Below are 110,949 nucleotides of genomic sequence, written 5' to 3'. Positions count from 1 at the left end.
GTTACTGCAAAGGGGCTTAGAGCCTGCAACCCCCCAGGAATCAGCTTCCAGTCGCACAGCATGTGTAAGGGTTGCTGCATGCAAGCCAGAGCCCTCACACACCTCCTGTGTGGGGGGAGCAATTGCCTGCTTCTGCGTGTACCTTGCACCCTAGGGATGGGGTCTGTCCATGAAAGGCTGGAGAGAGCCTGGGTGACTGTCTTCCCTCAGATCCTCCTGCCCACCAGCTAAAGAAATGCAGAACTAAAGAAAGTCTCAGGCTTTGGTCTCATCCCTGCACGAGAGAATGTTCCCATGTGATAGGGAGAGAACAGGGTGGGAGCAGAGAGGTGAGAAGGAGGGTTGTACTGATGGAGAAGTTTAAAGAAACCCCGAACCATTGAGCTGTTTGGACAGGGGCTCTACGTGTAGCCCAAAGATGGCACTTCAGCATTCTACCCCTCTGGAAAAGTTTTGCAAAGGGAAGATACGATTTACCTTTTGATAGATTTATGATCCATTCTTTAGTGTCAAGCAGAGAGTTTTATCCTAAGGGTTGATCTCTATAGAATGGCTTAAAAAAGGAAGATGCTCTCTGTTAAACTGTCAGCTTTAAGAATTATTTCTGTGCCATTCTGTCAGTCTCATCTCCATTAAATTCCATAAGGCTTTTCCTTAAAGGTAAGTAACTGCTTTTGTAAGAAACTAAATCTTAAGTGAGCTATCTGTTGAAAGCATGGATGGATCCTGTATCCCATTACAGTGAATCGATGCATGAGCAGTTTTGAAAGCACGGTCACAGAGACCCTGACCTTGACAAGGAGATGTTGCCACTCAACACATCCCAAGCACAGCAGATCTCTCTGCACTGCCATTCCTAACAGCCAGTATTAATCTTGCATCCAGAAGGATGAGAACGGCCCTGCTTTCCATAACTGTTCTACTGACAGCGATGTCAAATTCTTTTTCCAAAAGCCGATCGTGACATGTCCTTTGTCTGCTCCTTCTGGGAGGCGGAGGGAGGCTGGGGGTGGAGAACAGAGGGCAGTTGTCACCCAGCTCCTCGGCTATATGAGAAAGTGGCTTCTGTTTCCGAGCTTCTCTCTGCTCCACATCTTTCATCCACATCGAATTGAACAAGACTTTCTTTTGTCCCAGGAGAATGAATGGTCCGCGCGAGGGTCAAATAGCACTGCCTGCCCAGGCTGGGCCTGCCTCACACAGTATGGGCTTGTCCTGGGGATGCACAATCACCATCAGTTGTATGTGCCCCCAAGGCTGGCCTTCCCTCCTGGCACTGGACACAGGGGGGCAGAGTCCATGCATCCATCCAGCCACGGAAGGAGGTGAATGTCAGGGCAGTACTGCCCTCTGCAACATCCAGTGCTGATCCATGCAACATCCAGTGGCTGGGAAGGGCTTTTGTGCACTTGGTGTTCCCGGCTTGCTGGGTTAGTGCTTGAATGCAAGTCTGAGCATGCCAGCAGTTCCATGTAGTCACAGCTGTGAAGTCCTGTATGAAAAACCTACATGTGGAGGTCAGATAGGAAATTTCTCTTGATGTGGTGAAGTTCTGATCTGGGTAACGGCTCTAGTTGCGATTTTTGGTCTTTAAATGAGAGGCAGGCACAAATCCCTATGGATTCTCCGAGTGAGCCACATGCCTCCTCCAACACAAGCATGCAAAGTCATCTCATAAATGCGACATAAGCTTTTGATCATTGTCTGCTAGAACAGAATCTGCCTCCTGCTGTAGGTTATGCATCACAGAAAGATGCATGCTGGTCTTTGCTGGTGAACACTTAGATGTTTGTTCATCCGGCCTTCTGGTGCATATGGGGCCCTCTGACTACGTCAGCTATTGATGCCAGCCTTCTGAGGCTGGGTAGCCAAGTCTGGGCAGAGCCCTCCCTCTTAGGAGGGCTGAATCTGTTGATGACAAAGCAGAATTTGTCAAGGCAGAGAAGTACATGGTGTCCAGTTTTCTTTGCAATGTCTTTTCCTCTATGCCTGCGAGCTCTCCCTCAACAAGAACAGTCTCTGCTACTTCAGTGTAATCCTGCTTAGGTTTCTGCTTGGGAGATAGCTCAGACATTACAGATTCAGTGCATTTAACATTCTTTGCTTTCTGGAAATTTCGTGAGCACTCTTCAGGCCAAGGTGATTACGGCTGTGCTGAGTGGAACAGCAAAAAAAGCCCAAGCCTGAGCCAAATACCAAGACAGGCTGTTTCTGTGTCAATCAACAATGAAGAAGTCTGTGTCCATAGGCAAAACCAGGACATGAACAGGACAAGAGGCTGCAAATGTGTCTGTAGAAGAACTAAGGACTCTTGGTGATTGCTGTATTGTGATACACCAGCAAATAGAAAGGCCACTGTGCTGGGCTCTTTGTTAAATGCATCTCAACCTCTAATCTGTCAGTTTCGAGTGCTCGTAATGCTTGGCCAGTTAATAATTTTTGCAACATGAAACTCTCTTTCAGTCCTGAAATAGAGTATTGCAAAGTGTGCTAGACCAGTGTGACACGACAATGACAATTAAGAAGGCTCAGAAAGCCTTTCAGACCTCTGGACAAAGGATTATACTCCTGCTGATGGGCTGTCTTTAAGAACAAGAGACAGTGCCACCCAACCTGAAACAGGTGGAAAGACTCTATGAGCAAAGAAATGGGATGAGCTCATGAGCAGTGATATGGAAGTCCCTTCCTCTCCATCCTCCTCCATCTGTTGACCTCATCTCAGCACTGCAGAGGACACTCTGTGTGGGAGATTCAAACGTTAATTCAGACTTCGGGCTTGCTTGGCTCTCAACACCTCGCCCACGCAAATCCTGCCAATAGTCATTATTGTGATGTCTTCAGAGCTACTTCCAGTGAGAAATATTGGGAGAAAAGTGATGGGTGGATGTAATGTAATGTGCTGACACCACATGCACCTTGTACCCCACTCTTTGTTTCAGTCTTATTTGTGATGAAAGGCCTCTTTGCTCTTTCTTTGCTTTCCATCTCAGAAGCAGCAAAGGATCAGATCAGGGATATGAAATGAACACAAATGTGCACATGCTCCATGTATGTGCATGCATGTCTGTTTGTACCTGTGCTGCACAAGGAATAAAGTCAATGATGTCTCCTCGAGTAGGTCTTTGAAGACCTGTCTTTGAAGGTCTAATTTCATCAGACAAGACTGATTTTGTCAATAGGGCATCTATAGAAACATTGTCCTAAGAAGAGCTAATACTCTCAATGACAAAAAGACTACATATGTACTTTTGTATCCTTTAAGACTTGAATATTCTGGGAAGTTGAGTCATGTGGCAATAGAATAGCAGTTATTGCTCTAGCTATGTTATTTTAATTCCCTCATGTACATAATCTGTTCTGGAATAAGAGTAATTACTCCAAAGTAAGAAAATGCTTTTATTCTAGAACAGCATCTCCCTGAGGGTGAATTATACTGAGAGCAGAGTGTGAACTAGTTTTTCCTGCCTTACCAGACTCTAGGATGCAAAAATTATTTTCTCATCTGCACCAGAATAAAAATCAGATTATTTTGAGATTTTTATCAGTGAAAATAAATCAGCGAGGTCAGGAAGAGCTCCTTAGCAGCCTACTGATCAGTATCTGCTGTGGGTGGACGATCCACAGTTTGAAGTCCCTCGACTCTCTGATTCATGGATGGACGTTCACTTGGAAATACTGCTTAGAGAGAAATGTCCTGAAAACACTTCACTGTAATAAGTTCACTATAATAAGTGTGTGTTCTAACTCTTATTGTCTTTTTTTTTTTTTTTTTTTAATTTGAAGTGTCCTTGTCCTTGAGAAAAGTTTCATCTTTGATAAAATCAGTTGGTATTTTCCAATGAAACACTGGTTTGTTAAAAAATTCATGACCAGCCTTAGTAGTATTAGCATAGATTTAATGGTATAATTATCTAACTATAGTTATGCTGGTCAGTTCCCTGAGGTACTGAAGCTCTAAGCTCATTTCTTCGTGTGTGTGCAAGCTCAAATGATAATGCAAGTCGAGTAATCCTCTCCCCTGAACATTGGCATCTCATCTCTTCCCTGAAACTACCCTTGCTAGTGGTGCCCAGCAGCACTTACCTGGTCCTGCCATGCAGCCCCCTGAGCTGCCCTTCCCGGGCTCCCCACACATATGCTAACAGCTGGGATTCCCCCAAGGATCCCTCACACCTTCACTTTCCAAAGAAGCAAAATCCCCAGCCACTTCATCCCTTAGCCCCGTGCTCTGTGTTTGCAGCACTGGCCGCACCCAGGGTTGCTCTCGGGCTGGTGACCTTGAAGCAGCAAGCTCTGTTATCTCCTCACCAGCCCGCCTGCCCAGCTTGCCTTTGCCTTCCCAGCGCATCCTCCCCCTCCACGGCCGCACTTGGAGCTTGTTGTAGCATCTGCTGCCCTCGCCTTTGGGGTCTCCGCGAACTGCTGCCCTCAGCTAACTGTCAGTATTTACCATGACATCCCATTAGCACAATCCACACTAATGACTGTGAAAGACGCATCCATTTTCATTTTCTAAAGGGCTTCCACTGGCTGGAATCCAGCTGCAGGGTGAGGTTGGGGAGGGTGGCAGGGGGACAAATCTTCGTGTTGACAGAGCAAAGTGTAACATATCATTACCGAGTGCTCTTCCCTCCAGCGGCTCAGCAGCCGTCAGGGGCTAGTGAGCGATTCCTCTCTTGGCAGCTCAGCACTCGGTCAGAGCACTGCAAGGTGTGAGCTGGTTCGGGAAGGGGGAAAATCGCCTCCCTTTTGCCATCTGCACGGACAGAACAGCTTTCCGGTTAAACAGACTGCAGTTGTGCAAAGCTGCCATTTCTGTCAGAAGCGTGTGCTGAGAGTTAAATCTACGGACGCGTGCCCAGTGTGGAAGAGCCAGGAAACAGGATGCAAAAAGTTTGTGGTCAGTGTGTATGTCGTGGGGAGAGGGGACAGGACTGGGAAATCATGATGCAGCCTCTCCCTACCCTACACAGCACTCAGTTCACCTGGTGTGCAGGTCTCAGCTCCTGGGGTCTATGTCTATAAGGTCTCTGATTTGTCCTCCCCAAATAGCCCCAGTAAGGAAGAATTAACTTCTCCCATATATCCAGCACTGTTACCCACTCCTTTCCAACCCCTTCTTAATCCAAATCCTGTTTGATTGCCTTTTGTCTGACTGAATTGGACTTTACTGCAAAGGAACTGAGAGACTTCACTGTCAGTCTTGTGTAGAGAGACGGAATGGGTCCATGGGAAATGCTCAAAGCCCTTGCTATGTCAGTCTAGGTGGAGATAAGTCAGTTCTGTTGCAGTGAGACAAAAAAATAATGGTTACAAGAAATCAGGTTTGTATTCTGAGCCCAACCCTGATTCCCTTCAGCAATCCCTGGTAGGTGTTTTGGTTCAGGTGAAGGCGGAAGAGCATATGGCAGGCAAAAACCCAGGGCAATGAAACATAGTAATGCCATTCCCTTCTTAGGACTTGACACCATTTTCTCCTTGTCCCTCTCACATCCTGACTCCAAAACCTCCCACCCACTGCTGGCACAGATCACTCTGTGCTACCCAGGACAGAGGCTTTCATACAAGTAAAATAAAGTAGAGAGAGCTTCCATCTCTGCCATCAGGAAATTTTTCCACAACCCAGTGCAACTTTGGCCATAAAACTTACCTGATACTGAGTTGGAAATATCCTCTTTTGCTCCTAGCTTCTCTCCTGCCTCCCTAGCAACCTTGCCCTTTAGCTATTGATGAATAGCTGTGTTTGCTTTTGGTCATCTATTATCCCACAAATATAGATTTAACTTCTGTAATACTTGCTGTAAATTTGACCTTCAAGCTCGCTGACTGGTCTCATCATTTTTCTCTGACCTCCAGTTCCAGAAATTGCCATAAGTGCCACAAGTACACTCTTGCCAGTCAGATTTCCCCCCTCCCTCTTTCTTAGGTGCCCAAAGCAACAAGGACCATTTTTGGCACATTTTTATATTGAAACCTTCTGTTTAGTTGGTGCTTCCTCTCCCTAGGACCTATGCTGTTACTAGAAACATTTCACATATCTTCTATTTGCTGAGTATGTGCTAGCAGTATTTTAGCCTTGACTTTTTAAAATGAATCCCATCTGGATGTTTCTTGCTGAGGTTTCCAATCTCTCTTGCTCTGTTCCTGGTTTGCTTTGGTCTTCATTATTTCATCCCCAAGGAACCACAAAAGGTTTCTATAGTCCTCCTTTGATGTCTATCCTTGTCTCACTGCCTGTATACTTTCCTTTTGCGTTTTAATTCGTTGAGAAGTTTCTTGCTTATCCAAATGGGCCCTAAGCTGAAATACCCAGTCTTCCTGCTGAACAAGATTGCTTGCTCCTAAACTCTCAATAATTTTGTTTTAAGAATCAGTCAGCCCCCCCTTAGTACCTTAGCCCCTCACAGCAGCTTCTTTTTCATGTGAGTTTGCCTGGAAAGTCTCTAAAAAAACCCAAAATTTGCTCTGGGAAAATCCAGAGTATTAACTGCTGTTTACCTTCCCAAACATTCTCTAGATCTTAAACTCAGAGATTGGTCACTGTGGTCCAAACTACTTTCTGTGACATCATTCACCACCATTACCCCAGTCTGTGATCAGGAAGAGCATTGCTTTATCCCTGCAGTGTTTTGAGGTTCCTAGGACATACCTGAGTTTCCTGTTACCTGAGTTTCCTGTTGCCCTCCCAGCAGATGTCTGGATGGTTGATACTCCCTGTGAGAATCAGGGCCTGCACTAAGGAGATTTCTGTTAACTGTTTTTAAAAAATCTCATTTACTTCCTCCTCTTGGTCAAGGGGTTTGTGATGGAACCCCAATGCAATCTCCTCATGTTTCTTTCTTTGCTCCTGCCTGTCATTCCTAAAGAGCATCCAAGACTTCCAGTTATGAGTAACATCCTACCATGTCTCTGTTATCCCATATGATCCTTCCTTGCTCACTGCAATCTGGAAGATGGAGAGGAAGCTGGGTGAAGGTACACACAGTCCCTTCATGTGACTTCCCTTTGGGTAAGAAACCCCTTGCACCATGCTGGTTCCCAGTTGTGTTCCCTTACCCTGTGGTCATCAGTACTGTGGCACACTGGTTCCTCCCCTGCTGCAGCCTGGAAAACTCTGTTGCCTGATGTTACTGAGCAGAAGGAAGTGTTTTCTGAGGCGTAACAGCAAAACAAAGCTAAAACAAACACAGAAGGATAGATACTGAGATGTTCAGATTCAGAATGAGGATAGAAATAATAAATAGGCCTTAAGAATAAAATGTTTTGCAGCTATAACCTGTTTTTCACTGCTGCCCTCTAAGGAGATGGGTACTGTACATTATAGGCTGTGACAGGGTGGTCTTGCTAAAAGCAAAATTATATATGATGTGAGTGAGAGATTCATGGCACATTGGAAACTGGCTTGTCTTGCTTGTCTGGCTGAGCTTTGTGTGAAACTGATACGCTCTGATTATCTTTGATAATATGACCTGATGGCCAGAGGGAGCTCCACTACACAGCACTACAGCAGAAAGAGCTGTGCAGGGCTTGGTTAAACATTTCTGAGTAGGCTGAGAAACTCTGATGGAGTAGAGGACTGCTTCCAGTCTTTCCTCCCCCCAAGAAAAGCCATTTGAAGGTCCTTTGATCATTACTGGATGGAAAAATTAGTCAAGAGGATGAATGAGGCCCTAAGAAGAAATGTAAGCAGGTGAATGGAGCTCAGGTGATTTTTGTCCTACATTTTGTGGGCCCAGTGGGAGGTTGCACATGATTCAGCAGGACCTTCTCTGTTTGATGTATTGAATGGCAGACAGCCTAAAGCCTTCTGGACTTCAGTCCAAAGCTAAACCCCAAACACTTCCATCAGAGTTTAGAGATAAGAGAGAGAAGCATAAGGAAAAATCCCAGACAAAAAAAAAGCAAGGCAGGCTGGCTGATAAAACTAATCAGGCTGGCAGTGAGGAAAAGCTTTATTGTTACTACCTGCAACTGAAGATAAACTACAGGCAAAATGGCAAGAGCCGTTTGGGCTGAGCAGGGAAGGAGGTAGTGAAGATTATGGGATGGAGCACTCTGAGGAGAATCTTTGAAGTTGATTTACTATGTCTCTGGCCTGAATGAAATCCCAGGAAGCTCTGAACTGCACTTCAGATGTGAGAAAAATACAAGACCCTTCTTTTTAATTTTTTTTCTTTTTGTATGTAGAAATACATAGTTGTGGAGAGAACAGGGGATATATAGCCAAAGGGACAGCTAGCAGGAAGAGTTAACATCTTTAGCAAGTTTGTCAACACATTTGTACATAGAAAAGGCATCAATGCAGGGCAATGCATGATATCAAAAAGAAATGCTTCTTCCCACAAAACAATCCTCCAAGTGTGGGGTGAAGGAAGGAAGCAGCACAGCTCTTGGTGTCTGCAGCAAACAGAATCACTGCCCTTGCTGTCTCTTCACAGCACTCGGTGCTTCCCTTTGAAGCATCACTACCCTCTGCTTCACTGAGGTGGTCTGCTAGAAGAGCCTAACAGAAGCAGGTACATGGCCATATTGGCCTTGCCAGCATGTATGGCTGATTGCCCTGGAGCTGGGATGCAGATGGAACTCTGCTTTGCCACCTCTGCAAGATTACACTGATGTCTGGGCTCTTGAGGCCACAGGTGGTCTTCCAGCATCTCAAGGATTTATTTCTGCAGCTCCAAGTGGAGGATACGACAGCCTAAAGGACATGATCTCTTACAGAACTGACTGCAGCAACCTCAGTGAAAGTAGTCTGAAAACTAAACAGTCAAAGTGGGGATAACTATCAGCAGCTTTCTTTTCTACCTTCCCTGCTAAACATACACTGACTGGTTCAGAGAGTTGATACTTAAAGTACCTTAAGGACACTGGGAAAATCAAAACTAAGTAGTTCCTAAAGCTGGAGTTCTAGGGGAAGTACTGAATTACTAGCTTCAAAAAGCAAGACAATTTTAGGGGTAGAAGATCATTATCAGATGTCTATTTTTAAATTTTTGCTTATTACCATGTTCCCTGACCAATTTGCTGAAAAAAAAGCAGCCAAAAATAAGAGAAGTAAATTAGATGGACAAATGTCAATGCACCTTTGAAAAGAAGCCCTGAGACCAGAGCCAATGTTGATAAGCTCTGACTTCAGGATACCATTTATAGCACAAATGTATATGACCAAAATAGGACTGGTTGCAGTAGCAAAGAGAAGCACATGAAGAACTGTGTATTTTATATAAGGAAGAAAATCTGCCCTTGGGAGCCACGGTAGAGTACTGTAGAGAGGCTGCCTGGCACCAATGCAGTTCTGCAGAGCTTTCAGGTCTGTGCTTGTTGCAGTGAGAGGCCAGCATCCTCCGGCTTCCTTAAATACACAGAGAGACACGGGTACACACAGAGCAAGGTGCCACTCGGTTTCACAGTCCTGAGGTGAAAAAAGCCTTAAAAAGCCATGAAAAAATGCTTAATCCTGGGGAGGATGTAATCCTCCTCTTGCATACGGGGAGCAACCACGCAGAGCAAGGGAGGCAGGACCATCAGTCTGTAATGGCAATGGGCTTTTGCTTCCCCAAAAGTGTAATGGTTCTGCTGAGGAGCTGGTGGGTTAATCGTGCTGGCAGGCAGCCTGATAAAAGAAATTTAATTGCTCACGGGCTCCTGTGTAGCCAGCAGTGAGTGAGAAAGAGGGGGAAGTGCTAGCTCTGGGGTGGGAAAATGTTTGTGTTGCTTTCATGAGTAAATAAAAAAATTGGACAGCTATTCTGATTTATTATTGAGATAAAGCTGATCACCATTCCTCAGGGGAAAAAAAAAAATCCTCTGATTGCATGAAGCCAGAGCTAACACCAGAATCTGCCAAACACAACACACAAACACACACCTAATTGCTCAACACCGATAATGATTTTTTTGCTCACAGGAGTAAGTTTAGACCCCTCCCATCTTTCCCTGGGCTATGTCCCTACTGTCAGCCCTAACTCACACAGGAAAACAAGCTCAGCAAAGGGAGTGGTTTGCCTGGGGGTCAGGCAGTGAGTCAGCTTCAGAGTTTAACCAGAGAATGTGTGACTTCCCATATGCTTGCCCAGACCTCTGGCTGTACTTCCTCCCCAAACCTGCCCCAAGGCCCTGGGTGGGATTTCTCTGTTCAGTGAGGCAATGCACTGTGCATTAGCAGAGAGGAGCTGCAGAGGGTCAGTCATTTTGCTGACAGGACACTGCTTCACCTGAAGGATGCCAGAATTTCCCTTTCCCTTTCCTAAATGACTTGGGAAAGATACTGCCATGGAGGAAATATTGACTACCAGGCTGGCAGTCTTGATGCAAATGTCCAAAGCAGCCAGGTCTTGGTGACATTAATCCTTTCAATGGAAGATTGTGGCAATAAATCTGTGTAAGGGGCAGTGAGGTCTGATGCATGAAGACAGTTTAAAACAACTAGGGATATGTACTGTAGCTTGTCTGAACGATTCACACCTACCAAGTGACACCCACACATTTTATTGTGCCTGTCAGTCTGCCCAAGCCCAGAAGGGAGGAAAAAAAGCTGGTTTTCTTTTTCTCCTTGCTACTCCTGTTACTGCCCTTCTGGGTGTTTGTGGGGCAGGTAACCTGCCTTCTTCCACTGACCCATTTGCTGAGGTGTCTCTCGTGCTGAGATACTGTGTCCTGAAAAAAAGGAAGCCAGGCTTTGAAAAGGGCCTCTGTGAAGAATAGCAGACATGCAGTGAAGAGCCATTGTGCCAGGGCTTCCCCGGGGCAGAGTAGATGGAAATGTTATCTTCAAGAAGCAGTACACAAAGATCACAGCTTTTTATAGCTCTGACCTCTTCAGACCAAAAGTCCAGGCTGGAGAAATCGTTTTTTTTCCAAGCCTCATGATTTCTGTCTGACTACAGGTCCTGCAGCATTGATGCCTGTCTGAACACAAGCCAGGCCTCTGGCATGAAGGACTGATCTTCCCCAGTCTCACCTGCCTGGAGTAGAAAAGGCAGTGAGGGCTTAAAAGAGGCATATTCTTCCTCTGTCCCTCTTTTCTTACTTCCTTGCATCCCCATCATCTTCTCTCAGGAAGAAGATGAGAGACAAATAGGGAATGCATCTACCTTTCCTCCCACCCCCTGCTTCAAGCACAGAAAGATGCAATGAGAGCAAATTGTGCCCTGAGTTACCTCTACCAAGTCGTTTTAGGCTTGGGAAGGGAAATAGGCTGCTGCTAATGCCACCTGGAGATGCAGAGTTTCAGAAAGGAGAGAGAGGAGCTCAGCCAGGAGCTGCAGGAGCAGATCTGGAAGAATGAGGTTGCTCTGAAGGTGAGGGTCTCTAAAACATCTGCAGAAAAGACCAGGGTGGGTTCACATGTTTAGGGGGTAACATGAAAGAAAGTACAAGCATCAACTGAATGATGCTTAAAGGAGAAAGCTGGGAAATCTTAATCTTCAACAGGGTCCAAGTCACTTCGGCTTTATGCATCTTGAAGCAATCAGTGTAACGCCTTTTTTAATTCCCCCAGTCACATATGTGGATGCAGACAGTGGAGGAATGTCCCTCTGCATATGTGTGTGGGTGTGTCTGTGAGAATGAGGGAGTAAAAAATGCACAGTCATCTTCTTTGCTTGGTCTAAGGTATGTGGGAAGGCATCTGACTCAGCATTTGGGGTTAGGCACTCCACCGGAGAGAGAAGCAGCTCAAGGCAAAAGTTGGAAGATGACACAGCTGCAGGGAATCTTAATGTAAGCTGTATAGGGGTTTCATAAATAGTATTCCTCTGGTTCTCGGACTGACAGAAGGTTGTACTCCGTCTCAAACCAGGGCAGCTCAGAGAGGTCTGGCAGGAAGACAAGGAGGTCTATCAGCCTGGCTTAGCACTATATCATTTAAACAGAACTCTCCCTTCATATCTTCCAGGGAGATTTCATGCATCTGATTTAACATCCTAAATAAGATATCAAATATTAATACAAAATATTGCCTCTACCTCAGGGACTCAGAAGCTGTTCTTGCCATAAAGTCGAGGCTTTCATTAAATAGGCTGAGGCTGCAGCTGTACTGTTCTTATAGAAACAGATCACTTTTCCTGTGTCAGGGCACTGCTGTGATAGAGCTATGAGAGAGGGAATATGAGAGAAAACAGTATAGAGCAAAAGAAATGTTGGAAGAAGAGATACAGGGAACAGAAAATGCAAAGTATCAGCTGGGGGAAGAAGGATCAAAGAAAGGAATGAAGGTGTACTGATGATGGGGAGGAGAAAAGAGCCAAAAGAATGGAAAAAATATATGACAATTATATGGCAAAAGAAAGAGAAAAGCTTGTTTCTGATTCACAAGGCTAACACATGGTCCTGAGGGGATCAAGGAACTACTCCAGAAATTCTGAGAAACCATATATGATTAATAATTAGCTGCAAGATGGAGTTGAATTATTTTCCTTTTGGCTTTTCCCATTCTTTTGCCTTTACTCAGACTGCAAGGAGAAGTTCACCAGATTGACCTTCAGGAGCCAGCCCCTGATCTGGCAGCAGAAAAACAATACCTGGGCATTCATACCTTAAACAGGAGGTGAGGTGCTGTGGTGGCCTCTGGCAAGTGGGCATTAGCACATGGTCCATCACTGCTGGGGATACCTCATAAATGGGGGCAATTCCTACCCTCCTGTGGTCTGGGCTGTGCAGCCAGCCTGCCTCGATGACCAATCCAGCCCCCAACTGCTTTGGAAGTATTATCAGTGCTGTTTTGTCCTGTGAATTAAAGATCTTTCCTGGCTCTGAGGCTGCCTTTAGTTGGTCCTGCTTTGTAGAAATTCTTTCCCTGCCACACTATGGCACAATGCAATACCAGCAAGTAATGCCAGAGGGTTTTAGCAAAAGACAGACTTCCAAATGAGAGAAGTGAGTTCAACACTCTCCACAATGCTATGCCACAGGTGATCTTGTGCTTATGTTTTGCTGATTTTTAGGGATTGCTACCCAAACCTCTAAAGGCAACAATAAAGAAGACAGATGAAGAAGCAGCACAGTGTTAGGTTTCCTTCTTTAAGGTCCCTATCTGCTTCCACAGTGGTCAGTAGAGGGGAATAACACATTTGTAGGTGGCCAAAAAATACCCTCTTTTCATTTTTCTGGAGATTAGATTCTTGAGTGTGGCTCATTTGACCAATTGAACGCAAATGCAATTCCTGGGCCTGCCACATTTCTAAAATGTGAATCATTTTAGATTTCACAAAACAGGCTAAAAGGAATCACAGTCTGATCAAACAGTCTGACCTTTTGTGCATTGCGGGTCTTTCATATTCTTATTCCATTGCCACTATAATGGCAGGAAGAACTTGTATTTCATGAAAGCATCTTTTTTTTAGATGAGCGTTTAGTTTTGATTCAAGGAGAGCAGGGGATGTGACGTCCACATCTTATGCCAGTGCTGTTTCCTGGCTGACCATCCTCTTTGATGAAATTCATGCTTTTCCTCCAGCCCAAATTTGTCCAGCTTTCAGTCAGTGACTCCTGCACTATTTCTTTTCTGCTAGATTAGAGAGACCCCTTTAGTAGCTGGCATTTTCTCCCCAGGAAGGTACTTGTAAATTGCAACCAAATCACTTCTCTCTCCTGGTTTTGATAAACTAAACAAACTCAATCCTGAGATTCTCATAGAAAAGCTCTTTCTCCAGATCTCTAAAGATTTTAGTTGCTGTTTGTTTTTCTCTTTGATTTTTCAGGATCCTTTAAAGGATGGACACCAGAGCTGAATGTAGTCTCCACTTAGTCTGATTAGTGAGGGGAGACCCCATTGCAGTATACAGCTTCTGTGTGAGGGGAAGTGGAGGGACAGGTACTGATCTCTTCTTGCTGGCAACCAGGTACCTGAAGTAACGGCCTGAGGTTGTGTCAGGGGAGGTTTAGTTTGGATACTAGAAAAAGGTTCTTCACCCAGAAGGGTGGTTGGGCACTGGAACAGGCTCCCCAGGGAAGCAGTCACAGCACCAAGCCTGACAGAGTTCAAGAAGCATTTGGACAATGCTTGCAGGCACATGGTGTGGCTCTTGGGGATGGTCCTGCACAAGGCCAGGAGCTGGACTCCATGAGCCTTGTGGGTCCCTTCCAACTCAGCATATCCTGTGATTCTGTAATACTCTCATGCAAACATAAAATAACCTTTCTACAACAGAGAAGTAAGAAACAGTTTTTTCTTCTGCACTGAAAGCTATTACTAGCTCTCTTTGTCAAATGGTAGTATAAGATGATCATTGCTTGTCTGGCTTTGCCACCAGATCCTCTTCAGACCTGACATGTCACAAGACACTTGTGGTAGGAATAGCTTGTGCTCTTTCTTCTTAGTTTTTCATTGAACCATGTCAAAATGCATTTTGTCTGTAAGTATCCACTTGCTATTGAATACAGTTCAGGGTCCATGATGATTTTTTTCTTATACTTACTACTCTGCCAAGCTTTACCTCTCTATAAACTTTACTGGCTGTGATTTTTTATTTACTTCCAGATCATTAGGCATCAGGCCCATTTCTGATTGTGGAGCTGTGCGAGACACCATCCCCATTTGAAGAGCTGTTCTTCCCAACAACTCTTTTTAAAGGCCTTACAGCTGTTTATTCTTAACCCCTTTATGATGTGCTTTATGGATGTTGTAAAATCATCACAGGTCTGCTTTTTTAATCAGAATATCATGCACTACTAAGTGAAGAGAAATCTGTGTGGTTAATTTCTTCAGCTAAACTTGCAAGTCCAAGAAAATCACAAGTTTGACATGTTGATTTTCATTAATTATATTTGTGCTCATTACTTTGTTAGCAGCAGACATCTGGCCGTTTGACCTACCGTTGGAAAAAGCTGCTTGCTTTTTTCTTGCTACATTAACACAGCATTAGAGTTCTCTCGATCTTCTGAGATTTTGCCTCCATGCCAAGATTTGTTTACTGTAGATTACTGACTCTAATCAATAGGTGACACAGTGAACTCCTGTGGACTCTTGGGTAAAAGTCATTTAGATCTGGAAACATTAAAATATCTAACTTTAGTGGGTTATGTTTAATAGCTTAAGACACTAATGGACTGGAAAGAACTTCTTCATCCTCTTAAAATATTGCTGTTTTTTGTTTTTGTTTTTTTTTTTAAATACAGACCAGAAGTATTTAAGTCAGTCTCCTTTTTTCCAAAGTATGAAAAAATATTATCTCCACTATTCGTGAACCTTGATAGAATGTATTTCATCCCTTAGACACTTAAACTTCTTATTGTCCTTAACCTTACCACATACTTGTTTTCAACTTATGTTTAGTTTCCCTTACCAATTTTCTATATTCATGACTTCTACTTTGTATTGACTGTCATCTCTTTTCTGATACAATATAACTCATTTATCATACATGTCTTCCCAGTTTCTGATTGCTGTTCTGACTTTGTAGCTGAATAAGGATGATGAGCTCTCAAGGCAAAGCATCCCTTTTGTTGATTGAAAAGAGGTACTTTTTTCCTAGCAAACTTTTTTGTAAGACCTGCCAATTTTCATTCAACTTTCATGCCTAATTTTTCCCCATCAATTTCACTTGTATTTTTCTTCTGCTGTTGAGAAATTAGCTCTTTGTAACTGCCCTCTGTTTGTCCACATTTAATGTAATCATCTCACAGTCATTATAATCTGTAATTTTAGAAATCTTTAAACTCTGTCAGCCCCAGCATATATCCTTATAATCAAAGCTCATTAAAACAAAAACAGTGCTTTCATGTTTTTTCCCCTTCTGCATTAGGCATGAAGAAGAGACAGGTGCTTAAAGAATAACTCACCTTATTTTCTGCTTTGATTTAGCACTCTGGAACATCCCTGTACCTGCATGCCTCCTGAGTTTTATTAGGTAACATATGCATTCAACATCCTTTGGTTCTGGATTATCAATAACTCTAAATCAAGTAATGATATCTTTAATGCAGACTGCCACCTCCACTTCTTTTTTCTGCTCACTTATTCCTAAACCAATTAAACCCATGGATTTTAACATTCCAGACGTGTGAATTATCCCACCAGATTTCAGCAAAGCCAATTATATCAATGAGAATTTCTAATTCTTCTGCTTGTTACTGAGTCTCTTTGCACTGCAACATGAGCAGCTGAAACATTTCTTTCCCTGTATGCTGCCATCTCAGTGCAGTTTGTCTGTGATGAGCTGAGTTCAATGTCACTTTTTCACTCCTGCACTCGCGGTTTGCCTCACAGGGTGTGAAGTGTGTGATGTGGTGTCAGGATTGTATCAGCATTCATGTTTTATAACAGTGCAGGCTAACTTTTAAGATGGCTTGCTCTTTTGCCTATAAGAACCCTAAAAATTACCGCATTGGAACTTGGCACCTGTCAAGCCTGTCTGTCTTCAGTAAGCTCACGATAACATATTTAATGCCAAGACATACTAAATGAAGGAAGGAAAAGATGTCTTTGTTTGTCATATTTACAGCAGCAGAGTTTTGTGGGAGTTCTTGTGCTTTGGTCCAAAGATGATGAGATAGAGTCCAGGACACAGCTGGATCTGTGAAGCTGAGGAAGTCCCTTAGATAGTAGCCATAAGGTAAGACAGAATATTTCTCTATCTGCTTTTCACCTAAATCTTTTTCTTGTCTCATTGTTTTCTCTCTAGCTAATTATCACAGAATTTGTTGAGATGGGGCCAGTGGTGCTGGCCGTGTAACATGCTCAGTTGTTTGGCAATAGACTGGGAATCAGTGGCATCCCTCCATCTTCTCAAGAGTTTTCAGAGGGAAGTGTTTTAAGTGGTGCACGCAGGAGCTTCTGAGGCAGATGAGCAACTGTCCATCACAACAGGATGTCTTATCTGCAGCCTCCCTCGGGCCTGGGTTACAGGGACTGTTTGCTGAGAAGGGGACAGACAGATGGGAGAAAGTCTTTGCAGCAGAGGACATCAAACACCAGTAATAAATGTGAGACTGGAGATCTGGAAGTCACACATATATAGGTAGAGTGATAATACAGATTAAAATTTCATTATAAGCCCTTGAAAAAATTCTTGTTTTGTATAAATGGTGAATCCCACAGGTGTTGTGATCTCACTCATCAGTTTCAAATCCTTGGGGTCACCAGGAAAGAGAAACTGACCCAATTGACAAGTGGTTTTCTGGTCCATAGCAGGCTTGTTGGGTTCTCTAGGAGCAGGACAAAGGGAGAGAGCCAACATTGGTTCTTCCTGAAGCAAGATAAGCATCTACTTAACCAGCATCCTCTTCTGTAAGGGAAAGACTCTTGGGTTACACTCCAACAATGGCTAATAGGGAACCAACCCAAGCAAGGAAAAACAACTCTCCCTAGCAAAACACATACCTTTATCAGAAGTTTGCTAGTGGTCCATACTTATCATTAGACTCTCAGCCACAATGTTTTATCACTTAGTGCAACACCAGACAGAGATGCTATATGCTCATATGCCTCAGCTTGCTCTTGTTTAGCATCAACAAACAAACAGTAAACACCCATGAGGGCAATGAGAGGTTTATCTGGGAAATGAAGTATGTAAAATGGCAATTATTCTGAAGACTGCTTCCGGTGTGTGTTCATAACACAGCTTCTGTGCAAAAACACCTGGGATATTGTTGTTGAGCTTTCTGCAAACCATACCTTCCATTGCCATTGGACATGGGTCAGGATGGGTATCTCATTCCTTTTCCCCAGCTAGAAAACATTTTCTTTGCCTGCCTTCATCTCTTCCCCTGCCACATTCAATACATTGTGAGCGTCAAGTCACCAAGTGCCAGCACTTGTGTCACTCCAGGCTAAGGAAAAGCCCAGGTACCTGCTGCAATGCACATCATTCAGGAGATGCTTGGTCACCTCTCTGCTGAGTCAAGTGTTTAGAAGAGAATACACCACAGGAAGGGGAAAATCAACTGTTCCCTCAGCCTTTCATCTGTGTCTGAATGATAAAATGGGAGAGGAGCTCAACTCCATCTGAACGGTATTAATCGTGGCTGGATTGTCACCGGTGCTGCAGGCAAAAAGGTTTAGCAGTAGTGTGGGTGAAGAGAAGCATATTTGTCACAACAGCTTAGGGCTCCTCTGTGCTGGCAGGGGGGTCTGGATTGAAACCCTGGGATGATGAGGGGTGTCAGGTGGTTGTTACCTTTCCTGGAACCCTAATATCCCAGTGAAGACTGCAGACAAAAAAAAAAACCAAAAACACAACACTGCATTGCAACATGCCTTGATGGTGCCTAAAGAGCGCTCTTGGAGGGAGCCAGCTTAAGACATGGGCACCACAATTCCTAGTGCCTAAGCTCTGAGCAAAGCATGATTAACACCCAAGCCTTCCTGTGCAAATGTGCTCCATGCCTTCAGGTCTGAAGTGTCAGGATTTATTCTACCAGATTCTGAGATAATGTGACAAATTTACATCTTCAACTAGATCTCACAAATTTCACCACTTCCCCCAGCATGTAGCTCTACTTTGTTCCATCACTAGCAGCTCTATTTCTTTTAGCAGGAATAAGAAATTCATGGTAAATAAAAGAAATGTGTGTAAACTGTCCTATGGGTTATTTATTCAGCCTGCAGTGGGAAGAACCAGGAGTATGACCAGAAGTTTAGCTTGCAATGGATGGAAAATCCTACAGGCTTTTATAATGGACACACTACTATGCTGCTGCTACAATGTGCAGTGATTTGGGAACATTTGAATGCAAGAGTTTTCTAAGGTGATACAGTCCAGTCCCCGCTAACAAAAGCAACTGTACCACAAGGCTTCTTATAAACTGATCAAGAGTAGCCCCATATGGCATGACCCCTCTCTCCCTTGGACCCCACATAAGACCAAGGGCTGTGAAAGACTTTGAAGCATATAAACAAAGAGAAGATACTTGCCATAGTGGCAGAGAAAGTTCAGCTGCTAAACATTGATACATTCAAGGAAATCATCTCACTGAACCCTAAACGTTACAGAACCCAAATTAGCTGTCCATAACAATCAGGTTATTGAAAACTTGTGCTTCATTCCAATGTTAATCCAAATCAAACAGATGGAGGAAAAGGAAGAACAGTACAGCACTTCTATATGTGTTGGTAGAAATATTTATTGAAACTTATGTTCGTAAATGTAGAATTTTCATTCTGTGGTGGCTTATGCTGACTGAGAGTGGTTACAGCTGTTCCACAGGGTGGTGAGGCTGAATGCTGAGTGGGTGCTTTGTGCCTTTCAGTCTGTCTATAAAGCTCTCAGTTTTAAAAGATGCTGTATTAAACACCAGTTATTATAATAGTATACACATGCAAAAATGCTCCAGGCCCAGAATTTTCGCAGTGTTTGTGTTATTGGGAAGAGTCTCAAGAAATTCTAACCCTTTGCTGTTATATATTTCCCTAATCTTACTCATCTTATGTTTATCTTCTTTAAACTAAGAGATCACATCCTTCTCAATCTTTCTTTAACAGATAATCATTCATGTCACCCATCTTTGAGCTACTTCCACTTCTATTGCTACCACTTGAAGGCTGGCGACTAGGAATGAACACAATATTCCACATGAAAGCACACTATTGATTTATTGAATGGCTTTATATTTTCAATAATCTCTTTCACACACACTTTCTTGCTACTGATGCTAGAGGAGTAAATGGATAAAAAAATGTCTCTAAAATGCACTAAAATGGAAAATCTCAAGTATAATCTCTTCCTCCCCCTGAAAAGTAACACATCTGACACCCTCTGTGTTGCAGAAAGTGCATATCCATCTTGGATTTTCAGAGAGGTGAACTTTTGACTTTCAGTGTGACTTACAAGAAAATTGGTATTTATTGTGTTACTGCCCATTTGCAAAATACCTGAGAACTGGGATTCAGTTAGCTGAAAATGTGAATAGCTTTTGTTGGGCTGGGATATGTCAAAGAAGGGAATGATAAAGGACTTTTCTTTGCCAGTAACCATTTCTGTAAGTGGATTTTAGCAGTAGGCATCTGTAACTGTTTTAACAAAGTAGTCGTCTTTTAATATAAAATATATGGGTCAATAATAGCAGTTATAAATATGATAGCATAAAAATATATAGCTAAACTGCATTCCTGAAATCCAGAATATGTACAGATGCTCTCAGACTAGGTAATAAATACCTCTTTTTCTTTATGGCTTTTGTTCTGAAATTTCCCCTATGAATATGCCATACCCTGGAATGCAACACATTAGCAAAGTTTGTCATACCTAAAAAAAATAATTTTAAGAGGAGACCCTCTTTTACACCATATCCTGTGGAAAATAAATATCAAGAACTGTTAGGAAGTCAACAGTCACTGACTCCTTCTGGCCACCTCTGGCCTGCTCTTCTCAGCCATCTCATGGATCCCTAATAGGTGCAGTTGGACTTTAAGAGTAGAAAGAACATTTTCCTTGTGTCCCTAAAGCAGCAGTGTGGACACACTCACAGGCAGCTGTGGACTGAATGCTGGCAGCCTTCCTGCTGACTCCCAGGTTTTTCTGCTCCTGTAAGGACTTAAGGATGAAGACTCTAGGCATACAGGCACTTTGACTCCATCTATCTTGGCATATGCCAGTGTAGATAAAAGAGTGTATGACTACGTGCTGAGGCTGTCTGCTAGAGCCAATTGACAAGAAATAAATGAAAAGCATAACAGTTGTTGTTATCACCAAGTGTCTCCTAGACACCCTCACTGACCAGGAGCCCTGTCTCACAGAATGTGTAATGAAACAGCCAGTAAGATGACTTTGCACCCACCTTGCTGTCTGTTGTCCTCTCTGGAGTCCAGTACTGGAGATTCTCAATGCACAGCCACACTGCATGGTCCACTAAGTGGTTCAGGAGTTAGCCCTAATAAAAAGAGGCAGCTGTGTGAGAAATGACAAGTAATTTACTCTATTTTTGGCATTGAAAGTCAGCTGAAGTTATCATTATTGGTGTAGAACTAATCCAGTCTTGGAGAGCAACCTCAGTTTCTGTTATAGCCATGACTACAGAAATGAACATGAGAAATTTGCAGAACTTTGTTATTTAGTCATGGCACCACTTTTGTTAGCAGGTCTCCTGTACATCAAGATCTTTCCTGCATGCTTATAACAAGCCCTGAGCCATTAGTATGGACTTGCAACTACCAAGTATGAATCTTTAACTCTGAGTGTATCTTGGGGATTAAGAACAGTTGTGCCTCTGAATTTTAGCCAACATGTGTTTGACATCAGCTTACCTGTCAGCAGGCAGCACAGGTGCTTAACAGACGGGGATGTGAAAAAGAACGTCCCAGGAAGTTAGGGCTCCATGCAAATACCTGTGGATTAAGAGTTTGCTAGACATGACACATTTCAAAGCAACGGAGAGTCTGTTATTTGATCTTGCTCATGTTTATCACCAAAGAATCTGAATATTTAACAGTGAATGCACCCAAATCTTAGAGTAAGGCAGCAGGGCTAGAGACAGCTCCTCTCCAAATAGCTCTTTTAGCATCACACTTTACTGCTATGACCAGACATACTGCTGTGGTGGGAACACGAGGAGATAAACAGATGCATAAAATAGATTAAATGGTTCAAGATTATAAAGTTCAGGTCACTAACCATTAGTTTGAAGGGTCAAATGCAGTCCCCATCCTTGTATGTTTCCAAGACCAGAATAGACAAAGCCCTGAGCAACTCAATCTGATCTCATAACTGACCCTGCTTAGAGTGGGGGATCAGACCACATGATATCCTGAAGTCCTCCCTTTCAATCTGAATTAAATTGCTCTGTGATCCTGTTGCCAGGGTCCCAAATCAGTGCTCTGATGCCAGAGCTTCTTCAATCTGTCATGCTTTCTTAGCCAACTCCAATCCTGCTATTAGTTTAACTCCTTGCAATGAACACTTTAAAAACCTTCTGCATTCAAAGCAGAAGGAAGCCAAAGGTCTTGAAGAAGAATATCAACAGGGAATCTGTGGCTGTGAAATTCACAGCCAGAGCTCTGACTAAAATTGATGAACAGCAACTGTAAACTACCATCAACTTTCCCCAAACACATTTACATTTCATTTGGAATAGCAAAATATGGTGCCTGTTTTCCACTCATGATATCTCCTTACAAATATATAGCTTTCAATCTTTTTGAAAGTTTCACCCACCCCCAACTTTGCTTCATTTAGATATGATCACTAAATCATAATTTCTGTTTCATTTCATGTGGACCATCTCTCATCAGTCATATTAAGCAATTTTATCCTATTTAATTTCTAATACAAAAATGTTTGTTTGTTTTAATACCCCTTCCTTAGCCTAAGCAAACAAAAAATTAGAGAAGAATCAAGTGCTTCTTTTATTCTGAAGAATTAAAATCTCTAAGGGAACAAGCATTTCTCATGAGCATTTGTTCTTTTGAAAACTCAGTATTTGTTCAGAAAAAAAAAAAGAAAAGAAAAGCAAGCCTTTGATGAATGTATTAGCAGTTCATTCTAACCAGGATAATACATGAAATGCTCTCAAAGCAGAAAGAGCCCAATAGCCTCTTAAAACAGATAACTGCCTGTGATAGCTTTTTATGGACTGATGAACTTGGCACAGCATGCTCCTACCTTGCTTCCTCAAGACACTTTCCCACCTCCAGCTTAAGGCTACTGTGCTATAGAAATCCCTACTCCATGGCAGGAATCTCTCTGTGAATGTCTGCAGTGCATATAGGGGCTATATATAGTCTGAAATCAGGTTAATTGTCTATAATAGTGCCCTTCACTCTCTCTGTCAAGTTTATTGTTGCTGAAAGATGTCACGCTGACAACTGCTCAGGCTAAAATCCCCCATCTTCCACAGGAGAGTGGAATATACTCCAAATGTAAGATGGACTCCAGCAAATCTTCATCCCTTCTCATGAGTTTGGGTATAAGGGGGACAACTGTGGTGACAGCTTTAACCTTGACCATTCCTCAAGAGCAGCAGGAGAGGATTGTCCACAAGAGGCAGCCATTGGTAGTCACAGATAGCCACTTATGGTTATTTTTGAGTGGAGGAGATTTGAGGTAGTCATATTATTTCAAAGTCAGAAGCTTCACACATTTTTATGTGTATGCATGTTGATGTTTATGCATCTTTGCCGCTCTGTGAGTAATAACGCTGTGAATAAACAGCAACTCCTTGGAGTATGATGTTCATGGCATAAAGCAACCAGGAGGAATTATTATCACAGAGGTGATCACAGCCCAGGTGGTGATCTCATTGACCAGGCACAGTCCCACAGCACCAGGCAAGGTGCTGATTGAGGCAGAGTCCACTGACAGCCCCAGGCAAGGCAAGGTGATGAGCAAAGTCCAGGTTCCCAGCAGGGAGCAAGACAAGACTTTCTACAAGGTGGACCCAGTATATCTCCAGAAAAAGAATTAATTAAACCAGGACAGCACTGAGCACAGGTACACAGGCAACATAACCCAGGAGATTTATTGAAGCTCAGGTCTGGGCTAATGGGCAGAGGTAAGACAGCCAGGGCAGTTCAGGTCTGTTAGAGCCCTCAAGGCATGGCAGATAAAAAGTTGTAAATAAAGGGGAGCACAGAAAACAGAAAACATGAACACTGAACCACAGGGAGCTGGCTCATAGCATCTTGTGAACAATTGCTTTAGGGCTGTGTGTGAACTGATTATTCCAAGGGATTGGGGTTTTTAATTTTTTTTTAAATTTTTTTTAGGGTTTTTTTTTTGGTAAAAAAAAAAAAGAAGTATTTTCTTTTTTGCATTGAGATACAGACAGTAATACACAGACACAAAGGATACACATCACTCAGCAAAACAGATTCAACACAGTACGGCAAGGGATATTAGGGAGAAATCCAGGGTGGGGAAAGGAATATCTTAGCCTATGCAAAACAACAGAATTTGCACAACAACCCAGTAGGTGAAAACAACCACCACTGCCAATTGTTGTGTGTGTGTGTCAAGGTCTAAATGGATCACAGTCAGGAAGTAGTTTCTTTCCAAAATATACATGAAAACATGAGGCGTGTCATCAGCTATTTTACTACATCTTAGAACACATCTGTGAGATCATTTTTTAAGAGAGTGTACTATGATGAACAGAGCTCCTCCAGCATGAAAACTTCTGCTATTCCTCTGGCTCTTTTGGATATGCCAAGCTGCATGCCCCCAGGAGATGGGCTGTGGGAGCCTGAAGCACAAACTGTGAAGATGAGGCAGCAATGAAAATTATAATAATCAGAAGGATCTTTATTTCTGTCTGGACACATGGTTAGGACTTGTTAACTTCTTTGGGCCAGTCCCTAGAAAAATGTGGCATACCATTGTCTCTGAACTCTCCCTGCACACGCTTCATGTGTTATTTGCACATGAGGAGGAGACTTAGACAGCAGATGCTGCAAAAGGGAATCAGTGAATATTTATTCAGATTCTGCACAGCTGCTCATCTCCACTCCTCCCCCACTGTCTTGTTTCTTATTCATGAGGATGGGTCTGAGTGGGGTTCTGTCTGACATGTACGTTTGGGACACAGCTGTGGCAGGGGGGTTTCTGCATTAGGAAGCAGAAATCTTGTAATTAAAAGCATTCTGACATCTAGTTCAAGGGCTGTAAAGCACAGCACATCAGCGAGGGAGCCACTTACATGGCCTGAATGGGAGAAGGGAGCAAACTGCAGACACCCCCCACTGAATGAAGTCTATTTGCATGAACCACTCATGAAATAATTACCAAGAGCAACAAAAAGCGAAGTCTGTTTGCTAATGATTCATGAGCTGGATAAAGGCTTGAATTAGCTGGATAATTTATTTGTAAAAATAATCTAGCCAGCTGTAATTAGAAGGCTGGATAGAGTGATCTAGAAAGAGATGGAAATAATTCCCAACAGCACATGACCTTCCAAAGGGTATTACTGTTTTTGAACAGAAGCATTCCTAGGAGCCTGTGAGCTTGCCTGGGTGCAGCATGGATCTGGTGGAGGCCTAAGAACCAGGCTGCTCTTTTTTAAATTTTAAGTGTAAGGATCCTTTCCTTTCTTGGCTTTGGCCTATTTGAGCAGTTGGTACTATTCCCAGTGGCTTTTGGGTGTAGATCAAAGCATTGCTGAAATCACTTTCAAGTCAAGCAGAGAGCATTTGGAATTAGATCAGCAACTAGCTTCATTTTAAAAGAGTTAGAGATTTTCTGTTGAGGAAAAAAGTCGGCTTTTCTTTTTAAACATAGTAGGGCATTAACTTTCCTACAAGTTTCTCCATATAGTTCAGGTCTTCTCCCCAACGCCAGCTCTTACAGAGGCTGAGATAGGGATGCCCCTTGTGTGAAGCACCGTCCTCTGGGGACAGCATCTCTAACCCACTATGAATATCCACAGGCCAGTGTGTGATCGATCTCAGCACTGCTCATTTCGCCTGTCAAAGCCTCAAATGGTTCCTTGTCTGTCAGCTGGCCGGACCGTGACACGGGTGGCAGAGGCTGACAATTGTGCCTTGTCCTCATTCTTGCTGCAGGGCTGTTCCCTTCTCTGCTGGGAGGGGAACAGGGAGGTCAAAGAACTTGGCTGGGCAGCAGGAGGAGAGGAAAGGGGCCACAGGCAGGTAGGAAGCTCTTGGTGGGGTCATGCTACTGTGAGGAGTAACCCATCTATTGCTTTGTGCAGGGCATTGTCCCATCATCCTCACAGAGGAACGAGCCAGCTTTTGCTATGGACCTTCCTCTCAGCACTCACCTCCAGCCACATATGCATGCTAACAGCATCAAAATGGTGAGGCAGCCCCATAGGAAGTTATCTGACTCCTCTGGGCCAGTGAGGAGTTCCTCTCTGACCTCAGTCTCCCTGTTTCAACCTAGCAAGCTGTGTGACTGGACCCTCCTCTGTTCAAAAGGAAAATCCTCTGGACAGAAAACAGGCACTGGCTGAGCCAAACATCAGCAGTTGCATCAAACTCACCTCTGTAGTCTAATCATCCCTGTCTGTTATTGTTGACCTGCTCTGAGGCCTTTGGAGCAACACTTAAAGGGGCCTTTCCTTTAAATTTCCTTGCAATGAAATGTCAAAGGGACATTACATGAGGAAGCAACAAAAGAAAATATGCTAACCATGCCCTTGGTTTTCTAACAAAAGGCTCTTCAAAGTGCCCTCCCTCTAAACTACAAGAGTATTATAGTATCTGTTGTCACCTTACGCAGAAGAGGTGACAAAACTCTCTTTCCTACTCATGGGGTGCTGCAGTTCAAGCCAAGCCCTTCCCGACCTTCCCATTGCTGGAGCGAGCTCCATCCTCCTGCCAGGGAGGGCCAAGGCTCAGCTGGTGCCAACCAAAATAGGCTGAAAGTTTCATATAGGGGTTAAAAAGACCTCACATGGGGAGAAGTCTATTTTTAATTAGCTTTGTAAACTGGTGTAATAATTTTAATGATTTGGAGATTGGTTCTCTAAGGTATATCTGGGAGCTACAGTGGATTTTTTCTCTCTCCCAGGGGAAAATCAGCAACATTCAAAGAGAAGCAAGTCCCTTAGAAACTGAAAAGCAACTGTTTGTTGCTATCTATGTAACAGTCCTGTGCAGAGGGGTTTGAGAAAAGGGTGGGTGGGAAGGGTTTCCACCAGATCAAAATAAGGCTGTGAATCATCAATGTCACACTGTTGGGAAAATGTGTAAGACCATACTATGATGTATGGCTAGACTCCTGGGAAAAGCCTGGGTAGTAATCCTTCAGCACTGGTGATTGGTATGATCTCATTCAGACAGCTGGCATCACACTTCAAAATGTTTGTGCATCAGCTGGGCAGAGTCTGGGAGGAGGGTGCCAACAAAGGTCAGTGGTCGAGAAAACAAGATGTGTGAGAAAAGACAGAGCGTACTGCCTAAGCTAGAGAAAATGACATTGCTTCAGGAGGAGGATGTGATGCAGTCTTCAACACATAAAAGGCCACTGCAAAAAGTATGGGATTTTTTTTCTTCAAATTTTTGCTGGGGAAAGGAAATGTAATGAACTGCAGCAAGAGGAATTTAAGGCTACAGATGCACTGAAGTAGATTGTCTTGGATGGGTGAGTTTCCATCATGGCAACATTAGATAAATATCTGCTAGGAATGGCCCAGATACAGGTAATTCTCTTTAGGGCAGAAGACTAGTAAAATGAATATTTGAGGTCCCTTTTAATCCATATTTTTTTACTAGTCTACATCCAATATGATAAAGCCTCCCACTAGTCACACACAGGGGGATAGAATTCTGGAACTGGAATGCAGGGGTAAGGAATGGACATTTGTTCCAAAGGTTGCTGAGCCTTGAAAAGAGAATCAGAGAGTTTCCAAGTCAGAATACAGCACCAAAAAGGATTAATTTCATGCATTATAATGCCAAGCAGGATGCTGTCCACACATCATTAGGAATCAAGGCTTTTAAGATCTGCTCTACACTGGCACAGAAAGCAAAATTTGCCCCAGTGGTCTGTGTAAAAGCCATAAAGATGAAATTCTCTCTCATGCCCGCTTGCAATGCACTGGCTACTGAAGAAGATTTGTTTGTCACCCTCCAGCCCAGGTGATGGTCACCTTCCAGCGGTGCTGCCAGAACTGCAGAAAGGTGCACAGGATACTTTGGAATGGAAGTTTCTCCCCACAGAGCCATATGGCCACAAGCAGATAACGCTGTGAGCAGCATTCATTAACAATTTCCAAATCTGCAGCAGCTGGAGTGTGGGATCATTTAAAACATGACTGATTTACTTCCTGCAACCTTGAAAAGGAGGGATCGGTGGGAACCCAAATGCACAACACATTTCTCTGAACTTATCAAACGAAGCCACATGCATCTCATTAGCATCACACACACACACTCACAGAAGTTACCTCTTGGGGAGGGTACTGGAGAGGCTCACAGGACAGCTGCTCCATGGAGCATTGGCAGGAGACCAGGTATCCCAGTTGCTGGAGTGGCTCCAGAAATTGAGCAGAATGGAGAAAGTGGGAAGAATATTTATAATAATCCTGATGAAAACAAAGTGTTGGGCTACTATTTTATTCGAGCTGCAGCAAGAACAACAATAAAAGCTCTGAGGTAAGGACCATTCTTTAGGCAAAACTGCTTTTTGGAGGCTTATAATGAGCTTCACTTCCCTAAAAATAGTGTTCAAGTTAACACAGTGTACCCTTATTTGTGGGACAGTGAGCCATCTTTGTGCCCACCAGATGTTACTTCATTAATTATTAACAACAACATGGCATTTCTACAGCACTTCATAGTGTTAAGAGAGTTTTATAAATAGATAGATAAAAAATTAATCAATCAATTTTGTTAAACAATTAACTAGCATCCACCATTTTAGTCTGAGAGGATGCCAAGATTTTCCTTTTTTTCAAAGTGTGCAAGAGGAGAAATACTGAGCTTGCCAGAAAAAACAGAGAAATGCTTCCAGCCTAAAAAATGCGAAATAATTTCTGAATGTTAAGCAATGGGGTTAAATGTTTAGAGCTTCCAAAAATTTTGGGCACTGGGATGGAATTCATCTCCCTCCCTTGATTAAATGCAGATGTTTGCATCGAGGCTGATCATTGTGGACCTCCTTTATAGTCAGCAAAATGAAATGAACTGTGCCCTTCAAGTGCCTGTTAGTTGTGGCTGATTATAAAAAGAGATATTGTCGATGTCAAGGTCTGACGTAGGCATTGCACAGCTGGGTGAGATGAATCCTCCCCTGACATCTCCTTTGAAAATCTGTCAAGGAAAATATTTTGAGCTCCAGCCCTGGAGCTGCTGCAGTTTAGATCTTTCAAGAGGATGCAGGATGGTGCCTCAGGGGAAGGATGGCCAGGCACGTGGTGGGCACAGGTCCCAGCTAGCGCAAGAATGGCTCTTGCTCTACATTGTATAAGGAGTGCACCTGCCAGAGGGCAGGGAAAGCAAAATCTGCTCCTCCAGTGCCTCTGCGTGGGCTCTGCCTCTGAGCTGCACTGCTGCAAAGAGTAAGTGTCTGAGAGCTGGGTTGTGAAGGAAACTGTTGCCCAGGAACACACAGGCAGCTCTATCCTGGCTGTTTGCTTTGTGTTGAAGGTGGTGATGCTGGGGCTCCTGCTGGCTGCTGTAAGCACAGTGGGTCGTGGTCACTGGCTGCTGTGTACCTTACCTCCCTGACTCTGTGCCTTGCATGGCCTCTGTGGGCTCAGAGGGACTGAGGCAGTAACAGGAAGAGTCATTCCTGATAAATAGGAACAGTACCCAGAAACATATTGCAGAAATCATTGCTCAGTTGTGTTCTGCAAAAGGGCATTAGAGCTGTGGATACACTGAGATATGTGACTTCTTTCAGCCATTTCTCCACAGCAAATGAATTGGTGTTTGTTTAAATGTGCAGGAACGGGAGCAGAGAGAGCAAGGTGCTGAGGAACAAGAGAATAGAAAGCTGATATAGTGCAAGGAATACAGTATGCCCTTAAGGCTGAGAGATTTTTGATGTAAAATACCAGGACCAGGATCCCCTTTCTGCATAGCAGAAACCAGCACTCACCTGAGTTTTCAGAATTTCACCTTCCAGCTGACAGGACTGCAGAACTGTTAGAGGAGATATAATGGGAGGAGAAAGGGGAAAGAAGAACTCCCATACACAGGAACAAAAATCCTATTTCTTCCTCCTGCTTTGAAGACCAAGACCAGAATGGTTCTTACCTTGGGGACAGCAGCATATATCCCCACCAGTATATTATAAATTTCCTTAAAGACTTTGCCTGTCATTTTTTTTTAACATAATGTACAGTCACAGCAAAATGCACCAAATATTTAAGGGAACAATGCCATACAAAGCAAGAGCAGCACTGGTTATCGTTACTATTATCAATATGATACTAATAAGATAAGAAGATTCAGTTGATATGTGTTGGGAGACCAAAGACATGGCCATTATCTTTTCAACTTTCTCCTATATAGGCTTTTCTCTGTTCATCTGAGTTGCCACTTTCCAAAATATTCATGTGTTATTAAAAAAAAAAAATTAATGGAAACTTAAGAGTACTTGTAATGTGTTACCATAGATTTATACACTTTCTAAAGAATGCTTACAAATTTTAGAGTTTGTACTCCTGAGCAGTAGTCCTCAATGGGGATTTCACTGGCTGCTCCCAGGCTTGGAGATGGACATGCAGCTACACAGGCTGATGGAAAAGACGGGATATGTAGGAGAAGGCTACAAGCTCTTTTATGAAGTAATGACCATATTTCTTCTGTTTTTCACTCTTTCCCTTCAACAGAACTCTATATACTTTCGCATTGATAGCACTATCTTGATTATGAATGATCTTTTGCTGTTCTTGTTTGATAGTCTTCCTTTAAACCTCTGTCACATTACACAATTGTAAGCTTATCGACCACAAAATTTTGTTTCACCATCGGCACCAACTAGAAAACACCAGAGATGCCACTGGCCAAGCTCCTGTTACTGCTGGATTTTCTCCTCTTTTTGTGGTTGTACCTGGTTTCTAGAATAAACACTACCCTGTTTGTCTTGTGCCACAAATGTTTGTGGCGCCCTCCTAGCAGAGATAATTCCTGCCCTAAGGACCTCCTGACTGCAGTTAGGAGAAGAGAAAAGAAAATGCTTCAGAACTCTTATCTATATATATATATATACACATATTCTAATTAACTTTTTGTTTGTTTGGTTGTTTTTTTGTTTGTTTCTTGTTTTTGTTTTTGTTTCAGCAGCTATACCCAGCAGGTCAGATTAATCCCTGGTAAATTGTTACTAATCTCTGTATACATATTAACCTAATGTTTCCAGGCAGACAGAGAAACTGCCTGGCCACTGTCAGCGCAGGTTGCTTTCAGCGGGAAGAAGCAGATTTTGCAAGCTCAAAGGAGCTGCTCCTTGCAGTCCAAGCTGAGAAACTGGCCAAACTTTTGGCAGCATGCAATTTCCCCATGAAATTTTGAGTATAGGTTGGGCTAAAATCATGTTTCTGGAGTAATTATGATACGTTCCCATTCTGATTGTAGGAAACGTGGAAAAGTAAAATATAAAGCACATTTCAATTTTTTGTAACCCTCCAGGAGTGTTACTTAGGGCTGCTGCTCAAATCACCTGAATAATTTTTCTCTTCCCCATGTTTTCTTTTAATAAAGATGCTTCTATCAGTGCATCATTATTCAGTTCCTAGCAGCAGAACAGCTAAGAAGACTCTTCTGGTTGCAATCATTAATGGCACCAATCAAACCTGAAGCTGAAATACCCCAAATTTATTTAAACTCAGCCTCCTGCCAGGCTTCAGAATTAACTATTTGCACATCTTCTGTTGTTTTACTTGTGTTATGACCTTCCTGCTATTGCATAATGGACTAAGGGAGCATAAACAAAGAGATCAAAACACAAATCTTAAAATATGTTTCTTTTCTGGATGAAATGTGGACTGGGTCTACTCTCAGCTGTTTTTCTGCCTTAGTCAAAAGTGAGTGCAGGATAAGAAGACGCAGCACACAAGCATGTACCTCGCCTTTCTTGATGCAGGACTGTGACCCTTGCACTCGTTCTGTGAGCTCTGGGATTATACCACACGTTACCACTAGATGTCAAACTGTGTCCCAAATCCCACAAATGCCTCCAGCGTCAAGTGATGGAGGGCCCTACGTGCTGCTCCTGCTGCAGCAACCGTGTCAGAGCAGATTTTAATTTTATTTCAGAGGAAAATGGTAGACAAATGATGAATTAAGGGGCTTTAGTTACTGCAGACACAGGGATTTCTAAACGGGTACTTTGCCCAGAGAGGCAGGATCAGGTGTTACTAACAGCTACTAACTACAATTTTGTTCAAAAATTAAATCTACCTGCTTGCACCGTTTATGAAAGAAAAAAACTAATATAGATTCATAGAGAAAAGTTAATTTACTAGCAAGTTGAGGCTAAATTATTCCTTTGCTCCCTCTTGACAAGTTTTAGTTGCTTTAAAACCCAAATCAGTGAGAGAAACTGAGGAGTCCTTCGTTTAGGACCGCAGCTCTAGCGGCATTCGTACACGAGGCACAAAAATCATGATCAGTGTTTGGATCAAGGGTTCCCCTGCATGCAACAAAACCCACAAAGCAGCTTATTCCTTCAAGTAGCTTAATCTGGAAGTGATGGAGGTGCTGCCTTGCAGATGAGCTGCACACAGAAGTCCCTAATGAAGGGTATTAACTACACGTCCTGTGTTTCCTTCCTCAGGAGCAGCCTATGGCACTGTTACTCTGGACAGGTTTGAACTCCTGCCTACCTTGAGTTCGATTTGTCAGATGCGTGCTTCTTTTTGTTACCTTCAGGTTTAAATGACAGCTCTTTTACCACCCAGGTAGGGTTGTTTCTCAACAGGAGGTGAAGAAATTCCCATCTAACTGAATACTTTCTCCATGAAAGGATGAGATCTTGCCTTTACCATGTGTTGAAAAATACAGTTTGTTAGGTGTAGGTTTCTGAAAGGACATGGCTTGGGCTCTTTAGCTTCACCAGCATCCTTCCTGTTTCTACCAAAAATAAACACAGTGAAGCTTTTCTTCTTTAGCACTTTTAAACTTTCTTGGCTTTGTCACAAGTTGTGTCACAGGATGTCCCACATCACCACAACATACCACATCACCACAGCCTGACATGGGCTGAGATCAGCCCATGTGTGTGGGGAAGTGTCTGGGCCTCTCCTGCCTTTGGTTCCTTGTCATCATCTCCTACTGGATCAAGAGTGATCAAGTACACCAGGTGCAGAGCCTCCCTCCACAGCCTAGTCAGGAGGATTTCATCCTCTGGCTTTGACCTTCTCATTTAGCGGTGGCCCTTCTGGAAGGCGTAAGGCACCCAAGGTGCCCCCCTGAGTACAGCCTCAGCTCTTTCCCTGTCCATTTTCCACATACACTTGCATGCAAAGTTTAGTCATGGCTCATGTCCCTAACTGGTTCCTCCTCAATTCCCTCCTCCTGTGGTCCTCTTTTGTGGCTGACAAGCAGCCCTGAGGCACAGCTGTGTAAGGACAGAGGGTCTGGTCCAACCTGGCATGGTGGCTGGCTGCCTCCCACACAGGGAACAGAGGCTCTGGCTGTGGGACAGCCAAAGAGCTGTGTGGGAAGGAAAGGCTGCCTGGGCCTGAAGTCCTCATCTGAAGACATTGTGTCAAGGCCCACAGCAGGTCCTGTTTAGCAGGTCCTCTTTGGCAGTCCTGCTTTATTACATGGAGCAGCAAGTCTGACAGGAAGGTCTCCTCTCAGACAAAACAGGCTGCAGAACAAGCATGGTTAAGAAAGCTGCTGGGTCTGGTTACTCATCCCCAAAGCTGTCTCTCCAGCCAGAAAATTTAATCTTGACACATGAGGGGGCCTCCTCAGCAAGCGTGCTCTATCCAAACCAGTAAAGAAAGGGCCTTATGCCAACAAAACCAGGCCAAAACTATGCAATCAGACCTCCAGCATGTTTAAAAATATCCCTGGGTCCCTGTACATCCCACTTCTCCTGGTTCCCTTTCTGTTTCTCAATGTGAGGAAGGAATCTCTAGCTAGCTGAAGTTTGGGATGTGGTTGAGATGTTTCAGTGGTAATAGGGTGGAGCTCTCTTGTTTTCCTCTTTTTCCACAAAGTACTCTGGCTCTCGGACAGTGACTATCCAAAGAAACCATGTTGCTTTTCCTCTCCACCCGCTGCCTCTCCTTCCTTCATTTGGAAGGTAAACGAAGGTGCTCAGGGATGACAGGAGCAAGCAGCAAGCCAGAGCTCTGCACCAAAGATCTCATCAGAGAGAGGTGTGGCCAGCACACCACAGCAGAGGCCAGCCAAGACAAGCACTTCCCTTCAAAGAGCCCTCCTTCCTGCTATACCAACACTGGGACACCCTTTCATGGGATTTCCTTACTGTGGCAACCCACACTCACATAGTATTTAAAAGAAGGATCATTTTGAGGCTATCCCTGTGTCACTACCTGCTCCACTTGCCATAAGAGTTGCTTCCAGCAACCACACAACAGATGATCGGGGCAGGGATGGGGACATGGAGATCACAAGGGTGCCCCAGGAAAGCAATGAAATGAAGTGGCTTTTGGCAGCTTGACAACATAATTTCTCTGTCATCATTGCTCTCTCTGAATTTTAGATCTGAGGCTACATCCTGTTCTGAATAGAATGAAAAAGTTATTCCCCTTCAATGGCACGCATTGTTACTCTTAAATTTTTCTTCCTTCAGCATCCTCCTTAAATGAAAGACACAAGTGTAAAAGTTAACAGCACCTGAAAGAAATAATGATGATCTTTTTTACAATCAAACATTAGCATAAGACTGTGCTCTTGATTTTTCTCAGGCCATGTGGTCTCACTTGTCACAGCTGGCCCAAATAAATGCCTGAAACCACAACTAGTCAAAGTTCACAGTCAATACATGGGCAAGAGGAAGAAACTGCAGAAAATTTGCCAGATAGCCTGAGATAATAAAGAACCTGAGGAAATTTCAGTCTGCTCTGGGATACTTCAAAAGTAGAAAGAGAAGTGAGATTTGCTGAATAAACAATTTATGGCAAAATTATTCACTGAGATTAGAAGCCAAATAAAAGGAGGGAGAAGATTCCAGAATGTTTTATGGTAATAGAAGGTATGACGATATTGGCACAGGAGGAATGTACTTCCTAGGCGAGATGACAAAGAGGATCTGTCTCCTTATTGGCATTTTTCAGAAGCAGAACAAGAGGTAAGACTTGAGAAGAAAAATAGAAGCCATTTTTATCCACAACCTGGGGCCCCAGAGCTGAGCTGTCACATCTTATTTTTATATCCTACTCCCCGTGTATGAGTGTTTTACCAAGATGTTTTCTTTTCTCTCATTTCATACTTTCAGCAATTGCTATTGTTCTGCAGTCTCCAAATGGGCTCTGGGAACCCAAGGACGGCACGAAAAGCTGAAGTATGGGAAACATTGTACCCGGAAAGGGCAGAGCAGGAGGACTCATAGGGGTGACAGAGACTCCAAGGTCTTCTGGAAATGTGCTGCCTAACTATCCCTGACGCAAAATCTGGGCTTAGTGCTGTGGCATTTCACAGTGAGTTCAGAAAGTGTTTATAACCTTCAGGTATCGAGTGACTGTGGTTTCACATGCCTGTAATAAGCAGGAGCTTGTGTTAGCCTAGAGTGAACAGAAAAAACGGTGTTTTGTAATTTTTTTTTCTTTTGTTTGGAGGCTGCTAAGCACATACTGAGTGTTGGGGGTCTCCACTGCTATCTGCTTCTTCTCTGGCCATAAAGAATGAGAAAGCCAGCAAACACGTGAGAAATCATGTTACTTGTTGCAAAGGTTAACCTGAAAAGAGATGATCTAGCTCAAACTAATTTATGGGTAGCCTAGATAGTTCAAAAGGGAGACAACTGTGAGTTGGCACAAATTGGGGTATCTTAGAAAAGCATTTGTAGTTTCCACATGACTGATGTATGATTATGTCTGTTTGAGATGGTGTGCTTTAAAAATATCAGATAAAAAAAAGGATGATTGGTGTAATCTATTTTAATTATACTTCATATTTGTAGTTATTTCTAAAACTCCATAAAAATTACCAGAAAACAAAACTAAACTGAACAAAAAAGGTTGCTTCCTGTTAGCTGGTAATTAAAACATCCTGATTTGAAACTAAATATAGCTCTTCCTCTAAATTTGGTAATTTTTTGCTAGTCTGGGCTCTCTGCACATGTAAAGAGAACAATCTAATCACTCACTTTTATTCAAATCCACAATTTGCATTTACTTATGTTAGAAAATAGCGAATGGCTTTGCTTATTTATGTGATAATTTTTTTTTACTTTGATTTGTGTCAAGCTATTTTTAGATAAAAAATTTGAATTCAATTAAGATGCAGAAAGACAGCATTTAAATTCTACTTTTTATTTGATAATGGAGCTACCCAATAGTTGTGTAGGACATAGAAGCTGATAAAACTGATTTAGCAAGGAAAGGAAATAGTATCTGTAGGTGTGAATTTAATTGTTTCTTTTTGGTTCATATGTCTTACAAGGTTTTATAGCTAATAGATCTCAGCCTTTCCAGCCTCACTTACAGTGAGACGAAAGAAGAAAATCTAGTCTTCCTTGCTGTTTCAATTTGCTATGAACTTTGTAGTTTTGATAAGACTAGTAGTTCTTGAATAAAAATAATAATAAATAATGAATAAACTTAAGAAATCCTCCCAGAACTTCCAGGAAAAGTCTGAAAATTGTAGGGAAAGGAGCTCTTGTACTTCAGCAGATTTTTCTAGTTTTTTCACTGGTGACTTACCTCACATTGCTGGTGTGAGTTTAGACCTTTAATACACAAAATTTACCTTTAATTTCTTAAACAGCTTCATTTTCTAAAAGGAAGGTCCATTTAATTTAAAAACTAAAAACACAATTTAAAAACCCCAAACCAGCTATGATTGCACCCCTAGCAGTCCTCCCATTGCTCCTACTCATTTCACATCTAAACAGAAGTCTCCGCAAAAGGCTCCTCTCAGAACAGGACCCGTTCTGCAATCACCAAACTCAGGTTTTTGTTGCATGTTCTTCAGACAATTAGCACCACCTCAGCAGCCATTTCATTGCCATCTCTGAGCTTCTCAGGATGTCTTTAATCCACCTTCTCCTGATTCTCCGTGCTGGCAACCTTTTCCATTTCATGGTCTACTGGAACTCAGGACTTCCTCCACCTGACTCTGTTGCCACAACAGGTCAAAAAAGGACCCCAAGCACGAAATCTCCCTGGTAATTCAAACAATGGCCCAGTGGCTTTCTTGTAGGTAAGGGGTTGCAGCGCTATCTTGGAGAGTCGGGAAAGGATGTGGCTGCAGACCAATCCCTGTCACATCTCCTAAGCAACCACTGAAATAGATGAACAGTCTTTTCAAAATGGCATAATGATAAAGTGATTTGGCAAAACGCGAATATAATTTCCTGTTGACTGTTAAGGCTCCATAAATGATCTTTAGTCACTGAGCACAGTGGATCTGTGTTCTGCAGTAAACAGCAAGTATGAAATAACCTCCTTCTCTATTGCAACACAAGCCAAGATCACAGATTTCTTGTCCAGATTTTGTCCAGATCTTGTTCCTTGTGTGCACTAAATCAGGAGCTGATACAGAGACAGGCCTTTTTTCTCAGCTTGATATCCAAAATTTTCCATGTTTTTTGGGTTTATATCTTTAAAATTTCTCTATGTACTAATGATTGCTGTAGCTTTTTTGGTAGTGGTTTATCCTGAAATCTGAGAGTCTTACAAGAAACCCCCTGACACCAGGAGCTGGGACTTCATGACAGTTGCTGTGTGACAGTAATAAATAATATTTATTTACAATCCAGAAAACCCAACACATACTGGGTTTCCTAATCTCCTATGACAAAAGCAATTCCCAATTGACTCAGTTTTATTGAGTCCTTTGAGCTACTCAAATTATCTTCTGTGACATGTTGAAGTGCAACACTGTAGGGTCTTGCATGCTGTATCCTATAGACCCTGTCTGCTAGGGGTCAGTCTGAAATGCAGCCTCTCCTTGGTGCATTAATTTCTCCCTTTTACTGATTTACCTGTAAAACATGAATTGTAGCACTTTGGTAGTTCCCTGTACCCTCCATTCATATACAGTTTCTCCATGAGACTGCTCTCCTACAAAGGCCATGAATCAGTGATGTGTGCCCATGGTCTCAAAATATTATCTACTTATTTTTGCCCCAGCTGCATTTTTCCTGACAGCGTGCATTCTCCTAAGCTATTCTTAAAAGTTGGTTCCATTTTCAAGTTGGAAATACTTGGTATTGTTACAAAAAGATGCTATATAACTCAAACCACTGCATTTGTCCCCACACCTCTTAAATTTGCCAGAGAACTGTGCATATGGGGTGATCAGTGGAGTGAGACTATGACACTGGCACTGAGGTCACTTCTGCCCTCCTCCTCACAAGAGATTTATACCCTTCTTCTCAGGCAGAACTAGCAGATGTCTGTGTGGTTTAGGCAGATACTCTTCTAGCTAGTCTTTCTCTTTCTGTAAATTTTGCTGTCATTCTGGTACTCAACACCTTTCTTACACAGCTGGAAATGTTGGCACCTTTTTTTTTTTTTTTTTTTTCAAGAAAACCTCTCTAGTGCTTATGGGTTTAAAGGAAGACCCAAACCTGATCCAGCTGAAGCCAAACCTGATCCAGCTGAAGGATGTTCCTGGAATCTCCCTCAGGGATACACATGTCCTTTTCTGGCTAGAGATATTTGGGCTCAGAGGGCCAAAAGAAGCAGCAAATTTGGAACTTAAGGTGGTGGAACAAATCCATTTTGGATGCAAATCTGTGATTTCCAGGCTCCCATCATTTAGGCTGCTGTGGATTAGGCAGACCTCTCAGTCTTAAAAAAGACTTTCATTCTCTCTTCTCCCTATATGGCTTTTTTATTTGTTTGTTTCTCCCCTCTTTATTTTTTACTTTGGCTCCATTTGTTTAAAACAAGCAGAAGTAACCTTATTCTTGCTCTGCACACCAGTAGGGCTGGGGCTACTTTTTCTCTCCCCTTACAGTGCTGCTGTAGCAGAGAATGGTGGCCAAACTCCACAAAAGCACGGAAAAGAACAATGGGGTGAGGGAGAAGGGCATCTGACCACACCTGTAACCCTATATGTACATGAACAGCTCCTACTACAATCAGGGCAAAGATAGCAAAAGCTTTCCAGGAACAACCTGCTGCTAAAATGTGCTCTGGCAGGAATACAGGATTAGGGGTGAGGGAGAACACAGAGCAGATCTTACATTGCTCCTTGCCATTCTGATTTGCTGTCTCTTGGCATTCCCCCCGTGTCTTCTGACACCTCCTCAAAGACAGTCCCTGGGGCAGGGCCACACCACAGAGCTCTTAGCAAGGGGAAAAAGCCCATGGTGGAGGTTGGAGTGAAGAGGCACAATTGCTTCCCATTTCTCAGTACAGTATGTTACAAGGGGCCCATTGCAAAGCTTGGCCGCCTGACAGTTTCGTTTGCAAGAGCGCTGGCCCCTTTCCAAGCAATTCTTTCAGGTCTCATTGTTTGGAAGGAAACAAACAAGGGGAAAAGCACTGGGTGGGCACACCAGAAGAGGGTCTAAATATAGCAGGGCAGCATTAGGGAGCCAGGCTTCCTAGCCAAAGCTTATTTCTAAAGATGACAAACCCACTCTGCTAGTCTACAGAAAAGACACCAGTTCTGCTGTAGGCACCCCAGTTACACAGGAGAGGGCTCTCTAGATATCCCAGTCCTCTTGGCCACCTACAACAATGCTACACTAGCCATAAAAGTTGAAAGCAGCCTGTTAAGCTGAGTAAGTAATTGCAAAGCACAAAGAGAATGTAACCAGTTTTAGCCTGAAGTCTTCTGAGTAGTTTCTGCTATAATTTATACCCAGTCTAACTTCAGCACGAGTCAGGAAATAATCTGAACTACAGATTTAGGCAATGAGGTGTCAGAATGAAGGCAAGCCAAGAGCCCTTTCGACCTGTGATGGAAAGAAGAGAACTTTGTGCCACCTTTGCTTGGAAGTGTTGAGACTCAGTAGGATTCAAACTAAATAATTTTGCTGACAGCACTGCAGAGCTGGTGACATTTCTGAAAGCAAAGGAAAAGAGAAAACATATGTGCTAAAGAAGTTTAAAAACATCCTCCTTAACTTGGCATATCACCACAGAAAATACATCCTTCTAGAACAGCCAGGGCACAGGTAAGGAAATGTTGAAGCAGAAATGTGTCTTTTCCTGAGGTAGTTATGGGGGGATTTAATTTTACACATCCTGAGAGAGGGGACACTCAAATCTGTGGGGAGAAGGAATCTCCCCACAGAGCTGATTTTCCTGCTTAGTACCTTCAGCATTTGAGAGCACAGTAGAGAGGCAAGTTGTTTTTCCACTTAACCTAGGGACATGCCTGACCATGAAGAGAGATGTGGTGTGAGGCAGGAAGAAAAAACATGAAGGAAGAGGGAATATGATCAGCCTTGCAGAGGAGACAATAGGAGATCATTTGTGCAGACCCACCAGAGCATTTCCTACAGGGATGTAGCTCAGCAAGCAGAAATAAGAAACAACAAATGTGCCAGAGCCTGCCACATGCAGGAACACCTGGCCTTGCCTGATGCAGCTGCCAGCACTCTCTACCCCTCACAGCTGCCAGCCCTCATTAGAGGTGTCTGCAAAGAGGACATGTGGCTTTTGTAAACTTGTATTTCCTCTCTTGCCCCTTCTTGCCACCAAATCATGCTTTGCCCTGTTATAGACAGAGAGAAGGTGTGAAGCAGCAGACTGTCCTAGCTGAAGACCACCATCATAGCTGGTGATTCTTCATAGGAACTCATCCTTGTGCTGGATGTTCAGACACAACAGAAGGAATCTAGTTGAAAACTTGTGCTAAAACAAGATATAAGTTTCTCATACAAAAGATGATTCTTGCAAGTGATCAAGAGAAGACCTCAGAATAAAAGAACTCAGGTTTTAAGTGACTTTTAAAAATAGCATGTAACAGGCTAGCTTTTATCCCTAAAATAGTAAGTGTCCCCTGAGCTATTCGTTGAGATTTTTATTTACAACAACAACAACATTATTATGAAACAGCCCATATCTTCTACAGAAAGTGACCAAAATGGATGACTGCTGGAGCAAACCCCTAAATCTACTTTTTTTCCCCCTTGCAGCTTAGTCCTTATAATAGAGATTAATTGTCAGCCCTTAGCCTTGAATCACCATTAAGATAATGCAAGGGTGCTGTTTTTATGCAGTCAGGTTAACCCACAACTTTCTTCTCCTCTGGCAACATGATTAGCAGAATGGATGATAAGAGAGGAACATCTGAAAGTGGAAATACAGGCAGTGAAGTGGGTGCTGGTTACAGTGTTCTCTGCATGGTGGTGAGCTGGGCTAATCAGAAATTATGCACGTGGGTTTTTTTACAGAGGGCTACCAATACTGTTGTTTGGCAGAACTGAGGACAGGAGAGACAAAATATTTTTTTTTTTTATTTTTTTTTTTTTTTATTATTATAGGCCTCTGGCTCAACAGATTTTTCATTACTCTTAGAACAGTGTTTATAGGCTAAAGGGCTGGAGAAACTGCAACAAAATCAGTGTGTTGCAAATGTGGAGGAAGAGATTGATACTTGAAACTCTCCTTCTATCTCTTAGGCTGTGGTAGTAAAGCTGCCACATAGCGACAAAGCAAGGGGTGTCTGAAGGGATAGAGAGATAGATCTCCTCAGGATTCTCTTCCCTAGTTGAGTTTTCTCAGCTACTAGAGACTCTGTCTGTGCTTGAAAATTCTGATTATCACTTGTATTCACAGACTGGTAAGACATGAGAAGAAATGGCCTTATGGTTAAGACATTTCCCATGTTTACAGGTGTAGCTGATTGGGCTTTTTTGCTGTGCTGTGGAGTCACGGTGTAGTTGTAAGCAAATTTTTAAATTTCTGTGGGCCTCTTTGGTTAGCTGATTGGGTGGAAAAAAGCAGGCAAAAATATTTCCTGGTTTGGTGGGAATCTTTATTGTTGATATTTGCAGTGAGGCAATGTGTTAAAGGAATCACCTCTGTGACACACTACCTTGCTTGTACTCAGTGTAAAGTTGCCAGCTGTGTCTTTGAAGTTATTAAAAAATTTGCTCTCAAAAAGGCCTGTGTGACTTTGGAATGTCTCCATCGTGGAAGTATTCTGGTCTTCCTGCCTCACCAAATGGGTCATCCTGCTGGTAAGATGCTAGGAGGAGGTTCAGACCATACCTCTGAGATGAAGGAAGGTTTTGCTAGCTGTGTGGCTTGTCTGATAGATTTTATTTTCACTGAATGTTTTTTTTACAATACTGTCATATATTACTGAGCTATCAATAGAGTTTTGCACAAGGAGACATAAAGCCTTTCTGTAATGGTGATCATGTCGTTTAAATAATGAACAGTTGAAGTCCCCAGTCAAGAATTAGACATCCTCTGTGCTAGATGCTGGACAGACACAGAAATGGGCAAATGTCACAGTCCAAACAAGTTTGTGCTCTGAGTTAGGGAATAGAGATATGTTCCTCATCCTGTTTTCTGTATCCAAAACATCTCTGAAAGGACTGTGAACAGTTAGAGAAGGCAATCTGGCTGAAAACATAGTTGCGTGTTTTGTAGTTGTGCTCGGTATGGTCAGTACTGAATTATCATGTTATATTGGGGTACTTAGAATCATGTAGGTTGGAAAAGACCATTGAGTCCAACTGTTAACCCAGCGCTGCCAAGTCCACCACCAAACCTTGTGCCCCTGGCTACACTGTCATGTCATGGGCAGGCAGCCAGCAGCAAGGAGACTCGGTAGCATGTGTGAGGTGCCTCTTTCATTTGTTCCTGAGGTGCTCGGATCTGCAAAGTAGCTGACAAAACAGTTGCATGGGGCAGAGAGACACACAGAACAAGGTATGTCAGGGTGTAGGCAAAAAGGGAGGTGGGAGCTGATGAGACAGGGCTTGTGTGGCTGGGAATGGGTGAAATTAGAAACCAAGAGTGGTAGGTGCCCTGTGACAAGGATCAACCCCAAAATCTGTGGTCCAAAATGTACTCTGAGAAACAAAAGACTCCACGCCAGCCTTTGGCTTCACAATACACTCGAGCTTTGGCCACAGAGATGGGAGTAGACAGGAAACTGCTCTGGAGAGGGGCAGGAGAGGAAAGAGAGTATGCTGAGGGGTGGGGAGGGAGGGTGAACTGGCGTGTCAGAGTCTAACAATGAACCGTCTGTGTCAGGAAAACAGACGTACTCGGCAGGGCTATTTTTAGGGGTTCAGATCTCCCCCTCTCTGAGTCTGCCTCCCCCCCTCTTCTGTGCTGAGTGGCGCCTGGCAGATTGGTGGAGATTTAAAGGCCACAGATAGGAAAGAGCTCAAACACAATGAAGGAAATGCAGCAGGGAGGGGAGAGATGGGTGCTCAGAAATAGCCTCTGTGACGCCTCAGCCACGGCCCCCAGCTCTTAGTGGAAGGGGAAGAAATACTTAGACCTAACGGCCAAAGCTCATTCCCCAGGCTCTCAGAGTGGTCCTGGTGTCACTGATACCCTGTCTGTGAGAACGGAGAGAACTGTAAAGAACTGTAAAGTCATTATCTGTGCTGTGTTCATTCACACACGAGGCTGGCTCACCACATCCGTTCTCAAGCTGAAGGGTGGGTGAGGCATGGCAGTGAAGTAAGGTGGGAAGGTGCCCCACCTTCCTGCATGAACCTGTGGCCCTTGCTGACAGTGAGGCCTTTGTAACTGACTTAAAATCCTGACCTATATTTACAGGTTCAAAGGGAAGAAATTAAAGTCAATGTCAGGGGTCATGGCTTCCAGACTTGGGCTGTGGCACTGTGGGGCCACTGGCCATCACACTCTGCACATGTTGGCAGAGATAAGGAAGGAATCTCTATGGAGAGATAGCTGCTATGAGAACCCTGATTTGGCTTCGTGTTGCTCCTGTTCTGCATTCACTTTTTTCTTTTTCTATTTTTTTTTGAGGGAGAGAATTTCCCCCTTCTTTTCCATCTGTTTAACCTTGAATTCCATTTTGCTTTCCATTCTTCTTGCCTGAGATCTTTTCCTCTCCAGGTTTGCCTGATCTTGTCTGTGAAAGCTTTCACAGGAGGGACACTGGCTCACTCCTTAGCCCTGCTCACTCAAGCTAGTTCAGAGCCCTGCCTCCTGGGTTGCGCAAATCCAGATTTCGTATTTTTTCCTCTCTGGAGAACATCGCCCCTTTCCCTCAGAAAAATCCCTTGGCTCAGCACTGATTTCAGGCTCTGATATGAAGTGCTTTATTTGTAAAGCCTCCCTTGTTTGGCTCCCGCTCACCTTGCCTGACCTTCTCCTCCTTCTTCTTCTCCTCCTCCTTTTTCCTCTTCTCCTCTTGGCCACAGGCTCCCTGGGCACTCCTGTAGTGACCTCCCCTCTGTCCTCTTGCTGAACCTTATCCTGGCACGGGAAGAGCCACCCCTGTAGCCCAGCCTCCCTGGCAAGAGCTCTCCTGGAGCTTCTCATGGTTTCTTTCTCTCGCTGCAGCACACATCTCTTTCACCCAGCTTGCCATGCCATTTCCTTTCTCTTCCCTCCACGGGAACGAGGAGCTGGGCAGCAAACCTGTAGCATCTGAAAGAGCTTCTGTGAATAACGTGGGAATATTCCCTGTTTTGTTTCTAACTTCTCTTCCCTCCACTTGTGCTTCAGATACTGTTTTTTCTTGTCATGGGGGTGGCAGTCTCTCTGCTTTCCCCACTATGGTACCATGGTGGTGATGGCTGCTGGTGCAGCCTGGTGCTGAACACTCAGGGTCCAGGGTCCTGGCTGGGATCAGGGCAGTAGACCACAGACCCCATATAACCAAAATGAGATGGCAGCACCTAATTTCTGCAGTGTTCATCAGCCAGCAGGACCCACCACCATGGCTTCCAAAGATGGCACCAAGAAATAGTGCTTCCAGCTGAAAATGCCTGCTGGCCTGTAATAAACACCACGGGCTGAGGGTGACGTGCTGATCCAGCAGTGCTGCTGAGTGCCCATGCTCTGGGACTTGGAGCAGGGCTGTGCAAGGGAGGGGAGGGGGCCCATGCTGCACAGGGTTCTCGCCCGCCCCTGGGGCCAGAACTCCCTCGCTGTTGACATGAGGAAGCTTTACTCATGTAGGGGGTGATTTTATTTTTTGAATTTATTTATTTATTTATTTAAAAATGAAGGCATCATCTTCTGAAGACATTCTGTTTGGATAGACTTTCAAGAGAGGAGTAGAGAAACCATATCTAAGATGATGGAGGGCAATGGAGATGGGGCAGAAGCGTGGTGTAGAGGGTCACCAGACGAAAGTACAGGTGGACACAGACCCTGGTAGTGATGTGACCTCCATCTGATGTAGAGCAGTGGAGGAGACTGGTACAGTGATATTAAACATCTTGTTTAGCTCAGGAGGGGAGGAAGGGAGGGGTCTGCAGAGGGGAGTTCAGGGCTTCAAAGAAGATGGTGTGGTTACTCGCCATGGTGAACTTGCTCTCTCACTGTTGGTCCTGTGTGGGGACTCAGCCATGTGGGAAAGGGCTGGCCAGTGCAGCAAGACATGCCTCCTCCCTGAGGAGGCTTCATCTTCCAGCCACCCAGACAGTGGGAGGATGGGCTGGCAAGGCATCCAGGTCTGAGCGTCCGGTTGTCTGTGCAAGCTGTGTGAAGTGCAGCCCTTGGCAGGCAGGCAGGATGTGCTGTGGCACGCGATGGCTTTGGTGGCACGCCGGTGCGGGGAGGGATCCCATGCTCTGACTCAACATCAAGGTGCTGTGAGAAGCTCAGAATAAATTCAAGGAAGTTCTAAGTGTTTCATGAGAACTGAGAGTTCCTGAGAACAACCACTGGTCTGGTGGTGAGACCTGAGTTTTCCTCCTTAGCCTGCGAGTGGGAGCAGAAGGCAGCGAGGTGACAGGCCAGACATCTCTATGACACATTCTGGAAATCACTCTCCCCTCAATCCATTAGGCATCAAGCTATAAAATGGGGATAATTATGATAATTGCAGTGATAAACTGCACAATTGGAGCTATAATTGTGCAAGGTCCCTCGCTAGGTACATTGGTGTTTTTTCTTATGTGTGAAGTGGTAACATCCAACACTTCTAAAGGAAAAAAAAAGTCACCATACCATCAGAACCTGAACGGATTTTGGCAGTGGTCAGATCTCAGACGGAGGCTTGATTTCTCTGAAAAATTACTCTCAAGTGAGTGAGGTGGTGAGTTTGCAGAGGGGTTCCTCTGCCCCATGAGAATGCAGAACCGAGGCTTGTGAAGGGAGGTGGGTTAAGGGTGTCCTTTGGCCTGTTTCCTGGCCAGTTTTCCTCCAAAACAAAACTACTTTCCTTGTCTTGGCCTGATTTTTAGTGAAAAGCTGTAATATCCTGTTTTTCATTTGTTTGCTAATTTTTTAACCCAGACCCATACAGCTACATTTGGCACAGAGTAAGAGGGGTCAGTGAAGCCTTAGGAGAGTTAATTTTGCCTCCCTGGGTATGCTGGTGGTCATACCCAGTCCCATAAAGAAATCTGAATTTCTGGGATAAAAAAATGTGAACTAAGTGCAAGGAACTGCTCTAATGAGCTGGTGTATGTGTGTACTGAAAACTGGACCAGAAAAGCATTTGTGAGGTGAAGGGACTGATGACACAGACAAGGTTCAGGACCTGAAGGCAGACCTGTCCCATTCCCCTTCTTGCTGTACTGAGTCATTTCAGCTCCTTATCTAAATCCCTTTGTTGGTCAGGGGGAGCCTTTTTTGGGAGCTGACTCGAAAGTATGTGAACTCAGATGCCCGAACAGCATCTGTTTCTGCTTGCTGGGGAGGAGGGAGCTGAAGGTTTCGCTCCTTCCCCCTCTCTTTAATGCCCCAACGCTCTGTTCCCTCCTGGCACTCCAGCAGCTCCAGTCCGCACCTCTGTAGAGGAAGGCAAACCCTGCAGTGACAGAGTCATGTTGGAGGGCAGGAAGGCACCTCGCAGCGAAGGGCTCGGCGAGCAGAGGAAGAGATTCACTGGAGAGGCTCCCGGTCTCTCCGCTTGTCACCGGACCCTGCTCGGCCCTTGCCGAGCTGCGGGCTGGTAGAGCAGGAAGCGCCTGGCCGCGCCAGGGGCTGCGTGGCCCCGCAGTGATTTCCTCCCGGGCAATCCGCTATCTGCCGACCGCCAGGGCAAATCTTCCCTCTTCCTTCCCCCATCCCCATCCCTGTTCCCCCAACTACTCTCCCCGCCTTCCCTCAGCCTCTCGCTCGCACACACACACGCACTTTACTGCCAAAAACCGTCCTCCGCCCCCTCCTCAGCTAACTTCCTTTCAGCATTTTTTTTTTTTTTTTTTTTTTTTTTTTGAGCTGGATTATCCTAGGATTTGTAAAACGGGGGAAAGGAGAGAGCGACTGAGCGGGAGTCAGGACAGGAAGCTGGTTTCTCATTCCTCCAACTGTCCAAAGCAGGAGGAGGGGAAGGGGGGGGAGCCAAAGAGGAGCCTTGTGCAGGCTCTTCCCCAGTCCCTTTTCATTAGTCCGTTTGAACTTCCAGTCTCCTCCGAAAGCCAAGAGGAGGACGACCAGACTGGGACGCCTTCTGCTGGAAGTGGCGACAGCGCGACTGACGAAACCCAGAAGGTGGCTGTGGAGGGTCCCGGGATCGCGCTGAGGGAAAGACGTCCTCCCACCATCTCCTGCCCCCAGCTTGCCAGCTCTGATGCGGGCAACCACCCAACCACCCACTTGCCTCTGATGAGAACCCTTCTGGGCTCAGGCTATGATCGCTGCTGCTGCGGGCTGTGGAGCCTCCTCTCGCCCTGACCTTCTTCTGCCACAGGAGCAGCCCAACATCTGGCGGGGATTAATGTTTACTTCTCTGGCTGGACGCTGTACGGGACCCCCGATGTTGCTCCCTGGGAGCGGGACACGGGCGGTGGTCTGAGGAGAAGAGCAAGAATTTTGTCGTCCAGCGTGAGGCTGGGGGGAGGGGGGCAAGGCAGGAGGGGGGTGAACCTCTTTTGGGACTAACCTCATGAAGAACAAGGGAGCCAAACAGAAACTCAAGAGGAAGGGAGCCGCAAGCGCGTTCGGCTGCGACCTGACGGAGTATCTCGAGAGCTCTGGGCAGGATGGTAAATGCTTCTTTATTCTCGCTTTGGTTGCAGAAAAGCCAAGCACATGTCCCCCTATTCTTACTGGCAGGACTGCAAACCAGACCTTTCCAAAAGCTAAGGGTTAGACAACCTGGAGCTGATTTATCCCCGGGAAGTGGAGTCACTGCCCTGTTACTCACAATGAATGAACGATCCGAAGATGCTTTGGTGATGCATCTGCATGACCTTTGCATGAGTAGTGCTGTGTGTGTGGAAAGGACTGGGCTGGGGTTCTCGGGTTGCCTAAGTGCATACAAAGACAGCCCAACATCAGTCGTGATGCCCTCTCCCATCTGCCTGGCAGTGGAGGGGGTAAGAGGCTTTTAGGGAGTCAGGTTTGGAAATCTGATCTGTGCTCAGTGTTGCCTCCTCCAGGATTTCAAAATCCACCTTAAGTCCATGAGACTAGAATTTGGGAGGACTCTAGAGAGGAACTGGACTCCAGTACAGTTCCCATGTTGTCCTTGGACTACTGGATGGAGACAGGACAGAGACTGGGTTATGGGGTGGAGTACGGTGTGTGGTGTAGGAGGCATCTGAGCTAAAATGTTGAGCTAACCACCCTGAGCTAACCACCCTGCCTGTTGGCTTTCACTCCTTCTCCCCTTTACCTTCATGCTCCAGGTACTGAATGAGAACACAGTAGCTCAGACAAGAGGTAACTCCAATAAAATAAGGGGGTCCTGAGTTTGAAATGGTCAGTCCTTGATGAGGGAAGGAGCAGAACATTTTTTCTTAAAGTAGGTTGGATGACAAGAGAAGTGGTTGTAAGTTTGGCCAGCAGAACGACCTGCAGTTTAGCAAGAGGAAAAAATAAATACATGCCTGTTACCATCTGTGATGTTAGCATTACGATCCTGATTTAGCATTATGTTCCAATTTGAATTGACCATTTTTACCAATGTCAGGTTATTTCAAGGAAAAAAAAAAAAAGACTTCTAGCAGAAATGTCAGCTTTGTACAGGGAGAGCTGTACAATCAGGTCTTTCATTTGCTGATGAGCCTGGCTGATGAAGTGCAGTGTGGAACCGCACTGGCAGAGGGATGAGCTACATAACAGGAGTACTTTCCATTGCACAGTGAAGAGGGCAGTAAATTTATCACTTAGATGAAATGTTATATATGGGCATTTATTTAGGTATGGGGGAAAACCAGCCATTCAATTTCATTGTGTGTTGTCTGCAACAGGTACTGGATCTTTTAACTTGTATAGCTTTTAATGGCAACTGAATTAAGTGTCAAAAAATAACAGACTTAATGAACTGATGTACTTTTGCCAGTGTGAGGTGCAGACAGATAAAATCCATCCAGTGCTACCATGGACCTCTGTGGTGGAGGAACTGTTTACAGCTGTTTACAGGAGCACTGGAAAACAGCACAGGCAAGGCAGGCACAGGCAGTATATTCACTTGAAGCAGCAAGGGGAATTGTAAAGGCAAAACCATAGTTACTGCAGTTGAAATTAGGCCAGATGAGCAAAATCTATTACCTAAAATCACATAGGTTTTTTTTTTTTTTTTTTTTTTTTTTTTTTTTTTTTTTTTTTAATATAGTCTTTTGAAAACAAGAAGGAAGGACATTTTCTCAAATCTCATTTGTGGCATGGTTCACAGTTCCAATGTACTTATCTCTCCATGCTGAGGAGCAGTGGGGAGAATAGGAAGTTCCTTTCCTTTATGCAATACTGCTGTTTGTTCAGTAGCACATCTCACTGCCCAGTGCTGTGGGATCCAGAAATGAAAGAGTTGTTGTAGGTTTATTGGTAAGGGTGTAAGTTGGATTGGAAGTTACAATTCATCAGGACAAGGGGAAAAGAAATTAAAGTATTACAGATAATTAATTTTGTTGGTAGGAGGACTCTCAGGATAAATAAGAATGACCAAGAATGCTGAAGTGATGTACTGGGGAAAAAAGGAAGGTTGAGATGTCACCAGGACATCCTGAACTTGCAACCAAATTAGAAGAGCATTCAGAGTATGAGAGATGGTTGATCTGGGGAGAGTTGAATTGTCCTGCTAAGAATTATTTCCAGTGACAAGTCATTGCTCCTGTAAGCAGCAGGTTTTATAGGGACATAAGGCTGTAACTTTCTGTCTGCTTTGTTTTCTTCTCAGTGCTGTGTGTTTAACTGGTGGGATGTAGGCACAGGTTGTTCCCTACTAAGTAGCAACAAAGTTCTAAGAGTGTTCCTGGTATCTGAGAGTGGTGAGGAGCAGGAGAGCACTTTGGCTGCTGTCCAGCAAACATTTTGTTGTGGGCCTTTCTGAAAGTAGGTTTTAAAATGCACCCAGAAGGGTTAACTGGAAAAGAAGATGCTGTGGGCCCGGCAGGACGTGAGTCATATTGGTTGTACTTTCCGTGCTCAGGTTTGCTTTATGCTGTCCTGCAGTGCCGTTGTGTGTGACTGGAGCTGCACAGGCAAGGAGAGGCCAAGACTTGCTTTGCTGGTGCTGGCCAAGGGAGCACAGGGGATGGCCAAGGCTAGTGAAGATGATTCAATTTGGAATTTTCCCCTCTGGGTTAGTACATGACCTTTACAGTTAGGGGGTGCTGCACTACTTGTGCGATGCTTTGTGGAGGAGAGGCACAACTTAAGTCCCTACATGCTTGTGGTTGTTGACAAGCAGCTTGAGCTTTCTGTAAGGACCTTAGTCCCTGTGTTGTTGCCAAATTCCAGTGGAGAGAATTATATTCTGCTAAAGGTATCAGCATTTCCTCTCTTCCCATTTAACTCTTTAATAACTTGCTATGGTTCTCTTCAGAGACAGCCAAAGATCCCACTGTCTCCTTTACCAGACCCATGTACCCAAGCCTCTGTTAGAAAGAACTTTATGATAATAAAATAAAAGCTGCAGCAGAACTACAAAGTGTTTAAAAACGATCAAATAGGAAGACTTCAGCAGGTACAGTGAAGCAGCTCAGGAGCAAAAAACGTGATACAAAGCCTTTAGCCCTAAGCTGATTCTTCAGATCTGACACAGGTCAGTGGTGATGGGCAGATGTGTATGTCTGGTGGCTGGTTACATACTCAGATGTGTTGAATTTACTGTGTTTCAAGTCAGTTCCTGTCAGTACCACATTTGACCCTACTTGGCCTTTTCCTGCTGGCAGTCTCTGCACAGACACTGGTCACACTTCTTATGGGGCAGACTGCTATCAGTGCACACAAGCATTTAAAAATCATGACTCAGGCCACAGAAACCACTACATAAAATCTATGCTGGGTTCTTTGTCTGCTTTTTGTTTTCCAAAACTTCAGTGTGCATCTGGGTTATGTTTTCAAGTCTTTCTTTGGTAAGAGGGCTAGAAACTTGAGGGAAAATAAACTTCTCTTCCTCCTCACCATAATTATCAAACAATGGCTTAAATAGCAACGTGTATGAGGACAAACTCACATCAGATATAAAGGAATGGTGGCTGGCAATACCAATGAGGAAAAGTTGTCTAATTTTATGTAGTCCCTCCTGTGTCACTTCTAGCACTGAATCCTCACTTGAAGGCAAGTGATCTTTGAAATATAAAAGCTTCACTAGAAAGCAGTGTCCATGCACAGACTTTGGACATGGATAGGTGTCCATGCAGAAGGAAGTGAGTACTAATGCCCTCTACTAAAACTTTTTACTGTGCCAAACTTTATTGAAATGGATCAGTGTAATGGGACTCACAGATAATAGTCTTGAAGGATTAACATTAGAGTCATGTTTTGGCTTCTTGATAACCAGCTTGGTTTCCAGAGGAGAAAAATGCATTGTGCCTCTGCTGATGTGGGAGTTGCACATCAGGCTCTCAGTTACTGTAATAACAACATTATAATTTTCTGGTGACGAGTGGGCCAGCAGAGGAGACAAGACACAAGTTTGTGCACCATCTTTAGCTGGGGCAGGACACTCTGAACTGCTTAAGAAAACAGTCACAAAGAACAGTCTTGCTTCTGGTTATATCACAGAAGTATTGTAAGAGGAGGCTGTTGTAAGAGTCAAAGCTGTTAAAATGAGAGGAACTAAATCAAAAGGAATTTTAATATTCCCAGTTCTTTTAACTGTGGGCGATTCAAGCTGGGATTTCAGGTATACAGCCAGGTACAACTTCCACTCTTTAAAATGGAAATGCACACAGCATCTACAAGAATTGTTTTTTGATGGTAAAAGATAATCCAGTCTTTTGCATAGGAACCACTACCAATCCAGATCTACCTTTGCTTCATATGCTTAGAACCAGGTAGGACTTGGAAAATGGCTGAATGTTTCCTGTGTTTTTTTGGTATGCTGGTGTCTAGATGTTGGGCTAGGAGGTGCTACCAGGTGTGCATAAAGCCAAATCTCAGACTTGGTGCCTTGTTCTTATGGTGCAGGTCAGCTCTGTGTGACTGAGACTCCCCTATTTGCTGGAGAGTTAATTCTGCTGTTGCTGTACCCCTCTGTGGTTTCTTCCACATCTGTTTCCTGCCTGATGTTGTCTGGTTGGGATGCAATGAGCTCAGCTTTTCCCCTCAACCCCCTCCCACACTCCCCATAGCTCCCTCAATGGCTCTCACTCTGAGCCTGTAGCACCCAAACCCCTTTCTATCTATTCATCTAATGCAGCTTATTGGCTTTGCTTTAGAAAAAGGGCTACTTCGTTTGAGAAGTTTTGAAGCCACCAACTCCCTTGTTCTCTCCACTTGAGGGGAGAGAGAGCAAAGCCAGCCAGCAGCTCTCCCTGAGGCTGGGAAGGGAAGAGGAGCTGTTATCTTCAAATGTAGACAGGGAGACATGTGAGGAAACCCTTACAAGTCCCTTGATTGTAGTATAGGAAAGGAGACAACAACATGGCTAACCCATATGACATTCTTCTGTGCTTTGTGGCTGTGCAGTGGCTGCTTCTGCCTGGTCACAGCTGCATTTGAATGAAAGAATAAGGAAAGTTTTCATTTTGCATTAGTGGTCTCAACAAGGTGGTGGCTCCGGCCAGCCCTGGCTCCATAAGCAGGTTCTTCAATGCATCTGAGAGTTGCAATAGGCAAAGACTTTGCTGTAGCATAGGCAAGTAGTTCAGAGGGAGAGCAGCCACAATAATTCAGCAGTGGCGTGCTGGGTACAAAGGAAAGGTGGGCTTGGATACTGCTTGCTTGTTTTGGTACAGCCCCTTAAGCACACTGTCCTCTGCAAAGTGATTTTGTCATCATGCATTTCACTGTGAAGCTGCCTTGTCCTTGTGACTGGATAAGGACACCTGTCACTCAGGAAAAAAAATTCTTGCTTCAAGAACAGACTCCCTTTTGAATCAATCATTAAACCTGCTACACAGATGTGAAGCAGCTTTTCTGGGCCCTGTGGCTTTCTTTCCTCACTCTTGCATGACTTTTGGGACAGGAGCATGCTGGGATGAGCATGAGGGTGCATGCAAGCCCATAGCACAAGTAAGTGTGTGCCATACAAGGCTGTATTTGTGTTCACTTAGGACATTTTTTTAAACTGCCTTTCCTGTAGTGATGTTTCAAAGTGAAGGCATGCCCATACTTTTGGGTAGGTGCTTTTGGTTAGTGATGCATGCAAGAAGTCCTGGGAAAACTGCTGAAGAATCATTAAAGGCAAAGTGGAGGAAAAAGACAAAGCTTATTTATTTTTTTTAAAGTCCCCTCATAAAAATGAAAATGCCACACACCCATTTAATCTGCTGCAGAAGAATGAAGAGCTGCATTCATCCTGCTCTCAAAATTAGAAACTGTGGCACTGGGGATTTCTGTCTCAAGAACTGATCAAGCTGAAAAGAAACCTTTTTATGGAGCCAAATTGCCTTCAATTTAGATCTCTTTCTTGACCTACCTTACTCTGTGGCTATGCAAACACTTCTCTTCATTCATGGAAGGAAGCAGCAGGGGCTGGGAGGAGAGCAGGACAAGAACGGGCTCTTGGGCTGGCTCAGAAATGCTTTCGTCCTCGTTTTTTGTGTATGGTGTGCTGCTGGGGTCTGATCCACATTTTCACACTGCTGATATGCTGGGAAACCACATGGCCTGCACTCTGTGGGGTCTGTTCCTGGCTCTAGTCATGCAGCCTGTGTGGATATTTAAGGCTGCATCCCCTCAACCTTGTGACAGGAGCAAAAGGGATGGTTGAACTCTGAAGTTTTGGGGGAAAAGAAGTGGGATTGTGTGATTATACAGTGAAGGAGAGCTGTGGCAGCGGGGTCTGAGAGCTGAGTACCTGTATTGGCAGGTAGAGGAGCTAGGCTGGGCTTTGAGGGGAAGACAGCTCCTTGGCCTTTCAGTGTCTGCCAAAGCATGTCCAGTGGACAAGAAACTTTGCTGCCAAAATGGATACTGTGGAGGAAATTAGTAATATTGTAAATTCTTGCATTTTCTCCACCCTCTGTCACAAGTGGAGCATCACATTTTGAGTCCCAGATACCAGCCTCTATGGCAACAAGTGAGAGCAAAAAGACACTGGGAACAACGGGAACAGAAGCCATCTGTTTGCTTCTGTTACTTTGCTGTTTCTTCTTGTTTTGGATTATGTTTGTGTTACTTCCTCAATCTGTTTCTGGTTCCTGGGACCTGGATTTTTGTGTCTCTGTGGCACAGTGTTACTGTTGTTTAACATTCATGTTGCAAGCTCAGCTCCTTGTTCTGTATTGACTTTCCATTGCTAGCACTGTGTGATTAGCAGAGAACTCTTGCATGTTGCCTCCTGCTTTACATTTCCCTTACTGAGCACTGCAGGAGGCAGATGTGTGGTTTGCATGCACTGAGCCCCACTTTGATCCCGCCTTCTCCCCCACCCCCTGCAAACAGCATGAATCACATCTTGCCTGCAGGTTTTAGCTTAGGACACATATTTTGATTTAGCAAATGTTTTCTCTTTGTTGGTAGCAGCTGATTTCATCTGAACTTGGAAACCGAGGAGTAGGGACTCCACTGCTTGTGGTGTCACAGCTCTCAAAGGTTCAGGAAAACAGCTGTAGTAGATGAAACACTGGCAGTGCATGGGGTGGATGTACAACACAGGCTGATCTAGACGTGATGAGCAAGTCTGGGAGGTCCCCACTGGTCAGGGGTGCTTGGGTCCCAAGCTTTGGTGTAGGCCTGGTTCTAATTTGGAGAGCTCAGAAAGCACGCATCTGTAACTTGGGCTTTGCATATATGACACAGTTCTACAGCAGCAATGTTTGCTGGCAGTCAGGGTTGTGCCAAAAATATATATTCCAGTGTTTCTCCTTTAACAGTAATAAAGGAAATGAAAACAGCCTGTCAGTAATGGTATAACCAGCCCTGCTCTGAAGGGCCAGGGGTGGGGTGGCTGTCAGATTGACTGCCCACATCATGGCTTGGACTGGATCTCTGTCTGGAGGGTGATTAAAGGATGGAGAGCTACCAGCATCTGCCTCCAGTCCAGCACCACCAACAGGGTGCCAGATACACTTAGAGCTCTGACATGGAAACCTACAGATATCTTATTGAAATGCAAAGGCTGCTAAATGGCTGCACTGCTGGTTATTTCAAGGGTAACTAGTGTTCCTAGCCATCTACTAGTGGCTCCTTTCCATACATTCCCAGAGCCTCAAGCCTCAGCTGTCCTTTGCTCGCATGCCAGAGTCTTCAGCTTCTCTGCTGATAACTTCAGTTAATGTGTTTTGCATTGTCAACAACAATAAAAAACCCAAAACCAAACCAAACCAACAAAGAAAAACCCACAGCCCCCCCCTGAAAAACCAAAACAAAAAAAAGAATTTGCAGTATGTTTACAATGCACGCAGAGAAGAGTGTAACATAAATTGAATTTATTGTTAAATGAAATTACATTGTGCAATTGTGCTGACTGTATTATTATAACTTTCATACTTAATTCAATAATGTAGACTCTGTTTTCTACATTTATCTGAAACCACAAGTAGACTTTCCGATCTTCTGCAGATTGCAGATATGAAAGTACTTAACCATGGACTTAAGACCTACCTTTTTGTCAGATGTTGGGGCCTTTGCATACAATGAAGTTATAGACACCAATACTAACCTTCACCCTCGCTCAAGTGCCAGATCACTGCCAGCCCTGTGTGTGAGAGCGAGGAGTTCAGTCCCTAATGCTACAAGTTTTCTGGTACACAAGTGCACAGGGAAGTGCCAGTCCTCTTCTGTTTCACCCCCCTGCCTTGAACACAAGCCTGCAGCTGGATTAGATTCCCCATTTTCACCCAGGTGGGGGCCCTTTTGATTTTAACAGTGCACCAAAAGGGGAAGAGAAAAATTCATGCTTTTTGCAGTTGCCTTCAGTTCCTCCACCTCAATTGGCCATGTTCTCACTTGGAAGCAGCCACCTGGGCTAGGCTCAAACCAGCCTTCTTCTACCTGGTGTCACCAGCTGATGACCTGTGTGACAGACTCAGTTCCAGGCAGTGCCAGGTTGGCTGGATAGCTGCCTCGTCTTAGGTGAGTTAATGTCCATGTAGGAAGAGTTACCTTAACAGCAGTAGAAAATGTTACAGAATCACAGAATTACTGAGCAGGGACTTCTTGAGATTAACTAGACCAAACCTTCTGCTCAAGCAGGGTCAGCTTGAGCCAGTTGCCCAGGACTGTGTCCAGTTGAATTTTGAAAATCTCTACAGAATTTTGAATATAACCTCTGTGAGCAAACTGATCCAGCCTCAGACTACCATCAAAGTAAAAAAGTATTGTGTTCAGATGGAGTCTCCTGGTTTTTAATTTATGTGTCTTTTATTGTCAATAGGCACAACTGAGAATAGACTTGCTCCCCTTTCTTCATTCCCTTCCAGCAGGTCTTCATTCGCACTGATAGAGCCTTCCTGCCTGAACAATCCCAGCCTCTCTTCATAGGAGAGATGCTTGAGTCCCTTATTCATCTCCATGGCCCTGAGCTGAGCTTGCTCTAGTAAGTCCTTCTTGTACTGTGGAGGACATAGGACATAGGACTCCAGCTGTGGGCTCAGCAGTGCTGAGCAGAGGGGAAGGATCACCTCCCTCAAGCTGCTGGCAACTCACCTCCTAACTCTTCTGATGTTCTTAGTAATCTATACAGTTACTAGCAGAAATTTTCCTTGGTATTCCAGTTTTTGCTGGCAATTCAATCAATAATGTGCAATCAGGATGTTGTAAAGGATCCTTTCTGCCTTGCTTAATGCTCTTTCTGGCCTGGTTAATACCCAAAAGGAACTGTCTTTTCATAAAGAGCCCCAGTTCTTTAATGGTTTCTGAAGTTTTGCTGCTGGTCAGCCCAAATAAATTAATTTATATAATACACTGCTATGCTGCATCTTCTGAAAGCTGTGCAGAGCCTTGGCTTAATAGAAAGTCTACAAAAATGCTTTGAAGCAGCACACCTTTATCAGGTGGTGTTTGTAAGACCTCCCCTAAAGCCACGGTATACAGAACCAGGGCATTGTGGTCAAGTTCCTTTCTGCCAAAGCATGTCCAGCAGACTGGAGAGTGAGAAACTTTGCTGTCAAAATGGATACTGTGGGGAAAATTATTAATAATGCAAATCTTGCTTTTTCTTCACCCACTCTCACAAATGGAGCACCACATTTTGAGTCCCAGATACCAGCCTCTATGGCAACAAGGGAGAGCAGAAAGGCACGGGAAACAAGGGGAGCAGAAGCCGTGTTACATCTCCAGCACAGGGATCAAGCAAGGGGAGGGGAAACTCACATCCCTTTGCAGGATTCTCAGCTGTGTCTGCTGCTCTTAGAAATATGCCCTGAGCAGCTGACTTGGGTTCATAGCAATTTGTCTCCAACTCCTCACTGCCCTCTTCTACACTCAGGGCTCAGCTAACTAAATGCCTTTGGAAATGCTATTATCTCTTGTGCTCTCTGGGGCCAGGAGCAGCATGGAGATTTATCATCTGGAACAGGAGGCTTTGTTTAGTTCTATAAAGCACAGAAGAGTTAAAGAAAGAACAAAAAATAAATGCCAAACCAAATGCAAAACTCACTTTAAATCTCATGCCCTTTATTTGCTCTCACCAATCTGGGAACTTGCATGTATTTTGTCATGTCATTAGATACTGTCACATGAGGAAATGTTTAGAGGAGATATACCTCCATCTCTAGAATAGGGATTGAACATGCAAATGGCCAGGAGACATTCCTGATGTAACTACATTGAGTAATTTATTTCCTGAAGAGCATCAGACAGGAGACCAGGTCAGCTTCTCCAATACAAACTTCATTTAAAGGATGCCACTGCTGGTTTTCACTAAACACAGCAGCATTGATACCACCTTTTTACCTGAAAGATGCTGAACATGCTCACAAATTTTCTATACGCTTGGGATGCAAGGCTGAGAATCCAGGCTGGATCTGTGCTTGAACTCACCATCTATATTCACTGGCTCATCAAAAAATGCTGATTTAGCAGAGAGAACGCTGGGAGGAAGGGTGTGTGTGTGTGTGTATGTATGTGTGTTTATCTGCAGCTGAATATTTCAGTTGGGATATTTTTGATGCATTACCATCTCAGCAGTGAATGTGACTGTCAGTCCTGTTGCAGACAGGCTGCTTGGCACAACAGAGCCATCCGGCATGTGGAAAACCCTTTGCTGCACATGCAACTGGTGCTGGTTTTTCTATTCCTCTCCTGTTGTGCTGCTGCTGCTGGTGGTGGCAGTCTCACCTCAGGAGGTTCAGAGGTGTGATCAGGCAGGGTGAGCTTCCTTCTTGAGCCCTTGCATCTGTGCTGCAATTTGTGTGAAATAAATAAGCTGTCAGTGGGGCTGAATGGTTTACTTTCTTTGTGCAAAATCAGAGAGAGAAACAGCTTCACCATTTTGCTCTTTCTGTTTTTATCTTCTCAGTGTGCTTCAACTGGTAGTGCATTTCCTTACCCTTGTTCTGGTCAGGTAATTTCAGATACATGAGAGACTAAATTAGAACAAACTCTCTTGTGAGATTTATTGCATCTTCTGCTTCTAATCAAGCCAGAAAAATAGAGCAACAGACTTCCTTCTGTAATCCTGTTCTCTCCATTCCAGTCCCGACTGGAAACCAGAAGTACAACAAGGAGGAATGCAGAAAAAAAAAAAATAAAACCAAAACAAAACCCCCAAAAAAACCAAAAACAAAAAAAAACCCAAAAAAACCACCAAACAAACAGAAAAAAAAAAAAGTTAAAACAAATGTCCTGGAATCTCTAAGAAGAGCATGGGGTTTGACCTGAGGTGATGGCTCAGGGGTGCAGAGGGAACATGGAGGATTCTCCCTTCTCTCAAGTGTTTTCAGTTCCCTCTACTTAGCTGTCTTTTTTTTTTTTTTACCTCCACCTGTGTTACTCTCCCCATCTCCCTCCATTTTGATAACTTTATTGCCAGGATGGCAGTATGCACATGTTGCCAAAGTCAATATATCAACCTCTGTGCCCAAGGCAGGCTTAGGAGCAGTAAATGAGAAGAGCTGCTCTTGATCATTGAGTCCATCATTCTTCCCTCCTGGCTCGATAGTGACTTACATACTGCTGTCTAAGGTTCTCTGTGTAAAGCCACAAACGGGGACCAAGCCAGGGAATTCAGTTCTATATCCCAGTAACTTCAGTTTGGGGTCACCCTCCAGACTTGCCAGAACCTAGGTAAGGAATGGAATCCCCTGCAGCCCCGTCTGTAGATCAGGTGGGTGCAGGTGACCCAGGGCCTGCTGTCCTCCTCGGGGTGGCAGGCAGAACGTGGTGGTAGAGGCAGCTCTCCACCACAGCTCACAAACCTGCTTGAGGCGGGGAGGAGCTGATGTGACAAACACAAAGGAGGGCTAGGAGTCCTAATTAGTCCTCATTTCTATCCTGCTAAAATACCCATCTGTCACTCTGCTGCAATAATGAGATTTGAGAAGATGAACTGGGTACTACTGAGGGCCTTCAGCATGGTAGCTCAGTAAGTGTGCCACTGCTCAGCTTTAAGCCACACTTGCAGCAATTACACCCCAAGCATGTTTTTATGTCTGGTTAGCGCTTGCATGGGACTGGCCCAAAAAAATCTGCTACAGGAATGGGGTGGGTGATTCAGAAGATGGCAAGCGTAGTAACAGCTCTGTCAAGTTGCTGTCTTGGCATCATTTGGGGAAATGTTGCCATTTGGGCACATGGTAAAACAAGGATCCCAATATTTTAAAAAATCCCTGGTTTATCTTTTTCTTTCCTAGAGCATAGGGTCTCTTTTACAAATGCACATGCTGTGCTGTGTCTTTTCCTTTGCAGAAGCAATTTCTGCTGGAGCTAGGATTTGTTTTTTTATCCAGTGTCCTAAACTGTCACGTAGTACTGCTCTGCCTGGCTCAACAGCTGCCACCTCCCAGCCTAGAGGTGGGTGGAGTGAGTCTTGTTTTTGCAGTTTGTGAAATATTTCAGGATGTAAGGCACTCATTAAATTATTGATGTTAGCTCTTGGGCATTAAACAGATGCAGAACTGCAGCTCTGGATCCTAAGGGCTTTAGAGGCTTATCCCTGCCCTAATGATGGTTCCCTGTTTGGGATTTTTCATGCATCTCTTACTACAGATTTGAACTCACTGCAGTATGGTGGAAGGATTTAGCAGATGGACAAAGGGTGACTGCAAGGCTTCTCTTTGCAACATTATGTACCTGTGAAGCAAATCTAATTTAGCTCTGGTAGAAAAAGGGGAAAGACACGTGCATGTTTTCTTTAGGAGAATGGGAAAAATTAGAAAAATGTGTTCCTGCCTCTTGACAGAACATGTTTGCAGGGTATGAAAAGATTTTGAATAGTTGTGATTCAAGGAACAGTGCAGGTGCACCTGACATCAATTCTTGTGCTTAAGGAAAGATATTGCAGCTTGTAGCATGCCTTATTCCTATCCCTTTCCCCAGTCCTGCCTCCTTGAAAAGTGGCTGGCAGCAGTAGTGCTGCTGACTTTACCTCGTGGTGATGACAGGGTGGAGGTTGGGACTTTCAATGCAGCCCTGTCTCTGCAGAAACTTCAGCTCTTTGGCTGGGCTGTGGTGGTGAAAAACAGCATCTTGGCTGATGTGCGACAAAGAAGGGAAGGTAACAAACGTGGCACCATGAGCTGTTGAGATCTCTGGGCAACTTTGATGGCTGCTTGCTGGTTCCCAGGGAACCAACTGCAAACAAAACTCCGTGTATGGCAGGAAAATCCGCTCCCAGGTTTGACAGGGGGTCCCGTGTTTGTATGGGAAGTGTTCAGGAGGCTTCTCCCTTCACTTCTGCTTTCCCACCCATTCTCCCCTCTCTGCTTGTGGGGGCACAAAACCCTCCTGTTTGCTGTGGGGCAGAAGAAGGGCGAGGGCCATCCCTGACCCTCTCCTCCCCTCAGCAGTTTATATGGTAATTAGCTCGTCCCTACCAGACAAGCCCACAGCCCAACAGAGCGATAATTCAGATGCTGAACAATGTCCAATTATTCCAGCCCTGGGAGCAAGAGGCCACTCCCTGACACGTGGGCTCCATGTCCCTGGCCAGATGGCTCCTCAAGCTCCCTTGGCTGTCCCAGTAATGCTGCTTGGGGAATTTGACACGTGTCAGCAGTTTTGGCTGAGTGCTTTTGTGAGCTACCAGCAGTGCAGTTCCCTGAAATATTGGGAAGAGCTCTGTGTGCGCCCCGGGGAGTGCCACCCACTCCATGTCCTGTGCTGGAGCAGGGCTGGTGGCTACAAGGGAACATGAGTGTTCACGTGTGGAGGGAGATTTTGCAGCCTCAGCTTGGCTACCTGTGTCCCTCATCTGCTTTGGTGACCTGCTGGAGATGTAAGCAGCTTAAAAGCACACCTTTTGCTTTTCTCTGCATTCCAGCATTTGTGCACCAGTGAAGGCTGAATTGCTCAGATTGGAGTTTGAACTGCATGAAGGAGGTGGCAGGAGTCACATCCATGGCATGCCACAGGCTGTGGCAAGCTCTGCTCCTGCCACTGCCTGGCTCAATGAGAGACCTTAAGGCACTCCTTGTTTTTCCACATCCTACCTCCCTCAGTGATTAAATGATGCTGGTATCACCTTATTTTTGGTGCAAAGTTCCCATTATTGTTGTTATTAAATGGGAAGAGTCGTAGCTGTTTTCATCACCCAGTACTGAAAAGTGGGCTCCTGCAGCTCTGGGGAATGACACATTGGGTGAGAGTGAGGGCAGGAAAAGATTGGGCTCACCCAGCTTGCCTGTCTCAGCAGGTTCCATACCAAGAGCCTCTGAGGGAGGTGTGAGGAGCACCAGGGTGGCATTACATGCCCACGGTGCTTTGTCCTGACTTGGCGAGGCTTCTGCCCCGATACGTGGCAATTTAGCTTTGAAGAGAACATGACAGCCATTTACCATCTAACCCCTGGGGTTAGGAAATGGAAAAAACAATGCAGTATGGATCTGAAATAGCAGAAGAGATTACCCTAGACTGGAACTTGGCCAGGCTACTTCTGCTAATCTTGCAAAAAAAAAAAAGAAAAAAAAAAAAGGAAACCAAGCAGAAAAATAAAAAAGTGCTATAAAGAATTTCTGCAAGACTTCATTTTATAGTCTCTGATTTAGAAGGGAGAATATGCAATAACACAGCTTTGCCTTTGCACACCATGGGTTCATTACTGACTCATGGATAGGACTGCCTCTTACAAGTTGCCTGCAGCAACTTTGATTGATTCTGGTTTTGGGACCAGGCCCAACCTTAATTTATGGATAGAAGTAATAATAATGCATCCAAAGAAACAGCTGGGAGGAAAGAAGTGTGGCAGAGAAATGGAAAAGGACACTAGAGGAAATGGATAGGAAAAGGGAATAAGGGCAAAAGTAGTATGGAGAAAAGCATGTGAGGAAATTCCAATATGCTTGAAAGGGAGGAGGCAGAGGTTGGAAAAGCTAGTCTGAGGACAAAACTGACTGTACTGGAACAAATGGAGACTGCTACTGAATGGTGGAAGAGAGAGGGCTATAAGTGGGAACAAAATTCAACATCGTGGCAGCTTTGTTAGTAGGGGTGGAACAGAGGGAGAGACATTGTTTTGGGTACAGACAGCTGAAGGATAGACAGGAACATGCTCAAAGTGTCGACCACTCTTTTATCCAAAACTCCTCTTCTAGATATTTACCCAAAAGTGAGCCAGGGCAGTTGGTAAAAGAATAATTTCTGACTCGTTTCAGCCCTTGGAACAAGCTTGGTTTTATGAAGTGCAAAGGAGATGCCATTGAGTTACTACATTGCAAGTGACGCTTTTTTTTTCATCAGCCAACTACATTTTTTCATGCCCCTTTTGGCGCCTAACCGATGTTAAAATGAGCGTCAGTCTCTGACTAGTTCCAAAGTCTATGGATGTGAACAAGAGCAGCTTTGCCTCACTTGGATAAGCTCTCAATACTTAATGTTTAAATGTGCTCATCTTCATCACCTGCTGAAGGATGCGGTGCTTCAGCTTCCTTTGCTTTGGAAGTCTGTGCTATGAATCAAAACTTCTCTGATTTTACAGTCTCCAGCAAGGTCCTGCTTTTAGATCATTCAGTTCATCCCCCTTTGAGACACACCTGTGCAAGAATATGAACTTCGCCTGGAGTTTTCTTCCCTCTGAAACACGTCAGCCATGTACTAAAATCAGGATAAAGGTCATGGCCTGAAGTGTGTGGCTCAGCTGTGTTGGCTGTGGAGAACTGCAAAGGCAAAGAGATGATGGACTTGTACAGCAGTACTGTAGCTATCAAAATGTAAGGAAGTTTGATTAAGTATGATCTCAACGCCCTTTTCCTGCAACACCCCTTCTTGTGTTTGCAAAGTGTTTGTTAGTGTCTCAAAGCCCTTAGTACAGCAAGATCCAGGAATCAGAAAGACAAAAGAAACACAGTCCAGAAACCCAATTCCTGGACATATGCCTTTGAGAAATGTAGTGCATTAAAGGATTTTTTCTTTGGTTGCTTCCTCTTTCCTTGCTTCCTCCAGTCGTTGTTATTCCCAGCAACGACTTTATTTACTTATTTGCCTCTTCCCAAACCACTGGACAGACGGGGGCTTCATCAGGGAGCAGTTTAGCTGGAGTGGGCAAAACAATGGGGCTTTAATCAGGGTGCCTCCAGCAGCCACTGCTGGCGAGAGGTTTCTCTGAATTCCCAATGTGGAACAGTTGCCTCTTTCATGAAGTGCCTGTGGGATGAGCACAGGATTGCTACACCCAAAGCATTTTCATGCAGCCACAGCTCTCTGAAAGGAAACACTGCTGAGGATGCCGCCTGCAACGCCCCAAGCTACTGGGTGACCAGCATGAGAGAGTCTTTCTTCCAGGCCTGGGCTGTGTTTGCCTTCCACATGCAATCTGTGAATAGCTCAAGCCTGGAAAGTGTTTAGGAAAGCATCTAACTTTTTTCTTAAAGGAGAAAAAAAAAAATAAAGGAGGGAAAAAGAGAACGTCAGGGATAAAGAAATAGTTTCCAGTGACTTGATGCAGTGTGGCCAAACTATTTGTAATAATTTCCTTTAAATTCCTTTTATATAGAAAGAATTAAATATTAAATCATGAATCAGGAAGCAGTCATCCCGCCAGCCAGTGACATGTACAGAGAGATCAGAGCAAAGTGAGAAAGACACAGAACAGCAGGAGACTTGCAAAAATCTTTTTTAGCTCTCTCTTTTTCTTCCTCTTTTTGTTTAGTGTACACATTCATGTAGAACTAACATTTCTGACCCAAAAGAAGCTGCAGGAATCTCCTGCTGTTCCTTGTCTCTCCGATGGCAGCCCTAAATCTTCCTGTCCTGATGTGTCTCATCTGTCTGTGTTTCCTGATGGATGTTGTAGTCCCCAGATGTTTGGTTACCTGATTCATCTCAAAGAAGACTGTGAAGCATTAGGTATTTTAAAATACCCAGCTTTGTAATTGCTTTGTTTAACTTTGCAACATTCTGAACTCATATAAGGCAATAATAAAAATCACTGCTGTTTTCCTTCAAAGTTTTTTGCCATTGCTGCTTCTAAATTTGTGCGCACACAATGGCTTTGCCTTTGCACTAGCAAGGTTTTAACATTCCTGTTTCCTGAATTTGCATTTTTCCAATGTTTTTTTTTCAAACCCTCTGTAAATGTTCCTATCAGGAGTGCCCAGGCTTTTGTGTAAAGGAGGACGGACGTTACCCAAGGGCTAGCAAACTGAAGTTAAGAAATTTCCCCAACAAAATCTGAAGTCAGAAGAAACAGATCTTGTGCCTGTTGTCTACAAAGGTCTACAGGCCCACAAAGCTGACTTGAGTTGCATTTGAGTTTTGCATATCTCAGGAGCCTGCTGGATTACACTCTGGAGCTCTCTGGAGCCTTTGCTGTGTCTTGGCCAAAATTAGAGATGAAGATGCCTCTCTGAAGCCCTGTTCATTTCTTGAACTTATTCTTCTCAGATTGCTCTGATCAGGGCTGAATTTGAAGTACAGACGCCTGACTTCAATTTCGCTGAAATACAGGGTGTTCATCTCAGGATTTTTATCTGAGTCTGTCTCTAGCTTGGCTCCAAGGGAAAAGAGAATAAATACTACAGGCCAGGAGACTGCAGATGCAAAAAATTATAGGCTTTAAAATGTCACTAGCTGAGCACATAATAGATATTCTTCGCATTTTATGATTAGCTGTTGTGTTCTGTTGGCCAGTGCTGCCTTCCTGATGCAATTTATAAAGGAGTCTCAGGTCAGAGTGAGGCAAGCCAGATTCAAAACTGGATTTCCTGAGAACACCACTATCTTTTGCAACTTTTCCTTAGTTTTCTTTGAGCAGGACAAGCTCGCCTGTGTACACCTGACTGTGACTCCCATCCGCTTTGCCATCTCCCCTTCCATTCCTAGTCCAACAGGACATCATCCACCCAAATATCTGCTTGCATACTGTAAAACTGACTGGTTTATGAAACAGGTTATGCAGCTGAATCATGCCATCATGCCCAGCATTTCAGATCAAGGGAAGTGCATTTTGTGTAGGATTCATACAACTGTCTCATGTCGCTGCCCAGAGCCATCATAGAAACTGGGATGACCTGAATGCTGTGTGTGAAACCAGTCTCTACATGCGGCCATCTGTGCCTAGGGGACCAGGGCATTGGTCTTTAGACCTTGGCAGTTGTATCTGCACTTCATGGATTTGTAGCTTCCTTGCAGCTCCTTTCATCCGCTGCTCAGGTGGGCCAGAGGCGTAGCTGGCCTCACTGAATGTCCCCTGCCTGGCATCCTCTGGTGTATGAAGCTGTGGAGTAGAAGGGGATGTGAAGAGATGGAACATCCAACAGTGTGGCAAAGTTGGATGGAGCAGGGCTGTACAAGCCAAGGGATCCAGTTAGGAGCATACCTCTTGTCTGTATGTTGTGCCACAAGCCTTCCCTAGCATGGGGCTCTCGTCACTCGCCGTGTCCTTTCAAGCACTCCATACAGAGTCTCCTGCAGTGGGACACAAGCAGTTTAAGGGATTTTCATGCTGTCAGGAAAAGAGTGTCTTCATTTTGTTACTGTAGCTCTGAAAGGTTTCTCCAGCACCTTGTTGCCTTCTGACTCCTTTGCCTCCATTTCAGCATGCTGCCTTTTACCACTGAGCTCCTCCAGAGGCACAGCCTGCATGGCATGGGGCCAGCCTCTGACCTCAGTGATACTAGTATAAATCTGGGATACTGCAGCCAACTGGTATGGAAGTACTCAGCTCTGAATATACAGAAAGTATTCCCAGCCATAAAGGGGCTTATGATTTAGGTTAGTGAAACAGCAGATCAAAGGCAATTTCTATGTGATTGGGGATACTTGCAAATCTCTCTTGTGACAAAGCGTTTCTGCAACATCCACACTTTTCCTGTTACTACCAGAGTGAGCCATTAATTAATTCCAAGGAAGTCCAAGGAATGCATCAGAACTCAACGGATGCCAAGGATGAAAAAAAACCAAATTTTAGGTGGATTTGTCCACAGAAGGTAGACTGTTGTAATTTGCTCCAGTTGACATTGAAGACAGTGGTGCTGTCAGCTCCAAGAGAAGTATGTTGTGTTGGCCTAGAATACTTCACAGATTTCTGAGAAACTCTTGGTGAGGATGGATATGGATCAGAGGAGTGCTCAAGTTGAATGCTTCAGTGACAGTGTCTGAATAGGAGGTTTTGGAGACCTGGAGACAAGGCATTGTCTGTTTTGAGGGCACTTGACACAGAATGACCTTTCTTGAATGAAACCAAGCTGCAGACAAATATGATCTTTTGTGAGATTTGCAGCAAAATTTCTCTTTGGCCAGGGTCACTTTTTGCTGTAGTTGAAGAAAATTAATGGATAATAAAGAGTGGGGAAAAGCGTTGTGATAGGAAAAGATCAACTGAACTTGAGAGATGCAGAGCAGAGAGCAGGAAGAGCCTCAGCTCATTCCTTAAATGGATCACATCCTTACCGTAATGCTTCCCAGGAAAGTGCAGTAGAGCAGCGTTGCTCAGGCTTCTCAGGCTGAAGCCAAACATGTTATTTTAGAGAGGCCATGACCAAAATATTGCAGCATATTGGTGGGCAAAGCAGAAAGAGAGAGCAGGACAAAAGCCCTGGAAGCCCTGAAGATCTCCCTTGTACAAACACTTCAGGTGGGCTGAGGAGCAATGCTAGGGCAGCCCTTACTGGGAAGTGCAGGCTAAAAGTGTTTCCTGTGATGGGGCAGAAAGAAATAGCCTGTGGTTGGTAGTTGCCTCAGCTGATTTTCCTCATTCCTTCCAAGAACGTTGCCCAGGGATGCTGTGACAGCAGGCAGAAACAGGGCTCAGCATAGACTCTCCTGCAATCTTACAGGGAACAACATGGGTCAGGAAGATCCCAGGTCATCTCAGAGCTGTCCTGGGGGCATCTGAGGAGGTCTCTGGGGCAGGATATGCCTGGCCACCCTATCTCTACCCTGACACACAAACCCTTGGATTTGAGAGAAGTCAGCAGAGCTAGAAGAGTAATGAAATCTGAGTTCTGACAGCCCTGCAGTCAGTTGGTTCAGGAGGCAGCAGTAATGCATAAATTTGGACTCTTCCTCCAGACAAAGCAGGGAATGTGTCTGAAGGGGTGGATATCCGTCCCAATATCCAAGGAGAGCCCTAGGCCCCCAGCATGGTTTTCCTGTGTGCTTGGTAGAATCAGCAGCTGCTGGTTAGGAACAGTCTGCATGTCCTTGTGCCAGCCAGGGCAACTGGAGGTGGATTTGTTTTCTGTTGATTTCATGGCTATGTTGCTGCTTCAGGCCACTGCCTTGGTGTGAGGAACAACAACATCCTAGAGGAGGCACCCAGTGAACTGCTGAGTACTCCACGGCTAGCCAATCTGCATGCCCAGCGTGGGAAGTGGTCAGACCACCCTGACGGCATCCACAAAGCCATCATGTTTGCTGACATTTCAAGGGAACAGAGAAGGGAACAAAAGCTGGGAACAAAAGCTAGGAACAAAAGTCTTTGATGCAATTTAGAGCTGCAGTTGGAAGATATGGGCCTGAATTGTAAATGCCAGATCCAAGTGCCTTTTTGCTGGGGAGGGATTTTAAACATCCATCCAGGTCCCAAAGGTGGGGCTTGAGTCTGAATTCCAGGGAAAGAAAATTATGCTGAAAACTGAGTGCGCTGTGAAATCAGAATGAAAGGTAAAAAAGGGAAAACATTGGGTAGCTGAGGAGATGGAGGAAGTCAGTAGACAAGGAATGCAAGAAGCATGGTATAACTGATATGTAAACAGAGCATCTTTTGCAAGGAATTCAGGCCTCTCCTCACCCACCCCCTCACCCCCAACCTCCCTTCCCTGAAATGATCAGAAATATTGCAGTTTCTCCCTAGATGACCCCTTGATACAGTCTTGCTATTATTGTGGTATTGAGTTATGAGACAACCATTCAAAAGGAAAAAGAAAAGAATTATAGAAGTGACACCAAGCCACAAAGCACAGGACCAATTCCAAACATTCCCAGGAACAGGGCTACTGAAGTCTGGTCTTTTGGTATCAACTGACTTCTAGGACAAACAACCCAAAAGGTTTCTCTGACCATCTGATCAGTGATCTCTGATTCAAATCTCCTGAGGTTTTAGCCTGTATGTTCAGGTTTAGGGTAGAACTTTGGTTAGGCAGATTCTTTCTGGTTTGGTGGAAACTTGGGGGAAATTGATCCTCTTCCAGAAAAACACATTTGTGTGAGATTTTCAACTCATCTTTCTGGGTCAATGATTCTGACAAACCAGTTGCAATTTCTGCATGCTTTACCAACTTCTGAATTTTTGAAGGTAAGTTTCTGTTTTCCAGGAGTTGAGATACAAGAAAACTGGTGGTTAACCTTAGGTCTTCCACTATCTCTGCGCATGACTCAGGCTGCCAAATAATTTCTGTTTCTCTTGTTTGCACCTATGGGATGAGAATGATCCTTATTCTCTGTTAATTCATGACTCCTTGCCCAGGGCTTAGATTTTTGCTGACATAAGCAAAGCACATTTTGTGAGACCATGCTGAGGTTTTATCCTCACAATGGGGGACGTGACATACAAGCAAGATTTCTGATGAGGGGTTTTTGTGTCCTGAGGGTTGAAAAGCAAACTATAGGACACTCACCTCCTTTTTCCTCATTCATTGACAAGAAACATATGCAATATTCTGGGCTTCAGCTTGCAAGGAACAGTGCTGCTGTCCTCAGAAGTGCACAGAGAGGAGCAAACACTAAGCAGGCATTGATGATATCACTCAATGTCTATTAGAACTGGTTCCTGTTTTACACTTTGCTGTACTCCATCTTCCCCTACCACAAGACTCCCTTTCATCCAGAATTGGAATAAAAAAGGAGAAACTACCCCTCAGTAAAAATTTTCCAAAAGGTTTAATTACCTTAAAAATACTGATAAAGGAGTAAATATATTTCACCTTCTAGAAACAGTGTATTTGAGTGTTTGGTTGAAAAATTGAACAGAATCCATGCATTCTGGTGAAACATTTTGATTTTGTGAAATGCACACTTTCCTACTGGAAAATCTTTCAGCTGGATGATTTTCAAGTGGCCTTTGTTCCCACATGCTTTAGTATCCAATTTAAACTCCAGCTGCTGGTTGTGGTTGTCCCTTGCTGTAGTGAGTGCTGGCACTTATGCTTTCCTTTAACACAACAAATTCTTCCAGGGAATCTTTCTGTGGCTTAAAAGGCATCACCTGATAAAGACATGGGAAGACCGCCGAGATGGTTTTGTCTTTGTCTCAGTGGCTGGTGCAGAGCCATTCCGTTCAGAGTAATCTCCTGACGGATTTTGAGTATCCAGGAAAGTTCCCTCCCACCCTCTCCCTGAGAAGGCAATTCTACATGATACTGTGTGTCAGTCTTACAAGGTTTGACCTATTCTTTAATATCCTCTCCTTCAAACTCTTGAGTTTCATTCACACAGCTCCAAGCCCTTGATCACCCAGAAGCAGCCGTTTCCCTCGATGTTGTGCCTCCCCTGCGCAGACCACTACTGCGTGCCTACATTTCTCTCCTGGTCATTCGGGCCAGCTGTGCCTATTTACCACCAGTGCTTTGTTCTTCCTCGCTAGTTATTCCCTGTAGGTCATTAGAGTTCCTGCTCCTTTTCTCTTCCTCCTCCCCATATGCCGTATGGTATCCTGTTTTCCTTGTAATTGTAGCCACACTGCAGAGCCGAAAGACTCAAGGATTTTTCCATTAATAATCCCCACACCCTTTTCCTGGTCAGTACACTGCTTAAGAGGGATTGAGGTAATTCATTCACGAATAGCAGGCAGTACGTAGAGAGGGAGAGAGAGCGACAGGAAGATGTGGGCTCGGTGGAGTCTGTTTGTCCTGCAGGACCCTTCAGCCAAAGGCAGTTTTGCTCGCAGAGCAGCTTGTGGTCCCCTATCCCACTGTCGTGTGTGAGCACTGACACAGCTCCAGCCATGGGGGGCACACCCTCTGTGCCTGGGAAGGCTTGTTCCAGTGTCAGCACTGCAAATTTCAGCAGCCCTGGCCAACTCCTGCTGGGAGAATGTAGGTGGGTTTTTTTTCCTTTGCGTCTTACACCCCTCACCAGCCGTTAAGATTTTGCAACTGCACCTTGAGTAAGAATTTCTTCTGGTGAGGAAAACTAAGCCCCAGACCACTCTCTTGCAGCTCTGCTGGCTCTGCCAGACTTGGGGCCACATCTGCTGTTGACTACAGTTGCATACAGCTGGAATAATTTTGTCCATTTGCCTCTGTGGCAATTTATGGACAGGAATTGGAAGTATAGTCCTTTGCTTAGTTACTGCAGTGTCACAGGAAGGCGACTAGGCCACAGATAGGAAAAAAAGGAGAAAATCACATTATAACAATATATTTTATTGACATATACCTGTGACTCACCCCAGAGGACCACTAGGAGCACTAGTTCTAGACAGTCTGCTATGGAACATGTCCTGTTCTGGTTACTGCTGTGCACCCCTTAGTAAACACCCTCCCCACCGCACCTGTTTGGCTATAGTGGTATGGATGTGATATAGAAAATGCTGGAGGGCTCTATTTCCCCAGTCAAAGGAAATCCTTTCTTGCTGGGGTCTATGTCCTAAGGGGACCCAGCTCCTTGCTCTGTGAGGGAGGCCATGGGACCACTGTGGCTGAAATCCTGTGAAGGGCAGGCAGCACTGTTACCCTCTGGCTGTGCGCCTCACCCTCTGCCCTGGTGTGTGTCCCTGTAGCCACAGGCTTCATGACTGTTTCTTACACTGTGCAGCAAACTGCAGACTTCCTGGTAGGAGATGGGACAAGCCCATTGGCTTCTCTAGCGGGACAAATGCAAACCTTGAATACCATGCGCTGGGGGAGGCCCAAAATGATGTCTGGTAAGGTTTCCTCTTCTCTGCTGTGGCAGTGGTACACACAACGGCAGTCTGTGGCGCTGAAGTGATTCAGCTTGGTGTGAGCTGTGTTCTGCACATTCGTTACCCATTTTCTCCACTGTCAATGAAACAGTGCTGGCAGTGGTAGTGATTCCTCCATTTGAGAGAATAAAAAGGAAGGCAATAGTCTAGTGTAAAGGTCTTGGCATTTCCCACAGCTTATGACAGTGCTGCTGGAATGCAGGGGCTGTGGCTGTAGCTATTCTATTGTGAGCTTACATTCCTTAGCAGTGGGAAATCGGCAGCTGTAATTGGTCTCTGATGTTCTCTGCTAATAAGTGATTTTCTGCTACTTGCAAATATCAGCATCCCTAAGACATAACTGTATTGTTTTGACCTCTTATCTCTTCTCCCTCCTCCTCATTGAGAGGGACCCCAGATGTTCTCCAAGACTACTTGGAAAAAAACCATCTACCCCTGCTCCTCCCTATTACATCCCTTTCTCCAGTACTATTTTTTTTTTTTCTTTCCCGGCCACTGGGTAGGAAAATGGTTCCTGCTAGTCCTCATGGAAAAGGACACAGATGCCGTCAGGAAGCCCATTTGCTTTAGGAGGAAGAGGAGCCTGACATCAACAGGAAGAGCTGTGCAGCAGAGCTGCTCCTGCCTCTGAGAGAGGGGGGCCTTGAAAACAATGTCAGCTCGCAGTTTAGGACTGGCCAGCAGGAAACGCATGCACCCTGGTGTTTGCTGTGCAGAGGAAATGATAAGCACTACCTGGCCTGACTTGGAGCACAGATAGCATGGGGGGGAAAAAAAAGGAGGGGGAGGGGGAGCGGGAAAGTTGTTTTTCTTCGTACTGCTTCAGAGCCTGTCCTTTGCAAAACGGAAAACAAAATAAAGTGTAAAATATGGAATATATCAGGAATCCGTTGGGGGGCTTGGAAACCGAGGAACACAATTGCCAAGTGATTAGATTTACTACTTTAGTAACTGCTTGATATTGTTTTTTTTCCCATTGTTAGCACTGAGAATGACCCTTAGTTTGATAACCCTGGCATGCATATTTATTGAGAGGTGAAGTTCCCCTGTGGAACTGGGAGGATTTTTTGTGCAGGGAAGACATTACTACCACTGGGAGCAGAAGGGCCTTGTAAGTACAAAGAAAAGTGTTGTATAGGTGGATATCTTTCCTGACTTGTCCTTACTAGGTGAGGGAATAGAAGCCTTTTATAGAAGTAAGGAGATACCGTCATGCTGAATATTTTATTCAGCTGTGTTTCTTTTCCTCTTTTACTAGTGTCTTTAAAAGCAATATTGTGCCTCCTTTCATCACTGACCATCTGACAGAATTAGTTTCTCTTTCTGATGCCCTTACACCTCTGGCAGGCCATTGCAGAGGTACAGTCCCTGCAGCTTAGCCTTGGAGAAACCATTCCTTGTCCCCTGGGTGCATTTCTGTAGTTGTGTGCTGACGTCCTGATGTGGAGGTGGACAGACACAAACAGCATGGCAGGAAACATTCTAAACAATCCTAGCCCAGTGGCAGGCTCTAGAAGGCTGGGAGGCTTTGTGACACCATCTGCAAATGTTGTTCTGTCTCCTTTGCTGTCCTTGCTGATTCTCTCAGGCTCTGGAGAACAAGCAAACTGCCCTCTTGCAACATATGTGAGCACTGATGTGCCACAAGGCTGACAGATGGAGCAGTGCTGTGCTCTCTGCTGTTTCTGCAAGAAGCCCTGAAGGAGCAGCACCACATCCAGATGTTTGAGCCAGGCTGCTCGCAGCTTCTTGTTGAGCCCTTTACCCTCCCTGGTGTATGGAGAGGAAAACAAGATCCTTGTGATCACGGCTGTAAGAATTCACCTTAGAGTACTGCAGCCTCTGAAGATGAAAAGGTGTAGCCAGTATGACCCATATCCCATGGGCTGCCCTTCTTAACTAAACTACTGAGTGATACCAATCCACTGAGACTGGTTCTGGACTTGCTGATGCAGATGTCCATGCATGCTTGAGGAACAGTCCCCCAGACCAACAGCACTTCCCAGCAAAGCCTTCAGCAGCAACAAGCAGAGCAATGCTACAACAAACAAGAGGACCAACATGTTATGATGTATCCCCCAGACCTCTGACATTGGCCTAGCATGACTCTCACATCTTTTGACTTTGTTAGGCTTTATTGACACCTCAATAAAACCCAGCTATTTCTCTAAGAAGAATTTCCTGGTAATGCACATGAAACTTCACACACACACACCCCCACACATGTACATACATAAACAAATACAGTGGTATGTATAAAAACACATCCATTTGTGTATATGTAGGCATACACATTTATATGCTGATATATGCATTTATTTATGTGTAGAGTTATGTGTATGATCAGATGCTGCTTCTGGAAGAATTTTCCCCATGTACTTTGGACAAAGAAACTGAGCCCACAGACTGTTGTGATCATATATCCTGGGCACTACATAGGATGGGCAGAACAGCACCTTGTTTCAGCAGAAAAACATCAGCAATCTGAGTCACCCACAGCTTAATCCTCTTCAAAGAACGACAGATCTGTTTTCAGCCTCCTCTGAGCAGGGCTGGGGGGAGCATTTCTAGGTGACCTTCCACTGCCAGCAGAAGTCTTAATTCTCCACTCTGTGCTGAAACTCACACCATCATTTTGTGCTCCTGTAAAGCTGGTAAAAATGCTTCTATCATTTGAATACCTTATTTACAAGTATTTGCATGTCACAGTAAAAGATAAGAGGGTGTAGAACAAATTGATTTTATTTTCTTTTGTGGAAGATACTGATGAGTCCAATGGAATTTTTTGTATGAGTGTGTTTCTTTGGGTCAGGCCCAGGCAACCTGGCAATGAAAACACTCAGTCTAAATATATGCTCAGCAACTGAGCAAAGATGGAATGGATTTGGTGCTGCTTGGCTACAAATTATAATGCTTGAATATTGCTAGTGCCTTTGCATGTTTGTTTTAAATCAGATTGACATCATAAAGCCTTATTTACTTTCTTGCAAAAGTCTGTTTTCATTTGCCTTTCACTTCTCATTTGTAGCCGTTATGGGTTTGCATTTAGGCTCCTCATCTGTCTGCCTGTGATATGTAATGATCCTCAGCGATTTTTCCTGCTCTTTGCCCTAAGTTCTTGACTGTGTGTGAAACAGCCCATTTGGAATAACCTCTGGAAATTGCTGTACCACTCTTGACTAGGAGAGCCCTAGAGGCAAGATCAGGGAGAGGCCTGAGAGAAAGAACATTGCTGCATAACCTAGTGTCAGTCTACATCAGTCTATCAGTGTGACAGAGGGTGAAAGAAAAAAGAAGGGAGAAGATATTAAATGCTGTGAGATTCAACCATGCCATTTTTCTTCCACATGAGAGCTTGGTCCAGGACCAGCTTCTCTGTTACTTTGTACCTTTCTACTGAATTATAACCTGGGCTCTCAGTGGGCTGATGGGCCCCTCTTCTCCTTTTAACACACCTGAGCTCATTGGCACTGCCATCCTGAGTTAGCTGGCACAGCTGGATGTGCTGGATGGAAGCTTTAAAGCTTGGGAGTGGCTGTCAAATATGCTTGTCAATGTGTGGCAGGCATGGAAGGAGAACCATGAGTGCTGGTGGACGTCCATCCTGTCCTTGCACATTTGAAGGAAAATTGCACATTCCAGAAATTTCCTAGAAAAGAACAGCAGAGAGAACTGCAGAGCAGCCCACTTTGCTGTAGCAAGGGTGTTCATGAGATAACAACCCAGTTCCTTGCTTCATCCTGTCTCTTCCATAGCCTTCCAATAGCATTTATTTGGGAATTATTTGCTTTGTCACCACCATGCCATCACTACAAAAGTGAAGTAAGGATCTGTCGAGCAGTGAGAGATCATTACAGAGCAGGACAGAAATTGCAGGCAGATTCCATGTCCTCTAGAGATTGCTATAGATTTCAGTGTATGGAGATGGTGTTTGTAAAGGGCAAAGTACAAAGGACTTCAAAACTGTTTAGCTAGTTGCTGGTATTTTTTCAGGTGCACATCAAGACCTAAGCACTCAGAATTTCCTTCTAACAGCCCCAAAAGTCTGTCTTATAAAGAAAACCTGGAATCCCTATTGCCTGGCACACTAGAGTCCAAGTTGAAAAGGAGTAAGGGACAAGCTAACCCTGTAGGGAGCAGGTAGGGAGCATTGATCCCCTTGAATTGCTGCCCTCCTGATTCTGGGATCCTAAGAATCCCATGTAGGAATGCCAAAGTGTCAAGGTAGATTTTGGTTTCTACACCCTTACAACAGTCAAGAAGCATGTGTTAAAACTTACAAGTTGCCTCCAGAGAAATTTTGGGACTGTAAGAAAATGAGGAGGTCTGCATCAGGTGGCAGGCCCAGGTAAAAGATGGAGACTGTGCTTGTTTTTTAACTTTCTTCTGAATCTCTTGTAAATGAAAACATGTAGAGCAAAATCTGGTGAGAGAAGGAAGAAACGTATGGAGTCCATATAATTTTGTTGCTTTGTTGCCAGCAGTTAAGTGAGTTAGCATGGCTTACTTGGATTTCTATGCTTAAGAGGAGAGCAGAAGAAGAAAGGAAAACATGATACAGAAAATATTCCATGAGCTTGTTTATTGATCTGGATGAAAGACAGCAGGCTCTCAAGAGACTTCAGATGAAGCCTACATTACTGGCTTTCCATCCCATCACCCAGCACTTACCTGGGCTCTTCCCTGGCAAGTTGCTTCTCCCAGCTCCCTTGAAATGCAGTATTGGCATTGCCCTTCCCCTGCACTCCATCAGCTGGTGCAACCTTTGGATTTGTTAGTGTTTTTCATACATGTCACCAGAATCAAGGCCAATGGCAGAATTACTGTCTTACAGCTTGCTTATCATCACAGTATCTAGGCATTTACCAAGACAGAGGTCAATTCACTACATGCAGCTTCAAAACTATTCTGATGTTTTCTATACTTATACCTGAGTCCATTTGCATAAATTTGCAAAATACATTCAGCATAAATTGTCCAGTTACTTCTGTCTCCAGAATTATTTATCCCAATTGCTCGTGATGTGGTAAACAAAATGCTGTACAATATCCACCCTAATCTGCTGTGGATCAGGGTTGTTAGGATTTGAATGGTTAGCTGAGGATGTGCACAGCTCATTGATCTGCCATGCAGAACCTGAGCCACTGTTTTCCGAGGTGGTTGTACCACAGGGTCATAAAAGTTAGGAGTGGAGATATCCTGTTCTGTTATCTGGTCTTTTTTTTTTTTTTCAGGAAATTCTCAGCAGGATGTTTTCCTAACAAAACTATTCTAGTATTTAGTACAACCTCTTTCAAAAGTGCCTGCGTGACAGAATTTGCTAGCTATGTCAAGGTAAAGTCACATTTCAGAGGGGCACAGTGACCGCCAGGGCTGAGAGTCAGCATTCAGTGTCTGCTTTGGCAGTTCTTTCTCTTAGGCTTTCTTTGATGTGTTCTGTCTATGAGCTGGCTGGGTCTGCCAAGGGCTTTTTCATTCCTGCTTCAAACATCACAGTTGTCAGATCTGCTCTGGAAAATCAGGTGTTCCTACATGTCTTATTTAGATATATTAGATGTAAGCTGGGTATAATATCAATGGGGATAAAAAAAAATCCTTGATGGTGGTGCCATTGACTTCACTCAAACTCACAGCTGAGCCTGCAGGTTGTGTTGAAATGCACGTGCCTGAAATCAGAAGGCCACATCCCAAACAGCACTCAGTGTTTCCACTTCCCACGCAGGCCATGGAGGGTGATGGCTCGCAGCATCTGACAGATTTGAGATCTGTTTTTCCTACACTTTTGCCCATCAAATCACAACCGTGCACAGGACAGTGCTTTCATCACAGGGAATGGCACTATTGTGATATAACCTTTGTGACATTGTAGGGGCATTTCCCACAGAAGCAGAGGGGAAAAAACACATGAAGTGTGTGACTTACACAGTGAATAAATTGTGCTGCCCATGTGGACAGGATCACCTTGGTGCCAACCATTAATCCTTTTAAACTGTGTTTATGGCAGCTAAGGGAGAAAAGCCAAGGTGAATTGTAACAAGTTGGTTTGTTTTTAAGCCTGTTTGGTGCTGTTTACCTGTCTCATGCTGTTCAAATACAGGGGGGTGTGTGTGTATTGGAGGGGTTGTGGCAGCTTAGCCACAGCTAACAGCCAAATTCAACACTGGAATTTGAGAGTGAAACAGGTTTTGGCTTTTTTTTTTTTTAATTATTATTATTCTTTAAAATTAATTTAATGCTAGTGAAAAGTATGCACAAACATCCTGGAAACTGAAGCTCTTTATCCTTGTAGCATTTATATCCTGCCAGGGCAAACCATCCCCTTTCCCAGCTCTGGCAACTTCATCTCTGAGCAGGAGAGACCCTCTGCGGGGATTTTGGATGCTGTGGTCCCTTCCATCCCTGGCTGCTGCTGGCAAGGAGACAGTGGAAGGCAAAGGAAATGCCACGTGGTGGGAAGGCAGGATTTGTCCTTAGCTGCCACTGGTTAGGGCTGTGCACTGGGAGAAAATCTGGTGTTGTGACTGATGTGCTGCACCAGGGCTCGGGTGAGCTGCAGGGAGAACAGTTTGATCTGCTCTTGAGTCTGTTTCTCACCCAACCTTATGCCTAGTGAAAATCAGGCTATGTCAGCAAAAAAGAAAAAAAAATATAGTGAATCAGCTTTAAAACTCGTGATTTACAGTAGAAAGTCAGGAAATGTAGAAAAATATCGTATCAGAGATACTGATGATCAAGTATGTTGCCATTTGTACAATGTTGTTCCTTTCCTGTGATTAGGAGGCCAAGTGAATATATTAGTTTGTTCTGTTTCATTATTTTTTGTACAAAATAACTTGCACTTAGACTAAAACACTTTTTAAAAGGAAGTGTTTCCTATTTTAGTAATTTAAATTGAAACAGGAGACTTTTGACCTTTATTGTCGTGGTATTGACATAGCATGATAGGAAGCGTGCTCTACTATTGAGGGTAATTGAAGACAATTAAAAAAAAAATTATGTATGACAAAACCAAAATGATGAAATAAAAATGTCTACAACTTTTTTTTTTTATGTTGCAGAATTCATAGTGGGGAGAAATGAAAAAAAAAAAAATCCAAACTACTTCCTGCAAGTCAAAAATCAAAAAGTTGTTGTTCCAGGTGAAATGAAAGGTCTGCATTTATCCTCCCAATAGCTGAACTAAAATTTAAATAAAATTAGAGAGGACACAAAATCTCCACCATGTGGCAGAAACCAACTACCAAGGAGGCCCTGAGCATGTCTGTCACCAGTGCTTATCTTTACAAGGAGTAGTCTGAGAAAATGACAGAAGGATAAAGTAGAAAATTAAGTGTGCTGCTATTCAGTCCAGTTCAGTGCAGTGTACCCTGAGCACATGGCCCAGTCTAGGTTAGCTAACTTACTGTCTAACTGGGCACTATTCACACTGACTGGGTAGGGTGTCTGACTCAGCAACCTCCTCCCTGGGGTCCCTCTGTACCCCATGGAGACTCAGAGTTTCTTCTGAAAGGTGACACTGAAAGTCACAGGATATTGCTTGCATCTCCTGCTGGACCAGCATCTTCCTTGCTCTTTGCTGGCTTTGGTGGGAGACCAGGAGGCCATCCTCCCACTGGTCACTGGAGGAGATCACTCCCTCTTTTCTTAGTGACCTCTATTGCTTGGGCTGCTTGGGGATCCAAAATGCCCAGTCCAGTGCCAGATGAAGACTTTGTCAGGCTGGCAAAGGATGGACACCTTGCTTGCTGGTGGGGAGGTTTGGTGGGTGGCAGCACCATGGCTGGGAAGGGACAGGAGAAGGGAGAGCCAGCAGTGCTGGGAGGTGGGAATTTCAGTGCCCACTGCTGCCACTGCAAGCTGGGGGCATCAGAAGGAGGACGACGCAGTGCCTGACCCAGCGAGAGCAGCAGACACCTGTAGAGGAGGTGGCATGGGCTGTTGTCTTGGAAAAGGCCCTGGTGAAGGTGCATGTCTGTGTGCACTGAACTTGGAGGTGATACCCTCCAAGTAGAGTGGAACGAGTTACTGCGACTGCCCTTCTGTGCTTTATTTTTGTCTAGGGGAAGAGAAGTATTGTCTTTTGTGTGCAGTATGTTTATAACTCAATTTCCCTTCTGACTGATGCCTTGCTCCACGCGCTCTCGTCCTCCTCCATCTGGTTTCTATTGTAGTTTTAAATGAGGACAGTTTGGCTGTCTGGCAGAACAAGCAGGGTCTGTGTGACACCAGCCACCCCTTCCAGCTTCTAAGCCTTCTCAGCTTCCAGCACAGTGTTAATTTTAGGAGTGGCAAGACTGGACTCCCTGTCCCCCATCTCCTTTCTATGCCTGCAAGTACAGCCCCTGCTGCAAATCCCCATCCACATCTGAGCTTCCTTTGGGAGACACCCAGCCCTGTGTTTTACATGCCCTGTGACTCTGATAGAGACCTGTTGTAAAGCACATGCTAGAGTCTGTACCTTCCTGCATTCAGGGTTGATCTCAGCCTCAGTTCATCAGGAGCCACATCTGAAATATTCCTACCAGCTCAGAAACTCCTGGAAGTAGAAGAGAGCTGCTCACTGCTGCTCTAACCTCTCCACCCCCAAAAGCCCAAAAGGCTAAGCTTTGTAGGAGATCAGAGCAGCTCAGGAATGCCAGAGCTACAGGTCCTGCTCAAAGAAAACATTTATTGTGCTCCAGTTCCATGTAAGTGCTGCATTTAGAGGTTTGATTTGCAGGAAGTCAATGTAGTCCCTTCACCTCCAGGGATCTGAGGTCAAAGTCTGTAATTTTCAGTTGTGAGTGAAAAGTGTCCTATATGGGATTTTTTTTTGACATCACAAAACTGCCACAAATTTTAGCATAACTGACTGTTTCTCTTCCTAGACCAAAGACCTGGTATAGCAGGAAATCTTGTACATGATGAGTGAAGGACACTGGCAGAGATATGTGAGAAGGCCAGGGCTGGAAAAGCAAGGAAAAATGCAGGGCTGCAGTAAGAGATACTGGCAGAGCTCAGTGTATATTGCCTATTTGCAATCTATAGGTTGTCTCTGCTGTAGAGTTTTCACTCACTTTAAATTTTATACATTTGCTGCAGATTGTTCCCCTCAGGCCCCTGTTTTTTGCTTACCAGTCCTCAACAGATGGATCTAGCCTTCTCTTCTTCTTCTGTATAGGGGGTTTGCTTACCTGCCTGAGGCCTCTTGTCCTAATTTACTGCAAGGAAACTTAGAACTCAGCCAAAAAAATTGTGTGATTTAATAGGTCTTACTTTCAAGAGGTCAAATTAGTCACAACAAACATCAGTATCTCTGTTTTTAGGTGGTTTTCTTATTCTTAATACTGAGGTTTTAAAAAGTATCTAATAAAGGATGCCTTGTGCATAGACCCCATTTTGGCAGCCAGACACCATCATATGAAGTTTGTCTCCATGAAAGACTGTTAACCTTTAGATAAACCTTGTCATGTAGCTATCATTATCAAATATGTTTTCTGTTCAATTAATTCTTCTTTTTTTAGGTTGCATGGAGTTCAATGGTTTCTATTCTCTCTCCCAGATAGATCTGAAGTGGACATGGATCTACCTAATTTTCATTTTTGCTGGTTACATGTCATTTATTCCAAGACCCCTACCAAGAAGGAAATTTTAATATGCCATGTATGCATAGCTTCTAACATAAAGATGTTAAAGCCTGATTTTCCAGAAATGGAAATGAGGCCTGAAGTAATTTGTCTTTCCCTTCTTTTAGCATTCTCATCATCATATGATCTGAGTTCCCTACGGCAGTTTCAGATAATCAGGACTTACTCAGAGACAGGAAGGTCCTCTTTTTTTGATGTGTCACTTGGATTTTTCTTGGAAGGATATTAAGGAAATTTAGTACTTTTTTTTTTTTTTTTTTTCTCTATCTCCTCCCACACCATTCAGCCCACATGACTGTCGTGGACAAAGCTTTCATTCTGTAAACTTCATCTATTCTCTTTGCAGTTCCGTGGTTTCATGAACACTGTTGTAGGCTTAGGGCCTCTGCCATGAGCTCCGCCCAACAACTTGAGGGTCTTGAAAATCAGCACAAGGGCTTTGAGTGTGACACAGCATGACCAATGTACCAATGTTATGACTGCATGATCAAAAAAGCAATAAAGTCAATCTTTCCCTGCTGTTTTGGAGAAGCTCCTTTGGCTGAGAAGAATTAATCTGTTTGGACCATTCAGGCTTCCAAGTAATCACTGAGACTTTGTGCATGCCTACATTTGGGTTGGCCAAAAGACAAGAGAAGGGACACACAAAAGGACTTCTTCTTTACTTCCCTCAGCAAGTCAGGAGGCAGAAGGGCAGCACTTCCCTGACTGTCTAGCTCAGTAGTAGTGTGTCACTGAGGTGGGTGCAAGCTTGGAGCCCTTCTCACCAGAGCCTGTGCCCTGCAGTGCTTGGCAGGGACAGGTCCACCCATGAGCTGGCTCTGGCCTCAGTGGCTCCCATGAGAAATAATAAAATAATGAAAATTAATAATGTACTAACTGTTCTTGTTTGGGCTGTCGTTGGAGGGCTGTCTTTGGATGCCATCTGATGAAGCACATGTTAATATGTCATTGTAGTCCTGAACTTTGAGCAGAACTCAGGGAAGGTCCAGCCAGAGGCATTGTCTCCAGGGTGTCACAAAGATGCAGTAATTGCTATGCCTGGCTTTCCAGTCAAATCTATGGCTTAGTTGGTTTTCCTCCGTACAGCTTTTGAAATGTGCAGTGCAGCAGAGTCAGCATTACAGCAGGGAACTTTTGACTTGTGCATTTACTGACTTTTGTGCCTATGGCTGTGTGAAGCATTGCATTAAATACACAGTAGTTTCTAGCACCTAATAAGGAAGGGTTTTCTTACTGTTATTGTTATAGCTTGGGTTGTTATAGTACTAGGGACAGGGAGGCTTGATCTGACCGAGAGAATGGGGAGTTCTTATACCTATATAATGGGGGAAAAAATAAACATATACTTTGGGACCAGGTCTGGATGTAAATGTTGTGCCTCAGGCTCCTCTCAGCTTTAAGACTGGTTAAGTCTTTGTCTAGTTATGCTGATGGAGTTCTTTTGAAGTCGATGTCAGGTTTTGTCAGAGTGCAGATCTAGTCAATATTTGAACTTTATACCCCCTCAGTGGGATTTATGAGTACTAAACTGTGGGTATGTGGGCTTATATGGAAGTGTGAATGCTTCTCTGATTTTTATCCAAGCCAATGAGACCTTTTGGCACAATCCATCGAGGCTGGAGCTCTATACTATGGAGGATAGAGGTTCCCAGGACCTCATGCTTTACCACATGCTTTCAATTAGAAGAGCTTATTTTATTTTATTTTGGAAGAAAAAGGAAGAGAGGGAAACCCTACCTTCCTTTCTGCTATGTTACTGTGACTTCAGGGTCAGTCATTGTCACATGTCAATGAGCATTGCATGGCACAACCACAGCATATCCTCACAGCCACTTTGCAGGGGTTATTTTTGATTTGCCCTGTATTTCTCTCATTGCTGTACCCTTCCTGCATCCACAGAGAGCCTCTGCTGTTTTTTCATGGAACTGTCTCCTCTGTGGTGACTTGTGGGAGCTGTTAGTGTGTATTCACTGGACATCTTGCTTTGCTTTCCTCTCGTAGTCCCTTACGTGCTGAAGAGCTGTGCAGAGTTCATTGAGACTCATGGCATCGTGGATGGGATCTACCGGCTCTCAGGAGTGACATCCAACATACAGAAGTTGAGGTAAGGGCAATGTTTGGGAGTGTCAGAGGGATTCAGGGACATTGCTCAGTACCTTTTTGGTGTTAATCCCTCAGGTACAGACTGTGGCCAGAGCTCCACACTGATGCAGAAGATAAACTATCTTTGAAGTTGGTAACAGGGAAAGACAGCATTTTAGGGATTAGTCAAAAAAAACCCTATCTCTCCCTCTGCATCTCTTAGTCGGAAAGGCATGGAGGGTCTTAGTGAAAATACCAAGTTGCTCTCTCACTTTGGGACAAAGCAATCTCTTTATATCAGTTTGAGGTCCACTCCCTGTGTTAGGGATAATGGAGACTAATTGAAACCTCAGGGCCTGAATTTGGGACACAGTCTGGGCCAGCCTGCAGAGACATCTCTGCTTTCTCAGTTGTGTTTTTCTAGCTGTAAACGAGTACTTAGGGTGGAGTACTGGCCTGCTACAGCTCTTATTCACCCATATTGTTATGCTTCCATGTTGTTTCAGACAAGAGTTTGTTTCTGACCAATGCCCAGATTTGACAAGGGAAGTTTACCTCCAGGACATCCACTGTGTGGGGTCACTCTGCAAGCTGTACTTCAGGGAACTGCCCAACCCTCTCCTCACTTATGAGCTCTACAAGAAATTCACGGTGAGACCCTTGGCTGTTCTTGTTCCTCTCCAGCAGTGTGGATGTGCTGCAGATTCCTCCATGACAACTGTTTGGAATTCACTCCAATGTCCTGGCTTCTGGTGCATCTATCCATATAAACACTTCTCAGTGCTCTTCCCTTCTCATCTCATGTTGGCTCTGTTTCCCTGTCCTTGTTTCTTTTCACCATTTCATGTTTATTTCTCTCAGTTTGTCTGCTGTTTCCTCCCCTTCATCTTGCTATTTTTTTCACTGCATTGCTTCCCCGCTGCCTCTTTTTCTCTCCACTATGCACCTCTTCCCAGTACTACTAATTCTTTTCCTCATTACTGTCCAACACTGAGTCCTCTGGGTCACCTGGGCTTGTGATCATAATCACAGGGGTGTGGTTTCCTCATCCCTGTCCCTCCAACTGTCCCTGACACCTGCACAAACTGATTGCCCAGCCCATGTGTAAAGCATCAACTTTTCTGCATCTGTCACATTTTTCATACCGTTTGTAGGGCTGCAAGTGAGGATACTGGTTATGCCAGATATGGCATATCAGGTCCACCATGATCACATTATAAAAACAAATGGCAGAGGAAAGTGGCAACTGGCCAAGCAGAAATCTCTAACTTTGTTTAAAGAGATTACAATTCAAAGAGTAGTTATTTGATTCTGGAAAACAGTCATAGATTATACGTGGATACAGTTGGAGCTTAGGAGCAGACTGCGGGGGAGCAGAAATATAAGACCACAAAGCCTGAATTTTTAAGAGACTTGGCTAATTTTGATGACAGATAATATTTTATTAAAAGGTGGCACAGCAAGCTATGCTTGTTATTAAAGCTGCCAGATTCTTAGCACTCTAAATCTACTTTCAGTTTTTTATGACACTAGCAAATTTACATCCCATCATTGAGGCTGAAATCTTGCATGCTGAAGGTATGCACTTTCAGCTAAAAGAATTTACCAACTTCTTAAGATTACTGGTGTGGGGGATGGGAAAGATTGTTTTCTCAGTGTTAAAAACATCCGTTCTTTGTTAAGAATTTCTGTCATCCTACTCTTTTCCATTTGCTGGGAGGAGGAGGCGACAGCCATTGCCAAAAACTTTAGATGTTGCAGAGAAGAAGTTCTGCAAAATCAAGTATTTCTGTCCGAGTTGCCTCTATCCCGAATCAAGCACTTCCAAGTAACACTACTGTGGCACAGGAGGCACTGGGAGAGATCCACGGGGTCCTCACAAGCTCTCCAAAGTCTCCCTGTTGCCTGTTTTGGGAAGAGCTGTCAGTGCAAGGGGTGTTTGCTGTGGGGCAAAGCCAGATGAGACCAGCCAAGCAGGAACTTGCTGTAAGAAGTCAGGTAGCTGTTAGGGACACGACTTTGCTGGGGATTTAGGGGTGGGAGTGGCTCACTGTGCTGCCTGACAGATGTGCAGTAATGTTAGGTGTTTTGCTGTTCCAAATTTTAAGTAAGATTGGTCTTTGTTTCAAGGTGATATATAGTCAAATCTTCAAGGAAAATCCTGAGCAGATTTGAAAAATTGACCTGTGTCCTCAGGATATAAGGATTCTGAGGATATAGGGTAGGATTGCTGGAGACAGTCAGGATGAATAGGATCTTGAAAATACAGGGTATCATTCAACCATTCATTGTAACTGATGAGTCTCATTCTTGTTGGAGCTATTTGGCCAGTGTCTTCCTGGCTATCACTACTGATTTATGGAAGAAAAAATGCTCTAAAGGAAACATTAAGATTTAGATGGAAACTTCTTTTAGGAAAGAATGTTTGATGAAAAGTGAAGTTTTGGGATGATGACTTGCAGATTTGCAGTAGATACATTTGGTAAATAGCTTTATTTAAAAACAAAGGGAAAACATTTCTGTAACTGAGTGTTTCTTTTACAAGTATTTTCTAAAGGAAATGTTTCAACGTTACATCAACACATCTAACTTACATAAAATGTCTTTCAGAAAAGGGTTAAATAGTTCCAAATTTTAATTATCATTTCTGTAACTAATGTTTGAGTGCAATGCTTTTGGTCAACCTTGAACAGTTGTTTTCTAAAATCTTATGCCAGCTTCCCAAAATGTTATCACTTTGGGTTGACCTAAAAGGGTGTTTTTTTAAATCTCCAGCTTTTCAGTTTTTCCACTTAGCCACAAAATCCATTATTCATGTAAGCCTACTCAGTAGGGATTTATAATTGGTAACCCAGCTGACAGGAAGCACAGTCAGATACTAGGAGGAAAGAAAGAAAAAAGTCCAATTCCCCAAGGAACAGAAAACCCACTAGGAGCATGTGTGTGTGTGGTGTGTCTGAACAGGGAACAGTGGCAGCTGTACCTCAGCAGACAAGTGCTGGTAGGAATAAAGAACACATGGTAATCCCAGCCTGACTGAGCCAGAGCTGGCTCTGAGCTGGGATAAGCTGCACTTTGAGTCACCACAGTGATTCAGAGATTTCTGTCTAAGGAAAGTCAAATTCTTAATGACTAGGGAAGGGTTGGCCTTTTGGTCATCACTATGTGAAGTTCACAGGTGTAACATCCTGGTCATGACCTCACTGGCTATAAATTTTTGCCAAATGATTGCCATCTTGTATCCTAGTGATGAATGATTGTTTCTCAGGACAGATAAATTGACTCTGCTTGGCTTGTTCTAGCCTGGGCATAGAGGGACCAGCTCCAGGAGGCCAACTTAGCTTCTCTCTCTGGACTTTATTTCACTTGTTAACCAGGGCTCATGAATTGTGCCCTCCCAGAATCACTAGTGCAGTTAAAAAAAAAAAATCCTACATGGCATAAATTCATACTATGATGAACAGATATGCAAGAAATGGAATTATTGTTTCTTCCTTGAATTCTGTATTCTGCTACTGTAATCCACAGTTTTGGAGGGCTCCCCAGGTCTCAGAAGCACAGCTTGTGTGGGTCAGACATGTGGCTTGGAGGATTGAACGGGTCATGACCTCAGAGAAGCTAATATTCACTTGATGTCTAATCAGTAGGTCTTTGAGACATGGAAGGTTGAATATGGGAATGAAAATGTGCACCAGGGGAGAAAATATTGTGTACAATCTAGTTCAAATACTAATGCTTTAGGTGCACCAGTTAAAGTTTTTATTTCTCTCAGTCTCCATCTTTGGACAAGGCTATTCAAATGGAAAACATTGTATTAAGGTTACAAGAGTTCTTAGGCTTCAGATTTCTTTTTTTTTGTTTGGTTTTTTTTTTGTTTGTTTGTTTTTTTGTTTGTTTTTTAAAAGGCATCATAGCCACATGTAAAATCACTAGAAGGAGTTAACCTGCCTTTAATTTGGGCAAACCAAATACATGTGCATCTCATATATACTTGACTAGTAAGCTCACTTGTTTTGATCTGCCATCACTTCTCTGGCCTGGAAACTGGCAGAGTTTGGTTAGCTGATGGTTGCAGATGAGAAGTGATCTGCAGGGAAAGGGGCAGTGACAAAACCAGTGGTGGTAGCATCATCACAGGGGGTGCTGTAGTGGCTGCTGCGGGAAGATGCTTCTCTTGCAGTGGCTGGTAATTTCAGGTTCATGATGTTTAAGTAATGGGTGGCTTGGGAAGGGTTGTTTCCTTCCTTTCCTTCCCTGGCAGTGCTGACATCTGTCTGGAGGCAAAGCTTGTGCTGGGGGTGTGGGTCGCAGCATCTTCCTTTGAACTCGCTCCAAACTCCAGTGGCAGTCGGGTGGGTAGGAGGATGTTCCCAGACAGTCATGCACTGTTTGAACTGGCTGGTGGCCTGTCCTCCCCCAGCACAAATATTGAAAGGGAATAGCTGAACAGATGAATGCCAATGCAGTGAACTCCTAGGAATGCTGACAAAAGCTTCTCATGGCTCTCTGAGCTCTTGGTCTGTAGAGATTTGCTCAAGACTGAGATGTATAACCTTGATTCTGTCTAACCCTGAGTATAAGAATTTATTAATCTGCTGGGCAGGGATTCTGCTAACGCTTCTTCCATCATGAAGGATGCAAACCCACAAAAATAATCCCCTCATCTATGTTGTTATGACAGTCAAAATATTGTTTATTTTGAAAAATACAGAACATGTGTTCTCATAACACAGCTTGAAAAACATGTTTTAACAGGTTATTTTTGGGGGGTGTAATTGCTTTTTCCATTATTTTCACTTCTCTCTTTCTCCTCTCTTTTTATTTCATCAATCATTACCCAAGTTTAAAAAAGTGAAAAGAACCAAAAAAATACCCCACAAAAAGCAAAGCAAAACAAACCAACACACAACCCCCCCCCCCCCCCCCCCGCAATTTGTAATTGAAGGTCTAAGTCCTTGATTTCTCCTCTCCCATAAATACTGACCACCATGTCTGAATGTCTGGGCATGGTGTGCTGAGACATGGAATAACAGTGCAGGAAATCTCTGTTGTGCTGGGGACACAAAGAAACTTCTTCTTCCAATAGCTCTGTAGGGTAACAAGAGAGCATTCCCTCTGAGACAGGGTGTCTCGTGTGACCCTTCTTATCCCTCTTCCTTTTCCCCTGAGTCCATTGCCAGGGTGTACTGTTTCCTTGTGTCCCTGCAGGAAGCAGTGTCACGCTTCCCTGAGGATGAGCAGCTGGCACGAATTCAAAATGTCATCCAGGAGCTCCCACCATCACATTACAGGTAAGACTGTGTCCACAGAGGTGCTGAGGATCAGCGTGGTGACCTCACCTTCATCAGGGAATATTGCCTGAAATAGCTCTAGGGTTCATTTCCAGAAATCAATCTCCAAAAGCTGACTCACCATTTCCAAATCTGGCAACAATTTATCTGGCATTTACATATCACTGAACAAACCTTTGTTAGAGACAGAACAAGGTCTCCCTGCTGCAGTGTTACCATCCTCCTTCCCCAAGTATGACCACTGTGGCACCCTTGGGCAGTGTCCTGGGTGTGGTAAGGAGATGATAATTTGCTGGAGGTGCTTGAGCAAGAGCAAAGAGCTCAGCCTTTACAGCATCCCATTCCCTCTTCCACCCATCTCCCAACTTCTTTGCTCCCATTATGCTAAGGATAGTTTGGTTCATGCCGCACCCTTGGCCACCCCAGAGCTCAGCTGTTCAGGTATTCACTTCCATCCCATGCAAATGCTGGTGCTGTGACTCCTCTGCCCCATGGGCTCTGTTGTGACATTGCAGACACCTGGGGAGGGGACAGGGCTGGCTCTGAGCCTCGTTGTCCCAGAAGGCAGGCACTGGTAATGTGACACATTTTCTTTCTTTGTGTGAAACCACTGCAGAACGTTGGAATACCTGATCAAGCACCTGACTCACCTGGCCTCCTTCAGCAACATGACCAACATGCACACCAGAAACCTGGCCTTGGTGTGGGCTCCAAATCTCCTCAGGTACAGTCGAGATTCCTCTAATCCAGAGCACCATGCTGAGCTCCAAGGGGAGTGGCAGCATCTGAGCCTAATGACCTGAGGGAAATGAAAAGACAGGGAAAAGCTGAGCAACTAAAGGGAAGAGCACAGCAGAGCAAACAGCTTCTCTTCCAGGTTGAATAATCTAAGGTTTTACTGCCAGCATCCAAGGAAGCTTATGGGTTTGTGTGTTTCTTATTAAAAAAAAAAATTGTTATTTGCAAGTTGAACACAGATTTAGAAATGAAGACTTAACTCATCACTTGGGAATGTTAATAACATTTTTGATGGTGCCAGTGCTTCTGCAGCAGGGCAGTGAGAGACAGCAAGGATCAGAAGGGAGAAAAACAGGGCAGTAATACTAGAGACCTGTTCCCAGATCTGCTTGTGCAAAATTGAGATGAGCTTGCTGAGCTTGAAATGGCAGCTAGTGTCAGATCTCAAGACCACCAGCTAGTTTTTCATGTTTGTTATGCCTGGCACTCTGCTGTGAAGAAGCCTGGATTAGATGCAGGCAGGGGTTTGGCTGCTATGTTGTAGAGCTAAGCAGAACAAGGAAAAATAGCATCTGGGAAAAAAAAATTAGATATTTTGTATCTTGTCAAAACTCCCTTTTTGTCCATCCAATACCCCTGCATTTAGAGGAATGAGTTGTGCAGGGAGAGTCCAGGACTGCAGCTGGGCAGGAGAGGGGTGATGGCAGAGCCATCCGGGTAGCCCTGGGCTGGCAGAGAACGTTGGCTAGAGAGGTACAGGCCTGAAAAGCATGCTCTAAAGAGTTATCTCGCCCTTCTGAATCCCAAAAATATCAGAGCAGGTTCTGAAAATGAATCAAATGTTGACTCTATTGAATATCATAAATTGGGCCTTTACTACTGAGACATTTTCATTCTAGCATCTGTCCTTGTCAAAAAAAAAAAAATGAAGTCTGTTTTTCCTTTGCAATCTTTCATAAGTACAAGTCCCAGGGAGTAAAAGAAAGGAGCAAGCAATGCAACTGCAGTCTCCTCACAGGGTTATCCTCTTGGCAATGCCCCAAGCTGTTATCTAACACACCAGTCATTAACTTTACAAAGGATCCATTGCCCAAAGATAATTTCTTCAGCAACACTTTGGCATGTCAAGATAAGGAATATTCCTTTGCTGAGAGCAAGATTGAGAATGTGGGAGCTCAGGGTGGGCAGAGAAGAGACCATTGGAGCACATGGCAAAGTATTGAAGAAATCGGCATGGGGAAGACCTGAGCAGGGTCTAAGGGATTTCACTGAGTAGGGATCTAGAAGCAGCCTTTGAAAGTTCCTGTGTTGTCTTTCAGGCCCAGCCTTGAAATAGCTAAAATAGGAAAAAGGGAGAAGAATGGAACTTGAGAGTCATAGTTTTACCTGCAGAAGAATGTAAAAGCCATGTGGGGAAAACAACACATACAGGAAAGGAAGTAGCAGAGATGGCAAAGAAATCAGAAAATAATTTTTGAAAGAGTGGAAAGACAAAGAGAAGATGAGGGCCTGTGAGGGAAGGAGAGGAAGAGTTACAGCAAGAGTGGGGAAATCATCTCTGTTGCCTTGCTTGCAGGAAGAAATCTGGTCTGTCCTTGCCAGGGGCTGTGTGTGGCAATGCTCACTGCTGGCCCTCTTTCCTCATGCAGGTCCAAGGAGATTGAGGCAGTTGGCTGCAATGGAGATGCAGCTTTCCTGGAGGTGCGAGTGCAGCAATTGGTGATTGAGTTCATCCTGAACCACGTGGATCAGATCTTCAACAACAACAGGAAAACCAGCTCTGCAGAGAACATTGGTAGCAACCTCCCTGAGCCACTTCCCATGTCACTTGCTATGTAGTTCAGCTGTCCCTTCAACTAATATTACAAGCACAGTAACCCTTGCTATCACCACAGACTTTCCCAAAGACACCTTGAGCCCAATATCTCATTACTCTTGTCTTCTTCATTTGTATCTTCAACATTTTCTTTTTCAATATTAGCCTCCTTTAATGTTTTCTCAGGTTGCCTTATGTTTCATTTTTGCATGATCTCATATGGCTTAACCCTTTCCACAAAAGGAAGACCACCTGATTGATTCTCAGTCTTGGTCTAAGCTTTCTCTGTAAGTCCATCAGTCACAGTCTCAGCTCTTCTGTCAGATTCCCCCAGTTACAATTCCTCATACCAACAATACCTGCCCTGCAGCCACTATTTCCACCCAAGTCAGAGATTACACTCCCAGGCACTCCTGGGAAAAAAATTAATCTTCTGCTCCAAAAACATATCTTGTTCCTGAAGACATTTTATAAAAGAGATGTATCTTTTTCTTGGGACATCTATAGTTTTCAGAGATGCTGATTTTGCTGTTTAGTGATAGTTTTGTTGGCAAAGACTGGGAAGTGAGAAGGCATGGATCCATAGTGACCTCATATAATTGCAGAAATATGCACCTTTCCATTTTACACACTCAAAAGACTTCTGATACCTTCAGTACTCAGACAATATCCACCTTTCTGCTTTGCAGCCCTGTGTCAGCTCATTCTGCCCATCTTTACCTTAACATGGCTTTGCCCCTCCCCCCATAAACACTTTCAGTTCTCTGGGCTGTCCGTGAGACTGCTTTCTATTGCCCTGAAATGGATTAGAGAGTTCAAGTAATGCTGGTTTTTAGAACAATCCCCTGTCCTGCAACAAGACAAGGAGAAAGATGTGGTAGTGAGAGAAAGAACGAGGCACCAAATTGGGATCAGGGACTGAAATGCTCCAAAATCAGGGGAGGGTGGGGCGAAATGGAGGAAGGGAATGAGGGAGGAGTAAAGGGAATGTGTGAATCCTGGTGGTTTTCAGAGACACCTCCTTTACACAGAAGTGTCTGCAGCAGAGGAAGCAAATCTACAAAACACAGCCTTTGGCTGGCCAGCATGGCCCCTGCTGGGAATGTACTCAGATGGATAAGGTTGCTGGGGAGCTGAAAGGCTTATCTGACAAAAAGCCTTTCTCCCTGCACGTGCCACTTCTTTCCCCCCTCCACAGGAGATGTTCCAGTCAAATAAAGTAATGAAGCTCTTGCTCTCATCTCTCCTCACCCCAGGCTGGAATGTGTTTTCTTGTTTTTTAGAGAGCGCATCAGTTGTGAAAAGTTTGACCCTCCCCTCGGCCTCCCTGCCAATGAAACTGGTGAGCCTGGAAGAAGCCCAGGCACGGAGTTTGTCTGCATCCCATCCTGCTCGGAAGGAGAGGAGAGAGAACAGCTTGCCTGAAATCGTGCCTGTAATTGGGTCCCTCTTCCACACAGTTGTTGACCTTCCTGACAGCAAGTAAGTGCCAAGAGTAGTGTAAAGCACACACACACACACACACACAAAAAAAAAAAAAAAAAAAAAAAGAAAAAAAAAAAAAAGTGCAGGTGCCCCAGTGTGATTGGGAATGATCCTTCTGTTAATGTGGTACCCCCACACCTGCACTCATCTGAATCTACTGCCACTACACAAAGAAAATTCAGTGTCCTCCAAAGAGGCAGAGCTACTCCTGAGAAGTATTGCAGGTGCTGGGTTCATAGCTTCACTAGTTCTCATCTCTCCATCAGGGCAGAAAATCACAGACCTCCTGCAGGAGGAATGAATTGTCTTTGCATCCTTGTGCCAGCCAGAAGTCGGCTAAACATGGGATGAGCGTGGAGCAGGTTGGGGCACAGCTTGTCTATGAGTTCCACCTGCTGGTGGCGGTCCAGGGCACTCCTGGTGCCACTGACCTGCTTCAGATTCTTCATTCTCCTGGTTGCTCTGCAATTACAGCCAAGCAGGAAGGCTCATTTTCACTCCCAGTGTGGAGAGATATGCCAGCTATGTTTATGCCAGGAGAAGAGTCCAATTTCAGCTGAGGTTGCTGCAGTTGTTGGCACAGATGCCCAGAATAACTATTTATCTATTGGTCTATCTAACTGTTAATATATAGCCACTCTACTGCCTGGTTCTGATAGATTATAGCCTCTGCAGCAGTACTGACCCAGAAAGCACCAGAACAGATATTTATTGGCACTTGATATATTAAAGCAAAAAGGAGTCATCTAACAGAATACTGGTGCAAGAGGATAACCAGCTTAAGACAAAAGGAAGTTTCTCTCTCTAGAGTGTCTTTTCCTTTCTTATTTGAAAAGTTATATCCCCAAGATATTAATCCTCTTTGTAGGACTGATTTGTACTTCTCTGTGTACTGATCAGAAAGAAAAGCAGAAATATGGGGATAGAAAGGCCAATGTGGAAAGCAAGACAGGGAGCTAAGAAAATTCTTGCTCTGAAAGATGGGGAGATTGAAGGAGTCAGAATGAGAATGAAGGAAGTGAAACAGAGCTTCATGAAAAAATATGTATACAAGGAAAAAATTATATTAGGACAAGAAGCCTCTTTCTGCAAAAGCTGGGATTTCCAAAGAGACACAGGGAACTCGTGTCACACTTCCTCTTACGGTTATGAGAAATTGATTTAATTCTCTTAAACCTCCTCCTATTTGGTAAGTACATTATACTTGCATATCAATATATAACACCTATGATTAAATTAATGTTGGCCTGAGAAGCATTAATAGCAACTTTTCATTAAGGAATCCCTTTATTTTTGCCATAAGACATGGTCTTTAAAGCATAACTTTGTGCACTGAGAAATGGTATCCGTTCCATAAGTTCCCTGGAATTTATCATACATTATGTCATTAAAAACTGTTAAAAAGGCAATTTTTCTTTGCTTTATTGCAGGATAGTCTGAGCCTTGAAAAACACTCCTTTCTGGAGACAAGCATGGTTGATTGCTCAATCACTGTTTGCTGTAGCATGATGCCAGAACCAACTATCTGAAGGCTTAGGTGTCTTTCCATCCATGAAATAGTTAAATCAGCAGTACAGATAAATCACTTCCAGCGTGACTGCTACCTATGTAGCCAAAAAGGGTTGGTTGTATAGCTATGCTTTGCATGCTTTAGAGTTAAAATAAGTGTGAGAAGAAAAAAATGGAAAGGGTTGAGGGGAGACAGCTCAGAGGCTTTTGGAGGGTATTAAAAAGGCAAAAGTCTCTAAGGTTTGGTGACCACCCGAGCCTTTTTTCCTTCCAGGAGGAAATTATCCACCAAGTCCAAGAAATGGAAGTCAATATTTAATTTGGGCCGCTCTGGCTCAGAATCGAAGTCTAAACTGAGTCGAAATGGGAGTGTCTTTGTAAGGGCACAGAAGCTCTCTGGTAAGAATACACTTTACAGCTGAATGTTTCTCTCTGAGGCTTTCTCTTGTGTTGTTGGTAGCATGGAACAACCTGTATTCACTTGCCACTAATGCCATGGACTTGAGATAGTCTAATGGGGTCGTGCTTGTGGCCTGGTTTCACGCACATCTCATTTTCCTGTGATGGCAAGAAACAACCTTCCAGGAGGATTGGACAGATACAGTAAATATTGCATTTTGGTACCTGATAAACAGGCTCCTCTTGTCCAGCTGTCAAGTCTGGGGACTAGGAAATGTTATGTAGGTTTGGATTAGTCCACTGCTCCAGCCCAGCCAGTCTCTGTCTCCTGAGGCTCATTACTTGGCACTGGGTGAATGGCTGTCTTTCTAGGCTGTCCTTCCAGGCTGTCCTTCCACTAAAGGACTTTAAAGAACCAACTGCATTCAGTGTCTTTGTGAAAAACCAGGCACCAGGAGTGCCTTCAGCTCTGGCTCTCAGCACTTTGAGGGAAGCCATTGCTTTTGCAGAATTTACAAGAGAGAAGTTGTGTTTTCTTCTGGCTGTAATCCCAAATTCTAACTTCTCCTGGGCTGCAATCTCTTAAACACTCTGCTTCCTAGAAAATCACATGGCAGTGCCAGTTCCCAGTGTTAAGAAATGATGACTCAAGCTCTAAAAATCATGAACTTGACTTAAAAGTAATCACATTCTTAAAAAGAAAGCATGCCCTTTTAATTTGAATTAATAAAGAAATGTTTTGGGGTTATATATTCCAGATTTTTTTTAGTATATAGTATCTATATTATTTTCTATAGGGAGATGAAGGTGGATTTTTTCTTTATATAATCTCATGACCTCAGGAGCTGGTGTTTGGAGGACCACTGCCTAACAATGCAAGACTTCAAATAAAACAGTTAATATTGGCAACATTAGCTACCACCACATATAAGAGAGGCTGTATTTGGATCAGAAATGAGTGTGAAGCCAAATGCTGGATCCAGTTCTTTTTGGACCCCTGCCTTCCCCATGTTTTGCATGTACAGATGCCTCACCCAGTGTGGCCATGACAGACTTCAAAATAGCTCTCTATCCTATTTTGATCATGGGATCACCTTCTCACTTTGATAAGGAGCACTGTCTCAAAATAGCACTAACCCAAGGAAGCCCAGGAATGATGGCAGCCCCAGTGATCGTGGAGGCTGAGCCTTGTTCCAAGGACAGTACTGAGTGACAGGGGCTGGACATTTTCACCAGCAGGACACACAAATGCACAGCCTTGTGCAGAGTTTCCAGCACTGAAGCAGTGCCTTTCTGTGCTGCTGTGTTACATTTTTCAGTGCTCCCTGCTTACAGCCTAAGCAGGGTGCAGACGAAGTTGCTGCTGAAACTCAGCACATGCTTTAGCACAGCTTGTGTCTGTGCACACAAATCTGTAAGTCACATAAAATGTGATTTACACAGCTCCCCAGCTTGAATTCTGCTCCTCCTGGAAAACGGAAACAGTGCTCAAGACATCACATCTTATGAATGTAAAAAGTAGCCAGGACTCCATATAAATGTAAAAAGTAGCTGGAGTTTCTCCTATGCTCCTGTGAGAGTCAGAGCCAGAAGCTTAAATTATATAAACAAATGAAGTCTAACAAGCCTGCTGACTTTCTGCTTTACCTACTTTGTGCAACTCTGTAAACAGCAAACTTTACTCCCAGACATTTTCCAGATCTCCATGGACCCTTTCTGGGCTGCCAGACTAACTTGTCTTCCTTGCCAGCTACATTTCCCCACCTCCCTTCCTTTTTCAGAGCAGTAATAGCTACAAGCTTCCAAAACCTCTCAGGAAAAGACCTGTGGAGTGTATAGTAACAAACGACAGCTTGTTTCTGGACAAGCAAGTCCAGTGAAGATGGTCAGCAAAATAGGTTGCTCACTGCCCTCAGAAATTTCCCAGAGTTCTTGCTAGAGGCAGGGTACGCTCGCATCAGCAAAAGAGCCGGGAGTTCAACATAAAAATAACCCAACATTTGCTATCAGGAATGAGAGGTGATAAGGCATTTATGTCAGTTTAGTTAAAAAGTCCCCCACAACCAATAGCCTGACTAAGTCGGGGAGGGGAGTGGCACATGACAGCTTTGGGGATGCTTAACTGCTTCAGAGCGGAGGTGGTGTTGTCTGGCTGGGTTAAGTATAGCTCTCCACATGTCCAGCAGGTGCAAAGCTGTTGTTAGCACTAGCAGATCCCTAGCTGTGCGGACAAGTGTTGTGGGTAATAAGCCATGTGGTGTAGATACATGGGGGAATGCTTGGAAATGGAAAATGTCTGCCTGGCATGCCTGCCTATATGTATGCAGCCTTTGATCTTTATGGGCTGAAGCCTGCAAAGCCACAGGATCTGATACCTGCTTCTAAACCTCTTTTTCCACAGAAAAAGCAACTATTCGGCCTGCAAAGAGCATGGACTCATTGTGTTCCCTGCCAGTGGAAGGTGAGACATCCATAGCCTGCCTATACTGTGAGGGGAAGGAGTGCAGCTCTGCACTTTCAGCAGCATGGATCACAGAATCACAGAACAGTTTGGGTTGAAAGGGACTTTAGAAATCTCCTAGTTCCAACAGCCCTGCCACGGGCAGGGACACCTTCCACTATACCAGGTGGTACCAACAATTGAGCAAGCCTTGAACACTTCCAGGGATGGGGCATCCTCAGCTTCTCTGGACAGCCTGTTCCAGTGTCTCACCACCCTCAATGGATGAGCAGTCTGTGTCTATCTCACCATGTTGTGTATCTTTGTGTACTTATGTCATGGCTGCTGACGTGTGTCCCCACCTCTGTGTGCGTGCATTTTTTACTCTTTTCTGTGTTGTTTATCTCAGTGCATCCACCTGAGAGTTACCACTGTGTTTAGCTGCACCTTTATTGGCAGTTGGACTGCTTTGATTTCTTTCTTGGTTATTCTGGGCACAAAAATCCCATTTGTAGGTGAAAAAGGCTTACAAAAAGCTGACAAAGCCTGGTGTGTGCATTGTGGGCAGTATGTGATAGTCTGCATCTGATGGAGAAGGGTGTCTAATAAAAGTCTGAGCTGATTTCCCCTGGAGAGCATTCAGTCCCGTGTTGCCTGCCTATTTTGAAGGAAGCCCTAGGGCTAGAGCATAGAAAGCCTTCAGTGCCACTTGTCTCCATCTGTCTGGGGAAATCAGAGTGTTCACCAGGGCAGAACTCATCCCTGGAGGGACTGAGGAGGGCTCCTCACAGAGGAGATTTGTTTGCTAGTTCTTTGCTTCCCACTGACTTGCTCCTATGTTCCTGTCTCTAGGGGAGGATGACAAAAGCAGGTTCAAACGGTCAGTGACTACTGGAGGATTCTTTGTTCCCACCAAGATACGGACAGGAGGCATAGGCAGCTCATATGACCTCAGAAAGGAGAATGAGTGGGAGCGAGAAGGATGTGCCATGGGGGCCAAAGGAAGTTCAGAGCTAGGTGGGGAGAGAGTTCTTCCCCGGACGCCGCAGGTGAAGTCACCCCCTGAGCAGCTGAAGGTTTTCCGGGTAGCAGAGGATGCTGAAAACGAGCAGACTTCAGCCAAAGGAGTACTCATGTTCTACACCTCTGAAACAGCCACCAAGTCAGGCTTCCCAAGCAGCCTCTTTCCCTTGGAGGCCTCTCCTCATCACCAGAGGAAAGCCCTGAACATCTCGGAGCCATTTGCTGTCTCTGTCCCGCTGAGGGTATCAGCAGTCATCAGCACCAACAGCACACCCTGCCGCCTGCCCACCAAGGAGAAGCATTCCCTTTCCAGTCTAGAGGAGCTGTCTTCTCTGGTGGAGAGCACGAGCCCCTCTGCTCTGGAGGCAGGGACCCACACAAGGGCAGAGCAGGCAGCAGAATGCAAGGAGAAACAGCTGGGGCCAACTCTGCCAGTGGCAGCATCCAGAGGTAAATTGTGTTAAGGAGGGGGGTATGGATCCTCAGCTGGGCTGCTGGAAGTGCCCTGCAGCATGGTGGTGTGGAGGTTTCTCCAGCTTGAGCTTCTGGCCAGAAAGAAACTAACCTATGGCAGGGTGGGTGTTGATTTGATAGCAGGTCAGGGTGATGCTAGTTTCAGTAAGGAGCCTGGGGATATCGGTGACCTCCCAGAAACATCTGGTTGTGCCTGGAGGGAGCTCTCTAGCTTTGTTAGTCAGTGTTGGCTCTTGGCAGCACTGCTTTGTCCCAGGGCACAAGTTTTCAGTCTCAAGTAGTTACATTCGTATGTGTTTCTGATCCAGGCTCTCATCCTGAGGAGCTGGTGGCATCTGGGAAACCTGAGTCCCTAGAAACGCCACAGCCAGCAGCAGAAAATCAGGAGACATGTGGGCAAAGCAGCTGCACAAGCAGCACCAGCAGCCCGCAGCAGTCCTCAGAGCAGAGTCCCACCTTGGAACAAACACCAGCTTCTGAGTTTCATAAGGGACTACTCCCAGCAGACAAAGCAGAGCAAGGACAGCTCAGGATGAAGGATGTCTCCTCAGAAGGCAGCTGTGACCAACAGGAGATTGAGATGGCTAAGACAGAAGAAGGATCACGCCTAAGAGATGTGGTAAGGAAGAAGGCATGAGAAGGGTGGGGGACCATGTCATGGTAGTGACCAGGAGGTTGTTTAAAGTTTCATTGTGTGTCTCTAGTTGTGAAAACTCAGTCTGTAACTTAGGCCAAGTAGCACCAATAATTGACCATGAACTGATTTATTTCACTTCTGTGAAATCACCATGTGGTGATTTACCTTTACGTAACTACCTACTATGCCCTTTTGGTCATCTTTTCCTGTAACTGTACAATTTCAGTCTGTACCATCTGTCTGCTCTGAGACTCTCCAGATGTGAAACTGTCTGAATGTTTGAACATTTTGACCCATGGTCTCTGAATTCCCCTTCTATTTTTGCTGTCCCATTTGTCCTGGACAGCCTGAACGGTCCTTTTTACTCCCATTCTCTACACACAATTTTTTTTTTTTTTATTCTTACTATTTTTTTTTTTTTTTCTTCCTCTGTATCTCTAGCAAAGCCTTTTCACCAAGTTTCTTATAATGATACTCGTCTCTGGACAGCTATTTAAAGATCTGTTGGCATATCTCCTTGAATAGATTATTCATTCTAGTTTGTGTGCAGTTTGGGAATGCATATTCTCTGGCAAGGCCAAGTGAGCCTGAATGGGAATTGCTGAGAAATGGGCTGGAACATTCCAGCTACTCATTCAGCTCACTCTTTCAGTATGTCTGTCCAGTTCTCCTTTTGGCTGCACCTTAGACCTTCTCCTCCATAAACCCACTTGTTTATAGATGTATTTTCTTTGTTGTACTGGTAGCAGTCTGTGTGTCTGTGTTTCTGTATTCATGGGCGTGCTCATCCAGGAGCCTGGCTATTCTAGGAGGGCTGTTTGGGGAAAATGGAGAGGTACTTACTGGCAAGTTGTGAGCTCCCAGGTGATGGCATTTCCTCTGCTTTTCAGACTGAGGAGGACCCGGCAAATGCCCTTCTAGAACCGCTGTGGCCAGAGATACAACAGGAACTGAAAATTATTGAACCTGAAGAGGAGCTCTTGCTCTTGCCAGCAGCTATTCCCAAGACAAGCCCAATTTCTGAATCCTCCTCTTCACTACAAACAGATAGTCTTTGCTGTGGCCCAGGGCAGAGTCCAACACTCGGTGAGCAGAAATCTGAAAGCAGATCATCACAGATAACTCAGGTGCCTTTATTTGGTGCCAGTGGCATGGAGCAACAAGACAGCCTCCCCAGCTGCCAGTCTGATGCAATTGCACAGCAGAGTGGTCCTTCAGCCCTACCCAAACTGGGCACTATTCCAACAGGCTCAGCCACTCCAAAGAACCACCAGTCAATGGTGGAGAGCAGGAGCGAATGTCTCACTCCTACCCCAGACTGGAAGCTTCATGGTCAATCAGAATTTAGTGAGATTGCCACTAGTGATGGATTACCTTGTTCCAAAGGAGCATGTCCAGAATCAGGGAAAGAAAGAAATGGCACTTACCAGCTCCAGAGGGAGAAGGATGGTCTTACCAGAGTCCAGACTCAGAGGGAGAAGCATGAGATAATGACTACTGATGAAAGGGACATATTCTCCTCCAAGGCACTGAGTGGAGCTGGAATCCAGGAGGTGAAGGAAGGCAATGCTGTTAGCAGAACCCAGGATGCTGCTGACCAGGATGACGAGGATGCCTGGACAGACAATGTACAGAGCTTAGAACTTGTGGAGCCTTGGGAGGATCACCAGTGGGTTACAAGCCCTCTCCATTCCCCCACCTTTAAGGACATTCAGGAGAAGATGACCCAGGAGTTTCACCCACAGAGCCAGAGAGCAGAGACGGGCCTTTCTCTTAGGCCGCGGTTCAGTCGCAGCCTCTCCCTGGACAGTAAAGACACAGTGCTGAGTCTGTGGACTACCCCATTCTCTTTCATAGATGCCACTGACCAGCAGCAGCCATGTGGTGACATTCTGCATTCAGTGACTTGTGAGCTAGCCAAAACACAACCCATGTCCCCCTCTACTTTGGGCAAAGCAATGCAAGATGAGAATGGCCCAAGTCCTCCAGGAGAGCCTTCAAAACCTGAGTACCCCCTTATCAGGGAGAAAGCACCAGGTGAGAAAGCAGGACCCTCCAGAGTCCCTCTTTTGGAGACAGAGGGAAAGAAAGTGCATGTGAGCAAAGAAAACCCTTGGAGCCCAAAGCTTGAGTTGTCTTTGCCATACCAAAATAGTCCAGGCAGTTCTTCACAGACTAAGAACACAAAGGAGGAGTTATCCATATCTCAGGACACTGCCCTGGGAGGAGAGACTGTCACGAAAGCATTGTGTTCTGCCACTGAGTCACAGCTGAGTAATAAAGGTGAAGAAACACCTCGCAAAGTAAAGACCAGGCCTTCATCCCTCAACTTGGATTCACTCCTACCAGCCCCAGATTTCTTCACATTTGAGAGCCTGTCCATGCCATCTGCCCATGGGAACCTCCTGTATGGGCAGAAGGAAGTAAAAAGCAGTGATTCTGTCCCATCCCTGCCGACACACTGCCCTGCTGCCAGTAGGGGTGTTCCCTGGGGGTCTCATTTCAATGCCCCCGTGGATCTAGACTTGGATTACCTGGCAGTGGCCCATGCCACCACCGGCCGTCGTAACTCTGCCCCTGTCAGCGTATCAGCAGTCAGGACCTCCTTCATGATTAAGATGTGCCAGGCTAGAGCGGTGCCTGTGATACCACCCAAGATTCAGTACACCCAGATCCCCCAGCCCCTGCAGGCTCAGAACGCTGCTCCAGCCACTGAGAAGAAGGAAGCAGAAGCCAAGCAGGCCATTAGGCAAGCTCCACCGGTGGCATGGAGCCACCTGGAGGCCCCCAAGAGCCCGCTGACAGAAAAGAAAGCCAAAGCAGAGAAAGAAAACAGTGACCCTGCTCAAAAGGACTCAGCATGTCCTTGGCATGGCAGCCTGGGCTCTCCACTGGAGCCATCTCAGTCCAGTCATCACCCTGCTCTGGATGCCCCTGTTCTGCGCCGAAAGCGCACATCTGGTGGGGAGACAGCTGGAGATAACCCACAGTCTTCAAAGATAGAGAGGCCATCAGGGTTCTCCAAACCCTCCTACAGATCTAGGCCTGGGAGGCCCCAGAGTCTGATTCTCTTCAGTCCCCCTTTCCCCATCATGGACCACCCCACGTCCTCAGCAGACTCCAGGGTATTGTTGTCACCCATCAGGAGCCCCACCCAGACCACCTCTCTGAGCCCCATTTGTGGCGATCTGTCCGACCCCGCGCGGACAACGCCTGAGGGGGTGACGCTGCGGAACAAAATGACCATCCCCAAGAATGGCCAGAGACTGGAGACCTCTACCAGCTGCTTCTACCAGCCCCAGAGGCGCTCTGTGATTCTGGATGGACGAAGTGGGAGGCAGATTGAGTAGCAGCTGCTCCTCCTATTCCTTTTCTGTGATGGTTGGAATGGGAGTGTCCAAGACCAACTCTGTTGCCATTTTGCTGTTGTTAAAACTATTCTGTGCAAGATAGACCTGAATTCTTTATGGTTTCCTGCAAAGCTTTTGCTATGGAAGGTCATGGTATCTTTGTCGTGCTTTTCATTCCCCTTGTTGCTCCTGCCTAGTCCCTCACTGTCTGTTGTTTTTTATGATAAGCCAGTCCCAGGGAACCTGCATTTCTCACACCTGTTCTCTAACAAGCCCTGTGAAAGTCTCATCCTCCCTATGGAAAAAAGGAAAGGTAAATCTCTGAATAATTAGAAAACAGGACTGAGAGGAAACATTTTTACAAAACACTGCAGCTCAGGGTGCAGGGGCACAACATCTGCTGAGGAGGTAAGTGCAGATGTTTGGGAACTCCTACCATTGTTTCCCAGACACCAATGAAGGACTTTCTGATTTATACAGTGTAAATAAACAGTGCAGGAGGCTGGCCATAGCTAAAGAGGAAGGTGAAGCTGGCATGAGCAAATCACACAGGGTGTGAGACACCCAGGGGTGTTCCAGATAAACATATAACCTGAGGATGCTGCCTCCAACTCTCTCCTTGCATCAGAGACATGCTCTTTCCAGCCGGTGCAAAGGCTGGAATGAAAGCAGATGGACATGAAATGTCTAGTTGTTCTTTCAGTCTTCCAGGTCTTGCTCAGGAGTTCTGTGTGCTCAGTCTCTTCTTCCTTGGGCACACAAGATGGGTGTGGCTGAGGAATGAGTGTGCAGCTGGCTGCCCAGTGGTAGGCACCCCTCAGGCTGAAAGCAGTGAAAGCCAAGGCAAGGTCATACTGAAGGCCAGTATCAACTATTTTCATCGTTGCTTAAAGCCAGATGACACCTCTGCAGCTGTCTCCAGCTGAGCTCCACACTGCTAACAGCAGACAATGGCAAGAGGACCTTCTTATCTCCATGTCCTTGGGCTATTGCCCTTTTGCACCCTGACTGACATATCTTTGACCCTTGGTCTTTCATTGCCACTATGTGGCATGTCCCCAGGTGCTTCTTCTCTATTTAAATTTTGTCTCCTCTGATTTTACACTGTTTCTTTGAGAGTGTGGCTGGTTGCTACCTCCCTGGACCTCAGTGCTTTTAGATTGATTAAGAGTATGGTAAAGAGGATGATTTGTGGGACTGCAGAACAGATCATGAACAAGTCCTGAGAGAGGGATTTGAAGTGAATTAAACTCTCTCCTGAAGGAAACATTAATGTTACAGGCAAATACATGTTCAGATATGCAACAGCTGCCATGGGAATAGAATTAAAGCTTCTTTTCTAAAGCCTCTAACTATGTATTCACCACAGGTTCATCTGTTGCCTGATCTATGACTGTAGGTGATGGCAAAGTCAGGTACAGCCTGTGCTGTCTCTGCACTTTAAGTGTCACTGGTGACTACAGAGGAGACAGGGACACAGATGTTGCTGCCAGCACTGAGATTGTCCCTGTAATGTGCTTGCAGAGCCCATCATTCCTGGAGATGTCTGAGTCTGCAGGCCCTCAGGTGGGTGTGATGGGCTATAGTTTAAGCAGTAAACTGTTAGGAAGTGCTATAACCACCACAATGAGTGTCAGCCAGAATTTCCCAAAAGATGTGTGTTTATGGCTTTGTTTTGTGAAGTACTGGCAAATTCCAATGGTTGATAAACTCAACCCATGAGCTCCTAGTCTGCACAGACTGTGTCACTTTATTAGTGCCATTGTGGCTGAAGGGTCCTGAGCCCCCCCATGCAGTGCTTTCTCTGAACTCTTTGATTGCTAAAGGAGAGATATGCTGGAGTATTTTTGAGAAGTTTTGGGCCCACAAACGCAAGGAATATATCTTCAGCAGAATTTTCTCCTTCCATTTCCAAAGGGAATGTGAAAAACAAGAGGGCTTTTCCTTACGAGCCGCAGTCTTTGATCCTCCCCACTGTACCCTTTATTTGTGTATAGTGCCACATGGGAACAGAGCAGAGAACTAAGTCTGTGCTGTCAGTTTTGTTGAAGGAGATTATTAAACCAGATGAAAGCCTGGAGTTCTTATTTGGGTACATGTTCTTTCACAGGCAGCAGCCTATGGTTTACCTGGGCAAGCTGTGGACAGCAGGCCCAAAATATGCAGCTTCATGACGACTGTATTATTCTACTCCCAGACCATAATATGCCTGTTATTAAAACTAAGGAATTTCCAGTCCTTCATGCTCCTCATAGTTAGCACAGCTCCACACTGCATATACATGTCACTGCCACATGAGAAAGCTTTTAATTGCCATGGCTGGGTTACTGACAAAGGGAAGGTGTGATATGAGGTATTGTGGTAAGGTTTTAGAGGAAGTAAAAGTTGTGGAAATGATGCCCAGGTTTTTTGGCATCAACAAAAGAATTTACTTTGGACAAGGACTTATAGTCTCTCAGGTCCTAGAAGTTTTGACTGCCAAGGCAGCTGGAAGGGAGCTAGAGAAGCTCACAAAGTAATGCATCAGAAGGAAAAGAAAATGTGATGAAACCTTGGCATGTTACAACCATTTTTTTTCGCCTCCTTATTCTCATATAAGCTGATCTATGAACAAGAAATGAGGTCTGGCAATTTGTATATAATACACTGTCTCAACTCTTAACAGCATTCCACTAAGTAATAGCGCTTTTGGCATAAGTGGTAAGACTCCTGCAAGAGAAAATTATTAGAAATCTTTACTTGATATTAAAGATCAGCCTCAACTAAGATCTGTATCCAGACTATACTTTTAAGGGATGTTTCAGAATTTGAGCTCAGATCTGGGTCCTGGATTTTAATTAAGCAGAGATGCTGCAATGGTATCTCTGTTTTGTAACTTGATCCCATTGCTTAACTACAATTTAATCTCCAGCCTTCAGCTGATGTATCCAGAACTCTTAAAATAAAGCCCCAGGTCCTGCAGAGATGAAAGCACGTTCTTAGTTGCAAGGTGCCATGTTGTTCTCAGCTCCAGACTCAGCCTTCTGCAGAGTCTGTAAAGTTTGATGGTGGATCCATGCTGATACTGGTACCTGCAGTCAGCTTGAAGGACCAGAGCTTGGGAGTTGGGCAGGGCCAGAAGACAGATGCCACCTCCCACTGAATAGTGCTGGCTGGGTGGCAGGAGCTTCCTGAGATCCAGCTTTACTAAGCTATCCCCAGTGTCAGTTTCAGGGTCAGACCTGATCTCTTTAAGAAAGGATTTTCTTATTTCTTGTGTTTTTTTCTCATTGGCTTTGGGTTTGGTTTTTATTGTTTTTGTTTGTTTGTGGGGTTTGTTTCTGTTTTTCTTTCGTTTATCTGTGAAGCATTATGAAGAAGGATAGATTGGATTTATGGGAGATGAGTCCAGCCCAGGTGAGTAAAGCTGGGTTTTTTTGGTATTATTGAAAGGACCTTCCTAAATAGACTGGCTCATCATCTGCAGCTCTACAAGGATCACTTCAGAGACCCTGCAGTACATTTCAATTTTCCTGAGACTGTGAAAAGTAAAGGCTGTTGTTCAGTTTGCAGATGGCCCCAGTTTCAGACATGACAAAATATCACCAGCATGTGTTGCCTGTGGGCTTTTACAAGTGGAAGAAGAGTGAGTAAATTTCACTTATTCTTCCCATGTAGTCTGAGGGTTGGTGCAGCTTCTCTTAAATGTAGCTCAGAGTGAAATGGCTGAGCTGGCAAAGGTGAGAATCCCTGATGGAAAGGAGGGACATGGATAATGTTAGCTCGTGTGGGAGCTACCTCACTGGCAGGAGAGTAAACAGAAATGAAGGTTATATTTTACCTTATAAACCCCAGTCCTCTGGGCTGTCCATCTTGTGCTATCACTGTAGAAAGACTGAAGTACTTATTTTTTCACCTTTAGAGCTTCAGAGGAACTTAAGTCTGTATTAGAGAGCATCCATGAAGTCTGCAACATTTTCCCTCATCCAGTGTCCAAATGGTGCAATCAAAATTTTTTTTTTGTTTTTTATTGATTCTGAAACACCTGTAATGGTGAATATTTTAAAATGTTATACATATATATATATATACATATATATATATATATATATATATATATATATAAAAGAGATCATTCTATGTAAATGTATTAAAAGAAGGAAACGTAATTAACATGAAGGAATTGCCTAAATAGTATTTTACACATCTGTGAAACTTGGGCTGATGCGTGGAACTGTTTTCTGCTGCTATGTTTGCAGCACTGAGAGTTCAAGCGGCTTTTTGCCCACAGAGTAGCTAATTAATTCTGGTTAATCTGTGGTGGGCAGAAGGCCTAAATGTGCCTTCCTGAGAAGGCTCTCGTCCTGGAAAAGGAGGGACAAGACCAGGGGAGACCAGAGTTCAAGGGCTGATTTAGCTTTCCGCCACAAGCTTCTCTCCAGGCCTTGAAAATGCAAGCACTCTACAGAAGCATATACAACCTTTCAAGCATGCCCAGGTTTTGCAGTTGTCCTTTTTGCTTCTCTCCATCTCTAGAAAAAAACCCAATAAAAATCTCTAGGGATGGGGGAGAAGCTGCAGCTGATCCCTATTTTGTTTAACCTTTGCTTGCTCCTAACTAATGTAAAGGGTTGGTGAAAACTAATTCTGTTTCAAGCAAGGAATGGAAAACTTTCCACTGAGTTCGACAGGAGATGGAGTAGGACTTTAACAGCCCCAGAAAGGAAGGATGGCAGAAGGCAAGAACTTTCTGAGGGCTCCATACAGCAGTCCAGACCTTGGATCTTGTGCTTGCAGGCACTAGTCCCCTTTTGAATATTATTTGCTGCCAGGTCAAGAGAAGGGTTGGAAGCTGGACACTATGAAGAGGACTGTCTCCACCATCCCACTGGCCCTGGTTTTGTGATTATTTTTCCTGCTAGCTCTGATGAATTGCAGTTTTGTTAAGCTTTTTTTTCCTCTGTGTGGACTTGCCTGCCTCCGTGCGTGATTGTTTAAAAAAAAGAAAAGAAAGAAAACAACAGCCACAAAAGAAAGATGTTTTGCCAGGTCTCAGCCATGAGATTAAACTGGAGTTTTTATAAAAACAGATCTGTGTCCTAGTGATATTGTGGAACATTTCATTTTTTTTTCTGGATTTGGTTTATGAATACAGTGCAAATGCTTTTGTCATCCTCTGACATGGAGTTTGAACCCCTCTTTTGTTTTGTGAGTGGCCGGGGTATTGATCTGTGTTTGTGTGCGCTTTGATGGTGGGGACTGAAGGTTAGGGCCTGACCACACACTTTTCTGATTGTAGGTTATGGGAGCTGCAGTTGCTCTGCAGCTCTGAAAATGAAGTGAGGGCTTGGAGATTTCTGTAGAATTATTGTTATCTGAAATGCTTTAAAATTTTCAAGGGTAAAATAATCTTTTCTCTTACCATTGCTAGTTCTACTAGGCTGAAGTTTTGAAGTTTTGAAGTGATGTGCAACCATGTCCTCATATTTAGCACATCTTCTGCAGAATTCTGCCTTGCCTGTGATAATGCAGAGCAACTCAGAGTAGAGCATGAAAAAAACTTTGTGATCCCAGTTCTTGTACAGCAGAAGCCAGGCTGGAACAGGAGAAGTTACTATGAAGGCTGCTGGTGCATCATTTATGCACTTCTGTTGATTTGTAAAGGACAACCAAGAACTTAAACAAATTATTAATTTAGTTCCTTGGCTGTCATTGAGCCAATCTCTGAGCTATATCATGGACGTGAATATTGTTATTATATGTCCCTTATTCCATCCTGGGGTCAAAGAGAGGAAAAAAAAAAAGAGGAGTGTTTTGTGCTTGTAGCCTCAGCAGATGTATCTGCAGTGCAACTTGATCACTGTTCTCCCTAAAAGGCAGATGAATCATCAGGTTAAATGAAATTTTTTTTTTCCTACTCAGCAGCTGAACTCAGGGCTTGACTCCTTTTCCTATCTTCTTCATGACTTCAGTTTCCCTTTAGGAAAATGCCTGAGTTGTGCTTCCTGCTTACCATGTCAACTGGCATACAAATTGAGAGAGAAAACCATGTTTGTTGAACTCTGGAATTGTTGTTAGCCAGAGCCAATTATTAGTGCTGTATGAGAACCAGTATTTTCCCATTCTTTGTGCCACAGAGTCTCGCAATGACTTGGCCATAAGGCAAGGGGAGAACCTCAGACTGCCCCACAGCATTCCCATGGTTATGAAAATCAGGCCAAAGGGACACTGCAGACCTGCTCCTGCTGCAGTCGGCACTGTGCCCTAAATCAGGGGGCTTAAACACATGGAAGTGCTTGGACACTCTTTCAAGCAGTTTCTTTTGCCTGCGTGACTCAGGGCAATGCCCTGTGTTGGTTGTATTGAAAGCCGCAGCTACAACATTTTGGATAGTTTCAGCTAAGCCAAAACCAGGATCAAGCAAGTTCCCAAGCTGGGTGTTAAGCAGGAATCAACCTTAGCCAGCACCAAGCAGCATTTGACACTGGTGTCTCGTGCATCCTCACTGCAACACAGGAGTCCAGCAGCTCTGGGCAGCTGGACATCCCACTGGTATCCCACTGGTATCCCACTGGATGGGGCTAAAGGTCAGTTGGCAGCAAAGGGGAGGCAGGCAGTGGAGGGAAGGGAGACTGGCACAAGGCACCACCACCACCAGAAAGAACAGAATCATAACAGCCAAGATAGAGAAAGGCAGTGAGATTTCAGAGTTCATTTTCCATCTGGACAGGATAAACTATTCAAAGAATGTGCCTCACCACAAGAGTAAAGGATGAACAGTTTCAGTGTTAAGGATTAGAAATGAATGGGCTCTGCAAAGCTCAGATCTGTCAGAGTCCTGATGCTCTCAGAAGTTAGACACAGTGTGTTAAAACTTGAATATTTGCCTCACTCGGTAATTAAACATATTTTCAATGTCTTATTAGCAAACTGCAGTGTGAGATGAGCTACATTTTGCAAACCTAGACAACTCCTAGGAATTATGTTTGCAATTTGGGTCCAGATCCATCTTAAAATGGGACCTGTTTTCTTCTGTAGCACATCTGCTGCAGAGGGTACATTTCTCTGTCATTTAAATCCGTTATCTGAAAAGACCAGGAATTATTTGAATTCAGCGAGAGGAAATTACTTTAAAAAAACTTTGTAGCTGCTTAAGAAAGAACCACAAGGCACACAAACATGGGAAAAAACAGAACTGGAGAAAGGAGAATAACACACATGATGATTACTCAACAGAGGAAGTTTCTAGATAAGTAAAACCCAAAAAGGAAAAAAAAAAAAAAAAACAACCCAACACCCAACAGCCATAAGATTGAGTTGAACCAGTCTGAAGAATACCAGGTAACGTTTTCTTTTCCTCTTCCTTCACAGGGATCAGGAAGAAGAAATCAGAAAAAATAGTGCTCACAAACTGCTTAACTCTTTTTATTTTTTTTTTTTCACTGTGAGATAATTTACTTTAAACATCAAGGGTCACACAGTATAAAAAGACTAGGCTAGTTATTTACAGGGTGACTTGTATTTACAGTCTCCAGTCTCTGTGCCAACCACAGTACCCTGCTAAAGGTGAGCATTGCTTTGGGAAAAACAGAGAAGGCCTGCACTGGCTCATAGTTAGCAACAGCCCTGGGTAGCCACAGCAGCTCACTGCTCATCACTTGTCTCTCTTGCAGGTTTTATCTCAACAAGTGATCGTGCAAGAACTGCACATGACCTTACCTGTGATGTAATTTCACCTCACAAGCAAGTCAAAAACACCCTCACCTTTTTTCCTGTTGAGGATAAACCCTCAGCAGTCATAATCTGCTCCTCCCAAAGCAGGATCTCCTAAAGATGCCTGAGATTACAGGCAGAGCTCTTGCAGGAGGTTCCCAGCATACCACACATTGCAGGGGATTTCCCCAGTTGCCAAGGAGGGCAGGGCTGTCAAGGGTTGGGAGTAGATGGATTCATTTAGGAGCTAGTTTTAGGTCATTGGTCCCAATAAACATTTGCTTGGCATGAGTCCCTGTTGTAAGGAATGTGAAAAACTAAGATGCCAGGGCAGTGAGCAGGAATGGGAATAAATCACCCGCGTCAGAAGATACAGGACACCACTGTCAGCCTGGTTCCTAGCTTTCCCAATGAGGTGGGTAGCCAGATGTAAGTATGGCACATAATGGCCATTGTGTGTTGTACATGAACCAGCAAAGTAAAGAAAAACAGGGCCTGAAAGGGTCTGTGCAAAGAGGTCTCATGCAGAAGAAGTGAAGGTAAAGGAGGAAGGGGTAGGAAAACTTGTTGGAAAAATGGGGTTGAGGCACAAAATACACAACGGCAGCCCCACTTTGCCCCACTGCCTGAAGGAACAGACACCTTCAGTACTGCCAGCAACAAGCATGCAGCAGTGTGAAAAACAGCAGGTTACATTTCTGTGTGCGTGGAAGAGCAGCAGCTGAGGATGTGGGATTCTTTTTGGATTGGAGGACACAGCACCCCATCAGCTATGAGCAGAGGGTGCGTCTCAGCGAGACTCTTAATTTCTCAGAGCTGGGATTATTGCGGTAAATTAATAATCTAAAAATACATTTGGTAACTCCATAGGAGAACTGAAGTGTGCTTTTATTGCCACGAGAGAACTGTGAATATTCACACCTGTAAAGAATAAATACACAGAGCAAATCTGCAAACAAACCAAATGACTTCCACCTGCAGCATTTTTTTCTTCATCCTGTCTTAGCAGGATGTCTTAGTCCAGCAGTTCTCATGCACACATGCATGCTGCCTGC

The 110,949-nt window shown here is 44.4% G+C and overlaps 1 protein-coding gene across 1 annotated transcript; it reads left to right on the top strand.

Moving 5' to 3' along the window:
- Positions 1–47,440: 47,440 nt before the first annotated feature.
- On the top strand, positions 47,441–107,361 carry ARHGAP31 (Rho GTPase activating protein 31). Its single transcript, XM_053971072.1, has 12 exons — positions 47,441–47,540; positions 82,960–83,062; positions 83,547–83,691; positions 88,249–88,331; positions 88,948–89,055; positions 90,719–90,864; positions 92,169–92,367; positions 94,154–94,278; positions 96,680–96,739; positions 97,571–98,191; positions 98,524–98,834; positions 99,743–107,361. The coding sequence occupies exons 1-12, from the start codon at positions 47,441–47,443 to the stop codon at positions 102,200–102,202; spliced, it is 4,461 nt and encodes a 1,486-aa protein (XP_053827047.1). The 3' UTR covers positions 102,203–107,361.
- Positions 107,362–110,949: the final 3,588 nt, after the last annotated feature.

This window comes from Vidua macroura, chromosome 2 (genome assembly GCF_024509145.1).
Source record: "Vidua macroura isolate BioBank_ID:100142 chromosome 2, ASM2450914v1, whole genome shotgun sequence".
In the NCBI taxonomy this organism is placed as follows: Eukaryota; Metazoa; Chordata; class Aves; order Passeriformes; family Viduidae; genus Vidua; species Vidua macroura.
Note: the sequence above shows the minus strand (reverse complement) of the source record. Positions and strands in the feature narration are given on the sequence as shown.

Coding starts and splice junctions, on each gene's coding strand:
- ARHGAP31 (XM_053971072.1), top strand. CDS start 47,441: ATGAAGAACAAGGGAGCCAAACAGAAACTCAAGAGGAAGGGAGCCGCA. Junction 83,063..83,546: donor TCCAACATACAGAAGTTGAG/GTAAGGGCAATG, acceptor ATGTTGTTTCAG/ACAAGAGTTTGTTTCTGACC. Junction 98,192..98,523: donor GCCAGTGGCAGCATCCAGAG/GTAAATTGTGTT, acceptor TTTCTGATCCAG/GCTCTCATCCTGAGGAGCTG.